The 137,542-nt window shown below is 55.3% G+C and overlaps 5 protein-coding genes across 10 annotated transcripts in view; all 5 read left to right on the top strand.

The window, feature by feature from the left end:
- The window catches only part of ARHGEF37 (Rho guanine nucleotide exchange factor 37), a 22,589-nt gene extending 13,996 nt beyond the window's left edge, over positions 1 to 8,593 (top strand). For all 4 annotated transcript variants that reach the window (XM_087754098.1, XM_087754099.1, XM_087754101.1 and 1 more), the window contains 5 exons: positions 709 to 1,038; positions 1,974 to 2,102; positions 2,473 to 2,668; positions 3,107 to 3,279; positions 3,677 to 8,593. In XM_087754098.1, coding sequence (XP_087610224.1) covers positions 709 to 1,038; positions 1,974 to 2,102; positions 2,473 to 2,668; positions 3,107 to 3,279; positions 3,677 to 3,886 — 1,038 coding nt within the window. In that variant the 3' untranslated portion in view covers positions 3,887 to 8,593. The remainder of the gene's footprint in view (positions 1 to 708; positions 1,039 to 1,973; positions 2,103 to 2,472; positions 2,669 to 3,106; positions 3,280 to 3,676) is intronic.
- A 16,406-nt stretch (positions 8,594 to 24,999) lies between these two features.
- Positions 25,000 to 78,013, top strand: PPARGC1B (PPARG coactivator 1 beta). 2 transcript variants are annotated; one of them, XM_087754095.1, is made up of 12 exons: positions 25,000 to 25,148; positions 59,717 to 59,890; positions 62,468 to 62,680; positions 64,540 to 64,656; positions 65,468 to 66,641; positions 67,239 to 67,275; positions 67,730 to 67,794; positions 68,281 to 69,046; positions 69,545 to 69,620; positions 70,473 to 70,594; positions 70,944 to 71,098; positions 72,835 to 78,013. In XM_087754095.1, exons 1-12 carry the CDS (start codon positions 25,065 to 25,067, stop codon positions 72,936 to 72,938), a joined length of 3,087 nt encoding a protein of 1,028 aa, XP_087610221.1. In that variant the 5' UTR covers positions 25,000 to 25,064; the 3' UTR covers positions 72,939 to 78,013. The 2 variants fall into 2 exon arrangements, with proteins under 2 accessions (XP_087610221.1, XP_087610222.1); XM_087754096.1 differs by lacking the exon at positions 25,000 to 25,148 and adding an exon at positions 39,650 to 39,718.
- Positions 78,014 to 80,594: 2,581 nt separating this feature from the next.
- LOC104019028 (E3 ubiquitin/ISG15 ligase TRIM25) lies at positions 80,595 to 90,412 on the top strand. Its single transcript, XM_009472245.2, has 7 exons — positions 80,595 to 80,728; positions 81,033 to 84,598; positions 85,237 to 85,332; positions 86,401 to 86,634; positions 86,730 to 86,752; positions 87,744 to 87,886; positions 89,273 to 90,412. The coding sequence occupies exons 2-7, from the start codon at positions 83,819 to 83,821 to the stop codon at positions 89,761 to 89,763; spliced, it is 1,767 nt and encodes a 588-aa protein (XP_009470520.2). The 5' UTR covers positions 80,595 to 80,728; positions 81,033 to 83,818; the 3' UTR covers positions 89,764 to 90,412.
- A 423-nt stretch (positions 90,413 to 90,835) lies between these two features.
- LOC104019029 (E3 ubiquitin/ISG15 ligase TRIM25) lies at positions 90,836 to 99,823 on the top strand. 2 transcript variants are annotated; one of them, XM_009472246.2, is made up of 9 exons: positions 91,291 to 92,047; positions 94,452 to 94,547; positions 95,122 to 95,355; positions 95,470 to 95,492; positions 96,679 to 96,815; positions 97,278 to 97,308; positions 97,542 to 97,573; positions 98,372 to 98,422; positions 98,766 to 99,823. In XM_009472246.2, exons 1-9 carry the CDS (start codon positions 91,427 to 91,429, stop codon positions 98,810 to 98,812), a joined length of 1,272 nt encoding a protein of 423 aa, XP_009470521.2. In that variant the 5' UTR covers positions 91,291 to 91,426; the 3' UTR covers positions 98,813 to 99,823. The 2 variants fall into 2 exon arrangements, with proteins under 2 accessions (XP_087610074.1, XP_009470521.2); XM_087753948.1 differs by lacking the exon at positions 97,278 to 97,308 and having other exon boundaries at positions 90,836 to 92,047.
- An 8,012-nt stretch (positions 99,824 to 107,835) lies between these two features.
- SLC26A2 (solute carrier family 26 member 2) lies at positions 107,836 to 136,155 on the top strand. The gene is given in 6 exon segments (XM_009472189.2): positions 107,836 to 109,961; positions 112,242 to 112,895; positions 115,228 to 116,055; positions 129,153 to 129,219; positions 129,222 to 129,956; positions 135,161 to 136,155. Coding segments are annotated over 5 exon segments (2,364 nt in total). The 5' UTR covers positions 107,836 to 109,841; the 3' UTR covers positions 129,917 to 129,956; positions 135,161 to 136,155.
- The last annotated feature ends 1,387 nt before the right edge of the window (positions 136,156 to 137,542 follow it).

The following is a 137,542-nucleotide window of genomic DNA, read 5'->3' as shown; positions in this document are numbered from 1 at the left end:
ACATGTTCCTGGCCGGCCATGTAGGCAGGGCTGCAGTGGAGCACAGGATGGTGGGAAACCAGGCATACTGTTTATGTGACTCACACAAGGTGTTTGCCACCAAACTTCAGTCCAACCTACCCACACCTTGGCATTCACACTCGCTTTTGGGAGCCCAAGAGCCCCCCATCTGTCTCCTTCCACCACCCCTGCTTGGTTCTCCAGGACTCCCGCTTGGGTGGTGGCTGCCACCATGCAGTCAGGGAGGTTTCCCAAGCAGTGAAGAGTGTGGCAGGGCAGCCTGAACCCCGCACCTGGATGCTGGCATCCCCGGGGAGTGCCAGCACGGGGAGGGAGGGCGGCTATGTGGGATAACCACACGGACCCTGGGCTGAGGGCCTCCGTCAAACCAGGACGCTATGGCCTGCATGGGACAGTCACTGTGGCACCCCCCTTGGCCCGTGGGACCTTGCGCCTGAGGGTCCTACCCGGTCACTTGCATGGAGCACAAGTTTTCAATCGTGGCATGCATGACTGCTCCCTGCCGAGGGTTTGCTTTGGTTGGCACCCTATGTGCCTTCAGGGGAGGATGCCTCAGATGCTCCCCACTCCACACCAGCCCTTCAGTGGGTCCCCGAGCCTTTTCTCCTGTGTAAGACAGTGCCCCGTGCAGACAGCTGGGCCTGTCGGGGGGGCTCGTGTGGAGGTGTGGGTTCTCTTGCCCCACAGAAGCGACGGCTGGACAGGCTGGTCCGCCAACCCCTCTGCAGCCTCTCAGACATGCTGGTGGGGCCACAACAGCTGGTCAAGAAGCGCCTGGACAAGCTGCTGGACTATGAGGAGATCCAGGAGCGGAAGAGCGAGATGGGCAGCGTGACATACGACGAGGAGGCAGCCATGAACACCTACCTTGCCATCAATGCCCTGCTCGTAGCCGAGCTCCCACGGTTCAACCAGGTGGCTCTGCAGCTCTTGGGGCAGATACTGTGCTCCCTCAGCGCCCTGCAACATGAGTTGGCTGCCCAGGTCCTGCACCAGGCAGAAAAGGAGCTAGAGCAGGTGAGAGTGACCCCTTGGCATGTGTGCCCAAACCAGCGCACATGCTGAGCCAGACCTGCCTTCTTCAGGCTTGGGACATCACTTGGATGTCAGGGCGCTGAAGGTTTGCTGTAGCCCGAGCCTGCCCTTGCAGGCACACAGCTCCCTCTGTAGCATTTGTAAGTGATCTCTCCTCCCCTTTGGCTGGGGAAAGCCACATTGTCTCTTCTTCGCTGCCAGGAACTGTCCTGCTCTCTCTTTGAGGACACCACTGGTAATTTATTGATGTGCTGCCTGAGGGATCAGTGTTAACACTGAGCTCCCAAGAGCTCTGTGCTGGGAAGGCAAGGAGAAGGACAGCTCCTGGCCTGAGGAATGAGCATCCCTCGAACCTCCATCCCTTGGGAGACATCTCCCAGGACTCCTCACTGCACAGCGCGCTCTGAGCCTGATGTTTGCAAACGTGGTGGGTCAGGCCAGTCCAGAGCCCGGGGGCAGAGCATGGCCCTGGCCTGATGCATGACCAAGACGAGAACAAGATGCAGCCACATCGTACGTACCTCGTCGTGAGGGCGGATTCCCCTTGCTCAGTCTGGGATGCTTGCGCTGCAGACATCTACCCCAGAGCTACATCCACCTGTCTCCCTTTTTAGTCGGGTGGGACGGACTGTGGGCTTGGGGCAGGACAGCAGGACCCAGGGACTCCTGCGGTGGGCTGGGTGCAGCCCAAGAGCTCTGCGTGTGACTTCCCTGCCCAGGGCAGGTGGCTCGAAGCCGGAGAGCAGCAGCTCTCCTTGCCAAAGGGAATCACATCCTAGATGCAAGGTGCATCTTTAGTGGCAAGGTCTGTTCTCATGCTTTCTCACCTTTTTTCTTCCTGCTCCTTCTCTTTTGACCCAACCGACAGCTCTTCCCCTCCCCAGGGCCCTCTCTGATCTCAGGGTCTGTCTTCACAGATGCCCCATGGCCGTGTGCCTCTGCCCAGTTTCTGGAAGATGGTGGAAGACACCTTGCAGCAGTCTGGTGCTCAGCTGCGTAGCTTCTGCCAGACGTTTGAGATGGTCACACCGAGCCCTGTAACACAGGTAGGAGCTGGGAGGGGGGTGACTCAGGCCAGCTGGATGAAGAGGGAGGACTGTGGCTTCCCAGTGCAGAACATCTCCTTGGGGGGCAGGTTGGCTCAGAAAATGGCACAGGGGGTTGCCACAACCACAGTATTTTCCCCAAGCCCCCGACAGCAACTGGCTGAGAATAACCAGGGGTGAAGCAGTCTCAGCAATTCTGGTTCTGGACACTCATCTCCGAACCATGAGGTAGAGCAGATAGTGTGAAGGAATTTCTCCTCTAATCTCTCACTGGGATGTGATCCTGCAGAAAGGAGAGCACATGTACATGGAGGGCCTCAGCCTCCTGCCTGTCTCACCAAGTGCTCCTGTGTCTCTTGCTCCCCACCAGCCTCTGAACCCTGCGGAGGAGCGGAAGGTCCTCTCCCTTGTGAGCAAGCACGGCCCAGACAAACTTTACCAAGTGACAAGCAACATCAGTGGCAGCAAAGACTTGGACCTGACCTTGCAAAAGGGACAGATTGTAGCTCTGCTGCAAAGTGTGGACACTAAGGGGAACACGAACAGATGGCTGGTGGATGCTGGAGGTACTGTCAGCACTACGGGGAGCCTCTCCCTGCCTCGGCACCAGGGTCAGAAACCAAACCCGAACCGCTTCCTCATCTTGGATGAAACAGCGGGCCATTGCTTCCCGGGTCCTCCCTTCCAGGGTTTGCTCAGCCCAAACCCGCCTCTGCTTTGCCAGCTGCACCCGTAGCCATTAGCTGTAAAGTTCAGGTTTCCCCATGAGGGAGCACTCGTGGCTCATCATGGCTGGGAAAGGAGAATCCCATGCACACAGAAACGTCTTGAAACCCCTTTTTGCGGGGTTTTGCTGCTGGATATCCCCTAGTGATGGACCAGTTTGAACAGGGATGCTGTGCCCTGCCAGGCAACAGCCAAGTTGTCATTCCTCTCTCCTCCAACCAGTCCTGCATGTGCCAGGCAGCGGGGCCCCATGACCTGTGTGTGTGCGTGTCCTCCAGGTCCCCGAGGGTTTGTGCCTGCTGGAAAACTCCAGCCCTATTGCCCGGTACAAAGCCAGCAGCCTGGGATGCAGATGCCAGCCCTGGAGAGCAGCACAGAGAGAAGACGACATTCGTGTGTGTCACCTGAAGCTCCCGGGCCCCAGGTGGCCACCTTCACCCCAGCTTTCCAGGTGAGAGTGGGGGACACCCCCCAGGGCCACTCCTAGCAACCCCACCAGCTCCATGCTAGTCCCTGTGTGTGCAGCATGTGGGTGGGAAGGTGGACCTGCTTTTCCAGCACACACGTGGTCATACGTGTGCAGCCATGGGCCTAGCAGGGGAGTGTCACAGCCCCTGGCCCAGTGCCCCAGGAGGCCATTGTCTCCCTTGCTGGGACCTGGGGTGGACAGAGCAGGAGAACCGTGCTTGGTGGAGTCCCCAGTGTCCCTCCATCAATGGCAGTACTGTGCTGCCCTCTTGGAAACAACCTCCATGTCCTCTCTAGGTCCTGCCCTCCCATGTATGTCCTTTCCCCCTCTGACTCGTGTCCAGCAAGGGCTTCCTCCCTCCTTCCCTTGCCTTTCGCAGGTGGTCGCTGGCTTCTCCTTCGCAGCCAGGAGTCCGCAGGAGGTGAACCTCCAGGCAGGGCAGCCCGTGGTGGTGCTGGAGCCGCACGACAAGAAGGGGAGCAAGGAGTGGAGCCTGGTGGATGTGAATGGCCAGAGGGGCTATGTGCCCTCCAGCTACCTGGTGACCGTCCCTGTGCAGAAGCCCATGGGCTGGAGCTTGCCCGTGTGAGCATGGCCAGCCTGGCACCCAAGGGCATAGGCTTCATCAGATGAGAGTTGTCCGCTTGGCACCCAAGCCAATCATTGCGGGAGATGCTGGAGGGGGGCAGTCGTGGTGGCCCCGGGCCGGGGAGGCGGTGGGAAGCAGCTGGCAGAATATGGTCCGGGGGATGTGGGTGCGAGGAACAGCAGTCGGGAGGCACGTTTTGATGCATAAGTGTGAGGGTGCTATGTCCCATACGCGTTTGCACAAAAGGAGCATGAGGGGGTGAGGGCAGGTGGCTGCAGTTTTCCAGGGATTTGCTGAAATCCATGTCAGTGACAAAGTGTCCCTAGAGGTGACGAGAAGCATTGTCCCCAATTAGATCAGGACCAAGCTGCAAAGGGTGCAATGCTGCAGAGGGGGTCTTCGGCCTGGCACGGAGCATCTGGGGCTCTTGGGAAGAGGCTCTCGGGGAAATCGCTGGTTTGAGTGCAGAGACTGAGGTGGAGCAGCCCCAGCAACGCGGCTCCCCGCTCCTCACCGGGGTGTGACACCTGCCTGGGTGCCCACCCCGATGTGCCATTGTGGTCCCTTGGGCAGCGCAGCCTCCGCACCCTGCTAAGGGCACGCCAACACCAGCCTGCGCCTGGCCGCAGCGTCAGCGATGGGAGGGTGCTGGGCCGAGTGCCGTGGCTGGGGTCCTCCCCAGCCCTCCTGGCCACCGAGCACTGCCGCTGGCCACGGAGCACCGCTCCTGGCCTCAGTTTCCCCCCGCAGCACAGCGGGGCTGCTGCTGCTGCCCGAGCCCTTTGAAAGGCACTTTGAGCTCTGCGATGAGAAGCGCTCTGTGCGCCCCCGATGCGCTGACACTTAATGCGTGGCGCTGCCCCTCTGCCCCTCCGCGCCGACGGGCCCTGCCCCACGCGTGGGGCCGCGGGCGATGCGGCCGGCAGATGGTGGAGCTGCCCGCCCGCCTCCCCGCCCGCCCCGGCAGCGGCCCCGGGAGCGGGGCTGCGGGCCGCGGGGTGTCCCTGGCCGCCGCCGAGGGTGCGTGTCCCTGGCCGGCGTGGGGCGGCCCGGGGCGGTGGGGCTGGCGGCGCCGCCGTGCGCCGCTTCCCTCCCAGCCGGCGCTGCGGACAGAGAGCAGAGCTCCGGGGCTCTCGGGAAACCGTGGCCCCCTTGCCGACCCACGCAGACCTCCAGTGGTTTGACACGCGTGTGCTCTCGAGAAGCACAGGCCCCGTGGAAGAGGTTCTTGGGAGAACCAACCTGTGTCGGTCGGTCCCTGACCTGAGGCTCGGCCTGGGGACAGAGATGGCACTCGCTCCTACCTCTGCGTCGCAGCTCTGTGCCTCAGTTTCCCCATGGCTGACTGATGCTGTGCTGTTATGTGATGCTGATGGGGCTCAGGGCAGGGAGCCGTGCCCACGGCAGCGCTGACATAGTGTCAGAGGCGAGTTCAGGAGCTCCCAGCTGCAGCCCTCGGGGACAGGCACCACACTCCCTCCACAGGAGAGCTCAGCCCGCGGTGCCATGCTGCCCACCCCTCGCCCACCGTGGGCAGCAGAGCACAGAAGCAACCGCCGGTGCAGCAGCCTGGCATTGTCCTGGCTGCCCTTGGCACCTGCTGCTTCCCGCAAAGGTGCAATGGTCTGGCTGGCGGGCGCTGGCACGCCAGCTCCTGCACCCTCCCCGGCGGGGAGGCAGCACGCTCAGCCACCCACGCGCTCCCCACGGGACGCGCTTTGGCGGCACGGTGGCTGGGTGCCGGTTCCTGCGGTGCTGCCCTGCGGACGTGGCTGTGGGCTGGGCAGGAGGGCAGAGGTGGCATGTCCTCACCCAAGCCTGTGCCGTGTGGGGAGGGATGAGGTGGGTGCCAGGCAGGTCGGGACAGGCCCCAGATGCTGCTCTGCTTTTGCTGTGCACCCCGCACGTGGGTCCAGGTGCCTGGTTTGGGGTAGAGCTGCCTGTGGGGCTCACCCTCCTTCATATCTGCAGGGTCCTGGGGCTTTATCTGCGGGGGGGCTGGGGGCTTGCTACCTCTGCCCAGGTGCTATTGAAAGCCCTGAGCTCACCCACACGAAGGCTGGGAGAGGACGGCAGCGCCGGAGCTGGGGACGTTGCCTGGGGATGCTCCCAGCCTGGGGAAAGGCTGATGGGCTCCTCGGGGTGGGAAAGTGGGCAGGCTGGGGGCCACTGGGCAGGGGCTGTGTTTCTGAGGCTCGCCTGCCCAGCCCCAGCTCTGCAGCAGCAGGGCTCGCACCTCCAGCTCACTGCTGATGGCTCCTCCGGATTTTTCCGTTCCTAATCAAATCACATCAGGTCGGATTTCCCTCCCGAGCCGCCTTCCTGCCAGCTCAGCGGGGCGCAGATGCAATCAGCCCCGCACCAGCGCAGGCGACGGCAGGAGTCAGCAGCTCGGGCAGGTCCTGCCACGCAGCCTGTGGGTGCTGAACCCTTCGGAGGGTGAAAGGTGACAGTGGGACAAGGAGTGCCAAGAAACTGCTGCTGCCTGTGCCCTGATCTGCCTGCTGGAAGGAGACCTGGGGTGGGCAGGACTTGATAGGCAGCTTATAAAACCAGTTGGGCTTTTTCTGTCCCACTCATCAGGACTCTGGATTTCATGTGCTCTGAAAAAACAGCTCCCCTTTCTCTTCCTCCTGCCACCACCAGTGCTGGCTGCGTTTCAGTGCTGGCCACATGGAGCCCTTTGCCCTGCCTGCAGCCGGCACGGGGGTGCAGCCTGTTGCGAGGTGTCCCAGACCCCCGCTGCTTCTCCTGGGCCACCACTCTGCCCATCAAATGTCCATCTACCAGCACTTGCCAGGGCTGACAGTTGTGAAGGGCAAGGTGGGACCAGCCCATGCACATCCCACCAGGAGATGCACGAGCCACACACCAGTGCTCTGCAGGAGGTGGCGGCACGCTGGGGACACGCTGCTTGTGTCAGGCACCAGCTGCCCGCCGCCTGCCAGAGACTGCGCTTGTGCTCCAAGCTGGGTGCAGCTGAGGCACCAAGAGGCTCCTTTGTACGGTGCTGAGCCAGCCAAGTACCAGCACCCTGCCCAGTGGTGGTGGCACCAGTGCCCTGCCTGCCCCGAGGTCCTGGCAGCGGCTGGAGCACGCTGTGGATGTTCCTGCTAGGAAGAAGGGAATTACGTTGTGTGGCTCCTTCGGTTTCTGGACCCGAAGGAGTGAGCTGGGCTCTGCAGTATCCACCAGTCCTGCTCCCAGCCTCAATGGCCGTGGGACCTTCCCCATGGGGTCTGTCCCCAGGACGTGCCCTAGTACTTGGCTGCAGGACACGGAGCACCGATATCGCTCACTTCTCCCATGATTTCACCCAAACTCATTGCACCCACTGCTGCCCCAAGCCTGGAAGTGCCCCCCTGAAGTCACCGGAGGGTACAGGGCTCTTCCAGCCTAAACATGAGGGGGGAATAAAGGGCACCAGTGTGCCTTTAAATAGCCCGGCAAGGACAGGCTCTCCCGGGAGGAATGCTCTGGCTGGCCCGGTGGAACATGCTCGTGGCCAGGGGCACCGGGGGACAACCAGGCAGAGATGGCTCCTCGCCAGGAGGTCAGGTCAAGGTTAGGCATTGCCCTGGCTGGGTGCCGCTGTGCCATGGCTCAGCACCGTGGGAGCAGGTCTGTGTGAGGGGGAGAGAAACGTGCCAGGCTGGGGTCTTGCCATGCCTGGGGCTGAGCTGCAAGGTGGCAGTGGAGCAGGGCAGGCGCTGCTGCCTGCAACCTGCCTGCTGACCTGCAAGGGGTTTGGCACCGGCACAGCCTGGCTGCCAGAGCAGCCTGCTGGGCAGCTCAGGTTGTCCAGGAGCGGCTGCTGCACTCCTGTCCGGGCTGATTCATATCCTGGACGTGCAGGCATTTGGACAGTGTCCACCCACGGGGTGTGACATGGAGCCGTGTCCCCGGGGTGCAGGGCGCCAGCCCGGCCACGTGCCGGAGCGCAGGCAGTGGCAGCTCAGACTCTGCTCTCCCCTGCCTTGCGGGGCATGCCTGTCCGTGGGGACACGGCAGTGGCCGTGGGCAGGGTGGGGAGCCACAGAGCACATCTGCAGATGGAGACACCTGGATTGCACGGAGGATGGCTACGTGCCCAGGTGTTGATGTGTCCGCTGGCTCTGCTGGGGCACCCAGGCGGCAGCGAGGCATGAGAGGAAGGCAGCTGCCAGGGAAGCCCCAAGCCCAGGCTCCCAAACCCCGACCTGTCCCCTCACCGTGGGGTGCCAGGAGGGGAGAAGGGGTGCAGCAGGGCTGCAGTGGGCAGGCAAGGAGGGGAGCTGGAGGGACGCAGCCCCCAGGCAGCAGGAGCAGGGTGGCTACCCCAGGCTGAAGGGCAGAGCCAGCCCAAGCAGAGCTGTGTTTGCAGGCATGGTGCTCGAGTTCACCACCACTGCCAGGCTGAGCTGGCTCCAAGCAGAACCAGCCTGCAGCTGCGCTGTCCTGAGGCACCCATACATGTGTGGGAGCCGGGTGGCCCATGTGAAGCAGCCCGCAGCCCCGGCACCCTGGCCCCCAGCAGCCTGCGCTGGCCCTGCTCACCGTGCCGCCGGCCCCGATCAGCATGGTGCTGCGTGGCCTGAGGGAGGGCTGAGCCCCACGGAGAGCGGCCCTGGGGCTGCGAGACAGGAGTGGAGGTGTGAGCAGCAGTGCTTGCTCCAGGCTTGTGCAGCCAGCACCTGAATTGTCTAATAAAGTGTGAAATTGCTTTCATGCTCTGGTACCTTTGCTGAGACGGACCATCATTATGACCCCCCCTTCCCAGCCGGCAGCCAGCTGCTGCCGATGTTCCTGCTGTCGCGGCGCTGCCAGATGAGCCCCTGGCTGGAGCTGTGCCTGGCGCGGCCCCGCAGGACCGCTGTGCTGGGGGCTGCCGGGTGGTACCTGCCGTCCCGGGCGTGAGCATCCCTCCCCTCTCCTCAGCTCCTCCATTGCACCCACCCCACATAAAAGCACAAGCTGCTGTGGGTGTATCACCCTGGGGGGGTGAATCCCTGTCACGGGGCTGGGCCAGGCTGGGGGCCACAGACCCTGTTTCTTCCCCCCACATCAGATGCCCTGGGGGTGCAGCGGTCAGCTCAGGACAGAGCCCTGCCCTGGGGCTGCGCCGCTGCCAAAGCTCTGCCTTTTTCCAGGAAGGGCTGGCGGGGATCGTGCCCATCAGATACAGCCCGCAAGGAGACAGGGCTCCCTCCGCTGCGCCAGGAGTGCCAGGAGCCGCCTCGGACCCTCGCCTGGGCGGCGGAGGGCTCCCGCCTCGGCAGGGACAGAGCGGCAGCCTGGCCCCCCCTCGCCAGAGGGTGACTAATTGCTCTTGAACTACCTGGGTGTGCACAGAAACCGTTCTCCATCCTTAATAACAATAATCAATCATCCTGCCCTGGCCAGGGGTTGTGGAAGGCTTTCCAGGGCTGGGGAGCTGGCGGGAGGACTGTGGTGCCAGCGGGGGGGCTGCCCTCGAGGGGACACGGAAGTCTCTGCTCCGGCGGTTGCTCTGCTCCCACGCTGCCCGCCGCGAGGGCAGTCCGTGCCCAGGTACACCCTGCAAGGGGAAGCGCCAGCTCCTTGATGCTGGCGCTGTGCCCGCGCGCCTGGGTTTGTGCAAATCGTGATTTTGAAGGGAAGACGGGGCCAGCTGGGAGCCCAAGCCATGCATGGGGCACAGGGTGCTCCCTGCCCCGGAGGGTCCCGTGGGTCCCCCTGCCGAAGGGCCAGACACGAGTGTTGGGGAGCTGCCGAATGGGGCCCAGGAAAAGGAGCCACCTCTGGGATTTCTGCAGGGATCAAGATACTTTGCCCCAGGGAAGCGGTGCCATGTTTTTCCAGCCACTGATAAAGTTAAACCCTTGATCTGGTTAAAGATTTAGCCCACAAGGCAAGCCTGGGTAGGGCAACAATGCCGTTAGCACCACTGACTTGGTGACGCTTGCCCAGGCGAAGGGGACTAGCCCCACTGCTCCCCCGCCTGCGGCTCAGCCCCGCTGGCAGAGCACATCCCTGCAGCCGGACCCCACCATCCCTGGGCTGCATCCAGGCCCCCGCATGAGGGACGGAGCTGGAGCATCCCCAGGCGCCGAGCTGAGGCGTCCCGCTGGGAGCTGCTCTTTCTTTGCTGTAACCTTATAACCTGCAGCCCCCGCCACCTGCCCTGGCCGCAGCTCGGCCCAGTGCCACTGGCTGGGGGGAGGCTCCATGCCGCTGGGAAGCCAGCCTGGCCCTGACGTGACATGAGTCAGCTGGAGCGGCCGGGCAGCACTACCGACCGCGAATAGCTCAGCCAGCACGTCGGTCCCCGCACTGTGCGCCCCTGCCCTGCCATGCCCCACGGGGTCCCCAGCCAGGGAACCCCCAAGCCGGCAGTCCCGGGGTGATGCACCCTTGCCCTTGGGGCTTCCTCAGCCCCGTGGTACAAGGAGATTCACCCTCCTGGCAGCAAAAGGCAGATCCCTGTGGTCTTGTCCTGTCCCCAAGGTCACTCCATTGGCCAGAGAGTGCTCCTGCACTTTCCAGAGGCCACAGGAGTTAAGGAGCGAGCGTGGTGGGGAGGGGGTGCAGAGCTCCCTCCTGTCGGCTCCTGTGACAGCCACTCTTTCCCGCTGCCCAGCCTGGCAAAGGGGACAGACACTCACAGCCACAGCTCTCCTCCTGTGGCCCCGTGCCTGCATCCTCGGGGTGGCTGCACAAGGTTGTCGTGGCAGTACTTGGGACTGCAAATGCATCCCAAATGCATCCCAATTACATCCCTGCAAATGCATCCCAAATACATCCCTGCAAATGCATCCCCAATAAAACCCTCAGTCTGACCTTGGGGCACTGGTGGCCCCCAGGCTGCAATGGCCTTGAGCCATTTTGGGCACGGGGACGCCCAAGCCTGGCTCTGCTCCCCTCTCCACCTCTCCTGCCCAGCCGGGCTTGCCTCCTCGGGAAAAGCTGTGTGTGCGATCGATCCCTGCGTGCCACAGGCACTGCCGTCAGCCAGAGCTGGCACAGCTGGCCCCGCTCCGAGCTGGGGGTTTCCTCCCCAGCCAGAACCCTGTGGCTGCAGCCTCCCGCCCTGCAGCTCTGGGCCTGGGTTTCCCTCATTATACAGGGAGGGCTAAAGGCGCTGTTGAGTCTGCAGGCACCATGGCTCGGTGTTCTCGGCCAGTTCCCGGCTCAGCTGGCTGCTTGCCAGAGGCACGGCCCCACTGGTGCATGTGCTGCGGCACTGGGGAGACCTCAAAGGCAGCTTTTTGCTGGAGCAAATGCAGACGGTGCAGGTGGGAGGTGGGGATGGAGAAGCTCAGGTGAGCACCGAAGGGAAGCATCTCTGCCTGCGGGCAAGGAGAGGGCAGAGGGGCCATCCTGCCTTCTGCAGGCATGGGACTCTGGTGGGGGTGCCTGCTGGCACGCCGCAGGAGGGATAGCACATACCTCTTCTTCCACAGACCCTTTCAAACGGGTCACCAATTCAGTGTCAAGAGCTTCAATTCAGTGTCAAGAGTTTCAAAGCCCTCTCCTCGCATCAGGCACCGGAGGCAGAAAGGCTGCCTAATTCCCACCTCACCTCCCTACCGCCCGGAGCCATCCCATCTGCTAGAGAAAGCCGGGCGCTGGGAGCAGCCAGGCGAGCGGCACTCTAACCCAGCAGCATTCCCAAGACCTCCTTCATTAGCATTCCTCCTCTCCCAGCCTGCACAGCCTGTTCCCAAGGAGTGTTAATTGAATTACTTCCCCCAGAACTGCCACAGCTTCAGGGACTCCAACATCTGCATACACCACAGGCAGCCTGCGCCGCGCCAGCTCAGCCCTGCCCCGCGCTCCCCGCTTTCCCCCCCACAGGACCCAGCTGCGGGGAAGAAAAACGGACCTGGCAAGGGCAAGTCCAGGTTGCTGTGAAGGTGCAAATGGCCCCATTGCAAAGACTCACAGAAAGAAGGGAATGGAGTCAAAGCGTAAATCAGAAGCCCCAAGGGCTTTCAGAGCCCCCCCAGTAAGGTCTGCAAGCATTCACTAGGCTGTGCAGGGCCGGGAAATGTCCTGCTGCTGCTAAAGCCATCACTACAACCGCTGTCGGGCAGCAGTCCATCAAGCCGTCAATCTGAGGCTGGTGCTGCATCTCTACCTGGTGAAGGTGATTTGTGGGTCTAAAATTTGCCTCCTTGGGTCTGCACCCAACTGTAGCTATAAGCTGCAGACATGAACCCCCTTTGTGTGCCCAGCCTGCATCCTGGCTGGGATTTACCTAAAACAGCCCCGGGGTGGAACAGCTGGGTGGGGACGGCGAGGGGGAGAGGGAAGAAGATTGCCTGGTGTTTGTTTTTACTAATGAAGCCCCATAATCAAATCATTTCAATTTTAATTGTAAAGCCAGCAGGCAGATTTCTGTCTCCAGATGGGACGTGATAGGAATACTTGAAGGCTGGGCATGTTCTGCCGCTCACCTTAATGCTTGGAGCAAGGCCAACAGGAGCAGCCCCGGGGAGGCTCCCACCCTGCCTTGGAAGAGCCTGGTCCTCACGGGGTGCGGGCACCATAGGAACCCCCTTGGCATCATTCAAAAAAAAAGGACCAAGGTAAAAGAAAGCCTAGGGAAAGGGGCTCCTGCACCCCGAGCCATTCCCGGGTGGAAGCGGAGGCGCATCCAGCTGCAGTGCTGGCAGAGCCTGGGGCTGTGAGGCTGGACCACGGCAGTGAGATGTTCCTTGGAGCCAGTGAGCCAGCATCCCGCCTGCACCACTCTGGGACCTTGCCTGGTCCAGAAACCCCCGCGCCTGAGGCCAAAGAGCACTGGAACCCTGGGGGTTGGACAGGGGATGACGGCTTTCCTAAGCAGCTTGTAGGCAATGTGGAACCTGAGCTGGGGGTCAGCCCCAAAGCCTTTCCTGCTTCTTTGACCTGGGAAAACTAAGCCAGGGAGGACGTGCTGCTGCCATGCCTGGGTCAGAGCAGGGGAGGCAGGAGCCATTTCCCCTGCTTTCATCTACCGGCTCCGTCAGGATATATGAAATCTATTTGTGGCTTCTACTTACCGTCTCATTTTTTGGGTGCTTGGACTTTGGGAAAAGAGGAAAATAAAGAAACTGGGTCATTTTCTGTTTATTTGGAAGAGCTGAGATGTTAGCCCTCCAGCTGCAGAGAGCTCTGCTCACATCTCTTCAGGGCTTGTGGAACTTGGAGACAAGCAATGGGGGAGAGGAGAAACCTACCCCTCGCTGAAGAAAAGGTGTGTTTTGCCCAGCTTCTTGTTTAGCCTGGGGGGAACTGGGTGCAGTGAGACTAGGATTGCCTTCCCAATCTAAAATGGCTGATTCGGGCTAAACACATCTGTTTGTGTCTCATGATGGAGAAATGCAGCCAGGAGGGGCTGGGTTGCGCTGGGACTGATTAACTCCCCCAGGCTGGGGAATGCCCCGAGCCTGCCGGGCCTCGGCAGTCGCCCAGGGGCAAGGGACGAGGGACGAGCAGCCAGGTCCCCACTTCCAGCTGGAGGTGTCAGGAGAAGTGCTCCTCTCCTCCCCATCAGAGAGGTTTATTCCTTCCAGAAGAGGACGAGGTCAGAGGGCCGGGGTGGTACAGTGTGATCCAGGCAGGTCATGCCAAGCATAAAATACCTAGCGCTCTTGTCAGCGCAATTGCCACAGCCATAATGGGGCAGAGCCCCTCTCTTATCAGGGATGGCTGCTTCTGCTTTCACCTCCCCGAGCTGCTGCGCTCCCCGTGCCCGCAGTCCCGCTCCGGGTGCCGACAGCATTTCTGGAATCCCCTGGAAGGGATCCAGGCTGGGGGACGCCGGGCACTGAGCAGCCACCAGCATCCCTCCGGCCAGGCCTCTTTGCTCTTATCTGCTCTCCCTTTTTGTGCCTAAGTCATCAGAGACAAGAGCATCAAATCAGAAATAAAGTCATTAACTCACTAAGCAAATACAGATGAAAATCCTCACTTTATATTTTGAAATTGGAGCCCCAGCTCCTAGGGGCTTTAAGCAGCATCTTTCCTCCTCCAGCCTTCCCGCGGCCAGGTCCGTCCCAGCCCCACACGTGTCCTGGGGGCGAGCAGAGGAGGGAGACACGGGCACACACCCCGCGGGGCTCAGCTTGGCCCACAGCAGCCCATGCACTTGCCGTCGATACGGCTTTCCAGCCGGGATGGGGGAGCCCTGTGCCTGGTGCACTCCCGTGCCAACAGGCTCCAGCTGCACAAAACCGCGGTCACTCTCCCAGCCCGGGCTCAGGCATGCTGGGCACATCCAGCGGGAGCGATGTGTCCCCCTCCTCCCCCTGCGGCACCCATCCCTGCTGCCAGGGCGGCACCCTCTGCCCGGGGCTCTCCTGCCTCCCGCACGGCTGCAGCTCACGTATCCCCATCCCAGCCGATCCGTGCCGATCCATGATTTCGCTCTTCTTCCTCTTTTTCTTTTTTTTCACCATGTACAAATGGGAATTAAATTGAGGCCACTAAACTCATTCGCGCTCACAGCCGTAATGGGATTGCAGGCAGCATTTCACCACCAGCTCTTCACAGCAGCTGCCTGTCTCCGGCTGGAAAACCGCAGCATGCTCGCTGCTGCCGCTGGTGCCCGGCGTGCCGCTGCCTGCTCCCTGCAGGGCCTTGTGCCGCAGCCCGCCTGGGAATGCAGCGCTGGGGTTAAACCCAACCAGACCAAACCACGCGCAGGCAATTTCTTTCTCATGCGAGCACGCTAGGGGCCAAAAAGCACTGCTCAGCTCCTGCTCGGGGTCCCGCGGCTACGCCTGGCCCAAAACCCCATCACACTGGGTTTACGCCCACGTCCCAGGGGTGTGCGCCTGTCTGCACCCCTGCCCTGGGAAGCTGAGGGTCTTTTGGCGCAGGGTCCAGTTCTCCCACTGGAGCCGGCGGTGCGGTGCTGGCGGCGGGCTGGGCAGCCGCCCTCACAGCAAGGCTCAGCCTCAGGGGGTGAAGCATCATCACAAGGAACCCGGAATGAGCCAGGGCCAGGAAAGCAGCCGTGGCGCACCCGTAACCGGCTCAGGGGCTGGGGGTGCCGGTGAGCACGACCCACTGCACCAGGGCAGGGGGGAGGCACCACGGGGGGCTGAACTCCCTGGTGGGTTCAGACGCCCAAGTGGGGAGCAGCCCCCAGCTACTGTCCCCCCAGGGCTGGCCACTTATTTTCAGCAGGCAGGAGGAGAAGGAGGGATACTGGTCACAGGCGAACTTGCGGGAAGACCTGCTCCCCTACCGCCCAGGAAAAATGCCCCCGAAAGTGCCTGTGGACAGCAAAGGCGGGTGGGCGTGAGTGTGCTGGGAGGGAACAGCTGCTGGGAATTTAAATGACCGCCCGTGAATGCTGGTGTTGTTTTGTCCCAGCCGTGGCTGCACTCTGCTCCGGCCAGGCAGCATTCAAATACAGCCACTTACGGGGCTCGCGCCTGCAAAGAAAGCCAGTCTGGAAAACCAGGGGAGAAACTGAGCTTGAGAGGAGCCCTGGCAGCACCCTGCCCCTGCCCGGCCCTGCCAAGAGCCACGGCCCCGCGGGAGAAACCAGCAGAGCCGGCCAGAGCAGGCAGAGCCGCAGTGGCAGGGGTACAGGAGCCTCTGGTGAAGCTTTATTCCCGTCTGCCAGAAGGAAGAGTGACGGAAGGAGCAGAGATGCTCAGGAAGCGAGCGAGGTGCGCTTCCCGCGCGCTTCCCACGCGCTTCCTACTCACCCTGCCTGAGGTGACACCGCCGTGGGGCTGGGGCCGGGGAGCAGAGACAGACACTTCCAGGGACAGCCTTGGGGTGAAGCTCTTGGCCTGGCCATCAGCCTGGGACGTGAAACCCTGCCCCGTGACCCACCACGGCTCCCCGGGCAAACAGAGGTGCCGCCGGTCGCCGTGGCTTATGGTCTCAGCCACGCACCGATTCAACGCACGCTGCCAGATCTGTGCCCTGGAAATATAGTTTTGTATGGATAAATGCATTTCTTATTACTGTTGCTAATGTGATATCAGCACATTGCAACACAGATATTTTAATAATACATAGTTCTTTTAATGAAGGGGCTTAACAAACTAATTTACTTTCCAACATTTGTATACGTCATCTTTGCTCATTTATTCATGCAATAAATGTGATTAAAGTTTCTAAACATTTAGAAAATAACAAGTATATGTAAGAAGTGCACCCGTGCATTAAACAGAAAAAGCAGGCGCTGCGTGTCCTGGCAGAGGCTGCCCGCAGGCGCGCGCTGCCGGACGTTTCCTCCTCCGCCCGTGCGGCAGCGCAGGCTGGACAGGGAGCGCGGCTGGGCACTGCCAGTCCCCCATTCCCAGGGATGCTGACAGTTGTGACAACCCCCGCATTTTTATTTTTATCATCCCGACAATGTCGCTGTTTGGACCAGCTTTCATTAAAAATAAATAATGCTTTTAAAACGAAGCTGGCACCGGGGCACCAAACTGTGACAAAGGCCAGGGAGGTGGCACTGAGGACGACTGATGTGATTTTTCCAGCAAAAATTGTCGCAGTTCTCCCACGTCAAGGTCTCTGCTGGGGGGTGCGGGAAGGACGAAGGCGCTTGGTGCCACTTGCAGCCCGGTGGCTTGTCTGCAGAGGGCAGAGCCCAGGCTCATGAGAGGTCTAACTGCGGCCTCACGCTCTCCCCAGGCCAGGCTTTGGTGGGCGCGTGTCGGGCAGAGGCGGGAGGTTGAGGCACAGAGGCCTCCCAGCCCCTTTGCAGGTCCTGGCTCTGTACCCATCCCTCCTTCGGCCGTTATCCCCCACGCCTGCCCCCAGCAGACCCCTCTGCCCGAGCCCAGCTGAGTGGTGAGCACTGCTCATCTTCAGGGTGGTTAAACAGGACATATGACATGCACTGACAAGCAGCGCACGGGGTCTCTGGGGCTTCAGCAATGCCATATATCCATCGCTTCACCACACTGCACAGGCACAGAGCGGCCCGCGCCAGGCACGTCTGTATTGGATACAGAGGCTTCCCCCATATCACAGCCTCCAGGTGAAGCTGAACAAACCTCCAGCACCCCGGGAAAACTCCTGAAGGCTGTGCAAGGACGAGCTCGCGTCCCCTGGGCAGACTCAGCCTGCTCGGGCTTCCCAGGAGGGTGCGCCCCATCCACCCCAGCACAGATGCGTTTTGGTGCACAGAGCACTGGTGCAATGATACAGCTGCCTCCACTTATGGCCATAGGGACTGGGCTGCAGCTGCTGCCCTGTTGTGACAACCCCATTGCAAAACCCCCACAGCGAACGAGGCTTGCGGCGGGAGGGCTGTAGCCCTCGCTTGGAGCTTGTCCAAGAAGCGCTCAACGCCCAAGCTTTCCCCTGCTTCCTGCTCACAGCGACCAGAGGGAAAAGTAAGGAGCAAAGTCTTAGGCAAACATTTTGGGAATCAAAAAATCTCACTCTCTGAGCACGGTTTGGCTTAACAGCTTGATGGGGGATGGCGCGCACTCAATGTACAGATTGGGAGACAGAGACACTGCCCCGCCGAGCTTGCAGTTATCTGCTCCGGCAGGGAGGGGAGAAGGCGTTGCTGCACATTGCTTTCCTCCTTTCATCCTGGTCTCTCCCCTGCCTTTCCAGGCCAGAGCATTTTCCAAACTCTGCTTTATCCCATCCCTGCCACTTCCTTTCTAGCGCTACCGGCATCACTAATAATAACAGCTCTAAATTCTCCTCGCCTGGTGCTTAGTCTGTGGCAATGGGCGCTGTGCAGCCTCGTTGCATCTCTCTGTGTCTCCATTCAGTCTGCGGCTGTGCGTGTGCCCTTAAATACATAAAATGCGTGGGCAATCGCACACCACTCCCTCCTCCCCCATTTGTGCAATTTGGGATGCAATATCCAACCCCCTGGCTCTTTGCTCATGGGAATATCGTGCCCGTCCCTGTGGCAGGCAGAGTAGCTAGGTGGCTGTATTCCTTACCTCTCGAAGGAGCAGGAGTGCGGAGAGAGCTGGAAATAGCCCTGGCTGACACAGATACCTGTGCAAAACAGCAGGGGCCTGCACTTGCCTTGGTAATTGCATACTGCATGGCGATGAGTCACCCGCAGCCCCGCTCCGGCGGGCAGCACGCGGCCTCCCTGCCTCCTGCTGCATGGCGCGGGCAGCGTTCGCCATGCTCAACTTGGTACCATTGGCTGCGAAAGTGCTGCACGCCCCCCCGGGAAGGGGGGCCCAAAGCACAGGCAGTGAGCGGCAAGGATAGCAGGGAAAGGATGGGAACGAGAGCATCTTGCAGCTTTTTAAGCTCTCGACATGCTTTCAAGTGCCAGGAAGACTGTGTGAGCTGTGATTTTGCTGCATTATTTCTGTTGCTAGCCACCTCTGCACGGGGAGCTCCTGCGTGCAGAACTGCTTGCAGCAAGCAGGCGTTCACCCACCGCCTGGTCTGGGGGGAGCTGAGCCCCCCGGCTGACCAGGGACCACCCTGGGACCAGCCCTCAGTGCTTCCCAGGACAGGGACCCGAGGCCTCTGAGATGGGCCCCCCTTATCTCAGCCACCAGTCCAACCATAACTGACGGTGCCGGAGAAGGAAGCAATGTGTCAGCTCACCCCGAGCTCCTCGGCCATGGCAAGAAGGCCCCACCAGCAGAGCTCTCCAGCCTCCTCCTCATCCTCCTCGCCATGGCAGGAGGCTTCGGGGCTGCCTCGCTGCTGGCGATTGCACTGTCAGGAGGAGATTAATAAATAATTAGCCGGCAAACTTCCGCCGAGGAGCTTTGTTTCTTCTCCTCCAGCGGTGCTGCCTGTTCAGAGAGCGAAAAGCAGGGGACAGCAGCTATCTCTGGGGGAGAGGGCCTGGAGGGGGTGGCATTTTCCCTGCCAGGCTGGCGGCTGCCCGAGCTCCTCCACAGCTGACTTCACATATCAAAGAGACACAGGAGAGAGGAGGAGGAATAGGTAAAATCAATGAGAACCTATTTGGCGGGATAAAAGAGCGTGGTTTTATTTATAGCACTGGCTGGAGCTGAAGTGTCTCCTGCCCAGGGACATGGTGCTGAGGCGCTGAAGAACAGCAGAGCAGTGTCTGTGCTGGGCCAGGAGATGTGCCAGTGCCTGCTGTCCCGGCACCCCGGCCTCCAGCCCCACGGAGCCCCCGTCCCCACCGCTCCCCGAAGTGCTGCAGGCAGCTCCGCTCACCAGGCTGGCAAGGGGATCAGGAGGGGTTTCTGCTCTAACACCAGTGCCTGCGGTCAGGGACCTGACAACCAGCCCCTTCCCACCGCTGGTGCTCCGGCCGGGGGTGCAGTAGCTGGGGACAGCAACGGCCAGCCGCTGTGGGGGATGCTCAGAGGAGAGCTGGTGAGGAGGGCAGGGGCGGTGTGGAGGGGGTGCTGCGGGATGGGGGCCCGGGGGCAGATGGGGCAGCCTGGCTGGCGGTCGCCCTGGGCTGGGAGCCATGAGGCGGGGAGATGCCCACGGACATCCCTGCCAGCAACGGCTGCTTGAGGAACAGCAAGTCCTCACTCGGCAGCACTGGGGATCCAAAGCGGCTCCCTGTGCTGCTCTCCCCCTTGGCCAGGTCTGCTGGTGCAGGGGGATCGGGACCTGCTTGTGTGATCATGGCACGTCTCCGGGAAGAGGCAGTTAAGCAGAAAGAGGAAGCGAAAGCAGCGATGGCAGCACCCAGACTCTGAGCTTCTCCTGGGGAGAGGCAGGAGGAGTGGCCCTGCCTGGGGCCAGGGTCAGCAGAGGAGGATGAGGTCGGTCTGGGTCTCGGCCAGTCTCTCCCCTGCCCCTCGCTCCTCCCGGGGAGCAGAGCAGAGGAGCGGCTGGCAGCAGGATGATGGGGATGGAGGAGACAGCCCAGCTCCTGGTGCTGTCCTGCCAGGCAGGGACAGGCAGGGAAGGGAGGCCAAGCAGCGCCACCAGGAGCAGAGGCAGCCCAACAGGCAGGGACAAGGCAGGCGGGCCAGCGAGGGGACAGTGGGGTGACATCCACAGGCTATGACAGACACCATCAGCACAGCGTTAGAGCCACCAGTGGCACGGTGAGGCAGGGAAGCCAAATTCAGCCAGAGTGAAAGAGTAAGCACGAGGGACACGTGCCATATGGTGCAGCTCCCTTTGGTCCCCGCACACCAATGGCTGGCTGATGCCAGCGTGCCAGGCTGCCTCTGGGGCAGCACGTGGGGACACCGCCGGCAAAACAGCAAGGGGAAGGCTTGGGTCTCCATGGTGGGATGCCAGGCAGCACAGCAAGAGCGGTGCAGGGTCTTTGGCAGGGGGTGCGTTCCCCCAGATAAAGTGAGGTACGGGGTGAGCTGAGTGCCCCGGACTGCTGCTGGGCTCTCATCCCGGGGCAGAAGGGGCCGGCTGGCCCTGCTGCGCTGGAGCAGCCCAGGGAGGAGGACAGGCTGCTTCAGCTGCTGCGGGTGCGCTGCTTCCCGTGGACAAATGAGTCTCTGAAAATGCCAGAAGGAGTCAATGGACATCCTGGTCTCCTCGCTCAGCCCACACAGCTGGTGGGCAGCATGAGCCATCGCGCAAGAGCCTTCCCTACCCTCTGCTGCGCTGCCTGGCCTCTGCTGCTTGCTCCAGGAAATTCCCATCTGTTTCAATAGCTCATCCACAACCTCCTTCTTACTCCTTTGCCACTACATTTCTCTCTTTATAGGTTTTCTCTGCGATAACTGCATGGCTTTAGCTCCACAACATGTGCAAGGCTGCAGAATGGGGCAGGCTGGAGCCCTGTACATCGCCGTGTGTGTGTGCATACCCCAGCCCTCAGTGCCAGGCACAGGCTCCTCTGCCAGAGCCTCCCAGGTGCCTGCCTCTGCTCTAGGGCAGGACAGCTGCAGCAAGCTGGGTTTGGTGGCAGGGGTCGGGAGGGACCCTCTGCCAGGTGCACTCCAGAGAGGGGACTGAGGGGTCTCTGCCACAGCACAGCCAGATACGGTGCCCAGCGTGCCTGCATGAGAGGCTTTGCCGGCACGGTGGAGCACCGCTCCCTGACGATGCCTGGGGATGCTGGAGTGGGAATGGCACCTCTGAATAAGCACAGCCACAGCCTCACTCCCTGGACAAGCTGGAGCTCAGAGCCAGGAGCCCAGCCAGCACCCCGCTGTCCTCTGAAGCCACTCTTTTGCTTTCGAGGTCCCCGTCAGCCCAAGAGGCCATGTCCTCAGCACTGTGGCAAAGAGGCCGTCAGACTGAGAGCAGAGGGACAGGTTCCACCCGGGCTTGTGGGCAGCAAGGGCCACGTCGCCCAGTGGTGCATTTCCAGAGGTTCACACCTTGCTGGCCATTAAGCATCACAGAGCCCTCATGTCACACACTGAGGAGGAGGAGGAGGAGGAGGCAGGAGCTGCCAGGTGAACACGGCTGATCAGGAGCCACCGGACACAGAAAGCATGGAGGAAAAACAGCACTAGGTCCCTGCGCTCGGTGACTTCAGGTAAAGGACAAGGCTGAGCTGAGCACCCAGCGGGGCTGAGGAGAAAGAAAAGCAGAGCTCGTGGAAAGGAGCCAAGCAGAGAAACTCAGTGAAACCCAGCGGCATGGCACTGCTAACCACTGCTGCCCCGTGGGGAGAGGGGCCTCTGGTTAGCAGCCCACATGAATGGAGATTGCTTTAGGGGAGAATTTTGGGAGAGCCTCGGGGACACCTTCCCCTTCGGCTGCCCCCAGTTTACCCAACTGCCAGCTCAGAGAGACCCAGCCAGCGCAGAGCCCCCCTACCCTGGGTCCCCAGCGAGAGCGGCCGCCAAGCAAATTCCCCCTGGGGCTGCATTTAATTTTAGTGCCAAGGAGAGAGTGTCACAACGCGGGGGGCTGGCGAGGACCCACCAGAGACTGGAAATGTTGTAACTCGGAGGAGCCCCATTTGCCGCTGCCTCTCACTGCCCGCGCTGCCCGGTCCTTACAACATTTTCCCATCCACAAACAGGGGCAGCTGCAACACGAAACCAAAGGCGGGAGTTTGCACAGCGCGGGGTGTCTCCTGTCCAGCCGCCGCTCATTGGCTCCTGCCCCTGTCCCACATTTGGCCTTTGGTAGGCTAAGGGTACCTTCAAACCCTGTCCCCTCCTGACCGCTGGCCTAATGACATTACTCGCTCTCTGCTGTTTTGAAAGGGCATTTGCAGACTTTTCCTGTTATATTTTACCTTGGTAATATTATCCCCAGCCCCTCCGGGCTTAGCATCGTGTTGCTGCGGCTGGCTGCAGCGCCGGCACGGTGCCCTGGAGTGCTCCGGCTTAGCCAGAGCCAGCAGGCGAGGGGTGGGCGCGGGGGGCTTATATCTGCCCGACGCTGGCTGATGCCTTTTTGAGGTGTCATAAATACACAGAGCGTAAATACAAAGAGCAGCAGAAGCCGGAGCTCTGGCAGCTCTCCGGCTCACAAAGCTCAGGTTCTGGTTTAGGAGGAAAGCTGTGAGCACCTGGCGAAACCGCACGGTCACTCTGTGCGCAGACAGGGAAGGGTGCCTGCAGACGGGGAATACAACATCCCGTTCGCACCATTGCACTGAAGCACCACGGATCCGACACCCTCTCTACCCACCGCAGGTATTTCTGAGGCTGCCACATGACTGACTTCTAAGGAGGTGGAGACAATACCAGCTATAACATCTTGTCCTCCTTTGCCTCTCTCCTGGTGCTTTCGAAGCCCTTTTTATGAGCGTTATTCAACCAGTCCTCCCAGAAGCTCCAGAGCACAGGGAAGTGGTGTGATCTTCATTCTATAGGTGAAAAAAACAAAAGGCACAGAAAAATGCTTGGACTGTGCAAAAGTCCAGAGCAGTTGGGAGCAGAAGCTGGAGCATGTTAACACCAACATGCAGCCATGTGAGCAACTGTACTTCGTCCTCCGGGATCCCACTGAAACCCAGAAGGAGCAGCAAGTCCAGCACTCCGAGATGTCCTCGTTTCGCTCCGTCTCTGCTGTCCTCTCGCCCGCTCTCGGCACAAGGGCAGCCTGACCTCAACATCCCATCCAGTTTTGCCCGCATGGCTGAAAGAAGCCCTAACCCATCTCTGTCCAGAAGAGAAACGGGGCAGCACAGGCTGGGCTTTGCTTTCCTCATGCTCCTCAGTGCCTCTGGGCTGCCTGGCCGAGCCGCACCGTGCGGGTGGCTGCTGCCAGGGCGGGTGGGCGCCCCACAGGCTGCCGACAGCGGGTGACTGGAAAGGGCTCATCTTCCTGGGTTAGAAAGAAAGGAGCGAGGAACTGTGCTTGCACACGCACCAGAAAGGAAAAGGTATTTCTGAAACACACAGCTATGCATACCGTGATTTTAGAACAACCATTCACAAGTAATTCCTGTGAATGGTTACTTTCTATTTGAGTACAGCTGGTATAAAGGAAATCACGAGATACTCGAGCGAGAACCTCACCTTTTATGCAACAAATTCCTCCGAAAAGACTACTTTTATGGCAAGGCCTTCCAGTCCTGCTTTTTCCCCTGACGAGGCAAACGTCCCTCCTGTTCTCAACTCACCTCCTCTCTCCGTAGCGTTCAGCACTTGCATCTTCTGCAAAGGAGGGGCTGGGAGGAGAATGCCCTCCAGACCACCAGCCTGCAGGGTCAGCTGGGAATTCGAGTCTTGTTCTGCAAGGAGCTGCACGTGCCCCAGCGCAAGGCAGTTCCCTTCCCAGGCCGGTGCGATGCAGGCTGACGGCGCCGTGCTCTGTGCTGTGCCCGCTGTGAGCGGCAGCTGTGCATCCCGGCAGCGGCGCTTCTGGGCCCAGACCTCCCACCCATGGGAAGGGAAGTTTCATTGCTGGTACAGCAGCTTGAAAAGCACCTTGGGTAACTGTTTCAGCACTTCATAACAGTAATTAGTAATAAAGCGCCACAGCAATGAGGAAGAGTTGACTTCTCTCTCACTTTGTCCCACCCCAGCCAAGCCGCTCCTGCCCCAGCTCTCATCAGCCATATGATAGAGCACACGCTGTCCACTGACATCTTCTTTTGGTGCAAGGCTTGGGATCATCAGGGAAAATCCAATGTCGAGACATTGCGTGGTGTTCACAGCATATCCTGAACCAAAGGGAGGCCGGGGGGTGTTAAAGAGTGGCTGGAAACAGCTCTCCCTTTGAAACAAAAGTGGAGGGAGAACACGGACAGACAGCAAACCTTTCCTACCAGAGGAAGAAGCACCTTCTGTTCACCCATCAGAGCCTGACACAGAGCTCTCCACCTAGATCGCTCCACATCACTTTGCTTCATTAGCCATTTACACTGATCCCGCAGGCTCGTCTGAGCCACCTGAGGGGGTCTGAGGATCTGGAGCCATTAGGCTGCAGGTGTTGCCACTCGGTTGGTTGTGTATCAGCTAATTCAGGCTGCAGTGCCAAGCCCTGCTCTTTCCCATGTAATTGCTACGGGTAAGTAAATAGAACATTCATGAGATTTTGGGTCCCATCATTAATTATTTCTGAAAGGGCTTTTAGCGTACGCCTCAAAACCCCTGACAGAAAAATGACGTGCATGGCATCAAGATGCTCGCAGCAAGAGTGGGATGAGCATTGAGACGAAAACGAGGGAAAGCTGAAGATCTTTTGCTCCTCGTTACTCTTTGCTCTCAGCCACCTGGCCCCAATCCAGTGCAGACCCACTGAGCCTGGAAGCGACCCTCGGCCCAACACACTGCACTCAGAGTTTATATATCTCACCTTGGGGCCATCTAGGGACTGCCGAGCGGCACTCAGTGATGCTGGCAGCACCCCAGTTGCCCCCACTTTTCAGGGCTAGCACTTCTAAGGTGTGTCACAGCAGTGCTTAAGGTGGGTACATGTCCCGTGGGAAGGTGCTTGTGCCCCTCGCGCGGCTGCAAGCCCTGGGGGGCACTCTGCAGCTGCAGATGTCCCCCCCAAGCCTGGATGTGGCCCTCAGCCCAACCCGCTGCTCCCAGGGTTTATGTATCTCCACTCGGGGTGATCTAGGGACTGCCGAGGGGCACCCGGTGATGCTGGCAGCCCCCTGGGCGCCCCCGCTTTTAAGGGCTGGCACTTTTAGGGTGCGCGCAGCGGCGCTTAAAGCGGGCGCGCGCCCCGCGGGAAGCTGCCTGCGCCCCGCGCCCGGCTGCCAGCCCCCCGGGGCTGCCCGCACCCGCGGCGTCCCCCCGCCCCGCTCCCCCCCGCGGCCCCCCCGGCTCCCGCAGCCGGCGGGCGGGGGCTGCGGGCGGCTCCGCCCCGCCGGCCGCCCGGCTCCCCGCCGCCGCGCCTGCTGCATGCTCGGTGCCGCCTCAGCCCCAGCCGGAGGTGGAAGATGGCGGAGCCGGGGCCGGATTGCAGCTCTCTGCTCGACGAGGATCTTTCCTCCTTCGTCTTCAGTTACCTCGCTGACAGCCAGGTAGGGAGGGCGGCGGAGGGGCTCTGCTGTCCGGCTCCCCGGCGCGGTGCAACGGCGGGGGGGAAGCCGGCAGACCCCCCCCTTTCCCGGGGCATCTGGGGGAAGAGCCGGTCCCCGCACCCCCCGCACCTGGGGGACCGGCTCTTCCCCCAGGTGCCCGGAGGATCTGCGAGGGTCCCGTTTGCTCCACGGATGCGCGGAGGGAAGATCAGCAGAACGCTGCCGCCCCCGCGGCTCTCTCCGCGCCCCTCCCCGTGGCTTCGGGGCGGCCCCGGCGCGGCAGCAGCCCCGCAGCCCCGCCGGCGCTTTCAGCACCACTCGCACGTGGACTCCCGCCCCCCCCCCCCCCCCTTCTGCCGGCAATTTGGGGAGGGGGGGGTGGAAGTTGAGGGGTTGATCGGTTTGGGTTCACACAACCCCCTCCCGCAACGCCCCCCCGCCCCGCTGCGAAGGAGGGGAGGGGGACGGCGCGGCGCAGGGCGGCGGGGGGGCTCCGCAGGGGGCTGCGCGGAGGGGGCTGATAAGAGCCGGGCGGGGGGATGAGTCATGCCGAGCGTCAGTTCCACGCATACGGGCTGGGATCTTGGGGGATGGAGATTTGGGGAAGGGGGGGGGGTGGCAGGGAGAGGGGGTCTTGGTGCTGCGAGTCAGGGGCTCCAAAATCTGGATGGGCTCCCTTTTGGACGGAGCTGGGTATTAAAATCAGATTAAGGTTCCTTGGCAGCTCCGGCAAGATCACGAGAGCGAGCCGTGCTGGCTATAGGGCTTGCATGCTTTTCCATTTTGGGGGGTGGAAGAGAGGCGCTATACAATAAGCCGGGCAGGAGCAAGAGCTGTGACTGATCCGGAGCACAGCCGTGCATTTCGCAGTCGGATTGATGAGGCTGGTGCAAGTGGGAAGAGTTTTCTGTAGTTATATATCATCCCTCCTGCCCTTCACTTTCATAACCAGAGATTACAAAATAGCTGCGATTGTGTTGCTAGCACATTCATCCCAACCCCTGCTCTCTCACCAGTTTAGCTCCGGGATTGCAAACTGCAGGAGTGTTGGGAACGGGACGGGGACTAATCCTGCTGTTTGGGTTCAAAACAAATAAGGTCTCAAGACTTGGTAAATCGGATTTGCCCCTGGTGCATGTGCCAGACAGAACCAGGCAGGTCTTGCCACCACCTAGACTGATGTAGTCCCGGCGCCTCTCCTTGCAAGCACCAGCTCCTGAGTGCTCCGGCTTGGCGTGGGACCCGGGCGGCTTGCTGGGAGCAGAGCGGGGAGAGGTGGGCAGCTTCGGTTGTTCACGAAGAGCTGCTGACAGGTTGATTACAGCAGAAGGGTCAGGAAGGCGTGAGAAGAGGGCTGAGAAGATTTTGTAAGCGGTTTGCATTTTCTGATTTGGATGGATTTATTGTTGCTGAGGGACCTGGCGGGTAGAGAAGAGGAGGCTGGTTGTGTGGGGTGCCATCCCTAGGAAGTGCGGCAGAAAGGCTGCAGCTCCCACCAGCCCCGGTGCTCCCTGGGCAGGTGAAAGTTCCTGGCTCCGCTTCCCTGCAATAACCTGCCTGTTCTCTGCATGCTTAACGTGAAGTGAAAAGCTCATGTGATTGCAGCACACGTCTCAAGGCTTTTTTTGTTTTGCGTTTTTGGTCAGCATTTGACATGCCAATTTAGGAATCTTATTCCAAAAAGGGACTGCCATGGGGGGAAAAAAAAACCATCCTGAGAATTGTCATCCTTCCCTGGTGCAAAACCACCATGTTGTGAACATCCCAGAAAAATTTGGGACTGCGAAATGGCCTGTGATGAAATAAGACCGTTTTTATGGCATCTCTTAAAATACAGTTTGCTGTGCTTGAACGCTCTTTTTCTCCCCCTCTGCCATGCATGCACTATATGGGAGGGAGCAGCGTAGGTACGTGCACAGAGTTAGTGCTGGTCTGATGTCTGCGGGGTGGGATATTTGCAGCCCGCTGCAGGTTCCCTGGCAGTGGCGTGCAGCCTGTGGTTGCTCTCCCGCCCCGCGCCTGCTTTTGAGAATTGCATTTCCTCCCCGTCCCCACGTGCGCAGGGGTTAAAGGCTGGGGGTAAAAAGAAAAGAAAAAAAGGGGAGGGGAAAAAAAGCCCCCCCCAGCTATGATTTGCATGCATTTGCTTAAGAAACGCCTGAAGTTGGAAGCGTGTGTGGTGCTTGTACCTTAACCTCTGATGAAACTGCAGGGAAGGCTCCAGCCCTGGCTGCTGTCACATGCCCGCTTCATAACTCGGAGCGGGAGGCGGTCCCGGGCTGGCCGCTGACGTCTCTCCCCGTTACTACTGTACGAGCCTCTGCTTACAACTGGGTTACTGACTTCTCAATGAAGCCCGAAAGCTGCTTCCGCAAAGTCCCCGGTGCTCCAGCACAAGATCAGATTATCCTGAGAGGCTACGATGTCAGGAGGCCATGAGATCATGAATATTAGCCATTTCCTTCGTGGAAATCTTGAGGAGCTCTGACTCTCCTGCTCTCTCCCCGGTGCTCCTCCCCAGTCCTTGCTTTCGCAGTAGGTTTTGAGAAGGGCGCAGTTGGGTGCGTGCAGGTGCCAGGCGATCCCTTCCTCTCCGGGGGAGGAATCCTCGGGAGGGCTCTTGGGGAGATGCACGGTGAAGGTTTGACATGGGTATTTGCATCAGTCCCTTAATTATACGGGCTGGTGCTGAGGATGCCTGCTAACCTCTATTTACATATCGAGGACAGCGATGATTCACATGGTACCTGCATTGCTACAGAAAGAAAATCAGGAGTTTTCACTTGGTATCTGCCTTTCTCCTGCCACCTTCTTTTCCCTTTTTAACAACAAAAAAAGTGATTTTGTTTTGCTGCAAATCAAAATGTGTCATTTCTGGGCCCGCTTAGTCCATTTTGTGCAACTCTTTGCTGCTCAGAGGTATGAAGCTGGTTGTAGCTGGTTCGTCTGCTGGCACCAGGCACTGGAAAGTGCCAGCCAGGCAGCTCTGCCGAGAGCACCGCGGAGCAGCCGGCGACTCTCTGCATCCCTGCAAGAGGCAGGAGCAGTTTGACTCTTATGGCTTCGATTTGTTTAAAAACCCCAAACAAAGTGCAGCAGGGGGGAAAAAAAAGAAAAAACCCAAACCCAGGATGCTTCTTGGAGAGATGCTTAAAGATCACATGAACTGAAATACAATATTGCGTCTTTAACTTCTCAGCCTCCCACTAACAGCTTAATCCAGTGCTGAGCGCAGGAGGCACAGTGAAGCCCGCGGTAGAAAGGCAGTCCATCGGGTGGATTGTTACTGCTAGTTATGAAGTGGGGATGCATCCCTAATTTCTGATAGTCCTCACCAAGCAGACCGATATTCTGCTTTTTCTGTGTCTTTTCTCTCAAAGATTGGGGGCGGGGGGGCAGTCTGGATGGCTGAGACAGCCCGAGGACCTCTGCAAAGTGGATCTCCAGCCTGGCTGCGTTGCTGCAGCTTGGGTCGAAGGGCCGCTGCATTGCTGGGGATGGAGACCTCCCTCCCTCTCCCGAGAAAGCGCTGCAAGGTGGCTGTGGCTCAGCGGCTGTTACCGACCGTGGCAGTTAGCAGAGGCCATGCTGGTACGTTTGCAAAGTGGGGGGCGGCGGTTGCTGGGGATGCCGGCAGCCGCCCGCGCCGCAGCGGTGGCTGTGGGAGATGGTGAGCACGGCGTGCTGCTGAGCCTGCTGCTTGGAGCCGGGAGAGAGGAGCCTCTGGGAGCAGCAGGAGGGAGCAGCGGTGCGGGAAAGGAGGGCTGGCCTGAAATCTGGCCCCTCGGAGAGCCTCCCCACGCACCTGCCTGCCTTCAGCCCCTGCTTTTGACCAGATCACCCAGTGCTCCCCACCCTGGTAGGGCCCCAGGGCTATCCCAGACCGTGGGCTTTCCTCCCTCCTGCCTGCACATCCCTGCCCCGGTCTCATGCCGTAATGGAAAGGCACCTCTCCAATTAAGGTCTCAACCTAGTGCCTCCAGCAAAGGGAGCTTTGTGAGGAAGACGGATCTCTCTCTCACATTAACCTTTCCAATGTCAAAAGCCTCTTTGTAGTTACAAACTCCACTTGCTCCGGCACTTCAGCGCTGTGGGTTGTCCAATGAAAAATGCCCCAGGGGATGCCCTTTCTGCTCCAAACCCCTTCCTGGCTTTGAGGAGTGGGTCCCAGGGCCCCTGGCGCAGGGCTGGGGACAGGGACGCCGCGGGCTGGCTCCTGGCAGGCGGTTTGCTCTGCTGCCAGCCACTGCTGCCTGCCGCTCCCGAGGTGCAGGAGCCCGCTAGGCTTTGGTGGGGCTGGGGACCGGCTCATGGCAGAGCATGGGAGTCCCGTGTCAGCACTGCTGGCAGGCAGAGTGCTGGCAAGGGCACGCTTCCCCCTGGCTGGCACATGCCAGCACTCACGGGAGCTCGGGGACATCGGCTGGGGCAGAGGCATTGTGCAGGGACAGTCTGTGCCTTCGTTGCCCAGTGCCTGCAGGGCAAACACCACTGAAGCCACTGCTTCTTTTCCCTGCCCATGGCCTTGGGGAGATGGCGTCACCGGGTCGAGGGGCACCGTGCCTGCAGGGCGCTCTGAGCTCGAGTGCCCCGTGGGGCTCTCCAGCACGGAGGGGGCCTTGGCTCTGCTGGAGGAGGGAAGGGCCGTCCCCAGAGATAAGGCTCCACCAGGACCACGCATGTTGCGCTCACTCGCAGCCACTGAGGAGCCGGGGACACGAGGTGCCAGCAGGGCCTCGGTCGGCAAACGTGTTTGCCAGAGGAATCGGCTTCGGGCTCCCGCGGCGGAGCCCCACTCCATGGCAACCCTGTGCGGGCTTATATTTCTCGTGACTGCTTGGCAGCCTGAAGTGATTTAGGAGAGGGGGAACTTTGTACACGCCAGAGCCACCGCTGCCAGCATGACCGCGCCAGGCCGACCGCCGCAGTCCCGGCCACGTGGCACTCCTCCTCCCTGGGGGCACGGGCTGGAGCAGCCCCTTGCCTGCACCCTGAGAGTGGGCAGCTGGCTCCCCTGCCTGCATGCCGTGCCGGGAAGAGCAGGTTCCCACCACCTGCCTGCTGCCTGGCAAACTACCCTCTTGCGAGCGCCTGGCAGAGGGTGTTTTAAGCTGCCCCTGCTTGTAGTAACGGGCCAGAGACTAAAGGTTGAAGTTAATGGAGCGGGTGGTCAGGTGAGGTAGTGACCTACTTCCAGGGGCAGCCGCGCTGTAGGCGCTGGGTGATGGTCCAGCCAATGTGTTACCCTTCCCTTATCGCTCGGCTGTTCTGCTTTTCAGCACTTTTCCCGAGCTCTGGCTCACAAATTTTTATTTATTTATTTATTGGTTTTTATAATGGGAGCTTCCAAGAAGTGCCAGAGGACTTTGCACAGATCTGGCAGCACTCAGGGTCTCCTTAGCCCCATCCTTACGCTGCTCCATCTCGCTGCGCCTCCCCAGGTAGAGGCAACAGCCAGGGTTGAGCTGCTGCAAATTGCTACATTTAACTGGTTCACTTCAGAATTAAGACAGGGAAAAATAGAAGCTGGAAATCTCCTTCGGCCCTGTAAGAGCGGGAAGCCCCCCGGGGAGGGGCTGCCCATTCGGCAGGTCTGGTATCTGCTGGTGGGGGGTGTGGAGACTGTGGCAGCCCTGGGGGCTCTTTGGGATGGCCCCATCCAGTAGCCAGACTAACCTTTGATCGCCGCTGGCTCCCGGGCAGCATTGTGGGGCTTAGGGAAAATACTTCGCTTATCTTGCATCCCTGCTGTTCCAAGGCAAAGCCGGCAGGCGCTGGGTGCCGGGTGCCTCCCCAGTGCTCCCCGTACCAGGAGCTTCATCGGGGGGAGCACGATGAGGGTCCTGCTGAAGTATCACAGGGGCTTTTGATACCTGCCTGCGCGTACCCACCCTGCCCATGGCACCCTGCCCACCCAGGCAGCAAACAGGCAGGCCTTTGCCCTCGCAGCTGGGAGCAGGAGGCCTCTGCCCTTGGCGAGGGGGAGCCTCCATGATGGGGGCTGAAGCGGGAGAGACCCTGGTGTGCCGGGAGGGCTGATGTGACACTTCTCCCCTCCCCGGGACAGAGCAGTACATGCTTTATATGGATGTTTTTGTGCTGAGGTGGCGGAGGATAAAACGGTGCCTCCAGCTCTTGCAGCGACTACGGTTGCAAGGCAGCGAATCTTTACTGAGATGCATTTTCTAAATTCTTCCTCTGCGCCAATTCTGCGCCCTGCGGTCGCTGCCTGCAGCAGCAGAGAGCACGCCGGCCGAAACAGCCCCTTCTGCTGAGCCAGCGCCGCTGGTCAGGCTCCTCAGTTCCTGTTTCAGTTTGCAGCAAGTTCATCGCTGCTGTCATTTCTGCTTCCCCGGCCTTTGTTTGAGGAGGCTGCAGGACCCCATTTGACCCCAGCATATGGGGTAGCAGGCAAGGGGTGTGGGAGGCGTCATCCTTTCCCCCCGCCAAAAGCTGCCTTCCCCACCTAGTCCCCAAGGAACCCTCATTTCCTAATTGTTGTGCGCATCAAGAGCAAGGAAATCCTGTGGCGGGGGGAGATGGAGGGGAGAGGGCAGAGCATCCCGGCACAGGCGGGGGGCTGAGCTGGGGCTGTGCTGCAGCCGGAGCAGCGTGCTGGGGCGGCCGGCTGTGCCTTGCGGAAGGAAGGAAGCCCAGCTGCCTCTAATCATGTTTCTTCTCCTCCCTCTTGCCCGGATGAGGGGGGACTGCAGGTTTCACCGCCTGCAAGTGACAGCTGGGGACCTGGTTGTCCTGCCACGAGGGGACCCACGGCCGGAGCAGCCCCAGCTGTCCCTCGGCACGCAGAGCTGGGGTGCAGGGGAGCTGCTGCCGGGAGCAGGCAGCGTGGTCCCTGTCCCCCAGCCTCGGCCGCCTTCTTGCTGAGCCCTTTCTTGCTTTGTTTTTAGCCAAAATGCCTTGGTAGGAGCAAGTTACGTTATTTTTTTAATGAAGAAAGTGCAAATGTAGCCATGGGGTGTTTCAGGGAACATCCCAGCGGGACAGTGCCGCAACCCTCTGCATGCACACAAGGCTGACGGGGCTGAGCTCCAGCCAGCCCCGCAGCAGCCAGGCTGGGTTAGAGCAAAGAGCAGTGCTGATTGCAGCCGGGGTGATGGTTGTACCTGTGCTCAGATAACAGCAAGGAGCTGGAGGTGTAAAACATCGCACCTGTGCAGCTCCCCTGGAAGGCCAAAGCAGGGGCAGGCTCTGGCTTCTCTTTCCCCTGCAGAGGCCAGCCCCTCTGCGAGCATCGCGTGCCCATGCCGGTGGGCACAGGGCTGGGGTGGCCGCGGTCCTACGGCTCCTTGCACGTTGCCCAGGCAGAGCGTGCGCTCCCTGGGCTCGGAGCGGCGGGCAGAGCCGCTGCCTGTGTGCCGGGAGGGCCGGGGCTCTGCCTCCTCGCAGTCAGCACTGGCGGAGGGCAGGGCAGGACACCCGGGGCCGCGCGGTGGTCCGTGCCAGGCGAGCCGGCCGTGCCCTTTGCTGCCGCGCAGAGGTCGCTCACCTGGCACCCAGCGTGGCAGGGCTGAACTTTGTTCCAGCTCAAGTCCCTCTCTCCTCATTTCCTGGGACTTGCACAGCCTCGGTGCAAATGTTTGCAACTTCCATGGCCCTTGGCTTCCAGCTAATTGAACTTTGCGTTCCTGTCGGCTTCCTTTAAACCGCGGCTCCTTAGCTGCTTTCCTTTCCCCCTCTGCTCTGGGGCCTGCAGCCCTGCCTGTGCGAGGTGTGTGCGGCTCAGAGCCACCTTCCAGCATCTTAATGACGGGAGGATTGTTAAACCTTCCCTTGAACAGCATAAACCCCAGAGCTCTGCATAGCTGGAGCTGGAGATTTAAACCAACCAGCATCGTTTCTCCTTGGGAACAAGCTTGCACACAGTTAGTCACGACCGAACTGTGCTAATAATGAAAGGAAAAAATAGCAAATGTTTTTCTTAAAAAGTAAGTTTCTGTCTCTGTGGGGGCCCCACCAGGAGACTGGCACATGTGGGTTTTGGGTGCTAAAACCCATTTCCCAGGAAACAGAACTCAAGCCTATGAGAACTGTGTGGTTTTCTCAGGCTGAAAGGTTGGATGGTATTTGAGCTGCCTTTTTTTTTTTCTCGTGGCCATGTCCTTTTAGGAAGGAATAAGTGTGTCTATATATATATTTAAAATGAAAGCACGTGGTACATGTCCCCAGAAACCCCCATGGTGCATGTTGTCACCCAGCTCTGGTGGGGACGCTGCTTTGCTGATGACCAGCAGCCCACCCGCCCCAGCAGCTCGCGCTGGCAGCGGAGCAGGGGCAGCCCCTGCCCTGCAGCCCCGGGGCTTGGGGTGAGCAGCAGCGGGTGCGCGGGGCACACTCGTGCACGCACATCTCCTCTCCTGGTGGGACCAGAGGCTTTGGGAGGTGGAAGTGGATTCGGGAGGAAGTCAGCCAGCAGCTGGGCGCGGAGGGATGTCGCGGGGGGACTGTTAGGACAGGCACGGATGGGGAGGGCTGGAGCTGCTCGGTTTATTTACTTCTGTCGACTCCTCCTGCCCATGCTTTTGGCCATGCTGCCTGGCCTGCCTGCAGTGATGGCTTCTCCGTTCCTGTGTTACCGGGGATGCGGTGCCTTGGCAGCCCCTGGGCCCCTGCCTCCCTGCGGTGACCAGGGGCTGCCCATGAGGGTCTGCTTGCCCAGGCTCCCTCAGCTGGCACCGCTTGCCTGCTGCCTGTCTGAAACCCATCCGCACATCCAGCTGAGTAGAAAATAAATGAAAGGCAGATTATCCGGGGGGAGACTGTCCCTGTCTCTGCTGCTCGCCTCTGGCAGCGCGAGGACCTGGAAACACAGCTTTCAAGTTTCTCTCTGCATTTATGTAACCCAAACTCACTCTTTTTTGGAAAGAGCCACTCTGTCTCATTTAGATACCTAAATATAGCAGCTGCTCTGGAGGGAGGATTAGCCTGCGAGCGCCCTGGCGGGTACAGGACCTTTGTGGACGGGTGTTAGGGAGAGTTTAAACCTCATTCAATCAGGCCTGAGGGGGTTATTCCCCTGCCATTGGCAGGGCGGGCTTGCAGCCGTCCCGGGGCAGCGGGGAGCTCGCAGCAGTGACCGGGCTGCAGGCTGGCAGGGAAGCAGGAACCTGCGGAGCTGTGGACTGCAGCGTTTTTTCTAAATGTCTCGATGCCTTTTGAGGCCAGAGCCCATCTATGCCCAAACATGCTGTTTGCTAACATGCCATCGCCTCCCCTTGGAGGAAGGAACCAGTTCCCTAGCCCGGCGCTGCTGCAGGGGCTCCCTGATCTCTCTTGTGATTCAGGCCCTGATGGAGATGTGCAGGAGCTGCCTTATGTTTTCTGCAGGAAAGCAGAGGATCCCTCAGCTATTTGAGCTTTCATATCTGTACTTTTCTTGTTGCTTCCTTTGCATGTGGCGGCTCGGTCTCCCTTCACGCCTTCACATCTCCCTGCTGCCCATCCCTGCCCCTCACCATGCCCTCTGCCCAGCTCAGAGCTGTGCAGCCTCATGCCAGCGCTCACCCCTGTGTGCAGGGTCCTCTGCCACCCCTGCCATCCCACTGGCTAAACGGTGGGACCCCCGGAGAGGCATCGGTGAACACATACATGCTGGCTTCACATGGTGCCCTTGCACAACCTTGCAAACCCCGGTGCGATGCCCCCTTGGCTCCCATCGCATGGGCAGGGACCAAGCAGGTTCAGCGCTGCCTGGCAGCAGCCCCACTGGTCCCTGCTGGGTGGAGGTGGCCTGGGTCTGAAGGAAGGACCCTGCCGTTTTGGTGATGCCCTCCTCAGGTCTGTGTTACTTGGCCCTAGCAAGGTGGAGGTGAAGTAGAGAAGGTGAAGGCTGCGCATTGAAATGGGAGGAGGCAGCGTGGTGGAGATCCGGCCAGAGGGCTCGCAGCATCCCCAGGATCCCCGAGCCGCTCCGGCAGATGGCTGCAGCCGTTCCGCCCTGCTCAAAGGAATACAAATGTGCAGCAGATACGGTTACCCAGCCCCGAGAGCGGTGTTAGCTTTCATCTAGATCGATATCCCTGCCTGCCTGCGTCTGAGGGAGCACTCAGCTGGCAACCCAAGCCCGGCCAGGAGGAGACACCCGCTGAGGTTCTGCTGCCGGCTCCAGACTCTGCCTGTTCGTCTGTCCGTCTGCCTCGGTGTGGAGGCAGAGCCAGCGCCAACCGCAGTGCTGTTGCCGTGCTGTCAGACTCCGTCATGCGTAAAATGTAATAAATAGGGGCATAAGCCTTTTACGAAGTCTATTTCCACTCTTGGATCCAAGATTTAATGCATGGCTGCTTAGAGAGGCTGAGGATTTCAGGGGTCAGCAAGGCTAATTGCACTGCTGGAATAAAAGGGTGTGCAGCAGGATCCTGCGTGCGGGCGGGAGGGGGTGCTGGGTGTCCCAACTGCGCGCCGTGCTGCCCCGGCCCTGCGTGCTCCCCGCCGGCAGCCTGGGAAAGCAGCGGCCACGCGTGGCGGCTTGGCAAGGGATGCAGTCCCCGGGGAGCGCTCCTTGGCTGGGCGCTGGTGGCTTTTGGGGCTCGGGGGACTGTGCCAGCTGGGGAGTCATGTGCTGCAGGTGTTTGGTTCCCCACTGCTCCGTGGTGTCCCTGGACGTCTGACTGAGCACGTCTGGCTGGAGCGCTTGATCTTAGATTACCTGGAAGCCAGGGAAAGCCTCTGTGGGGGCCGAGGGCCAGTGAGGATCAGGGCTGTCCCGGTGCAGGCTGGTACTTCTGGGCTTGGCTGGCTCCGGTGCCAGCTCGGCCCCAGCCTGCAGCATCTCCTTGAGCTGCAGAGGGGAGCTTGGTGCCACCCTGCCAGGCTGCCCGCTGTGCCAGCTGGCCCCGACACCACCAGCTGCGGCGTGAAGGGATGTGTGTGCTCGGAGGTGGTGCCGCTGGGGAGACAGCCCCTCCAGGAGTGGAAATGCAGCACCGGGGCGAGAGCCAGGGGTACAAACCTGGCCAGGTGCTCAGTGTGTGCCCGGCCAGCATGGGGCTGGGGGTCGGGACCTGGACTGCGCTTTCATGGAGGCGTCGAGGAGGGACCGATGGGATGGGCAGGCTCCACTTCACGGGGACAAGTGGCAGCCAGCCCACGCCCTGTAAGACGAGGGGGACCCAGATGCCCAGAGGCTCCCAGGGCTTTGCCCTGTGCCAGCCGGCCGCACAGGGTTGGCAGGGTTGTGCCGCCGGCCGTGGCAGATGGAGGACGCCAGCTCCACTCAGTTACTTTCCTGGCTGATCCCGTCATCTCCATCTCACGCCAAGTGCTGAAGTCGTCATGGAAACCGGCACGGCGGCAGCCTCGCCAGCAGCTCCCGCATGGGATCCTCGGTCTGAGTGCCCAGCCGGCACTGGTCTGCGGTGGCGGTGGCGGGTGGCCGGCTTAGTCGGCCACTTGCCGCTGGTCCTTATTCCTTGAGGGCATCAGTCTGCTCTGACGATGCACACACACGGTTGCTTCCCTGGTGTTGTGGCAGGGCCCAATCCATTAGCGTTCACCAATCCCAGAGAGCGCCTTGCAGAAAGCGCAACACCCCCCCCCCCCCCATAGTATTGCTATTAATAGTACCTGTTCACAGTTATCTTTAGCAGCACCATTCCCACCTTCATTCATAACAGCCATCGCACAGGCCTGATTCTTCTCCCTGCTGCCCAAGTGGCTTTCAGGTAACCCCGACCTCCTGGGGTGCCCCGCTCACCCCGCTCTTCCACTGCTCACCAGTGTTTCATTTGGCTGTGGAAAGAGACCGTCTGCAAACCTTTCCCTGCAGTGGGAAATGCAGCAGGATTTTTTTTTCCAGGGTTAATTTTTCTCTTATGACTGTAACTCTGAACTCTGGTTGCCTTTGCCTCTCCTCCCACGTTGCTCCTGTCCAGCGGGGCTGTGTCATGCCAAAGGCTTTCTCCCTGGAGCATCCCTGCTGGAAGTCCACGCTGGTGCTGGGATTTTGCTTGATCAGAGGAGAAGGCAGTGCTTGAACTTGACTATCAGGGATGGAGTATTTTCCACTTGTATTTCAGTGGGTGTTTTCATAGGTTTCAAGCTATGGTCTTCCCTTCCCAGCATCTTCCATCTTCAGAGCTCACATGGACTCCTGGGAGGGTGCAGGGCTTTGAAGGGGCTTTGAGGCTTCATGGGTTCAGCCCACCGCTTTGAGGCAGCGTCTCCTACCACTGCCAGGGAAAGGCCTATTTCTCCTATTCTTGAACTCAGCAGTCACAGAGTTCCTCAGGTTCCCAGGCTAATCTGTTCCTGCCTTTAACGAGCTGCCTCATTAGAGTGTTTTTCCCTAATGACCAACCCTCCGGGCTGGGTGAGAGGCTGGTGATGTTCGGCTGTAGACAACTGGAAGACCTGCAGGCTGCAAAGGGCTTTTCCAGCTGCTTGTGGGGGTGCAGGATGAACACCAGCCCTCTCGTCCTGCACGGTGCCAACAAGGCTGTGAAGAGGGACAGCAGCCCAAAGCACCCCAACCCATGCCCCTCCTGGCCTCCAGCACCAGATTTACTGGACCCACGAACTGCAACAGTGCAGCTGAGGGGGGGAGGTTGCACTGGGGAAGGCATCTGCCCTTGGGGCGCAGCAGACTGGGGATACTGGGACTAAACTGCCCTGCTGCCCAGTCTTCCTGCACAACGTTCTTACACAGTGATGTGCCGCGCTGGGGCTGCTCAACATGACCCTGCGAGCCAAACCCATGCGTGCGCGCTGCTGAGCGGGCATGCCTGTGCGCCTCGGGCTCGGGAGGTGTCTGCCCAGCCTTAATGAGGGATTTTGAGCTTGTTGCCTGCATGCTTGGGAGCTGGGGCGGCTGATTTCAATAAATGGAAGTGGAAATCTCCCTCCTGGGGGCCTGCTCTGTGTGGCGGAGTACCCGCTCAGCTTGCAGCCGTGGTGTCCGGGGAGCGTCCATCCGTCCGACGTTGGTCCCACCTGGTCCCCCCGCCTCCATGGTGGCTGCCCTGGCTGAGCAGGGCACAGGACTGGGAGTCCTCGGGGAGATGGCTATGAAGGCGCAGATTCAGCAGTGCCTCTGGCAATGCGGCAGCATTTCACGGCTGCCACAGCCAGCCCCCGTCTCCAGGCCATGGTTTTTAGGGTGGCGATGATGCAAGGCAGGAAGGTGCCTGGTACTGGCGCTGCTGGGACTGCTCCATTTATATATAGCTGACCCACTTGCTGAGTGGGGGCTGCCGGTCCCTCCTGGTGCTGCGCTCGGGAGTGCGTGTGTTCACGGGCGCTGCGAGGGGCTGCACCAGCATCAGCCTGGGAGCACGGGGCTGGGGGTGCCTGGGCTGCAGTCGCCTGCAGCCTGCTCTATGGAAGGCCTGCAGGAACTCTCCGCTCGCAGGCTGCAACTGTGCTGCCTGCCACTCAGGGGGCGCGGGCTCTGTAGCCTGCCTGGTTCCCCAGCACCCCTCCCAGCATCACCCACCCACTGGCACCCTGACTTTTCCAGGGAAGGAAGAACTGCCGTACCTCCAACAGAGACAGGAGCGGGCAGGAATGGCTGTTGGAGGGGCCAGGCTGAGGCTTGCCCGGCTGTGCCTGGGTGGAGGCAGGATCCCAGCCCAGGGCAGTGCTCAAGCCCCCATCCCAAGAGGCAGCCCAGCGTCCCGTCGGGTTAGCCGGCCTCCCGGCCATCCTGTCCCCTCCAGCCAGGCCTGGGGGTTCGGTGCTGGAGCTGCCACGTTGCTGCTAGCCTCAGGTCTGTGTGAGCAGGCGTGCACGGGGCATGCGTGTGCATGCACCAGCGAGGCAGGAGCTGCAGCACACAGTGCCCGTGCTGCCCGCCGGGCCCAGCTCCCGCTGCACGTGCTGGGCGCGTGCATAGCCGAGCGTGCCCTGTGCTGGCGCTGCTGGCGTGCGCCGTGTCCCACTGCCCGTCCTGCCTTGCCTGCCCCAGGAGGGGGGCTTCGAGCTAGAGAGGAGGTGGGAGTGCTGAGGTGGCTGGCACAGGGTGGCAGAGGCACAGGTACCTTGTCCCTGTGCCCTGGTCACTGAGGAGCTGTGCTCCCATCGTCTCAAAGGCACAGCCTGGCGCAGCATGGTGGCCTCCCAGGCTCGTGTTCCCGTGGGGGACAGGGTACAAGGATGGGGCCAAGCAGAGTAGGTGGCAAGAGGAGAGTGGGCTGCAAGAGATGAGCACGCAGCCCCGCTATGGTGTCACGTTCCCTGGGGCCAGAGGACCCAGGAAATAAGGGAGCGATAACCCGTTGAGATTCATGCCCCGGACCACTCTGAGCAGAAATCCTGGGTCCCCTCTCCTGCTTGGTGCTGGTGGGGCTGTCCCCATCTCCAGGCACGTCCCAGCCCCAGCTCACCCCTCCAGCTGCCTGCTGCTGCCTGCGGTGGGTGCTGCCTGCATACAAGGGGCTTGGGGGAGCCCTTGGAAAGCACTGGGCTGCCAAAGCAGTGCCTCTCAGTGCCAAGCACCTGGGAGCCAGCCACTTGCCCGGGGATGGAGATGAAAAGAAAATCTCTTTCGACGTGCGGGTGGGATGCCTCGCCATGTGATAGCCACGGCACGCAGGTCGCCCGGGCGAGGGAGGGAGGAGGTGCTGGTGCTCCAAAGTCTGCACCCGCGTGGGCCTCGGCGGGTTTCTCAGGGAGGAGACGGGGTGCGTGGCCGCCTGCCCGTGCTGCGGCCCTCCTGGTCATGGGCAGGCATGAGGTGAAGTGGGAAGGGCCGATCCCTTCTGGGTGGGCTCTTAGTGCTGCCCTGTGGAAGGGGGGTCTGGCCCTATGAAAGGGGGGCTGGCCGGGTGGGCTGTGGTTTGGTAGGAGCGGGTCTGGGAGCCCCCAGAGGCTGCAATTGCCCGAGCTGCCCCAGGCGGCTGCACAGAGCCGCCTCCTGTCCTGCCCCGCCGTCTGCCCGCCCCGGGCGCCGCAGGGGGGCCCACGCGTGGGGACGGGGTCTGGTGCTGAATCGCCCGTCGCGCAAGGCTGGAGATGCCGGCGTGCCTGAGCTCCCGCCCCGGCGAGCTGCTCTGCGGCAGAACGCGGGTGCTGTCACGGGGAGGTGGGTGCCGTGAGAGCCGGGGACATGGGAGCGTGGCAGGGTGGCCCTGGAGAGACGGCGGGACTCAGCTCTGTTAACCCTGCAGCTTCCTCCCCGGGATCAGGGCGTCTGGCCAGGATGCTTTCCTGAAAAGAGCCGCTCTCCGTGCGTAGTTGCCTCGGACAGGCCAGAGGGGACGTGGTGTTCCCATCTGATGGCCTCTTGAGGTCCCTTTGGCTGGGTGTTTCCAGAGCCCTTGTGTTTGGCACACCTGGAGAAAGGCAAGTCCCCGAGGTAGGTCAGAGCAAAACGCTTGCTGCGGAAAGGGAAATTAATTACAGGCACTTTGCTGCACTCCAAGCAACTGCAAAGGCTGATGTTTCTCCTGTTGGCTGATAAACTAATTGTAATAACAAAACCTCAACAAAAGCAATGTTCTTAAATGCTTTCTTAATTAATAATTCCCAATAATTACTTGACGTCAATGACCAATAAACATTTCGGAGAAGGGAAATTGCTGTTAAGTGCCCGATACCTTTGCTCCTCCAGTCGCTGTGCCTGGGTTCCTGCAGCTCTGATGAATCCCACAGAGAGGCGCAGGGAAGGCCAAGCCCGATGTTTTTGAGGGAAAACATTAAGCAGGAAAAAAGTGATTATTCACGTGTATGTCCACAGGGAAAAAGGAGGGAAGCTGAGCAACTGCTCAGCCCTGCTGCTCCCTGCTGAGCAGCCAGCAAGGGATGGCAATGCCAATGGGCAGGCACCGCGAGGGGTGGCACCATGGGTGCCCCCTGCCTGCCCCTCTGGTGCTGCTGAGCCCCCGGTGGGGTGCTTTCCTGGGGGCAGCATGAGGGGAAGGGCAGCTTGCCCATGCTCAAGCGGTCTTTCCTTCCCACGGCCTGTCTGAGGGCAGCGTCTCAGCTGCCAGGCCTGAAAGCATCACCAGCTGCATTTTATCGGGTGGGAGTCAGGGGAGCCCCACTCCATCTGCCGTTGAGCGGAGCCTCGGGAAACCTGCCATTTGTCCTCACCGTGGTGCTCCTGGCTGCAGCACAGTGCCGGGAGGGTTAATCTCCTCCTCCTCCTCCTCCTCTTGGCTTCACAGCCATCTTAAAACTGCTGGAACCAGAGTTGTGCAGTCCCTGTTCCCACTCCTTTTACAGTATGGGCCAGCCGGCCGGCCAGAGAGCCCAGCCGGCTCCTCCATCCGTCCAACTCCTTTCCTTCTTTGGATGTCCCCTGCGCTCGCTGCCCAGGCACTGCCTCCCTCCCACGGGACCCGTGCCCCTGGCGAGGGGCGATGGCCGCAGCGAGGGGCTGCCCAGGGCCGGGAGCCGGCAGGCACGGGGTGTGATTTTTGCAGAGGTTTCTCCGGGACGGCGCTGGGTGTCTGCCAAGATGGATGCCAGTCGGCTCCCAGGCATGGTTAGCACTTAACGAGCCCTTTATAGCTGCAAATCCCTTGGCTGGTGTTAGCAAAATCCTCCTGCAGGGAAAGGTGGGAGGGGGTCACTGTCATTAGCTGGAGGGTGAGGAGGGTGGCACAGACAGGTGAGCTGTTCGGGGTGAAGGAGCCTGTTGCAGAGCATCCCATCCTGCTCCTTCCAGCAGGACAGCAGCAGAGCCTCACCCGGCACGTGTCACCATCCAAAAGAAGCTGCAGTGCTGGGGGGGCAAAAGCAGTGACGCCACGGGAGGCCCCCCCAGCCCGGAGAGCTGCAGGCAGGGAGGGCAGAGCTGCAGGCAGGCAGGCTCTGCTCCCCTCTGAGCTCTTCCCCTATCTGCCACCCCTCACATCTGGACTCAGGGGTCCAGGGGTGTTTGCTGGCGGCCGTGGGAGAGTTGCTGGAGCATGCGCTGCTCCTGTCCTGCCGGCCGCCTGGCCGCGGCTGCGGCCATCTGTCTGTCAGGACAGCAGCAGCGCGTGCTCCTGGCTCTGCATCCCCAGTGCTCTGTGGCCTGTTACCCAAATACCAGCTGCTGCCCACGGGTTTATGCCCCCCATGAGCCTGGGGAAAGCAGGGGAAAGGCCGCTGGGGCTGAGGGGGGAGGCAGAAGCAGGGTGTCCATGTGTCCCCTCTTTGCTGCGTCAGCAGATGTCAGCACAGGGAGGAGGAGGTCATCCAGAAATCGCATTTGGTTTTTTTTTTGGTTGCTTTAAGTCTTTGTGCATAGGGAACAAGGGCAGAAGCGGGAGCAACCCCCAAAGGCACAGGGAAGTCTCTGATGTGCTCCTGCCTCGTGAGCCCAGACATTCCCCCAAAAAGAAGGGCTGTTGCCATCTGTAAGGTCTGGCTGAGGAACGTAGCATGGGACTGGCCAGCTCACCCCAAGCATGGGGATGCGGTGAGGGTCGGACTGCTTCAGGCTTCTCCACGCTCCAAAATCATGAAGGTTGGTTGGAAGATGGTGAGATTTGGTGGGAAAGGGTCAAAACATATCCCCTGTCTCTGGTTTCCAAGTGGGGACTGAATGGGAGTTTCAAGACTGGGAGCATCCCATTGTAACCAGGGTTGGGCTGAGGGATGTTCGTGGGCATGGGGCTCCCGTGGGCTTGCAGAGCCCCAGCTCCCTCCCCACTGTGCTGCTGCAGGTCCCCATGGGCCACTGGCAGCAACAGTCTCACTGCAGCCCCCACGGCAGCAGGGACACTCCATGGGGGCCGAGGACCCATATGTCAGAGGGTGGCTTTTTCAGCTGCCCTGTGTGAGCCCTGCACCTTGTCCTGCCTGTCCCCGCGTGGGGATGGCAGCCCAGCGTGCAAGCATCCCTTGTGTCCGGGAGCCTCGGGCTGTTTCTGCAGCTGCCCAGCTCAGCTTCCAGCCAGCAGCTGAGATGCTCAGGAGCAGGGGGAGTCACCTCTGCCCCTGCCTGGGGGATGCTCGGGGTGCCTGCATCGCACCCTCCCCATGCCAGCGATGGGCAGGAGTGTGGCAGGAGGGGTTGCGATGGCCAGGTGTGCAATGGGTGAGTGTGCGGTGGGAGGATGTGTGATGGGAGGGTGTGCAATGGGTGGGAGTGCAGTGGGAGTCCCCACGTGGGTGGTGGCACAGGCACAGTGGGTGCCGCGGCTGCCTTTGCTGCTACCACGACGTGATCCGATTCACCCAGAGGAGCGTACACTTCTGGCCCGGCTGCTGGCGGGACGAGGCAGCCCCCAGTAGACCCCCGCCGCTCTGCAAGACCCTTGGGCGGTCCCAATGCCAGGGTGCCTGGGGTGCAGGACTGGCGCTCCTGTGGGTGCCATGGGCCCTGGGTCCAGCCGCTCTCCAGCAGGGGAAAGGCCGGGTAGGCTGGGGAGCCGGAGGGCTGTTTCCTTTGGCTGGCACTGCGGTCATAGGGCAGGAGCCGTGGCCAAGGCTGGTGGTGCTGGTAGCAGGGCGCCCTGGCCACCCGGGGAGCAGGTGTCCCAGCGTGAACCGGCCAGCCGGGAGCGCCGGCGGCAGGAGGCAGGATGCCTGGAGTTCCCGTCCTGCTTGGCCCCGTCTCAATGGGACTCAGCGCCAAGAGCGGGGGAATGGCTGCTGTGAGCAGCCAGCAGCGCCTCAGCCCAGCCTGGCTTCCTGGCCATGCAGGGGTAGGGACTGACGTGCAGTGCATCCCTTTTTTTAACCATTTTTCTCAGATGTAGTGATGGAGGCAGCAAGCACACAGCCTGGGGCTTGATGGCACCTACCAGAGCACAGCTCCCTGCCGCTCCTGCCTCTTGCACGGGGCCCCTGCCCCGATGTCCCCACCAGAGAGCAGTGGGAAAGGTCCTGGGAGCTTGCTCTCCCCAGGCAGGAGGCTTGTGGGCAGCTCACGCCAGCCCTGCACATCTCCTGGGATGGCTGACGGGGCTGTGGGCTGGGGTCAGTGCAGGATCGAATCCTCGAATCCCTCGAATTCCATCCCTCGAATGCTCAGGCGAAGGGGCCACGCGGCTTGGCGCGGGGTGGGGAGGCTGCGCAGGGCAGCGCGGGGTCGGCTGTTGGGGGAACGGTGCCATGGCATGGCAGCTCACAGCTGCGTGGGAGCGTGGGTGGCAGCCAGCAGCATTTTGTGGCATCCTGGGCTTCACCCCTCTTGCTCCTGCCCGTGCCTCGGCCCTGTGGCACCTCCCTTCACACCATGTCCCAGAGCTGAGCCTGGTGGGCTTTTGTGCTCTCTTGGGCATGCAGGGTGCAGTCTCCATCCTCCCCTGCCTGCCCTGCCCTGAGCATTGACCCCTTCCCCCCAGCACCGCATTTCCCATCGGTGAACCAGGTCTCTCGCGAAAACCTTGGCAAGGCGTCATGGAGGCTGCAGGTTCGCAGCAAATTTTGGGGCATGTCTCCTTCCCTCCGGGATGTGCAACAGAGGGACAAATCCTGGTGTGACCTGAGTGTTTGGCAGAAACAATCCCTCACCCGTAGTCCCAGGGAGACAGTAAGTGCAGCAGGGCCAAGCGCTGCATCCGTGGCTGTTTTGGGCAAGGAAGCATGCCTGCATTTCATCGGCAGGGAAGCCACGGGAAAGCCATGCTCTCAGGGGCTGGCACAGCATCCTTCACTGGGTGGCCTGTGTACTGCGGCGGCTCTCGCCAGGAGTGGGGGAGTCCTTTCCCACCCAGGCAGGACCCGCTCGTGCCAGCGCATCTCTAAACCCCTCCAGGATGCAGAGTGGGGAATTCGGACCTACAGCATTTCACCAGAAAACCAGCCCCATTTCTCAGGAGCCACCCAGGGAGAAGGCTCATGGTCTGTTTTATGCTTTGCATCCTGTTTAAGCCAATGTGAGCTTCTGCACTGGATGTGTATGGGCAATCCCTGGCCACGGGCAAGGGGGAGCATCAGTGCAGCCCCCCGGCTCCTCTCGTACCAAATCCAGCAGCCGGCAGGGTAATAAATGAGGAGTCTATATTTAGATGCAGTGTCTGGAGACATGTCACAGCATTGCCAGTGGGTTTTACATTCAGCGCAGGCAGGTTTCCCTGCTCCTCCAGCTTGATGCCACCTTTGCAGAAAAGCTCATCAAGGACATCCAGCACCAGCTGGAAAAACACCCCAAACAGAAAAACTGACACCCGCGACAAGAGCTTGGCACCTGCTGAGGGATGGGTAAAGCGGAGCATCCCAGGGAGCCTTGGAAGGAGCTGGCTTGGGGCCCGTTTGGTTTGGCAAAGGCCTTATTTTGTTGCACAGAAGTTTGTAGTAAAGAAACATGTTGCAGGGATGGAGCCGTGTCTTGTGCCACCCCAGCCCGGTGTCAGCTCCTCTCCCGGCACTACTGCTGGTGCAGCCGGGCCGACATCTCTCTTCTCCATGCGCTAGGCTGGCTGATTCCTCTTCCTTTTTCAACGAGCAGTACAACGGCTGGCTCTGCAGCACTTCTCCCTCTCCGCATTCCCACCCAGGCTCCCTGGGTCAGACACTGTCCGTGGGAGCAGCCAGGGGTGGTTAGGGAACATTTCCCTGCCAGAGCCAGGGCTGCCGGGCCCCTGTTGACTCGATCGGCGGCATATGAAGTTCCCTGCAATCTGTGTTGAAATTTAAGGAGAGGCCAAAGCGTTGTGCAAAGGAGGAAGAGCCCTGCACAGAGCTGAGCTGCAGGTTTCCTGCCGTCCCAGAGTGTGAGGTTGGTACCGCCTTGGGAAGGATGAGATTTGCATGAGGGTGCCTGGGGCTTGGATCTGGGGTTTTTCCCCCATTTTGCAATGTGTCGGAGGCTGTTTGGAGCAGATGCTCTCCACGCACTGGCTCCTCTCCCCTCCTAGCCTGGGGAGAGTTTCTCCAGGCAAAGCCAAAAACTGAGCCATTGCCATGAGGTGCGAGTGTGGCTGAGCCAGCTGGTGACAGACATGGTGACCAGCTCTGCCAGAGGCCTCCTTTGTGGCTCACAGCACTTTGACTGTTTTTTCCCTGAACCCCTGCAAATTTTGATCACAGCAGGTCACAGGGAGCAGTTTGCTTGGGTTTCTGCATCCCACAAGGATGCAGGCAGGGTGGGAAATCCCAGCACAACCGCAGTGCTGGGCAAAACACACCAGCAATCGGGCAAACAGCCCCTACCCCACCTCTGCTGCACCCTGGGGCTTGCACAGCCCTGGCTCCCTGCTCCCAGCTGGGTGTGATGGGTGCCGTGTCGGTATGAGCTGCGCATGGACAATCTTTCCTCTGGCTGTCCGTGGTGCACGCTGTGCCTTGGACACTTGAGGACACCTCAAGGACTGTGAAACCCGCTGACGGGGCTGGTTCACAGCTGCGCTGGGGGATAACAGTGTGCTGTGCTGGGGGACAGCGAGCCCCCACGCCTGCCCCCACCTCCCGGGGCACCCCAGGGAGGGAAAGCCCCTTGCTGGTGGCAGGCACGGCGTGTCCAGCGTGGGGACAGAGGCACCTGCGGCAGCCTGGGCAGCTGCTTGCGGGGGACTGGCAGTCATTTTGGGAGGAGGAGGAGGAAGGCACCTGACTGCCAGGCAGCAGTCCAACTAGTTGAAACAGATCCTGTTGCGGTTTGCATAACCAAGCACAGCTCAGCCGGGTCTGGGGATGCGTGGCTCCACCTGGTCGCCCACGGCTGGAAATCACACATGCAGTGGAGCACTGGATGGAGAGGCCAAGGGCTTTGCTTGCTGCATGCCGTGCCTGCGCTGCCAAGGGCTCGGAGGTGCAGGGGTGGCTCGTTCCCCTCGGGCAGCAGCGGGAGGGTGTGAAGCCAGCTTCACCTGTGGGCTCAGCATGTGTGGAGCGGGCAGGGTTCTGCCACCGCTGCCATGCTGAGCACAGCTGCGGGGCTCACTGCCCTGCCTCCCTGCCGCTGCCCAGCTGGAGCCATGGTGCTCCTCTCCAAGGTGACATTGGAGGCTCTGCCCAAGGACACCTGGCTGCAGTCCCACCCGGCAGCCCCCGACATGGGGAGCGGAGGCAGTTGAGAGAGACGGATGGCCTCTGTGGAGTGGGGAGATGGATGGGGATAAAAGCGGGGCGAAGAGGCTGTGGCGGGGCGGGTAACTGGAGCTGCTCACGTGACTGGGGAGCCACTGCCAGGCACTGGGACCGTTCAAAGTGTATGAAGGTGGCACACCAAGCAGGTCCCTTAACCCCTGCGAGTCCTGTGTGGGGATTCAGGCCCATATGGGACATGGCGCTGCCAGGGCAGAGGTGGCCTCCCGTGCACTGGAGAGGACCCTCGGTTCTGATGCTCCCAACCTGGAGGCGGATGCGGGGTCAGACTGGTTCCTAGGCACCAGGCTGTCGGATCCAGATTTCACACCTGGATTTCAAGCCAGCCTGCCCGCAGGGTCTCTGGCTTTAGGTCTGGACTAGCTGGGGTCAAAAACAGGGGAGGGACAAGGCTTGGGAGCAGGCAAGCTCAGGGCAGGGTTGTGAGGAGCTGGTGCAGGACACCAAGTGGGTAAAAGGGTCTGATTTAAGCACTGGAAGTCATGTTTGTGGGCTTCACTCCCACTGGTTTGGGGGGAAGGAAAGAGGGCTCCCAGCCCCAAGCCAGACCCCACTTGGGGAGCGGGCAGACCCCACCTGGGCGTGCAGCTCCCACGCGCCCCGCCGGAGCCTGTCGGGCTGGGGTTTTGGGGAGGGGAAAGGTGTGGTCCCTTGCAGTGGGGAGTTTGGAATAGTGTGAAGCTTTGTGCATGTGGGTGATCGCCTGGGTTTGCATGTGCTCTTGAAGGAGTGTTTTGCCCTCGGAGGGATTTTTCTATCTGGAGATCTCTGAGCAGTTTCTTTCTGGGGTGAGTCAGTTGTTTGCGGTGGGGGGAGACGGGAGCGCCTGGTCCTGATGCTGGGGAAAGCTCGGAGGAGCAGCCGGGTTGGCAGCGCTGGCTCCAGGCTGCAGCTCCCAGAAATGCTCCCTGCAGAGCCAAAAGTGGGAACAGAGCCCCAGCCCTGGGTCCCTGGGGGCAGGTGGCCTGGCTGGGACACCCGCTGCTTTCTGGGACACCAGCAGTGCTCCGGTGCCGACCCAGGCACAGCAAAGCCTTGTGTTGGTTGGTGTAGCACTGGGAAATCCCCAGGCGAAACAGGTTGTGCTACTGAAAGTGCAGCAGGCGTGCACAGCAGCCCCAGAGGTGCTGCTCAGGGATCACGCCTCCGCCATCCAACTTGTGAGCTGTGTACATAGCCCGTGGTCATCGGACCTGCTGTAACCTGCTCTCATTTCACCTTCCTGTGCCTCAGTTTCCCCACTGTAATAATTGGAATAGCATCAATACTGTTGGTCAGTTGATACTGGTGATTTCCTAGCACTGATGATGCCCACCTGGAAAATGCACAGCTGTTTGGCATCCCCCTTCCCCACCACTTTTTTAGGTGGTTTCAGTCACTGAAGGAGTGATGCAGCTGTGCTGGCTCTCTGCATTTTTGGGGTGCTGAGGCTGGCACAGCCCTGCCTGGGAGAGCCAGAGATGCAGCAGTGCCACGCCGTGCCTGCCCGCCGGTGCCCAGGCAGCCCCGGTCTCCCCGCGCTGGCTTTCCCAGGGAGCATGGGCAGAGTTGTGCCGGAGCAGAGCCAAGCGGTGACCATGCCGGGTGGTGACATGTCTCCTCCAGCCAGGACATCTCCAGACGCTGTGCAGAAAATGGGCAGCAATTTAATCAGGGAGACTGCAGTGCCCGGCTGATGGGCCTAGCTGGAGGCGGGAGAGGAGGGGGGCCCCGATTCAGGGGAAGGGGAGGGGGGGACCCCTCTCCTTGCTCTCGCAGGGGACCCTGGTGATGGGGAGCAGTGAGGGGCAGGCAGCAGGCCACACCATGGGGTGCCAGGGCCTCGTGCAGGGCAGCAGGCAGGAGCTGGCGCAGGCAGCGCTGCCTGTTCCTCTGCAGCAGGGTGGGCTGGGCAGGGCTGGCGCTTCCACCCCCTCTGGGATATGGGCCTGGGCACGCATGGACAGGCCTGGTGGGAGGGTGTGGACAGATCCGAGCAGTTTTGCCCTTTCCACAGCGGTTTTTGTACTTCAAGGCCTTGTGCCTCCAGCTGAAAACTTCATTTTTCACGTGGGAACTGGGCGCAGCGGGGCCTCCCCGAAAGCCCCCCTGGCAGGAGGGCCAGCACAGCCGGTGTCTGGCAGGAGAAAGGGTCCGTTGAGAGTCACAGTGGGTCGGGTTTGGTGATGGTGCCCTGACCCCGGCAGGGCACGGCGCGGCACTGGAGTGTGCCTGTGGCAGCAGAGCGTCGGGGCTGGACCCGCTGGGAGGTCAGGCTAATGCGGGAAGATCCTCCTTGCGCCTTCTTAACCCCAGCTTGAACCTTCCCTGTCTCCCGCATCGTCCTGATTAGCGCTAAGATGGTGCTCTGCTGCCGGCAGCACGGGCAGCAGCACCAAACAGTGCGTCGCACCGCGCTGTCTTCTGTGGCAGGGGAGGCAGGGTCCTTTTGGTACAAAACCTGCAGGCAAGCAGGCAGGAGAGATGCTTTCCTCCCTCCTTTGCCTGCCGCCTCCCTGGCAAAAGGGACTGGGAGTGCTCCCAGCGGGGGACAGGCTGCCCGGACAGTCCCTGCTCTGCATGGGAGCAGCAGCAAAGTCCAAAAAGGCGCCGGTGACTCGGGCAGGTGAAGAGCATCCTGCACGTGACGGCCACAGACCTGGCAGAGGGATAACACTGGGCTGCGGTGTCCGGCAGTCAGCAGGTTCTCTTCACCAGCCCTGTATGTAAAGGGGTAGGATTCGGGCTGGCTTTAACCTCAGCTCCCGTTTCACAGCCGCAGAGCTGCTGACACAGAGTGCCAGAATGCGCCGGGAATTACAGCCCCCCTGCCGAGCGCGGCAGAGCCAGGCTGCGTGCTGAGCCGCTGCCTCCCGCTAGCTGCCACCCAGAAAGCCCTGTGTTTGGTATCCCAAGCCAGGGGAGGAGGATATTTCAGTAATGATAGTTCACCCCGAGCTGGCCTCCCCTGTCATTTCACAGCCTCAAGGCAGCAACCCCAGAGCTGGTGGCACCGTGGGGCGAGTGGCTCCGGTGCAACTGAGAGCCTGCCCCGCCGGCACGCTTGCTCCCTGCTGCCTGCCCATGGACCCCGAAAGCCTCCCAACTTCCCCACGTTGCCTGTGCGAGCCCCCAGGAGCAGTTCAGGGATTCCTCGGACAACAGGCTGCGGCTGTGGCTCCTGGCAAAGCCAAGGGGGGCTTTCCAAGCACAACACCGCGGAAGATCCCGAGGCTGTGGCTGCGGGTAGGGAGCACGGCTGAGGCTGGGCTCGCCTGTGCAGCCTGTGCAGCCCTGGACCTGGAGCAGGAACCCGGTGTGGCACGACATGATGATGTCTGCCATACTCCCTGCGGGCAGCAGCTCTGCTTTCCGCCTTGTGCTACTGCAGGTTCAACCTCACTCGTAGTGTGGCGAGCTGGAGGGGCAGTTCCTCACTGCCTCCTGGCAGGGATTTGCTCTTGCAGCCAGCTGACAGGGGTGAAGAGCTACCAGTGGCAGAGAGGACAGTGCCCATGCAACTGAACTGGTGTTAGCTGGGAAGGGCTGCACCACGGGAGGACATTTGCAATATCCTCTGAACAGAAAGGGCCTCGTGGAGCCCCGTCAGCCCACGAGCTGGTGACCAAACCTCCAAAGGGGCCGATGGCTGGAGCAGGGCAGGGGCAGGGCTGCTCCTCCTCCAGCCCCTGCAGCCACCCTGACCCTGGGGGAGCCTCCTTGCTGGAGTCCCTCTGCCCACAGCCATCATGTGGCTGCTGGCTGCCAGGACATCAGAAGAGGAAGGTCTGAAAATAATTGCTCCCTCATGCTTTCCTTTCAAAAGGAGGGAGTTGCCATCTTGGGGAATTTTTGTGACCAGCAGAGCTGGCTAATAGTCAGCTCCTTAGTGAGTCAGGCGCTTGCCCCCTCCCACGGCACAGCCTGGCCCCTCTGTGCCACCACCCTGGCTGGAGCTCGGGGCACCCCGACTCCTGGGGCTTCCCGAGTTTTGGGGTCTTGATGCCCCCGCTGGCTTCAGCCACGGCCCCCGCTGCTCCCTGTCCCGCTGGGCATCCTCTGTGCAGAGCCTCTCAAGGTTGCAGGGCTTGTGCCACCTCTTGCTCCGTCCTTGCTTGGCGCAGGCTGTGCTGCCTCGCTGGAGGAATGCTGCAGCAAGGAGGTGAGCATCGTGCTGGAGCGCAGCCTCTGCCTGCTCCTGCCTGTGCCTCTCTCCCCACGGCCAGGGGTTCTCATGGCAGGGCTGGAGACTTCCTGAGCTGATGGGACATTTCAGTTCCCACTGTGCTTTTGTACCCAGCTCAGCACATGCCGGTTGCTGTCTGTTGGTCACGCCTTTGGTTTTGGGGCAGATAACAAGAAATTTCGTAGAAAACACTACCAGGGTTCAGGACCAGACCCGTGCCCTGCCTGGCTAATGCCATCGAGCGGTGCCAGCCCCGCTGCCTGCAGGAGCGCTCGTCAGTGACTGGGGCAAGGCTGGCAGCAGCTGCTGGCACGTGCATATTTGGGGGTGCTGCTCTCTGCTGTGCCGGGATCAGCGGGTGGTGGGCGGTGTTTGCCAGGCTGGCTGCTGGCAGGGTTGGCATGGGGTGCTGCTGTTTGGCTTGAGGGGTGCAAGATAAAGCTGTCACACTTCTCTTGCAATGGGAGACACTGTTATCAGTATGCTGTGTGTGCCCGAGCATGCTGGCACTGCCCAGGCAGCCCTCTGCCTGGCAGACCGTGTCCCGGGGACATGGCAGCAGCAGCAGCCGGCACAGCACGGTGCCTGGCAGCAGCCGCGGTCAGCAGGTGCTGTTTCCATTAGCTGGTGTTGAGAGAGGAGCGTCCCTTTTTGGGAGCTGCCCATTCCCCACTGCGTCTACCTGCTGCTCCCTCTCCTTGCACGGGGCAAAACAACCATCGGTTCTCCTTTTCTGCCCGTGCTTGGTGCTTGGTGGTGCTGCCCCAGCGGCAGCGGTGCCAGCAGGTGACGGCAGTGGGGACGTGCTTTGGGCTCTGCATGGGGCAGCTGGGGCTGCGGGGTCTCCCCGGCTCTCCTGCAGCACCAGCGTGTCCTGCAGCCCTGGGCTGGCCCGTCCCGGAGCTCAGGCAGAAATAAAGTGGACTCTGTAATTTGGAGCCCAAATAAACGGCTGTCGAGTATAGTGTGAACGTGCAGCTCTGTAACCTGTGATATACTTTGCTGCTGCCCTTCTTCCTAAACCCGACGCACCTTTGTTTGAAGTGTTCCAGCAGAGTGTTGTTTATTCAGGGCATTATTACCTGTATCTCAGGCTCCTTTTTTCTATCCTGTGACTCAGCGATAGTTTAGTGCAATTTCTTCCATCTTTCCTCCATATCAAAGATATCCTGGCAAGTTCATGTTTATTGTTTGCAGTTAATGTTTAATATTTCCTATTACTGGCATCTCATGGTTGATCTTAATTACACCCTGCTAATGTAAGACAAAAGTCAGCGAGCGAGACCATGTTCACACCGGGGCTGGGGCGCAGAGCCTGGCACTGAGCACTCCTCGTCCTGCTGGTGCCACTGGGCCGGGGACCTGGCGCTGCCTGCGCCCCCTCCCCTTGCCCGCTCTGCGCTTCATGGGCTGCGTCGGGAGGGCGGCTGCTCCACGCACGTCGGTGCGGGGCACCCGGCGTGGGGCCCGGCACTGCCATGGCGGCTCCCACGTGCCGCAGCAATGCGGACGAGCAGCAGTTGGTTTTGAGCAGCTCAGGTGGAAGAAAGGATCAAACTGCTATTTATTTTGTCCAGGCTTTAAATGCTAGTGCTGGTTTCGCCTCTTGCTGGCTGGGCTGAGTTGTTAAAACAGATCAGTAGAAATTAAAAAAAATTAAAAATCAACAGAGTGCAGAGGGTGAAATGCCCTGCTCCTAGCGGGACAGCAAGGTGTTGCACGCCTCTCTGCAGACCTGGGAGCCTGGGAGATTCCTGTGCTCCTTTTGCCCCCAAACTGGGGAGCTGGATGAGGGAGCGGCAGCCTGCTGCTGCACAGCAGCCTCTGCCCTCCTCGCGCCTGCCTCCACTGTGGCCCATGGGTGCGTTTGCGGGTCGCATCGGTGTGTTTGCAGGCAGGGTCCCCTCTGCCTTGCTGCCTCCCAAGGAGGGACCGCTCACCCTCCGCTTTGGGGCTCTCAGGCTATAAATGTCAGGGGGTGGCGAGGGGTGGTCGGGCCAAGGCACAACCTGATACCACCTCTACCTCATTCACAGTGACATTTTGTCAAATGCCAGTGGGGGGGGGGGGGTGCTTATCTGCTGGCACACACTCTGGTGACCTTCACAGCTCTGGCCAGGTGCCTCCTTGCTGTGTTTACATTTATTTATAGCTCTCTCCTCCATCCCCACCTCTGCCCTCCTCCCTGGTACCGGAGGGGGGATACCTGCCCCACACGGGTCCCTCTGGGCTGGAAGGGAGCTGGCACGTCCCTGGGGATGATAAGGGGCTGGCAGCACCCAGCTTCGCCCCCCGCAGGGTGCTGGTGGCCTGACCACATGGGGACCGTGTCCCCTGGGTAGGAGCCGTGGGGACAGCAGGGTACACCCCGGGGGGGGGACGGGGCTGGGTTTGGCCCTGGCGTGGGTTGCGGTGGCTGTGTGCCCCCATCACCTCCCCGCTCCGGTGCTGGGGTGGCCCGGGAGGGTGCTGGGGGTCTGCAGGTGCCCGTCCCTGCCTGCCCAAGTGGAGCTCCCGCCTGCCCAAAGCAGCTAGCGGGGCGGGCAGCCGTGCCCACCGCTGCACCAGCCAGCCTGCTGCCGCCTGCCCAGGGGAGAGGTCATCGCAGTCAAACAGCTGCGCGGTGCCTGTCTCCCTGCATGGCCATAATCCCTGTTTCAAGCAGTCTGTAATTGCGGATTTCCCTGATAGGCCCGGACGGCTCTCTCCAAAACCCCTGCCCAAGGATTTTCTTTCCTTTTTAGAGACAAGCCTGGGGTGAGGGTGAGGAGGAGGAAACTCCCCGGCCAGCCCTGAACGCAGGCACCGGGAGCAGGTGCTGCCCGTGCTGCCCGCGCTGCCGAGGGAGGGCTGGCAGGAGCTGGCACTTCATGTTCTCGGCATTTCTCACCTTCTGCTGGTTTGAGTCCCAGCCTAGACGCTACTGGCTAATTTGGGGCGCTGTCTCCAGCGCGTGTGGATGTATATTTATCCCTTAGTGCTTTGGGTAGGAACTCGGCTGTGGGGAGGGAGGAGGCTCCATGCGGGGCTGAGTCACCACTTCGGCTCCGTGGCGAGGAGATGGGCTGCCTGTTTCTGTCCGGTTCCTTCAGCCCCTCCGAGGAGCTGCTGCTTTCCTTCCTTTTTTCTGTACAGCAAAGCGGCATGTGAGCGACAAGGCAATTGCAAAGCATCCTGGGGCCGTGTATGCAGGCGGCAATGCAAATCTGGCCTCCCAGGCTTAAACAGGATTAAGTTCCTGTGAAGGCGCTGCGCCCGTCCAGCAGCGCTTCCACGCCGGCAGACTTCAGAAGCTGAAACTTTTGCAGCCTCGCTAAGCATGAGCACAATGCGTCTGCCATCGCCCGGTGCGCGCGGAGCCTCGCTGCAAAATACTTGGCCGCAACTTCAAGGGGCTGGACCCAGGGGTTTTGCAGATAAGGGAAATTTCTACTGGTGCTGTTGTTGGGGGTGTGACAGAGGAGAGGACCTGCAGGTCTCTTCGTCACGGTCACTGCCCCAACCCCAGCCCCTCTGAGCCAGTTAAGCACCGTGGGCAATGGCCGGCTGAGCTCTCTTGCTTGTCCTGGATTAGGTTGCTATTGCCTGGCAGCAGGGCTGCGGTTCCTCCAAGACAGTGTCTGGAGGCGGCATCGCCCGTTTGCTTCTTTTCCAGGCTGCAGGGAAGGCAAAACCTCAGAGCTTCAGCATTTGCCTGAAGGCTGCTGAACTCTGGGTGGCAGGTGCCTGTTTTCAGGCTGGCAGGCAGGAGGGCCGTGCGCTGCCTGCTCCCAGGCAAGCTGGCTGCACACACGTGGAGCCAAGGTCGGCTCTTCGTGGGCTCGCTGGGTGCGGCTGCCCCCGGGAGCCGCCGCCTGGCCCCAGGCAGCCTCTCCAGCCCTGCTGACCAGGGGGTGTAGTCTGAGGAGCCCAAGTTGACACTGAAAAAGAGGAAAACATTTCCTGTCTCGTTAGTCCAATATTTGAATTAGAGTTGGGCTTGGAGAGGAACCTCATGGCTCTCCAGAGATAAGACCTCACGTGCTCCCATGCCAGCGTTAATGCTGCTCCAAAGCCGGAGAAAGACCTGAAAGGGGCACTGTTCCACCTGCCGCCCCACGGCGCCGGGGGCCAGCACTGAGCTGTGCTCAATGGGGCATCCTTGGATGTGGCTCCAGCCAGTGGCTGCCCTCGCTCTGCTGCAGGTCCAGCCCAGGACACATGCCGGAGCTGCTGGGGACACTATAGGTGGTTGCCCGCATCGGCCACTCTCACGATCGGGCAGGGAGACGGAGCTAACCCCCATGCCAGCTTCTTGTCCTACTCTGCCTTGCCGCTGCCCTGGGAAGGGCAAAGATCAGGGGCTTTGCAAAAGGATGAGGAGTCGGAGCAGCAGGTGCCCTGGTGGGTGCAGTCCCCAGAGCACCTGGGATCCCTTCTGTTTGCAGCCCCGGGAGACAAAGAGATGCTGACCAAGGAGCCAGCAGAAGCTCTTAGACTGATTTGCTCACGTGGGGTTTCCAGGAGAAGACATAGCGCAGGCTGGGAGAGGAGCCGGCCCCTCCTCACCCGCAGTGCTTTGGGAGAGGCCCTGCTGGTACTTGTCTGGAAGCGTTTAGGTGCGGCCGGGGCTCCCTGGGACAGGAGAGTTGGCGAGGTGACCTCTGGACGTCCTTGGCTCCCTCGTGTTTTCTCGCTATTGCCAGCTCTGCCATGGTGGACATGGATGGTGGGGCTGGCAGCAGGGCGGTGCGGCCGCAGCGAGCGCTGACCCCTCCTGCTCTCCGGGCTGTCCCTGGGCCCGCACAGCACGACTGCTGCGGAATCCGGCCAGCCTCAGCAGGGGCATGAAACATGCACAAACCCTGAGTGCAAGGGTCCCTGCCAGCCTCTTGGTGCAACCCCTACTCCCACAATTGAAGTTACAAATCCTTCACATGGGGAAAGGCTGTCTGAGCTCAGCAGTAAATGAATAGAACCATTAATGCTCTGTCCTCCCAGCAAGCAAAGCCTCTGCAGAGGCGAAGCTCCTTGCAACATGCGAGTATCAGCTGCCTCTTTGTCCTGTAATTGCAATTGCATTTCTGCTAGGGCTGAGGTCAGAGTTGGTTCATGCTTTAAAGAAAGCCAAGGAGGACGTCTCTGAATGGAGGCTGTTCCCCCAAATGCCCTCCACCTTTTAGCTTTGGCTTTCAGGTGCAGCTGCCCACGCGGTGCTGCTGCGGGGTGCTCCTGCTGCCAGAGCGGGTGCCCAGGCTTGGGCTTCTGCTCCCCCAGAGGATGTAGGTGTGTGGTACGGCGGCACCCGCGTAGCTGCCTGGGCATCCCTCTTCCCCAGAGCAGGGATTCATCAGACAAGCTGCGGCAAGCTGCTGGCAGCTTTCTGGTTGTGGCCACACTGCAGCATGCATGGGCCAGGTGTCTGGGCTAGAGGATGCCTCTGAATTTTTGAGCATGTCTCCATGGGTGTTTTCTGGCTGCACACCAAGAACCCATGGCTGATCTTCCTACAAACTCCCGAGTAAAATTAGAACAAAAGTTCACTCCTCTCCCAAGGCAGCAGGAAATGCAAAGGGTGGGAAAAGGGAAAGTCGGAGCAGATGAGGTCCAGTGCCCACAGGCAGCCTCCCCATCACTGCCACCCCCTACCTGGGCAGGGGGCCAGGTCCTCCCCTGCCCCTCTGGCCAGCCCAGAGGGGCTCTGCTCTCAGTGCTCAGTGCCGGGCTAGCGGTGCTCAGAGTGATGGATTCCCTCCAGAGACTTAAGTCCTCAGTGGCTGGGCCAGTTAAATGACCCTTTCTAGCAGAGGGGGCTGGCTGGAGCCGCAGCTTTGCGCTGGGATGCCGTGCCGGGTGCCCGTGTGGGTGGCTGCACTGAGCAAAGGCTCTCCCTGCTTTTTCCAAGGAGGAGGGGGACCGACACAGGCAGAGCGGAGTTTTTGGGCACTCCGGACCTGTGCTAGCGGTGAACCTGGGAGCATCTGCTGCCAACCACTGCCTCAGGACAGCTGCATGCAGCATGGCAGGGCCGGGGCACTCCTGCCTCCGGGGTGCTCAGAGAGGGCAGCTCAGCAGCGTTAGATTGCAGGAGTTTATTTTTACCCAGCCCTGTTGCCAATGGGGACATGTCACATCTGTGGAGTTGATCAAAAGACGTCCCGAGCACTGGTGTCAGCTGCTCCTTGTGATCTCAGCACCAGGATCTTTTCCCTTGTGGCATATCAAAAGGAACAGGAGAATTTGACTGCTTTGCTATTTTTAATTGAACGCACGCACACAGACACACACATATATATATGTATGTATGGCTTTTCTAAAAATAAAAGCCTTTGCCTGTGTTCCCATGGGAAGATTTGGGGAGAAGGGGGAGCCAAAGTTGTTGCAAGACTTTTTCTGGAGCAGGCACAAGAGCAGTGGCAGGAAAGCAGGGACAAGCCACAGCAGGTAAGGGACATATCTGAAAGGCCAAAGGATGTCTGATCCCAGAGCATCCCAGGATGCCCCTGAGCTGAGAGGACAGGAGAGCTGGGGGAAAGATAACTTCTGTGTCCCCCAGAGCTGGCAGTGATGAGGACAGGGACCCTTGGCCTGCTACATGCGCTCTGACCACCCGGGGAGCAAAGGTTTTTGCAGGGCAGGTTTGAAGAGCCCCAGCCTCGGGGGGCCCACGAGGAGTATCCGGATCCCAGAGCCATTCAGGGGGTTGCATAGACCTTATTTTGTGCTCAATATACTTGGCATCACCACGCTCGTGGATGTCTACCTGATACACCTCCCTCCAGCGGCAGGGCAGATGGAGGATGCTGGGGGGAGCATCCCCCAGCACGGGGGCAGCCACCGCACCCCCCGTGGGATTTGCTTGCAGCGGTGTGGCTGGGGCAGCGTCAGCAGCTCCCCGCAGCCCCCAGCCCTGCTGCGGCCGTGGGGACGGCCGGGACGGTGGTCTGCTGCTGGGACACAGCACTGGCTCGCTATCGGGCCGTGAAGCCATTCTCTCCTGCCCTTGCTGTGTCCTCCAAACCGCTCACCTTTTCCTTGCCACCCCTGGGAGGGGACGGGGCAGCAAGCAAGTGAGAAATGCAAAATGGGGGATGTGTGTGTGTGTGTGTGTGTGTGCACAGGAGTGTCCTTTGCTGTGGCACAGGGTATCCTAAACCCAGTGGGGAGCACTGGCACTCAGGCTCCTCAGCCTCTGGGAGCACAATCAATAATCCCAGATTATTCCAATTAAAGAAAAAAAGAGAAGAGAAAATGTAAAACACTGTCTTTTCCATTCCTGCAGCTCAGTTTGAAATCCCTTTTCCTTCCCGTCGAGCGTTGGAGGAGACCCTTCCAGGGCACTTCAGGAGGGGAGGCTCCCACGTTCTCCTGCCCCTGCAGCTTCTCTCACATGCTCAGATGTTTGCCTGCTCCAAAATCCATTTACTCTGTAAATAAACGTGCTTCCCTCATCACCAGAAAACTCCCCCTGGGCAGCCAATACCGGGAGGAGTTGCACCAGACCTTTCCCCTCCGTGTTTGAATCTGGATATTGGGGACAAACCCAAGCACGACCCGAGGGCTCGGTGCAGGCAGCCAGTGGCAGTGCAGGCAGGGCCATGCCGGTGCCAGCCCTTGCTCCCGCGCATGCTGGATGCAGCTGTGGGGCTTTGTGGCCGGGCAGCGGCTGGGAGCCGGGCAGAAGCGAGGCAGGTCCCCGCTGCTTTCTGTGGTTAAATGGAGATTTTTAGCTCGGTTCCTAGAGCTCGCATCGCCCTGTGTGCACCCAGACACATGCTGTTTTTCTCATCCTGCATGTGCGATGCGGGGCCAGGGTGTGCAGGACGTGCAGCTTCCTCAGAGGAACTGTCCCCGAGCGGTTCAGTGCCACGTGGCGGGGATGGGGACGGGGTACAGAGCAGCCATGCTGACGGGGCGTGAGGCCGCCCACCCGAGCCTGGCCCCGTGCGTTGCTGTCTCGTGTGCGCCCAAGTCTCTTGCCTCGCTCTGTTATCGCTGATCCCCAGGGCAGCTGGATAACCCTGGATGTCACCCTTAGGGCACTGAAGGCAGGAATGGCTTCAGTTTCCCCTAAGAGCACCAGCAGCAGCTTTACTGCAGTCATGCTATGCTTTGAGCTTCTGCTCGCCGGAGGGGACAAGGCTCTTCCTGGGCAGATGCTGCTGTTCCGACGCCTGCCACAGCGCAGGATGCCAGAGGGGGGGTTTGGTGGCCATTGCAGGGCGGCTTTCAGTAACCAGCAGTGCCAGTGCCAGGCTGTGCAAACTGATCTGCAAGATGGGCAGCGAAGAGGTTCTCTCCACTGTCGTGTAATTGCTCCTGGAGCCACTTGCCAAAGCTGGTTCGAAAGAAGGTCTGAGTAATGGGCTTGAGCAGAGGCAACGGCACATGGGGAGACTGGCCGTCTCTGCAGGTGGTTGCTGCTGCCTGTTGCTGCCTGCCCCTGTGGCATGGCGGTGGGCTCACCGCCCTTCTCTTCTCTCCTCAGTACGAGGTGTCTGGCGAGGAGCACCTCTACTCTGACTTCCCTGAGATTGATTTATCCCAGCTGGATGCCAGTGACTTCGACTCGGCCGCCTGCTTCAGTGAGCTGCAGTGGTGCGGGGAGCACTCGGAGACCGACTCCAGCCAGTACAGCACCGACGACTCTGAGCTCTTCCAGGTACCCCCATCCTCCTGGCACAGCAGACCCAAGGACGGAGGCAGGGGGAGGGCGGGAGAGGGGGAGAAGGGGGGAGGAAGGAGGGGACCCACACAACTATTAATAGCTCCTCCCCAGCTGATTAGCGCTCCATTAATTTGCACGCCGGCTGTAAAGGGAGCAAGCAGAGTAAGGCTAATGAGGAGGTGGATGAGCAGAGGAGGGCTGCTGAGCCAGCCCTCCTATGATATATTATTAAAAGGGAATTACAGCTGGTGCACAGCACATCCCGTTCGATTCCCGGGATGGCAGGGTGTGCCGGGGCAGCAGTGCGGGGCTCTCAGGGCTGTGGTGTGGGGCGGGTTTATTCATTTCCCAGGAGCAGAAAGCAGCCTCTTCCCCCAGCTCTCCAGCTCTGGCATCCTCCCTGTGTTTGGGGCTGGGGTCCCTCTGGCAGAGGGCGGCTTGGTTTCTCTCCTCACCGTGGCCCTGGGACAGCCCCATCACTGTGCTGGCACCTGGGACCGTGCGGTACAAAGTGGTGCCAGGGCAGAGGATGCTCCCAGGCACCGGCAGGGCTGGTCCTTGTCCCTGGGCATGTTTTTGCCTCTCCTCGCACGAGAGCTGAGCGTCTTGCAGAGCTGTGGTGCCAGGGCAGGGCTGTGAGCACAGCGCAGGCAGGTTGGAGGCAGGGAGCTGCAGAGGCTGCCCAGGGACCGGGGCAGAGCAGGCTGGGCAGCCCGCTCGCCTTTCCCAAAGCTCATGCTGTGCCCTGGATGTGCCCCGGCCTTGGGGGCAGGGGTTGCCGTGCCCTCCTGAGCAGCACCCAGGCCCTTACCCCCTCAGACAAGGAGGTTGCGACCCACTGGTGCCTGCTAGTCACCAACTCGGTTACGTTTTGGGAGGGAGGAGGAGTTGTATTTAAACAAGGAAAAAAAAAAAAAAACCCAATATTTTCTAACCTGGCCATAATAACAACCCTCTGGCTTTTATGCTATGCTGATGCTGTGCTTGAAAATGGTCCAGTCCAGCTGAGGGACCTTCATCACGAGATGCATATTTTCCGCTGAACTTCCTGGGGAAAAGATAAACAGAAAAGAAATGCAAAAGACAGGCCCATTAGGAGCAGTGGAGTATGATGAAATGTATCCCGCTGAACTTGCATGCACAGTGGTCTCGTGCCAATAACAGGAGGAAAAGAAAGGGAGCCAAAAATGGAGCATCCTGCTGCCTTTCTCTGGAGCCTGCTCTAGTAACTGCGAGCAAGGTTAGGGCACGGAACAAAAGATATTTAATTTTCAAACAAGATGAGAGAAACAAGGGAGGCTGTGTGCAGTCAACAGTCCTCCTTGCGAGCCTGAATTTACCCCTGCGCTAATTTTGTAGCTGATGGTAGCCTGCTTCTTGTTGGACATGGTTTACATTCAGAATGTGATAGAGGAGGACCAAAAAGAAGGAACTCCTGGCTCACTTCAGCCATTCCTCAGCTTCTGCATCCTCTTCTGGGCTTTTGCACCATATTTTCAGACTGGAAGGGGACTCGTGGGGCTGTGTGGGACTGGGATGGTGCTGGGAGGGCTGGAGGTGCATCAGCCGAGGCGAAGCCCGGATCGAAAGAGAGGCCCGAGGGGGCAGGTCGGGGCGGCGGGCAGGGAGGAGGCAGGAGCAGCCCATGGCCCTGCCTGGCCCAGCACGGCCCCAGCGCAGCCCCAGACACTCACAAATGTCCCATCAGCATCCCCAGCTCATGCCGTTCGCCGAAAAAAATAGATCAGGGGAGCTGTAATACAAGGCCCATCTCATTCTGGGGGCTGTGCTCTGTTGATAGGGTCCCTTGCAGAGCACTGGGCGCAGCCGGCTTTAAGCGTGAGGGCTCAGAGCCCATGTCGAGCTGGAAGTGCCTGCGTTTGGAGGCTTTTAGTGAAAACAAAACCCCATACTGCTTGTTGCAAGCTGTGGCATCTGGCCAGCGGTGCAGCCCAGGCTGTGCTTCCCCTGTGCGCTCCCGGGGGGCCGTGCCCTCTTGTCCACTGGGCAGCCCTGAGCCGAGCTTACGGCTCGCCACGTTTTCTTTGCCTTCCCTGTCGGGAGAGCTGCGAATAACCAGCCGTGCCCTCTCGGGCCTCCCGAGCCCCGCAGAGGGCAGGGGCTGTGCCTGCCGCCTCCCTGGGTTCCCGTCCCGGCTGGATGCGGCGCTCACCCTGCTCAGCAGTGCTGTGAGAGCCAGCGCTGGGGGGAGCTTGCAGCCCAGAGCCGGGAGGATTTGGGCAAGGAGCCTTTTAATCACAGATCCTTTATCTGCTGCTGTTTGCCTCATGGTGGGGTGGAGGCGACTATGGGGAGAGAAGATGCTCTGATTCGTTATTTTCCTGCTGGGGGTGCAGGGGGACAGACTGATGCTCCTTTTGCAGTTGGGTCTCTCTCCCCCTCATCCCATCCTAGTGCTCCGCTGGGAAGAAGCTCTCCCAGGGCCCCCGGGGGTCACTGGGAAGTGTGGGTGCTGGTGTGGCAGTGCCAGACCCTCTTCCCCCCTGCCCAGCATCCCCCGGTCCCTCTGCCCAGTCTAACTCCCCTCTCTTCTCTGCCTGCTCCTTTCAGATAATAGACAGCGAGAACGAAGCGCTGCTGGCAGCCCTCACCGAGACATTGGATGATATACAGGGAGATGACATGGGCCTGGCTGCCTTCCGAACTATGGAAGAGGGGGACACGCTCAACCATGCCTCCACCTCGCCTGCCCCCTCCCCCAAACCCACCGCCCCGGTCACGGGGGGGCCGCCCCCGGCCCCCGAGTTTGATGAGCTGTCTCTAGTAAGAACCCACTTCCTACTGTTTAAGGTGGATTTGGATGAGCCCCTGATAAGCCGGCTGCATGGGTATGATAGGAAGCAAAGGTCTGAATTTTTTCATTCTAGGCTTAAAACTCTCTTTAACCGTCAATACCAAAGCATATACTTGTATTGTATACGTATACATGTTCTGCATCATTGCTGTCACCTCCATCACCATTCTCACGGGAACAAGCTGTGTGTATACTAATATATATATGAAGGGGGTGGGGGCGGGTGTCACAGGGGCGGGGGCTGCTTTGGCAAGACCCACACCTGCCCTTAATCGGTCGTGTGGACGTGGGGCTGCCCGGGGGTCTCCCTAGCGCATCCCAGCCCCGTGCCCATGGGCAGCGGCGGCTGCTCGCACCGGCTCTGCCTCAGGGTCAAGCTCCCCGCTGCTCTCGCAGGAGGGACAGAGGGGGCTTGGCTGGAGTGTCAGACAGCCCGTGCCCCCCCCAGCTTTCAGCGGGAGGGTTTGACCCCCCTTGCCTTCCACCACAACCCCCTCAGGGGCTGTGTGGCCTCCAGTCCCTACAGATGTGGTGGCCGGAGCATCCCTCTTTGTTCCCTGCAATATGGGGGCTCCAGCCCCGCTCCCCCTCCTGGCCAGGACTAACTGGCAGCATTTGCTGCAGACCCCCGCGGCCCCGGGAGGTGCCCTGGGACAGGGGCACCCCGCTCCCTCCCGGGGCTCACCGTCCCCCCCCGGGACCCCCAGCCTGGCGCCGAGGTGTCCCCAGAGCCGGGGCTGTGGCGGGGAGGAGTGACATCCAGTGGTGAGAGCGTGCATTTCCACCGCCCACGCCCTGCGCAGGGGGGTATATATCACACACGATATGTATGTGTATATATAGGATGTATACGTTGCAGGGGTGGGGGGGAAAAAGTGCTGGTCGCTTCCACCAACAGGGGCTGCACACCTAAAGCTGTGGGTGCCCCCGCTGAGGTTTCCCGGCAGACCCTGACCTGGGCACCCACTATTTCTGTCACCCCTTAAAACCCCCCGTGCCCGCCCCGGGGCTCTGTGCCCGCCGGCCAGCGCAGGACCCCAGATCTGTCTCCTCTGCGCAGTGCCCCGGCGCCAACGCAGTCGTCTTGCTGTTGAGCTGTGTTGCCTTGGGTTGTTAGCGCAACAGGGGTGGAATAAGAAATGCTGTTGCTGGGTGTGGGCTTTCTTTTTTTTCCCTAACCAAAAATGGTTTTGAGTGGAAGAAAAATGTAATGCCAAGCTTGCCATCAGAAGTGGCGGCACTCTGGGTAACCCAGGGAGAACCCCACTCCCACTGCCCGTGGGCTTGGCAGAGCGTGTTGGGGAAGATCCTCAACAGGTCCCACAGGGGCTTGCGTATGCAAAATGCCTTGCAAGCTTGTTAATGGATCGAGGCCCTCTCTGGATAGTTTGGCCAAACGAGCCTTGCACGGGGACCCAAGCGAGCAGTCCAATGCTGTCACTCCTGCCAATGTAAAGTCTCTGTCACCTAAGGGCCAAATGGATGGAGTGAGAAGTTTGGACGCCACGACAGCTCCTGTGTGTCTGACTGGAGCGGGGATACCCCGGGAAGTAAATTCCCTCATGTCCCCGCTGCCCTGACCTGCTGGGGGCCCTTGGGGACATGGGTGAATGCTGCGGAGACGGCCCTGACCCCTGTCGGGGCTGTGTGTGGCCAGGCACCTGCCCCTGCAGCCACAGGGAGGTGGGAAATGCTTCCCTGCCTTTTTATTCCCCCACCCCCCCCCGATTTTTGGGTCAGATGCTCAGCAATGGATGTGCCCAGCACAGGCGCTTTCTCCCGCTCGTGCTGCGATGCCGACTCCTTTTCTTGCCACTTCTCTTTGCAGCTGAAGAAATTGCTCCTCTCTCCATCGCACGTGCCTCCGAGCTGTGAGGCTCAGCGGGACGGGAGCGCCCGGCGCCCAGGGACCCTCAAGTCCCGACCTGCACGGCCCTGCACAAAGGTACTTCCTCGGCAGGCAGAGCTTGAGCCAGTCCAGCTCCCACCTCTCGGGAGCCGTCCTAAAGGAGGTCACCAAAGGACAGTGTCGGGGAGCGTGGGCAGCCGCTGAGCTGGGCCAGGGGCTGGGGACAGGCGGGGACCGTCACCGCCGGCAGAGCGGCGTGCAGCGTTCCCGTCCCCGTCTGCGTGGGGGCTGCAGTCTGGGCTCAGCAAAACCTTCAGGCTTTGTGCTGGGCTGAGAAACATCTCGATCTCATTTGGACCCAGTGGGGTCAGGCCTCTCCCAGCTTCCCTGAGCACTGGTTTGTGAAAACCCCGCATGCTCCCTGGGCCACCCCCTTGCCCCCCTCCCCACTGACTCACGGCCCAAGCCGGGAGCCATCGGCCGGGGAGAGCTGCATGCCATGCTGCAGAGCCAAGCTTGTCACTTAAGCTAATCCCCTGAAACCCAGCAGAAGTTGCCGTCAAAGATTTTTCTACTTGGCTAATAGTAATTGTGCGGTGCATTAGGCCTGGCAAATTAGATTGCCTGGGAAGAGCAGCAAATCCCTCCTGGGGAGAAGGAGCATCATTACGTGCCCGCTGCCAGAGGGGCAGTGATTGGGCTGCCAGCCCTGCATGCCCGGTGGAAACCTCCTGGGGTGTGGGGCTGACCCCCAGGCAGGTCGGGATGCTGGTGGGCTGGGACTGGGGGATTCGAGGATGTGGGGTGGCTCTATTAGCCCAGGGGCCTTCTCCCCCCATGCCTGGTACTTGCATCGGGTTGTGGCTACAGGGCTTGGGGCTGACTTTCTCCTCTCTCCTCTGCGAAGGTGGAGGGTCCCCGGGACAGGAGGGCGAGCATCCCGCAAGCGCAGAGCCGCAGCTGCACGGAGCTGCACCGGCACCTCACCTCCACGGCCCCCTGCCCCCAGACCAAAGCCCCCCGGGCACCAGAGGACTGCCCCAGCAGCCACCGCCACCCATCCCTAGGCGACTGTGCCCATCACGAAGATGACAGCGACTCCAGTGAGGACTCGCTGAGCTCTGGCGACTCGATGACCCCCCCTTCCTCAGCAGAGGATGGCTCCAGCAGCCAGTTCTCCTGCGAGGGGGAGATGCACTCAGTGGTGGAGCTCATCCGCTACATGCACACCTACTGCCTGCCACCGCGGAAGCTGCCTGCCCGCGACACCGACACCAAGCCCCAGCCCTGCAGCAGCCCCTTCAAGAGAGCCAAACCGGACTGCCCCGTGCAGCTGGGCCCCCCCAGCAGCGCACAGAGCCGCCCAGGCTGCGCCTGGCAGGTGGCCGGTGGCTGCAAGAAGCCCGGAGCATCCTTCTCCATCCTGAAGGAGCTGCTGGCACGGGACCTGCTGTGCGACGTGAGCAAGCCATATCGCCTGGGCAAGCCTGTGTACGCCGCCCTGGCCCGGCCGCCCAGCTCCTTCTCCCCTGTACCAGCAGCCCAGGATGGGGAGGATGCCGGTGGGACCTGCACATCCAGAGCCAAAATGGCACCGGAGAAGGGTGAGCCGCGGCAGAGCCCCGGTGCTGAGGCGGAGGCACCGCGGGAGCTGGGTGGCCTCGAGGACGATGCTGGGAGGCATGTGGCCACCCCAGGCGCAGCTGCGGGGAAGGTGGCCCGCAAACAGGAGAGCACCATTTATGCCGTCCGCCGGTCCAAGAGACTCAACCCTGAGCTCGGCCACTGGCTCTCCTTCCTCGATGAGCCACCCCCCAAGCCCCCCGTCCCCCAGGAGGCAGGGGACAGCCATGGCCCCCAGGACACCCTGGCCTGCAGGGAGCCCGCACTGTGCCCGGCGCTGGAGGGCTTCTCCGCTGAAGAGCCTGCGGCCGAAGTGGAGGTGGGGGGCACGGAGGAGGGAGACAGTGGGAGCACAGCACCGCTGGCGGAGCCTCAGCCCCTCTCCCTGGGCTCCCCGGGGGACGGCGAGGTGGTCAACAGGACTGAGAGCCAGCGCTGTGCCCTCCTCGAGCAAGCAGGTGAGGAGGACCGGGGGCTGTCGCTCTGCCCGTCCCTCCCCAGTGCACCCATGCTGCCTGTGCTGTCCCTGCCAGGCGCCTGGCACTCAGCTGGCAGTGAAGCTGTGAGCAGCCCCAAGCACAGCTGAGCCCTTACCCATGTGCTGGCTGGCTGGGGGTCCCGTGCATGGGGAGTTGGGGCCCTGTTCTGGTTTTGGGGTGCTGTTTCAATCCATGGGGGCCTTCTGCCTCAGTTTCCCCATCCTTATAACAAGATGAAGGAGTCAGCATAGCGCCAACCCAGCAGGGACCGAGCTGCCTCATCCCTCCAGGTCCCTCTTCCCTGCCCGCTCACCCTGTGCCTGAGCGCTAGGGTTCAACTGCATTGGTGCCCTAAAATCGCAGCTATCCGCAAGCGCTTGGTGAGCATGAATGGCTCAGCCCTGGCAGTGTTAGCCCTCCCGCAGACACTGCCGCTTGCAGGCAGCAAAGCCCACAGTCCCCAGCCCCCCACCAGGCCAGGGTGGGCAGAGGGGCCCTGGCTCCCACCGCGAGCACCCCGGGCGCTGGAGGGAGCACAGCTCCTCTGGTAACCCTGCTTCTCTCCCTGCCTTTCAGAAACACCCAGGTGTCTCACGCTGTCCTTCGCACAAACGTAAGTGTGCACGGGGCTAAATGAACCGCGCTGGGGCTGGAAAGCCACCTCGGTTTGTCTGGCTGGGCTTGCATCTGCAGTGACCAAGCGAAGCTGCTTTTGCAGAGCAGACTGAGCCGTGCAGCTGGGTGCGGGGCTGTGGGGAGCCGACCCTTGCTCAGGTGCAGGGGCTGTGGGGAGCCGACCCTTGCTCAGGTGCAGGGGCTGTGGGGAGCTGACCCTTGCTCAGGTGCAAGGAGCTTGGAGAGCTCCCGGCCGAGGGCAGGGCGTTTACGGGGAGGGCACGCTGCTCGCCTTGCTGCCCCTCACACCCCTCCACGGGGTTACTCTGTCAGGCATTAGCTGTGGTGGGAGGGCTTGCTTGTAGGCAGGGTTTTCTCAGCTTCCTTTTGTTTTTTGGGGACTGTGGTTCACCTAAAGACCTTCTCTCTCCTTATTTTCTCCTCTTCTCCAGTGACCCAGCCTTTGGGAAAAGAAACTTTGAGCCGATGCTGACTGTGGAGCTGTGTGGGACAGCAGGTAGGACAGGCCTTTCATTTTTTAATTTTGAAAAAATCCTTCTTGAGAGGGGGCAAATTTACCCTAAATTCAGCCTGGAGTTGCCGGCTTTAGCCAAGCCCCGCTGAGCGGGCATGTTCATTCCCCAGCCCGGAGCCTCCTTTGCACCGCACGTGCAGGGGACTTGCCATGCACTGCCTCCACATCCAAGCACTGCAAGTGGCTCACAAGCTGCATCCTTCAGGGATGCCAGTGCTGGGGGGACACATTTGAGAAGGGGACTAGTTCAGGGGGCCCCTGCCTGAGCCAGGAGGGAAGGGAGAGTCCTCTGGTCCCTTCTGGGATCAGGCATCCTTTTTCCCCAAGTGCCACTGGATAGATGAGGCTGTGGGGGCCGAGCAGCCGCCCTCCCTTGCGACGCCTGGTGCAGCTCAGGCGTCAGGGTGGGACAGGGCAGGACGGCAGGGGCAGAGCTGACTCCTGCCCTTTGTTCGGGGGGGGGTTCAGGTCTCACGCCGCCCACCACTCCGCCGTACAAGCCTGCCGAGGAGGACCTGTACAAGCCAGACATCCCCCAGGAGCCAGGGAAGGAGGACAGGACAGCCCCCAGCCCCAGGGGCGCAGGGGATGCAGCAGCCTCCCAGAAAACCCCCAAGAAGCACCCTGAGAGGACAGAGCTCTTCGCCCACCTGAGCCGAGCTGCTGGGCGCCCCGCGCTCCTCGAGCAGCAGGGCGTGCTCAAGCGGCCCTTCTCCCGCTCCTTCGGGGACCACGACTACTGCCAGGTGCTGAAGCCCGAGGCTGCCCTGCAGAGGAAGGTGCTCAAGTCGTGGGAGCCCCTGGGCCAGGTGGAGACGGAGCACAAGAGGAGGGTCCCGGCTGCCCACTACCAGGGGCTGGACCTCGGCAGCAAGGAGGCAGGCGGCGAGATGCTGTGGAAGGACGGCGTCAAGCAGCTGAGAGACCAGGAGATCAGAGCCAGCTTAACGAAGCACTTTGGCTTTCTGGACAGTGCTCTCGATGACGAGGACATGGTCTTCTGCAAGACCCCTGAATACGACACCGTCTTTGAAGACAGCTGCAGTGAGAGTGGCTCCCCTGTGGAGGAGGAGGAGGAGGAGGAGGAGGAGGAGGAGGAGCACAGCAACACCAAGCTGTGCCTGCGGAGAAACCCCCTTTCCAGGACCAGTTTGCATTCCTGTTCCCGAAGCAGGTCCAGCTCGGGGTCTTCGTGCTGCCGGTCCCGATCGCCCGCAAGCAGGCGGACCTTCAGGTACAGGGGGCAATGGCGGGGGGCGCTTGGGGCTGTTCTTGCACCCTGTGTTTTTGCCCTGGTGTGTGGCAGCCCCATCTCTCTCTGGTCTGCTAGCCCAAGTAATAAAGATGCTAATGAATGAAAGAAAAAACATTGAAATAATTGGTACTACATCAGCAGCTGCTGAAAACATCAGCCATGGCCAGAGAAGGCAGCACTGGGGGAAAGCAGTCAGGGATTTCCATCGTGCTGGGGATGATCGGGCATGGGCAGGGGCTGGAGCTGTGCCTGGGAAGGGGTGAGTGCCGGCTGGGACCCCTCTGGCATCTGTCGGAAAGGACTTTGTAGCGTCCTTTCCAGTGTTTCCAGAGCCCCGTCTCTCCTCGGCTGCCGGTGCTTCCGAGCGCCCGCCTGCCCGCTGCTGCAGATGCCGCATGCCTCAGCTTCGCTTTGACATTTGAAGCTTTCCCCACCGGATCCACCCCCCTGGCTGACCTCCTCTCCCTCGCTTCCCAGGTGTGAGAACGGCGAGCAGTGTCAGGGCGGGAGCGGGCACCGGGGCCAGCTGGAGAAGAGACGGGAAAAGGCCATCGTAAGTGAGCGGGGACCCCGCGGTGGGACAAAGCAATCCCCAGCCCTCAGTTCATCTCCCTCTCCAGAAAAGCAGCGGTGGAGCCCATTAGCCCTGGCTTCAGCATCCTTTGGTGCGAGGCCAGTGTTAAACGAGGACATGGGGGTGGAGGAGGGAGAGAAAAACCTAACGTGAAGCGGAAGCCACCGGCGATTGGCAATACATAGAGTCCTTGGCACAGAAATGCCCAGAGCATCCTACGCCGGTGCTTCAGCGCACATGGCATTGGCAGTTAGCAGGGTGAGCTGGGGAATCCCTGAAGCTGCTTAGTGTTATGGATGTGGTCCTGCTGCAGAGGCAGCCTCAGGCACTGGGAACCCTGCGTGTGCCCACGAGCTGGGTGGGGTGATGGGCATGCGGGGAAATAACACACACACACACGTGCGCTCGCACATGCCTCTGGCATTTTTTTCCTGCAGTGCAATTGAATTTTGCCCTTAGTAATTCTTGGGAATATTTCCTGGCATCTTCACCAGGAGAAGCTGAAAAAGCTGCAGGAGTGCAGGAGAAATTTAAATGAGAAGAGGGCAGGGGTGGCTGCTTCAGCTTGGCTGTAACACCATCCTAAGGGATGTGGCTGTGGCTGTCCCCTGCAGCGGTGGTGTCCTGGGGGTGACACCCATGAGCTAGCTGGAGCAGAGACAGCCAGACCCCGGAGATGTGAAGCGGTGCCTGCAGCGGCATCGCCCTGCTGCAGCGTGATTCCTGGCACTGGCTCCTCGGGCTTCTCGGCGGCCCTGCATTTCCAGCACCCGTTGGTGGCACAGAGGCACGGGGCTCCCAAAGCCTGAAATCTTTCGCTTGCTTTGCCAGGGAGAAGGCCGGGTGGTGTATATCAGAAACCTCTCCAGCAGCATGAGCTCCAGCGAACTGAAGAAACGCTTTGAAGTGTTTGGTGAGATCGTGGAGTGCCAGGTCCTGTCCAGGACTAACAGGTGGGTGGCGAGCGAGCTGTGTCCTGGGGCTTCAGCGGCTGTGGGCCACCCCTCTCCTGCTGCAGCATCAGCGCTACCAGGTGGTGCAGGGCCACCCCTGCATCCAGCTGTGCGCGTGCGAGCAGTGTGGTTGTGCCAGTGGGGTGAAGCGCTCTGCGCCACGCCAACCCCCTTGGTCAGCCGAGCCCACGGTCTTGGCGCTTTGGGCAAGGAGATGCAGCGTCCCCCCAGGTCCAAGGGCATGGGAAGGACCAGCGAGATGGAGGGACAGGGGTGCAGTGCTGGGCAGAGCCACGTCAGAGGAGCTGTGGGGCTCATCACATCTTGAGTTCTTTCTCTGGTTGCTCAGGGGGGATAAGTATGGCTTCATCACCTACCGGTATTCAGAGCATGCTGCCTTATCTCTGAAGAATGGCACCTCGCTAAGGAAGAGGAACGAGCCTTTGTTCCAGCTCAGCTCTGGTGGCCTCGGGCACTTCTTCTGGACCAGATACGCTGACTTGGGTAAGAAAGCGGGAGCTGTTTTTTCTGAAGCGTCCTGCTTATCAGCACAGAGCCATAAGGGCATGTTGCACTGCTGAACCCTAGTCATGCAAGGATCCTCAACTTCTTTAGAGCCTTCAGGGAAAGCCCACCGGCTCTCCTATGTCTCACGTAGCTGCTCTTAGCTCAGTCAGATGGCTTGGGAAACGGGGGAGAGATGAAAAGCAACTGGAGTGAGGAGTGTGTTGGCTGCCAAATGCAGCATCACGCCCCAGGGCTGCTGGGTGTCAGCTAACCACAGCCCATCCTGTCTCCGCTGCGTTTCTGCACAGCGCTGGACCCTTGCCAGCAGAGAAGTCCCTTCCTAGTCGTTAGAGAAAGCAGTCAGCAACATCTCATTAGCCCAAGAGGTGATGTGGGTGGTTTGCTTCTCCACAGGACAGATTCACCACACTGCACATGCACTTTTGAGCCAAAATGACAGCACTGAAATGTGCTGTGGTCGCATTAACTCTTTCTGTGCTGTACGAGCTTCTGCAAGACCTCCTGCCTCACTCAGTGACCGCGTCAGCCAGGGCCTCGCTGGACCCTGTCCCTCCGTGGGTGGTAGGGCTGCAGCCTGGGCTGAGGGATGGCAGCGAAGCCCTGCGCTAGTCCTGCAAGAGAAGTGTGATTCAGCCTTCGCCCAGCCCTCGTTGCTGTGACCTCCAGGTGTTTCACAAACACCGTGCATTTATTTCTGTACCCTCTGCAGGGGGTGAAGTGGTTCTAGTATCCCACTTCATGCATGAGAGACTGAGGCCCAGAAAATAAAGCCCTAAGTCTTGACTTATCTCTAGACGCCTAGTCTGACACAAGTACTGCCCGATCTTTTAGCACCTTATATCTCATATGCTCAGAGCAGCAATCCCTCTGACTTTGGTTGTGGGCGCAAATGCCTGTTGTTCATATAAAGAAATCCCAGGGCCTCTCATTTTGCGCATGGAGAAGATAGGAAACAGGCAGCACCCTGTGATGAAGATGCTGGCACGTGGCTGTGCAGTGCTGTGGGGAGGGGGGGGGCAGAGCTGCCGCCCTGCATAGGAGAACCCCCCTCAATGCTCCTCACCTGCAGATTGCTGCAAGGCCAGCAGTCACCCCTTACTGCACAGCCTGGCTCGTTCCTAAAATCCTGCTCACCCTGGTACAGGATGAGACGGGAGCCCACAGGCAGAGGTGAAATGCAACCATGTCATTCATGGCTTGTTCAAAAATATGCATCCAAAAGGGTTAAGCTGCTGTTAAATTAGGCAGCCTTATTTCTGGCATTTGCTGAATTTCCCAGGCTTTGTGGTGGCACTGTTTGTTCAGCTTCTGATGGAGGGCTGGGGAGCGCTGCAGGCAGGCAGCCCCCTCCCCGCGACCGGCATGGCTCCCGCAGCGACGGTCCTGTGTCAGCGCCTCGGAATTCAGCTGCAGCTGGCAGATTTGTGCGCAGCTGGCAATGGGTGCCCGCGGTGTGTGACCTGCCGGGCTGGGCACTGCTACAGCCCCGCTGCCCAACAGTTCTTGTCCATGGGGGAGAGACAGCACCGTCCCCGCTCCCTTTCCCCATCACCACCTCATCCAGGCTGGCTTTGCGGTGCCAGGATGAAGCATGCCCTTAGCAGGGGAGCGAGCAGTGCCCCGCCGTGCCTCGGTTTCCCTCCCCGCCAGGCGGCGAGTGTGCTTGTGCCCCGCTCCCTGACCTGGCTGCCTTGTGTCCCCGCTGTTCCCAGATTGCAGCGTGGAGGAGTCCTCCCCAGCTCCAGTGAAAAGCAAGTACGAGACCATGGATTTCGACAGCTTGCTGCAGGAGGCCCAGCTAAGCCTGCATCGGTAACAGCCTTAACCTTGGAGGAATACCTCAATACCTCAGTCAAGGCACTTCCAATATGTTTACGTTTTCAAAGAAATTATTCAGTCTATGGAAAGCGAGAGAGAGCGAGAGAGAGCGAGAGCACGCACGCACGAGAGAGAGACTGCTGTCCCTTCTGATCGATGTTTACATTGAACAAAGCTGCTTCTGTCTGTGAGTCCCCATGGTGTTGATGTCTCACTGCCACACGTTAGTCCCCTGCTTCTGACTGGTTGTTTTAGGGTGAGCCTAGGAGCCCCCCGGCCCCTCTCCCCACTCCCGGCCCCCCGGTGCTCCCGCCGCGGAGTTGCAGCTGTGTTCACCATAACATTTTTTGTCCGTAGTGTGTGATGATGAAATTGTTAATTGTGAATAGAATCAGGATTATAAACTAATTTTTAATAGAAGAAGAGAAAAAAAAAGTATATACTTAAAAAAATGTATTTATGGCTCAGATGTACTGTAATTCAGATTTATTGTACCGCTTCCTTGATTTTTAACTATGCACTGTAATGAGGCACTTGCCACTCAGCAAACGGGGGGTCAGAGCAGAGTCACGGAGCCGTCCTTCACCCGTCGGCTGCGGAGGCACCTGCCTCCCCCACCGGCAAACCAGGGTGCTCGGCAGTCACGTCGGGGTCACCCACTTTGCTGTCAAAGCCATTCCTCTTGCTCGCGTGGCCTGAGCCCCCCAGCCCCCCGACCCCCAGCCCGGCTGGGTCGCAGCACCCTGGTGCTGGGCTCGGTCGTGGTGTGTGATGGAGCCGGCGGGCGGTGGGGCACACCAGCCCCGTGCCATTCTCGCCATGGGGCCAGGCAGCTTTGCAGGCATGAAGGAGAGGGGTGGTAGAAGGATGCAGTATCCAGGGGGCTGCGGGACCGATGTCTGCCAGCCAGCGCTGCTCCAGCCCTCCGCTGCCTTTGGAGCCAGGGGAGAGGGGTCTGGGGCTGGACCCGGCCAGGCTTGATCTGGTGGGTCCTGCCGGCACAGCCTGAGGGACAGGCGCCTCCAGGTATGTGCAAGGGAGCTGGCTTCTCTCCGGCTCCTTGGGCGGCTGGGAGACCAGCCGGGCTGAGCGGCTTGCTCCCCATTCACTTCCATCTCCTGCAAAGCAAGTGGGCGAGAAGACCCATCTGTGATCCCTGCCTGGCAGCCAGCCCAAAATCCAGAGGCAGGGAGGCGGGAGGGGGCACAGCAGCCACTCCGAACGTCTGCTCCACCCAACGCCCTGCCCGCCCTTTGCCCGGTACCTGATAAGCCATATGCTTCCCCAGGATCCATCCCTCATGGCCGCCAGCACCCCATGGCACGCTTGCCTGCTCTGCCTCTGGCCGAGGGCCCTCGAGGCTGCCCAGCAGTGCTGGATTTAAGGCATGCTCAAGCAGCATCCCCGCGAAATTTGCTTGCAAACTTGCCCTCCATCTCCGGGTGAGGTGGGAGGGGGAGAGAGCCCACCGCCCGCTGGAGCAAACCCCACCGCGAGCCGGCCAGAGGCACTGTTTTCCCGAGGGAGCGGGAATCTCACTACTCCTCAAGCCATCGCCATCATCTCCATTTATTCTTCAGACCCAGAGACCACTAGGGATTCAGCCATCCTATGTAGATAGAATATTATAGCCTTAACTCTGCCAATAGATAGATTAGAGTCTCCTGGGGTCTCCCCTCAACGTGACTTAGGGGTTTTATTCTCATTTCCTTAACGTGGGTACTATTTCATCTTGCAAGGAGTATGACCAAAGCCTCCGAAATTGCACAAGATGCGATGCCAAGAGCCCAAGCCCTGCTGAGGTGGCCCTTGGCTCCGGGGCCGTGTGTGCAGCTGGTCTCCGGCAGGAGCAGGAATGCTGGCAGCGCCGATACCAGCGCAGTTACCTGGCTATTTCTCCCCACTGTCAGGGGAGCTGTGGCTCTGACGACAACCAGCCCGGCAGTGCGAGCGCCCACAGGCCACCGCAGGGTTTGAGCTGCAGGTCCCCAATCTGCCGCCGGTGACGATCACTGTCAGGGAACAGTCCTTGTGCCATTTCAGTCTCAGCAGCAAGGTTCGGGGTCTCTCCTGCCACAAGCTCCCCCCACTTCTCATCCCACCTTAGCAAACACAAGTAGCTCTGGCTGAGACTGAGCATCTGCTATTGGCAATTGCCTCATTGTAGCTTTGCCTTTTTCTGTCCTAGTATTTCCTCACAACGATGATGTTTACATGTGATTGCTATAGAGCTTACGTAGAATGTATATAGCGACACATTTAGGGTGGGTAGTACTGTCCTGTGCTGTGCTGATGTTTTTCAGAAAACGATCAATCCAAAAAAACAACAAAAAAAAGCAAAGTAAGTGGAATTCTTCCATCTCCTGCTCAGCCGGGGGCACCAAGCCCCCACGGCCGGGCCCTGCTGGGGATGCATCAAGCGTGGTGGAGGGGAAGGGTTAGCGTAGAGCTGGGGGCTCCAGAGTCGGGGGAAGCCCTCTCCTGGGATCACTCAGTCGCTTCCCAAGCATTGGTTTCGGTGTACCCAGATATAAAATTTCACATTGTTTTCCTGTGGCTGGCGCCCCAGGACAGCCTGCGGCCCCTGCCCGTGCCTGGCTTCTGGATATTGAGGCCGGGGCTCAGGAAGGGGAGGGCTCGTCCTGCACAGAGCCGATCAGTACTGCACCCGTAGGGTAGGAAGAGATGCAATAAGTGGTCTTCGTGGTGCCTGAAGCCTATAAGTGGGGTTGGGGTTTGTTTTTTTTTTTTAGTCTGTTTCTGTTTTTTTTTTCCCCGTTAAATTGGGATGGTTTGTTTTCCCTTCTTCCCTAAGAAATGCCTCCAGGACTTATGCACTATGCGCAGAGGTGTGCAAAGGCGCAGAGGAACAACTGTGGCTTGGGCGGCCCTCTGCCGCTGCCCGCACCTGCCAGCCCATCGCTGCAGCAGGGAAAAGCAGGGGGGCACGTGCTGCCTGCCCCGGGGCACGTGCTGCCTGCTCTGGGGGCTTCCCCCGCCTTTCAGGACTGGGTGAGAGTGGAGGGTGTTCGGCTCAAGAAGCGCAGGTCTGCTGGGTTTAGAATCCCTCACGCAGGGTTTGTGGTGAAAAATAAGTTTCCACTCGATTTTTTATTTTTTTTTTAAATATAAAAGTGTCTTTATCTCGCAGTGCTTGAATCTGCAAAGGGGCAGGAAGGAGGGCTCAGGCACAAGGGGCAGGTGAGAGCTCCACTCCCTGAGCCACCTGTGACTGTTTCGGATGTTAATGGGGAAATGGGGCAGGAGCACAGCCGTGCCCAGGCATTGCTGCGCAGGGAGAGGCAGCCCACAGCGCCGGGGAAGCCAGAGGCACCCCTTGCCCCACGGATTAGCTTTGCATCCCGCCCAGCCTGTGGCATCGCGGCAGGTGCCCTGGCGTGGGTGCAGCTCAGAGCTGGGCGCCCCGAAAAGGGAAGCCTTGCGTCCCGGCCCCGGGAAGCTGGCCCCCGCCGCCTGCGAGGGACGGGGCTGCGGGGCGGGCAGGAGCGCTACTTCAAAGAGAAACTGGGAGCAAAAGGGTGTACTATGGTAGGCAATAAGTGAGGAGGAGATTTATTTTTTTAAAAATATGTAACTATAGAATGTCCCCCAGTAGTTACCTGCAGGTACTCTGGGGAAGTGCTGAATGTGAAGAATTTCATGATAAAATGCCCGTTTGCTTTTTTTGCACAGATTTGCCCCAGAAAAGCTCGTTGTTCAGGGTTGAGTACTGGGTTTCTGGCTGGAATCCAGCGGGTCCCTGGGGCTCCGCAGGAAGGAGCAAATGTTTGAGCGTCTGGGCTGAATGCAGAGGACAATCCCGGGTTTTAGGTTCAATGTTGCCCCAAAGAAAAGGCTGATCCCGATTCCTACTGAGTGCAGCTGGCTGGGCTGCACATCTTCTTTAACGAAGCAGCAGCTCAGTCACCACATTACAGTCCTGAGTGTCTGATTTCAGCGCTGGTCCATGCAAACGAATGTTGCAACTGCAGACCAGCACAATTTTTTTCTTTTTTTTCTGTTTTGTTTTTTTAATTTCTTTTTGGAGGTATGCTGAATACTGAGACACATCATTGTTCGTAGCTGAGCCCTGACACCCTTTCTGTTCTAAGCGTCGTAGTTCATCCCCGACAATCTCAAGCAATATAGAGCCAAATGCAGCCTTCGGGTTTCATTCCTCTTCCCTCGCCCACCCTGGGGTCGGGGTGGCGGTGGCAGCCTGGCCACAGTGCCCACGGCCATGGCCACGGCACCGAGCCGAGAACCACGCTGCGGTCAATACTGCGTTGGGGAGGGAGTGTGTGTATGCATGTGAGAAAGAGAGAGAAAGGTTAAATTGATGCATTTCTTGAGAAAGGTGTAAGAATTTCACCAAAAAAGGGGCACATCTGCTTTGTTATTTATTAAAAAAAAAGCTAAATTCTCTCTTTTTCTTCTTTTTTTTAAGTAAAAGGACACTGCTAATAATTATTAGGGGCCAATTCTGCCTCCCTTCCTCATGCCGAGTAAGCACTACTTAGCTCTGCAATTTTCTACTTGCAGAGTAAGTAAAAGTAGCAGAATTGATCCCTCTGTGATTAAGAATCAAGTTTTTAGTCTTTTTGTTTTTTTAATTGGTAGTGGTTTTTTATATTTCACTTAATTTTTTTCCCCAGTTCTGTTCCGTTGTGTCCTTATTTATGTAATATACTTTAACCTTAAAAGATGGCATGGATTCTTATGCCTTTCCTTTATTATTATTGTTATTATTTTTAAAGAAGAGATTTATTTCTAGTGTGATTTAACTGTCTACCTTCTAAAACGAGAGAACGTTTTCTTGTATTTTTACATTGTCAGATTCTATAGTTTCATAGATAATTTAACCAAATCGCTCAATGTATTATCTATATCTATCTGGTGGGTATAAAAGTTCTATTTTAAATTGTGTAAATACTTCAGAACTGGCTTCTTTTTCCAGACTCCCCTGCTGCGGAGTTACTTGTTTACATCGAAAAGACTGTAGAATCTCTACGCTCATGTACTGTAAATAGTGAAGTGATCTGCCTATAAATAAACGATAACATATATACTATAAAGTGGAAAGAAAAAAAAAAAGGAACAAGTCTGTGCTGCTAATACTTTAGTTTATTAGTGCAAACGTGCCCTGGGAGGAGGTGTTTTGCTCTGCAGAAGGTGCTCTCCTGCCTCTGCCTGGCCAGCAGCGGGACGCTGGGGGCACGGCCGGGCCGGGGGGGTGGCGGAGCCCCCCAGCTCACTTGCAGCAACACTGCACCACTGCCAGGAATGTGGCTCCCGCAGGGGAATATCCCTGTATATTGCTATTTTAAGTGTGGCTTCTTCGAGTTTAACTTGTGCAGGAAAAGCCTGGGCTCTGCACTCTGGACTTTGGGAGCAGTGCCACTGCCGCAAGTCCCATTGCAGAAGAAACCCCCTGGACCAGGGGGGTTAAAAATGAAGTGGGGCATGCACCTCAAATTTGCTTGAGTGGGAGTAAGAGAGCAAGGGCTGGATTGCAAGAAAAAGTGTGGAAAAGACTCCAGGTGGTGATGTGGCAACTGTACGGCTCAGGATGGCACCTGGACAGTCCCCTTGGTGTCAGGAGAGCAGTGCCCCAGGAGACAGCCTGCTCTCCCAGAGACACGGCCGAGGTGGCCGAACCCGTTTCCCAGCACAGGGTGTCCTGGTGTCCTCGTCATCGTGGGAGCCCAGGCTGCGGAAGGGACGGGATGGAAAGCCCAGGAGCCCAGTGCCAGCCATCACCCCTGCGAGGGCTCGCCACGTCGGAGACATTGCGCTGAATTTATCTGGAGCATGGCACGGTGATGCTGCCAGGCAGGAGGACCTCCGTAGCCCGAAAGGAGGAGGTGTGCAAGGTGCTGAGCTGTCCTGGCTGGTTTTTTTCTGCCAATTTACACCGATTTAGGCAGCTGCCCTAGACCTGCCCATCTCCAGCGCAGCACAGTCGGCGGGAGCCCAGCACGGGTCCCCCCAGCCCAGCCACAGAGCCAGAACCAGCCTCTCACCCCAAGCCCAGCCCTCGTCCCTGCGACTGCTGCACCCTGAGTGGACAACTGGCAGGATGCCCACTTCCCTGCTGCTTTCCAAGAAAAACGGGCTTCGGGGCCACCAAACAGGAATATTTTTCTAAGATGCATCAGGGCACAGTGATGCTGCCAGTGCCAGGACAGATTAAAACATGAAATTGCAAGGAGGAGATGTGGGGATGCAGCTGGGGCAGCCGGTGTCGGCGTGCCCGGGGTGGGTCCAGGCAGAAGCAGAGGCACGGGAGCAGGGTCCCCGGCTGGCAGGGCTCCAGGGTGGAGCAAGGACACACGAAGGAAGGGTCTGCAGGGAGGGACAGACCTGCAGCTGAGGCTTGTCCTCCCAGCCTGACCTGTGCTGCCCAGTGCTGCATTCCCAGGCAGCTTCCTGGGAAATAGAGGACTGATACTGTTGATCGAGTATTATCCTGCAAGCAGACCTAGAGGCTGAAGGGAGCTGTTGGTGAATCATGACATCAGTTCAGCAGCTCCGTTAGTCCCAGCAATTACTTCCAGCCATTTGGAAAAAAAGCCCAATGCAACAGTTTTCATTTTGGTAGAATTTTGGGATAAAATGGCTTCTTGTCACACAGACAGGCGCTACTTTTGTAATAGCTTATATGGCTGCTCTCCAGCTGCCGGAGGGAGGGAGGCGGCGTTATCTCCTGCGCTAGGCACACAGTGCCTGGTGGGAAGGGAAAATAAATCAATAACGGGCTTTTGTGAATAGGGACAGCTTTTGTTGCTGACCTTGGCTGGCTGGCACCTGGCAGGCAGTGTGGGCAGCAGGCAGTGTGGGCAGCGCACGCAGCGCAGGCAGCGCAGGCAGCAGGCACAGCGGGGGCTGCAGGGGCAGTGTGGGCAGCGAGGGCAGTGTGGCAGTGCCTGCATCTGCCCGGCTGAGCGGGGCTGGCTGAGACCACAGCTGCCCCGGGCTCCACCGGCTTGGTGGGACCCCCCGGCCCCACGGGGAAGGGTCCACAGAAATGCCCATGTGTGGGCAGTGGAGGCAGGGGCACAGCAAGGCAATGCCTGGAAATGCCATGCCAGGCTCGTGCTCCCGACTGGTGTGAAACGCCTGTTGCTTGGGATTTATTTCGCTGCCTGGTGAGCTGTCCTGAGCTGCCCTTTGGAGTTTCTGCTCCCACACGTGCCCTGGGCAGTGGCATCCGACACCAAATCCTGCCCTGGGCTCTGCTAGGCACAGGAGCTCCAGGCTCCCCAACATGGACCTCAGCTTCTGGGCCACACACGGTCTGCCCAGGGGGCTCTGGAGGCCCCGCTTTGAGCAATGTATGCATTTGTCCCAGCTTGTGGTCCAGGCCCATCCAGGTATCTTTGCAGGGAGGAAGAGAGACAGGTTTGGTTTCTTCACTTCCCGCCAGCTCAGGGACCTCGCTGCCCTCTGGTCCAGCTGCAACGCCCTCCCTGCCCGCAGCGGCTGCTGCATGCCCACAAGGGATGACTCCTGCTCTCCTTCCCACTCCCTCCCAAGCTTTGCATCTCTCTCCGTTAGGCACCTGCACCTGCAACTCCTGCCTCCTGTGCTTGCTGTGTGTCTTTAAATGCCAGTGGAGAGCTTTCTCCAGGTGCTGCTGGTTTTGGGTCCCGCAACCTCTGTTCCCTGTTTCTCTCCCCCTCAGTCCTTGGCTGCATGTGTTTTAATGTTTCATATGCCGTCTCTGCCTCCAAATACCTTTTCAAACTCAGACGTGGACTCCTCGTGTTTCTCGACAACCTCCTGCAGGTAAGAAGACACCATCCTCTCCCCGCCGCCTTTTCTAGCACTAACCCCACTCCCCAAAAACCTCACCACCCTGCTGATTCTGAGGGAGCATTTCCAGCTCCTTATGTCTGCAGGCTCTTGCTGCCTGCGGTGCACAGTGGGCCACACTCTGCATTGGCTGAACAGACCCTTTGATGCCCAGGACAACCGGAGCAAATCTGCCCCGGCAGCGGCTGCAATGGGCGAGGTGCTGGTGCGGGGCTCTCGGGAGGCAGCTGGGGCTGCTGCCTCTCTCCTTTTCTAAGCGTCTCTGCTTCCCTTTCAGCTTGACATCCACAGGACCCTTCCTTGCTCCTGCAGTCGTGCTTTGATCACCACGAGCAAGCGGCTGCCCAGGTGGAGGCTGAGCACCCAAGGAATAGCAGATAGTTGGAGAGAGCGGGGCAGCTCAGGCTTGCCGGGAGCTGCCCTCTGCCTGCCTGCAGAGCAGAGGGAAGGCACCTCCTCACTGCCTTAATAATAGCGATGCTTTTAGGTGAAAACTATCCACGCTGCAGGAGTGCACACAAGCACGCGATGCCCCGGGCTCTCGGTAGCCCCTGAACCACCAAAGGCTGACTGCCCATGCAGAACCTGCTAGAGAAGGGCACAGCGAGGGGTTACATTGCCCTGGAGCCTGGCACGCACTGTCTGTCATCTGTATCTGCTCGCGCTGGTTTTGGATTGCTCGGAGTCTTCATTGCAGTGGGTCTGCAAAATAGCAGTGTATGCGTGGAGAGAGGCAGGGAAAGGATTTGGCCCACCACTGCTAAATGGGCAAACTCTTGGCTTCAAGCCCTGGCTTTCATCACCACCACCATCTCCATTCATCACTGCGAGCTACTGAAAGTCAGCTCCAGGCAGCAACTCAGCAATCCAAGGAGAAAAGACAACTCGGGCAATCCCCCCGGGACGCGGGGCTCTCCCCGATGCACTCAGGCAGCAGAGGGAGGGACGCTGCTCTCAGCATCCTTGCTCCTGGGGTTCAGCGCACCTTCAAGTTCACTTCCAGGAAAAAGAAGTCCAGGTTTGCTCTGCTGGGTTTTTGCGATCAGTCAAAAGCAACCAGCACTGAAATATTGTAGTCTTTAAAAATTATACAGAAAAATAAATGCATCTGGCAACTACCTGTTGCTCTCTCCACGGCGCTTCTGGTATAAGCTCTGTCCCTGCTACTGAATTTACCCTCCCTTCAGTGCTGCCAGTGGGGCAGGACCCCCACATGAGTGTAGCTGTCAGGCCAAAGGGAAGAGTTAAGAAGCCTGTTCAGCTGCGGCCATGCACCCTTTTGCCACGCGGGCTGCCCGCAAGCGGCCTGGGAGATAACAGCAGATTATTTACAGTGGCCATTACCTGTAGCTTCCAGCATCTACTGGCTATCCAAATTCCTGAAGGAAATTAAGGAAATTAATTTTTCTTCAATGAAAGGATTAAGAACTTGTTAATTAATGGAGGGTAAAGAAAGAAGATTTTAGGCCAGGTGCTTTGCAGGCAGCATGCGCAGCAGCAAGGCTGCAGCTGGCTGCAGCAGCATGCAGCGGTGGAGCAGCAGCTTGTCTCAGCCTGTGTCTGCAAGCAAGGCGCAGTAAGTAACCCAGAGCAAACCACAAAATCCTCGCAGGCTCCCACAGGGAGCGAGCCCTTCTGCAGCCCTCATAGGCTCCAAGCAGATCAGGTTTTGGGGTTGGGATGCATGCAGTAGCATGGCAGTCAGCTGGTACCAGGCGCACTAACAACGGCAGCATTTGCAAATGCAAGTTCTGCCACGCTGGAGGAGGTGGAAAGGGCAATAGAAAGCAGCCGTTTCATGTGCTTTAGGGGAAAGCCAGCAAGCCAGGTGAGCACTGCATACAGTGTTAGTCACGTTTGAGACAACTGTGGAAACGGGATTAGCAGTAGTGAAGTGTGAAGCCACAAACCCCATGGAGAAGAGAAAAATAATGATAAAGGACGCAGAGTGGTTTGGAACAAGAATAAGAAACATCACTTGGAAATTACAGCCAACATCTGAAACATCCCCATTCGGTGGGCCAAGGTCATAAGACAGCATTAGGGAGCAGGTAATAGGCAGTAAGCTGAATATGAGCTTGTGCTCCGATATGGAGGGAATAATTCTACCTACCCGCAGCAGGTGCATCATGTCAGAGAGGACTGAGAGGCCAATACCATCAGGAAGAGATTTGTATGATGAATTCTTGTAAAATAACTAAAATAACTGTTGCTCCTCTGGGCATTTAGCCAAGTACGGAGTCCTTGCTTGGACAGCGGCTCAGGAGTCTCGCTTGGTTCAAGTAACATGTGTTTAACAAGCCCTTAGGAACCCAGGAGCAACCAGAGCAGGCCAATAACACCAGCCTTTGCGAACACCACAGCCAGCAAGGTCTCTGCCCCAGGGGGCTCACAAGGACCATTTTTTCCTAGGACACTTACTGACAGGGTGCTTTGTGCCAACAGCACCTCAGAAGCTTCTCAAAAGCTTCTCAGAATAATGGGACAGAGAGAACAGAGAAATGAGTAGCTTTTAAAACAGTAAAAATAAGTTGCCTCCATCCTCGTCTATCCCCTGCTCCTGAAATGAAGGAGCCTTTAATTCCCTCCTGTTTCTAGGAGAAACGAAAGTCTAAGACTTAACAACTCTAAGGAGGAGTGGAGGGAGTAGCCCTGAGCAGAGCCCCCTTACAGCTCCCCGAGGAGCGCTGGCCCCTGGCATCCCCACCCGGCTGAAGGGCAGCAAGGGAAACTTGCCTTTTTCTTCCTGCTTTCTTCTCTGCACTCAAATATTGAGTATATAACCTGGGCAGTGCTGAAGCAGGGAGAAGGACCAGTGGAAACAGGGACAGGCTTTAAGGATGGAGGATCACCAGATGTTATCTCAAGAAATAGCTACAAGAGGACTGGGATAAAGAAAAGTTACACAGGGCGCAGTCAGAAGCCAACAGCTCCATTTCCTGGCCGCCGGCCTCCCCGTTTCAGCAGGGGCAGACTGTTTGCCCGGCTCCCCTTGCAGCAGCCACGCTCCCGGGGCCGGAGCTGCCTTCGTGGGCTTTGTTGGCTGCTAGGCGGAGGAGAGCGATGGCTTTCCCTTGCAAGGGGGAGGAGGCAGCAGCTCCCTGCCTGCAGAGCGAGCAAATGGAGCCTCGCCACCACTGCTTTCTGTTTCGTTTCCCACCAGTGCCCTCCCTCTGGCACTCAGCCCTGTATGGCAGCCCAGGCGGTATGGCCGAGCTGGGTGCTGTGGCCGGGCTGGAGGAGGACCTGACCTGTCCCATCTGCCTGGGCATTTACAGCGACCCTGTGTCCCTGAGTTGTGGTCACAGCTTCTGCAAGGAGTGCATCCAGGAGGCGTGTAGCCGCCGGCATGGCCTGCAGGGCCCTTTCAGCTGCCCGCTGTGCTGTGCCCAGGCAGACCTTCCTGTGGAGCCGCAGCCCAACATCCAGCTCCGCAGCATAGTGCAGAAGTTTTTGGATGCTCCCACTCATCAAGAGGAGGAAAAGCAGGAAGTGCAATGCGAAGAGAAGGGGGAAAGTTCGGGCCAGCAAGACGAGGCGATCCTGTGTGATTTCTGCCTTCAGGAGCCCCAGCCAGCCGTGAAGACCTGCCTGAGCTGCGAGGCCTCCCTGTGCCAAGCCCACCTGAGCAAGCACAGCACAAAGAGCCCCCTGAAAGACCATGTCCTGGTGGAGCCCTGTGATGCTCAGGTTTTGGCTGAGAGGAGATGCTCCCAGCACGGCAAACTGCTGGAGTGCTACTGCAAGACAGACTCAGTCTGCATCTGCACGCTGTGCTGCATCACTGGCTCCCACAAGAACCACAAGATCACCACTTTGGAGGTGGCTTTTGGCCAAGCGCAGGTAAGAGGCTGTCCGGACAGCAGCCCGGGCACGGATTGCACTAGGAAAACCACAGGGGTCTGTGGTACGGAGAGCTGCCCGCAGCACAGGGATGAAACATCTCCTGAATTTCACATCTGCAGACTCAGGATGGGGCTAAATCTCCATCTTGGGATATTGGGCTTTTATTCCTAGTCTTGTCCCAGATTCCCTCTGGGCTTGCCCCTCGGGATATAAAACAAGATGTTATAAACACTTTCTTCCCATCCTGAGGGGCCAAACTGGTGGGACCCGGTGCTTGTGGCTACACTTTCAGTCCTTGGTGCACTTTCAAGCCAGAAGATCAGCCTGAGCTGCATTTATGCAAAGAAAATTAATGACAGAGTAACAGAAAGGAAGCTGTTGGCACTGAAAGTAGCTTTATGTGTGGCTATTGCACATGAACAGTTTTTGGTTTAAAAATGTCTTTCCCGTGCTCATAATTGTGGTATTTGTTCAGGGATAAAATCTTCCAGTAAACTTTAATGTATTGATTTGTCCTGAGAGCATGCAGTAAACAAACCTTTTGCAGGTCTAGCTTAACCCATTTCCACAAAAATGCTGATCTCGTGCACATATGTCGGTCCTATCCTGATATCTCTCTCCGGTTATTTTTATAGAGTGTTTTTCCTGAAACTCTGAAAACAGTGAAAACACTCGAAGATGCACTGAATCAAAGGATAGAAAACCTGCTGAAACAAGAGGAGGAAGTGAAGGTTTGTTCCAAGGTCCCATATCACTTCGGGGATGGTTGCATGCTGGTAGCTGATGAGATAAGGTTTTCTTTTGCCCTAGCCCAGATCATGGATTCCGAAGCTTTTTTAGTTCCTGGGTGTTTTCTCAGGTATTTTCTAGGATTCTTCTTTGAGGGAGGATGATGAACAACTTTCTTATCACTCTGAGAAGAACATTCTTAGTTTCCAAAGGACCTTTGAGCTTGAAAGTTGCTGTTAAGTCCATGCCTCCTGATTGGTGGGTGGTGGTTGGCTTTTTTTTTTCCCCACCTTATTCAATTTGCAGTGTCTAAAATATTTATGGAAAAGATACAGACCATGTTACAGTGATTTTATTCCTCTTTACAACAAGAAATTCCTTTAGGTTAGCCTGTGGTCCTAAGCAGTTGGTAGGAATGAGGTTAAAAGATTGCCCCAAAGTGTCTGGTTTTTGCTCCCAGCATGCAAATACCTATCTACAAGCTCTGAAACAGCAGAGAATTCAATGCAGGTATCCAAATCCTAGTTCATTCTGTTTAGGCAGAATTGGCACTTGCCTTCCTCCACCAGTAAAAGTGACGAGACTAGAAGTCCTGGCACTGGGCAAAGGAAATGTTCCCTTCTAATCCGAAGACAAAACTGTACCTGTTGGCAGCGTCCTGTCTAGCAGCGTAGCTGCTTTCGAGCACTGACAGAAGCTTGGTGGAGGCAGAAAGCAGAGAAACTGCTTTTCCTCACCCATCCTTAAAAGGACCAAAGTCAATGTATCTGCACAAAAATACCAGTGCAGAATAAGGAAATACCTGCATAGTGGAAAGCCTTCAGCCAGCATTGTGCAAGAAGCACTACTTTTTCATCTTTTTCTGGTCAGGTGCCAGACGCTGGGGAAGGCCACTTATGTCGCTTGGCCTTTCTGCTGTCAGTGGGACATCTTGGTTTGTTGTCATATGGAGAGGCACTAAGTAGTTACTTGTCTCAGCCCAGAAAAAAACAGGCTCTTTTCTGAGTGAGAGTTAGTGTGGAAAACGTAAGATTCAGTCCCTAACAGCTTTGGAAGTGTTTTCTTAATAGACTAAGGAGAGCCTGTGCAGGAATCAGCTGGAGAGCCTCTTCAAAGAGATGCATCTGCAGCTAGATAACAAAAAAGGAGAGGTCCTGAAAGCTCTCAGTTGCAACAAGGAGCGGCAGCTTTCTCAGATTCAGATGCAGATACAAAACCAAAAAGAGGCGAAGGATGCAGCCAGCCATGAACTACAGGAGCTGGAGGCTCTGAGAGATCAGAAAGACCCACTTCTTTTCACCAAGGTACCTAACAGCATCTCCCTTCCCAGAGATACTCAGCTCTAGGGCTGGCCTTTGCCTGCACTATGCTGATTCTACTTTCAAAATGTCTTTTACAGGCTTTTGCAGTGATTCAAGCCAGGTAAGCTCTTCCCGAGGTGGTCTGCTATTGCATTACGCATTGCTTCAGGTGACTGATAGTCCAGCGGTGGGGGTCTGCTAGCCCAGCCTGCATGCACTGCAGGCCCACCGCTCCCTGGGCTCCCCCGGCTGCTCCTTGGCCACGCTGACTGCACACTCTGACCCTGGCTTCATCAGAGACCTGGAGAAGCCCCAAAGTATTAACAGAGGTCATGTGTGACTCTTCATATACAACATGTCTTATTTTTCTGTACCCTCTGTACCTTGAGCCCATTCTGAGGGCAATTCCTGAATATTTAGGTCCCTGGGTGAGCTTGCAAAGGACAGATCAGCTTAAATATCCTGAGTTGTCCTCCAGTTTGCATTGCCTTCTGCTTGTAAGAAGCAAACGCGGCAGGAGCCAAAACATGCAGTGAAGTCATGAGTCTACAAAGGTCACAGCTTTTCTCTTGAGTCGTTCTGCCAGTGCCTGCCCAGCGCTGTTGCTCCCCCACAGCCCACCGCTGCATGCACGCAGGCTCCCCCAGCCCGGCCTTTCCCCAGCCCTGCCCTTCAGGCGCAGCAGCTGACCCTTGGCTGTGATAACGCAGCACTTCTCGTTTGCTGTCCCAGCATCCCAGCGGCTGCCCCTGGCACCTCCTTAGCTCCTGCTGCAGGAACTTGAGGACTGTAACCGTAAACATGACGCTAGCGTCTGTCCTGGCAAAAGCTGGGGCTGAGGTGGCTGAGACAAGGTCCTCTGGGGACAGATATTGTCCATGGAGTGAACTTCGTCCTAACGATGTTGAAGAGATTTGGGGTTCTGGGAAAAGACCGGTCAGAGGGGGAGTCCCCGGTAAAGCTGCAGAGGGAGGGGAGGACAGAAGCTGCTTTCTGTGTCTCCCATCGAGGCGAGGTGTGGAGTGCGGGATGCAGTTGTTGGCTCAGGGGTGGGCTTGGTGATGGTTTTCTGATGACTTGCTGCTCTTCTGATGTCTTTCTGCACGTTTTAGGAAACACAAGCCAGTTCCTAAGAAAGATCGTGTAAAACTGCCAACGCCACCCATTATTCTGGGTGAATTCACAACAGACAGTACTCTAAGGCTTTTCCAGCAATTCCTCTCAGACATGCAGTCCTTATTTAAAGCACCACCTGGTAAGTGACCATTTCACTACGTGACAAGCAAGACAGAGAAGGTAGCAAAACATATTTAAGGAAGGACTGTAATAAGACACCAAGTACCTCAAGTACCTCTAGAAGGACTGATTACTAACATTGTATTTGATTATTTTCACATATGTGTACCTGAAAAGGTGCTTGTCCTGGGCTTCAGCGCTTTGGGACATGCCTTGAATACACCCTGTTAAAGTGGGCTCTGGGTAAAGAGGTGTGGATGTCCTAGGAGTTTTCTGGGAGGATTAAGAGAATAGCAGCACCTCTTCTGCCTGTAGCATCACTTTGATGCAAAGCACAGGGAAAGCTGAGAACTCATCACAGCAGTGGCAGGTGGAGTTTGTCTTATGTTGTAAATAATCTACTCTTTCTATGTAAATAATTCTACTCTTTTGTAATGTTTTGTAAGATCAGTCTATAGCCCTGGTGCTGTGTGCTGTGGGATGCTTGTCCAACTGAATCGAAAAAATTAGGGCTCCGTTGTTATTGCTCTCTTGATGGTGCTTGAGCCCTTGCTGACAGTGAGCCTGGGGTCAAGACTGAGAGACAGCTGGGGTGGGGAGGCTCTGCCCAGCGCGTGTGCACACCTAACTGGCCACCGTGGCACAGCCTTGGGTACGCTGAGAAGCACACCATGCTCATGGCCGCTCCTGAGCTCAGTCTCTACCATCCCTGTAAGCATAGTCCAGACCTATTCTGGCTAGAAAGCCTCAGATCCAGGTTTTCCTAATTATCTATGCCATCTGAACAATTTTGGTTAGTTGCCTAAGTCGCTGCCACTGTTTCAGTCTCTTGAAGGAGTAACTTCAAGAGCAGAAAATGCCACAATATTGAAATGCATTACCTGCAAGAGAAGGTCTGAAAAAACCATTCTGCAAATTCCTACGTGTAGAATTAACTTCTTGTGACTGGTCATGCTAGGAAGTTTTGAGAGTTCTAGAAAATAACTTTAAATGATCCTAAGCAAATAAGCTTTTATAAAATGGTTGTGCTACTGTTCACACATTTCTTGCACATGGAAGTTAATCTGGGGAGTTTTTAAAAATGCCTAGTGAAGCTCTGCAGGACAATGATGGAAAATGAAAATCTAAGGGTTGCTGTAGTTGGAAACAAAACCCAAAAAGACACTTTAAAATTGTGAAAGAGCAGCATTTCTTGAAATGTGATACCAACCCCCTTTAGAATTACATAGGAGCAGCTAAGAGAGGTGCGGAAGGTGTTTCAGTTAACATGTACTTTTAATGACTTGGGTGGGTGGCACTGGGATAGGATGACTTGGATTGGGAAATCCAGCTTTCAGCAGTGGGGCTGTATGCAAATGTGCACAGTTATCTGTCAACTATAATGTGTTGTTTTTTCTTTCTATAGTTCATGAACATCTGACTTCTTCAATGTGGCAAAGAGGTGATTTGGCTTACAGTGGCAATGAAGTCATTGGCAGCTCATTCAGTTCTTACCAGCCTGGGTTCTTAAATACAGGCAGTGCCATCCCACACTTGCAGAGCGACCAGAGCTTCTCGGAGGGCTGTCACTTCTGGGAGGTGGACATCAGCAATGCGAGGTGCTGGAAGCTCGGAACCATTCATCCCAAATTTGAGTGCTACCTGCAAATGCCTCATGATTACCTCTGTATGTTCCTGGATCAAACAATGATCACAGTAAAGGTCTTTCCTGAAGGCCTCAAAGTGGTTAGGGTAGAGCTAAACTGCGAAAGAAATACACTGTCATTTTATAAAGTGTCTGCCAAGGATGGAGATGCTGCTAAGAGCCTCAGTCTTATAGAGACATTAAGCATCCCTTCAAACTATCCTGCCCATGCTACCTTCGGCGTGTCTCGCGGCCGTTTGAAGCTCCTGTAGTGATGTGGGGACAAGGTGCTGTTTTGTATTTCCAGGCCTCGGTATCGGGACTGGTGCTGCATGGAGGCTGTGCTAAGCTGGCATATTAGAAACGGGATTTTGGGCTGCTGTGACGGCTCATCTGTGTGAGGGCAAGGCCTCTGTGGGGTACATCACAGCACACTGCCGCTTACTGCAAGAGCTCCTATCTTATTTGTTCTGTAAATCACGATAGAAATACCATTAAGTTGTGCTTTTTTGCTGGGCTGTATCAAATGCTATGTTAGCTGCATGTTATTGAAGTAACTTAGTTTGAAAAACTCTATGGCAATTTAGTTTACAAAAAACGTGACAGCACAACGTTAACTGCTATAGAACTAAGCAGCAGCAACGCTGATCTTTGCTCTAATGCATCAGCTTTTACCTCTGCCCTCCTCTGCCCGTCCTGCACAACCTAAGCCATCCGTTGCAGAAGCAAAGCTGGCCTGGGAAGCAAGTAGAGACGAGGTAGGAAGACACCTGGCTCCCCTTGCTCTCTGCTGCTGTCCTCCCCTGTGAGCTCTCTGATAGATCACTTACCTACTTCTTGCCTCAGTTTTAATTTTCTCCTCACCTATGGAAAAATCTCACAGCAAAGAGAGTAATAAAGAGGAAAACTCCTGTGCCTTTAGTCTGTGCTATATGGGGCCTGGATTAGTTCGTTCTTATGATTGTCCAAATACCTCGGAGAGGAAGAGATGATATTCCTGCCTGTGGTTCTGCTGCCTTCAGGCAGAGCCATGGTATTTGCAAGAAGATGTCCAGGCAGGAGCTCTCCACCCCGGAGGGGACAGTGAAGGACCTTGAGGGACACTACAGTTTTGCATATGCTAAAAGAAATCCTTGTTCAGTCTTAGAAGAAAGTGGCTGTGTTTTGTCTTTTGCATTCTATACACCAAAATGATATGGAAAACCATGCAGGCAGAGTTGATTCTCCCAAACGCACCTGCAGTGGCTGCTGTTCTGCCTGGTCCCAGGTGGTACGGGTGCAAAGCGAGGTAAGCGAGGCTCGTGACACAGTACAGGGATGTTCCTATCCTAGAGTGCCTTTCCAGGAGCCTTTACCAGCCCCCGTTTCCCTGTCAGCTGGCTGCAGGTAGGAGACCAGCCTCAACAAATCCCAGTAAAACTTTCCCCTGGGTTCTCCCCGTTTTACCCTTAGGGAAGCATCTGTAACTGTTGTGGAGAAGAACCAGACAAAGCAGAGGGAATTCCTGGCTTACCCCAGCCAGGCTCCTACTCTTCTCACCCATGGTTTATCTCTGATTTGCTGCCCCTGGCATGGGATTGAGGATTTTTCTGGGAGAGCAGAGGGCTGTAGGAGAATTGTCTATCTCGTGCCCTGCATGCGAGTGCCTCCCCAGCACCCCCTGCTCCCACCAGCCTGCTGGGGGCTCACAGACGGAACGATGCTGCCTGAGACCACGCAGCTACTGAGGGCAAGCGTCTAAAAGTGGCTGCCGTGGTTTACAAGAGCTGTTTGCGGGTGGAGCCCAAGATGGGGAGCATATCTCTGCCGGCCTGTCACGGGGCGGAGAGGAAGGACTTGCAGCCTCTGGGCTGGGTCTCCAACCGGGGCACAGTGCCAAGGAAGTCCTTTTAGTTTCATTTCTCGCCGACTGGCTAACACGCCATTTCTGCAGCCATGGCAAAAGCTAAGGAAGAATCTGGAGGGGCTGCCAGCCTGGAGGATGAACTCAGCTGTCCCATCTGCCTGTGCGTGTACAGGAACCCAGTGTCGCTGAGCTGCGGTCACAGCTTCTGCAAGCAGTGCATCCAGAAGGCGCTCGGTGCCCAGCAGCAATCCAAGGCCCCTTACTCCTGCCCCATGTGCAAGCTCCAGCTGGGGCCCATCCTGGAGCTGCAGAAGAATTTCCAGCTGTGCAGCATCGTGGAGGCATTTCTGGCCACCACTTCCAAAGGACAACAGGGCAAGGGCTCTGCAGAGGGGAAGAAGGAGGCAGTTCCCTGTGACTTCTGCCTGGGTTGGCCCGAGCCAGCAGTGAAAACCTGCCTGATCTGCAACGCGTCTTTGTGCCAGGCCCATCTGAACAAACACAATGCCAAGGCTTCCCAGCAGGAGCACGTCCTGGTGGAGGTGGGCACAGGCAGCGTGGTGGAGGAGAGGATGTGCCTGGAGCACGGCAGGCTGCTGGAGTGCTACTGCCAGGATGAGGGGCAGTACATCTGTGTGCTCTGCTCTATTGCGGGATGCCACAAGGGCCACAGCATCATCACGCTGAAGGAGGCACATGACAAACAGCTGGTAAGGGGCTCTCCTCTCCCCACAGCCCCTGCAGGGTTTGCTCCAAACTCCTGATCTGGAGGAAGGGGGGAAGCCGCAAGAGGGGTGGTAAAGCTTTCACCGGGGAATGGGGATGGGGGGCGAGAGCAGGCAGGCAGCAGCTCAGGGAATGGGGATGGGGGGCGAGGGCAGGCAGGCAGCAGCTCAGGGAATGGGGATGGGGGGCGAGGGCAGGCAGGCAGCAGCTCAGGGAATGGGGATGGGGGGCGAGGGCAGGCAGGCAGCAGCTCAGGGAAGGGGGAGGGGGGGCGAGGGCAGGCAGGCAGCAGCTCAGGGAATGGGGATGGGGGGCGAGGGCAGGCAGGCAGCAGCTCAGGGAATGGGGATGGGGGGCGAGGGCAGGCAGGCAGCAGCTCAGGGAATGGGGATGGGGGTGAGGGCAGGCAGGCAGCAGCTCAGGGAATGGGGATGGGGGTGAGGGCAGGCAGGCAGCAGCTCAGGGAATGGGGATGGGGGGCGAGGGCAGGCAGGCAGCAGCTCAGGGAATGGGGATGGGGGTGAGGGCAGGCAGGCAGCAGCTCAGGGAATGGGGATGGAGGGCGAGGGCAGGCAGGCAGCAGCTCGGGGGATTTCATGTCCGCCCCAGCGGGGACTGGTATGTTGTGCTGGAATTTGCTTTTCATTTCCTCCTTTGTGTTGCCAAAGCAACCTGGCAGGCTAAGCAGAGGGAGGAGAGCAGAGAAAGGTGTTTGGGGCTGGCCGGGACACAGGTGGGTAAATACTGTAGTGTGTGTTGACGTGGACGTGTGGGAGAGCAAGCGAGAGGCAGGCGCAGGGCTCCGCTGTCCCTTGCCACTGAAGCGGATGCCCATCCTATGCAGCCCCAGGCAACTGCAGACTGCCACTGACAAGTGTATTCCTGGCTGGGATTAAGAAGTATTCCCACAGGGATTAAGAAGTCTTTTCCTCCACAGAGCCTTGGGGACCCCACCACTGCTGAACTTTGGGTTGGGAACCAGGTTTTCCCACTGAAGGCCCTTCCCTCTGGCTCCCTCCTCCCTCTGCCCTAAGTTTTGCCGAGGCAGCGTCCCAGTGGGCACAGAGACATGGAGCCTCCATGTCCCTGCCTTTGAGCCCATCTGCCGTCCTTGATATGCTCCAGAATCAGCTGAGACGGAGGGGATAAAATGCATTTGCTATGCTCACTCACTGGCTTGCATTTGAAATTTCTGGGCTCAGTTTAGAGCCCAAGAAAAACAGCCTGCAGCAACCCAGTGCATGGGCAGGAAACGCCTAGCTCGCTCTGGACCTCAGGACAGGTCACAGCCTCCTCGGGAATTAGCAGGAAGCATCCTTTGCAGTTATACATATCGCAAACTAACTTTCTCCCCCAAGTTACATATAAAAAATTCAGGGCTGCCGAACAGAAGCGGGCTGTGTAGGAAAGTCACCATTTCCTTCATCCCTGGAGCTGATAAAGGAGCAACACTGCCCTGTCTGTGAGGGAGCCACCTCCATGGCTAAGCTGAGATCTCAGCTGCATACTCCTCTTGGGTGTTTTTTAAACTCCCCAGGATAGCCAGGGAAATCAGGAATGCAGCTCTTCAGGAGGAATTATAAAAGGGTTTTGGTGCAAGGAACCTTAGTCACATTCGATTATTTCTCTCTTAATTTTTCAAAAATTAAAACTTTCCAGCTGTGACAACTATCTCATGGAAAACCTAAGCTTTCTGGCATCATTTTTATTAAAGAAATGGGAATCTGGCAGCTGTGTCTGCCGTGGCCATTCATGGGTGCTCGAGGTGTGAAAACACCACTGGAGGCAGCCAGGAGCAACCAGAACCATTCAGACCCTGTCTAATCCCTGAAGAACGAGGTTTAATGTCCCCTCTGAAATGTGTTATCGTGCAGTATAACCGCACTCAATGATCGTGGTAGCCGTTAAAATAAACAGCTGGGTGAGTAAATACCGCTGTTTCGCTGCTCTTCGGAAAAGATGGTTGCTTATTACCTCAGATCCCACAGCTGCTGACAGATGTGAAAACTAAGGATTTGGATCACATTAGGCACATGTGAAGATTCTGGCAGGAACAGACCTTTAATGGATACAGTGAGATTTATTCATTTAAAGTGAAATTTACTTATTCAAAGGGAAAGTTGTTTATTAACCTACCACATACAAAGTTACACATATATAAAAATTAAACATTGACTTGAAAGATTTCAAGATCATATCAATTTTCCGCTATGCCCTATCTTCATGAGGAGGCACGTGAACGCAGTTTATCATAGAACTCACTGGTGAAAGCGGGCAGGTATAAGGCGCCCGTGCCATTTCACCAGCTCCACAAACTGCCAGTCTGGTTTAAAGCTACCCGTGCTGCTTTCATGCTATGAAGTTCAATGCTGTCTTTCCTTCTGCTAGGGTGAACTCTCGGACATCGTGACATGGCTGCAGGAACGTAAAAGTGCTTTAGCTACCGCCCTAGAAAAACTTCAGAAAAGCGAGAATCAGCTCAAGGTTGGTACCCAGATTGTCGCTAATTCAGAGCATCTTTCCTCCACAATTTCTAAGAAATTATGGCAACTATACTCTTAGAAGCAGATGACTAGAAAGAGGTATAGTGCAAAGCAGGGAAAACACTGGTGTAAGAAACTGCCAGAAGCCAAGCTGTCGCACAGCCTCCCAGCATAGCTCCACAGGAGGAACCAGCTGGGAGACTCCACCGTTTATTGTGGTTGCACAGACCAGGTTGCAGGACTGGCAGACCACAGATTGTACATATCATTACATATTTTTAAAGTTTTCTATCATCTGTTAAATAAAAGAAGAACAATTTGAGCCTACAAGTGGGATTTTCAGTGTGTACTGATACAGCTCTCACATTGCTAGCCGAATTTTATCTGATTTTGTTACTATGGCACAATAATTTTCATAACCCTCTGTTTAATCAGATATTCTAAGCGAATGCTTGTTGTCCACTTCCTTCTAAAGCCAGTGCAAAGGATAGATACAATCCTAATTAATGAACAGAGACACTAAGCTGGTGTTGGGTTCCTGAGCCAGCGCACCATTTTCTTATCTGTTCATTTAGACCAATACAAAAACAGTGACTTCTCAGCTGCAAAAGCTGTTTGAAGAGATGAAGACAGAGCTGATTCAGAAAGAGAAGAAGATCCTGAGTGACATTCAATCCAATGAGAAAAAACAACTGGCAGACATTACCAAAGCGCAGAAGGAAACGGAAGAGAGGAGAGATGAGGCTGCACAGCATCTTCAGTCTTTGCAGAAGATGAGAGAGCAACCAGATACTTTCATCTTCTTCAAAGTAAGCAGCGGTATTCTGTCTGGTTCATGAATACGCCCGTTTCTCAGCCAGCCACCCTTTCTGGAAATTACACTAACAATTTTTTTCCTTTTTTTTTGGCAATCCTATTTGTAGGAATTTAAACTGGCCATGGACAGGTACGTTCTACCTGAAAACACTTTTTCTTCTTTGAAAAAATATGGTGTTGATAACTGGGATCAAACCCCACTGCCTGTGCCCCTCTGTGCCGGCACCCTACGCTGCAAAGCTGCTCCCTGTTCCAGCCGAGCCAGAGGGCACCACGTCCGCACCATTAACGAGGATGGAGAGAGATCTGCCTGCCATTCCAGTGGTCCCTCTAAATTTCAGTTTCCTTGGCAGCTACATGGTTGCTGGATTCTGATGAAAACCACTGGCTTTTATTACCAAAAAAACGTTTTTATCAGAGATGAAGCCCATAGGGTTCAGTTTACAGCAATACTCTCTTGGATGCATATTGGTGACACTCCTGCACGTAAGTCCCAGCAAACAGCCTTTGGCTGCAGAGGTAACTGGCTCATTTCCCACTGATTTTGGCTTCTGCTTGTGGACAAGCTTAATAGCTAGACAAATCTACTATCCCTTCTCTTGCAAGTGATACATTTAATTTATAACTTATTATTTCCTAATTGATGCCTGGGTATCAGCTGTAATTCAATGGGGCAAAACCACACCAACGGTAAGTTACAGATCCACAAGAGATTTTGCTGCAGCACTAAACTCCCCAGCCGCATGAAGGGCTAGCTCAAATATCTAGCTGGATTTTAAGATGTCACCTCTGTAACTTGTACAAATTAAAGCTGAGTTCAAACTTGGATTGTAAGGATAACTTTGAATCGCCGTGTACCCAGGGGCTGTGCTGGCAACAGCACAGTCCATTACTCACAGCTGTGCTGCAAGTCAAAATCTAGCCTGTGAGATCAAAGTCGTGTTCCAGAAGCCTGGACACCATTTAATATGTTTGGCATTTTCTTTCTATCATGACGGCGGTTGTGCTAGAACAGTAAAAGTCTGCCTGCAGCAGGCCAAAGCACTGTTCGCACAAGGGTATTAGCAAAACGCCTCCCCCTGTCTCATTTTCAACATTTCAGTGTTCCCATCCAGGTTTGGTAAGCAAAAAGCATTGCCAGATAAGTAGCAATATATAACAGCTGCAACTCACTTAACCTTATCAGAGAGCTGTTCACCTGATACTTCATGTTGCCAAAGCACCCCCCTCTTTGTAGAGTCCTTCCAAACACAGGAGTTTGTTAACTTTCTAAAGCTAAATAGCTTTCCTTGCTGAAATGACTGCCTGCACCCTAGGATTGAGAGTCAGAATTTCGGCGTCAGCGGGATGGACGTGGTGGTAGTGCAGCTGGATCAGGCCAGGATCGACCACTACCGACGCCTGACGCGGGACTTCGTGAGTCGCCTGGGCTCGCTGCTGCAAGACGTGCACAGTGAGTGATCTGCCCCGACCCGCCGGCCACGCACGCCTGACCCCGAGCAGAAAACAGCAAGCCGTGGGGTTCAGTGAGCAGGCTGATGGCCACCGAATGCTGGCTCCTTTATACGGCGTGTGTGGGGCCTTGAGGGGCTGATGAGGATTTGGATGGGATCTTGGGGTGTTGGAGAGAGGAGGGCGATGGGGGCAGAAAGACTGTTTCTGCGGATAACAAGGAAGAGGTCTGCTCCTAACCAGTGTAAGGCCAGATTCTCCTCCATCTGATGTGGTCTCCTGCTCCCACCTACCTCCCAAGTCTTTGGATGCTCAATCACGCTTTCGAGAAACGTCCTCTTCATTTGCCCACCCCCATCTCCACCGAGTTTATCCCCATCCATGAGATCCAGGGGCACAGTACCAAGTCCCAAACTTGAATGCGTTGCCAGCTCTGTAAAATATTCTTCTCCATCTTTCTTAGGTGAACTCACCAACCAAATTAAGTGGAGCAGGTAAATCCTTTACTTACAAATGTTCCCTGCAAATTTCTCCAACAGTTGTTCATTTAAGGACTGTGTGTCCTGTGCTCCTCTGCTTTGCTTTCAAGGAGAGCCAAGCAGAGTCTAGAAGGCTGTCCTTTATCTCAAAAGAGGGGGCCAGAGCTATTCACGTCTCTTAGTTTGTTATTAAGAAGATGTGATTCGTGTTTTACGAGACACTAACATTCAACACTGTTTCTTTACAGCGGGGCTTCAGATACTGGTACCTCTTCAAACTGTAAGTGTTCAAAAACACTAGTTATTCCTCAGGACTCTGGCCTGGGGCTGCGAGTCTTGCAGAGAAAATCTCTCACCTAAAAATGTGAACAGCTTTTTGTTGCATGCCTCTCCTCTCCTTGCCAGAGGGGAGACGAGCAGGAGGGCAGCCTCAGGGCACCGTTCTCAAACTGCAGTGGGCAGAAATCTCCGGGAACTCACTGGAGAAACCATTTCTCTTTGGCCTGAGGGAGAGACTGGGTTTGCTTCAGTACGGAGTGAAGTCTGAGCCTGCTCCAAGGCAAGGCCGTGGAGGGCTTCCCACCAACTGAGCAGGAGCTGGAGCAAACCCAGTGCCTGAAAGGATTCCCAGAGAAATCCGAATGCTGCAGGAGATACTAAATCTGCAAACAGTATTTCTCTTCAGATAGCAGTAGTCCAATGCTCAAATAGATTTCTGCTAGGTACAGTGGTGCATCTTTTCTACAAGCTTTTTTGAAGACTTATTTAGAAGTTATTTGATTTTTAATTGCTGCAACTAAAGTTCAGTTTGCAAACAAGTTTTTCTTAATTATAAATTGAAAATAAAACCCTACTTTCTTTATCACTTTTTAATTTTTGGAGGGGAAAAATATTCTCTTCTGATGAGCATTTCTTAGCAACAGCTTAATGGTAAAATTTTACTTCGGAAGGGATGTGTTTGAGAACAGCTGTTCAATGCGGGGGTTGAGGACAATGTAGTCTTGCCCTAAATGCAAACATATTTGTTTTACCAGGTGCATTTGAAAAACCAGAAAAAAATCCTGTTTTCTTTTTTCAGTAACTCACGTAGGTGATGATGGATGGAGAGCACAAGAGGCATGCAGTGCAGGTAAGCGATTAAATGGAGTTTTAATCACACAGCGCAGCTTAACAATACAGTTGCGTTCATTTAACATAATGCCAGCCTCAAATCTAGAGGTATATTTTTAATTCAGTGTATGTGGCCATTCATTTGTCTTGTGAGCTCAGTCTCCTACAGACATATTAATGTCTGTGTTCTATACAGAACCAGACAGTTACTCAAAACAGGGGAGGGAGAAGGAATATTTTTTTCTGAGGCAATGCAAAGCTGTACTTGGAAGCAACTTGTCAAATATGTTATTAGCATAGCAATAAAACATTATTTTATTATTACAGTAAGTGAAGCTTTTCTATCTTGTCTATTGCTACAGCACTAAACCAACGGAAAAGATCAGCGCGCTTCAAGTGGCAGATGTGAACAAAGGGTATGGTCCACATATGCCCAGAAGTAAGGGAGAGATGAAAAACGAAGTCAGAACTGAGATGGAGAGAAAGTTAAACATTGTCAAAAATGTCCTTTAGTAACAGGGACCTGCCAAGTGCCTTGACTTCCCCTGCACACCTGCTATTAAAAGCAATGCTGTAGCATATGCCAATTTAGAAAAGAAGTGAACACGAACCGAAGAAAATCTCCAGCTGCTGCTGGCTTCCAAACTGTGGACTATATCATCTCATGGTGCTCATGATACTTGTGTATTATTAACTGTGGTGACTATGTTGTCGTTATGTGGTTGGGTAACAAAACAAATGGCTATACATACAGCTAAGCAAGGCTGGCTGATACCATACCATCACCAGGAATTAATTGTGGAGAGCATCATTTGTGGATGGCTGCAGTAGAAGGCTGTTCAGGACCATGCCACAGATTTGGATTATCATATTTAACACAAGTGATCTTTGTAGCAAAGAATTAACTGTCTTTGTATGAAACCAGCTTAGTCAGCCTCTAAGCCACGCTTTAACACTTCTCCTACAGAGTGCTCGGAGAGTCATGCAAAATACCACGATCAGCGGTGTACAAAGACGCTTTACTGGCCACATGTCCATGTGTACAGATGTTCTTTAATGATCAAGCACATGCTGTGCTTTCCAGATGTAGCCATTATTGCACATGTCAACTCCACAAAGGGATTTCACGGGCCCTGCCAGGCAGATACGCTTACTCTTTGTTCCTGTAGGCTGCTCTGTGTCTTGCTGTGGTTCAGATCCAACACGTAGGTTCACAACCTGGGTGTTTCTTCTCCAAATGATAAAAATATTCTACCGCAAAGCAGGGTTGCGAACAAAAACATTTTTAAGAAATAAAGGCTAAAGTTCTGGGTGCTTCTATATAAATTAGGATTCATGGCTACAACTCTATTCTGTCACTTATGATAATCAACATATACCTAATTGCAGGGATCAAAGCCAATAAACTCAGCAAAATCCATCTTGGATTTAGAGGAACGTCTCCCTTCATGGTTTAAACGGACTCACCAAGCTGTAATGGATCCGCAGCCCTTGCTCTGCTGCACACATCAATTGTCAGCATAACAGAAAGTGCGTGGCCAAATTTTGGGAGCTCAGCAGTAGCTCAAGGTGACTTTGCAAATATTCCCTACTGCTCGAAGCCAGCGAGACACGAAGGACAGCTGCTCTCAGCCACTCAAGTGAGGCAAAAGAAATGAGTCTGTCCTTTGGCACTTTTATTACCTGGGCTTCTCTCTGGCTGCCAGGTAGTTATTGCTGTCGCCCCGGGTGAAGGAGCCGTGACCAGCCAATGCAGTTCAGTGCCACTGCTGCAGACAGCAAGTTCCTGCACTGCTGCAAATCACTACAGAGAGCGAGAGAGCTATTCAAGCACGGTTTTTTAAGTAAGTCACTCCCTCCCCCCCCCATCTTACAGCGCATCCTACGCTGACGAAATGTCAGCACCTCTGTAGCCCCTTCTGAAACAACAGGTTAGCATTTCCGCAGCGAAACCCGTGTTACAAACGTATTCCCGTGCCTCCAGAGCACCGCTCTCCCCCTCGCCAGCAGAGGGAAAGGGCACCTGGCAGCAGGGTGCTGCACAACTGCTGCGCTCCCCGGCAGCTGCCCCCACCAGCATGTTTCTGGGTACATGGCTACCCCCTTGCCTGCAAGCAATTCTCATTTTTTTAACAACATTTCTGACAGTCTTGGAGAAGCCATGATGATATTTTCTTTCCCCAGGGAGGATGAGGTACCGACTTGCCTTTTCCTCCAATGCCAGCTGTCAGCTCCCTGAGCCTCTGAGCCCCTGCCAGAATTGTCTGTGACCCGTTCCCAGAGGGGTCCTCCCAGTTCTCACGAACGGAGTCACATTCACAAGAGGCTTTCAGAAGGGCTGGGGGCCGCTGAGAAGCGAGTATGCCTGCAGCAGGCTGGGTACAAGCCATTCGTGCTTCAAGGAAGAGTTCTGCAGCCCTCACTAGACAGTTGTAACGCTGCCTTTGAAGCATTGATCACAGATAATTAATACATTATCGCACTAAGATTAAAGTACCTAGGATAACTAAAACCCGGGACCAATGGGACTTGTTGACCAAGACAGTAATTGTCTGGATGGAACTTGCCTAGCGTCTAATTTGGAGGGAAAAGTGCACGTAGCTCTTCACTGCTAGGCTTATTGGACTCGAATTTGTGGCTGATGTAAACACTTGCCAAAATGGAGCAGAAGAAGGTGACTCTATTGTAAGCAAAATTCATGTGATTCAGGAGATAAGGACTTCATAATTGCTGCTATATGGCAAAAGCAAAGGATTTCCTTTCAAGTAGACTGGAAAAAATATAATTTTTAATACTGCTGCAGGCTCACAAAGCTTTTGGATGAAAATTAGTATCTAGGAGGTAGATTTTCTGAGCTAGATACTAAGCTGATGGTGCAGTTTACCTCCCCCATACATTTGTCTGCTATAGTATTAGCAAAGATAGACTCCTCTGAATTTGAGACTTGTCCTATTTTTAGTATGCCATGCATTAGCCTTGAGGAAGCAAAAAGAGGTGAAAGACTAGATTAAAGCAATGTAAGAAAATACACCGGAGTCCAGCACTTATTTAACTCAGCCTTCTAGCCCACAACAACACTCTGAAAATATTAACACATAATTAGTTTTTGACTCTAGGAGACAATATTGGACCGTGGCATACACTGAGAGTGTAGCAATTCTGCACAGATATTTGAGCAGAACACTTTCTTGATAGCAATATAATTGTGAGATACGTAGTCCTGAGATATGGACAGAGCTTATTGCTTGTTGATATCTTTATGGCTTAAGTATTTTGATTACCTAAGGACCCTGATTCATCGCATCTTTCATTATTTATTATGCTCTTTTCCCTCCACCCACTTCATTTTTACTTGGCATTTTTCTCATCCTTGATGGAAACCTTTAGAGGGGAGGAGAGTAAAGTAGCTGATTTTATGGCTCTTTTTTCACTTTTGCCAAGCATTGCACGATGTGGCTGAATTTATAATCAAATGCATAAATAAAATGCATTTCAAAAGCTAGGACAGGCCTCTTTCTGTTACTTAGTCTGATGGAATTTCTAGGTAAGCCAGACATGCCGCATCTGGACCTTCATGTGCCTGGCACAAGGGCCTTCTAGGACCAGCCGGTTCGACACCAAACCCCAGGGGTACCGCTTTGATTTTGCACGCTGGAAGCCGCGGGAGGTCTCGAGGAAGGTTGTCCTAAGGCCCCTGATTGCTCCCCCCGAAAGCTCAAGTTCAAGAATCTCAGGGTGGCTTAACGTTACTTCTGTTTTGTCCCTGTTTTCCTTTACGCTATTAACATTTGTCTGGGCGGCCAGACAAGCTGCCTGCATGGGGAGGCAGGTTTGTACGAGCTGCGATACTGTCACGTCCCACCTGGGGAGGAGGGGGGAGGAGTGACAAAGATTCGCAAATCCTCTCGGTGTAGATTAAGGTGGGTCAACACTCAAGGTCCGTACACAAACACCAGCTTTAATAGAAAGCTTCTATAGAGACAAATATTGAGTACAAATATTCGATACCCGCCAACCCTCTCACAGTTATATTCAGCCCAGCTATGCAGTTTTACAGAAAATCAAGGTAGGCCATGCAGTACTTGACTTCAATTTAACAACTTTAACAACTTAATCACCTTAGGAAAAGTGAAACAAAGAGAGAGAGAGAGAGAGAAAGAGAGAGAGAAAAAATCACCAGTCCTGGATCCAGCGTTGGTCCTGCCAACAAGGGTATTCGGTGAGGGAAGAAGAAGATTCTTATAGAGATGTTAATTCTGCGCAGGGTGCTCGGTGAGAATAATTCCACAAATCACGCACGCACGAGCATGAGCACGAACGTAAACACGAGTACCGGTACACACACGAGCACACACCACACACAAACTACAGCACATTTATCAGGCTACATGATTAGTATAAACCCGCCTAAATTTACACTTATCGGTTGGTGATTAACATTTCGTACACTATTGGTTTACTGTATTTAAATTAGCCTCGCTTGCTATGTAAATTAGCAGGCGTGCTCCTTTCAGGTGGGGGGGGGCAAGTCTTTTCGGTCCTGAATTGAGTCGGTGGTCGTGATCTCCCCTCGCCACGTTTACCTTTCACCCACTTTCTGCAGTTTTATCTTCTCTGGCCACTGTCCAGTCTTCGGTGCCAAGATGTTCACTTTTGTCGGCTTGTTAGCTCTTCTTCAAGGACAGAGCCGTTAGTTTTCCACAGTTTGTTATCTTTCAGCTCCCTCCCAAATTCCTTTCCCAAGGCACAAGTGGTTAGTAGTTTTGCTAATTGGAAAATTACATCAGCGACCAGTCAAAACCAAGAGGAGTGATACCAGGACTGTCCCCCAGGCAGTAGGGGGGTGGGGGGGAATAAGACGCTTCACAGACCACGGGGAATGGGGCCGAGGCAAGGCCGCCCTGTCTCCACAGGACTCCCTCCCTCACCCTCACTCCAGGGTACTGCCCGGTCCTGGGTGCTAGCGACCGTCGCTCTGCATTGTGGTTTTAGCACCAGGCTGTTTGAGACATCTTGTTGTTTTACATTAGCAGTTCTCTACAGATACGCAGACAGATCTCATTCTCTGGGCAGCAAGCTAGGCGGTGCCCATCTTCTCCACCTCCAAACTTCATGCAACGTTTTGCAAATGCAGGCCCGAATCTCAGTGGATGGCGTGTTGTACAGGGAAGGAAGGACAAGGAGAGAAGACTACACATGTTTTTAGCTGCTTTCATCCTAGCCCACCCGTCCTGCCAGGGAGCTGTACAGCTGGCAGGACCGAGGCAGTGGGCAGGGAGGTAGTAGCAGGACACGACTGAGCGCAGGAGGCTCCTTACACAAGGCTGGGAGCCAGGTGGAATAAACCAGCCGAGAGCTGGGGGGAATCAGAGGGTGCCTTTATCTGCTGAGTGCTAAAGCAGAGCTGGCAGCCTGGAGAGGACTGAGAAGAACCAGGGAGAGCCATTGCATAGGGATTTTATTGATGGAGCAGAGAGGGACGATAACACCGTCTCATGCAGCCGATAGAGCTCTTTGCCAAGGGGACCAGGGCGCAGCGGGGCTGTACGAGCGCTGCCGGGCAAGAAGCAAGGTGGGAGGGCTTCCCTGGCTGCGGCGCAGGGCTGCCCAGGAGCATGTGCCCGCTGGAACAAAATGGAGTGTTTTTCAAGATTATTTTGTGTCTGAGAAACAGGTCTCTGGAGATTTGATAGAAAGATGATGGGGCAATCTGGGGAACCGGAGGCAGTGGGTTGACAGGCAGACTGAGTGGGACGGGCAGGTGGCATATGCCAGCGTTTGTGTCAGCAAGCCTCAGCTCACCATTCCTTGGCAGGAGATCCTGGAGCGTGAGGAGCCCAGGGGCACATTTCTCCAACACCAAAGGTTCCCTTAGCACAGAAACATATTAACCATAAAAGTTAATATACCTTGAGAAGAGGAAAGCAGTTGAAGGTTAAATGATTTACTTATCTTAAATATTTACTTGGATTTTTTCCCCCACTTTTTAGAAAACCAGTGTACAGTAAAAAGAAAAAAACCACTAATAATAGCAGTGATTCAGAAAAAAAAATAATGCTTAGGAACTTTTCTAATATCACATTCTTTATTTGTGCTCCAAGAAGTTATTATTTCCCTGTTTCTTCCATGAAGACATGATGCATTTGGTGATGCAAGTTGTTCCACAGCCAATGCCTCTAGAACAACAACGAAAATGCTGTAACGCCTGTAGCTTGGTTTTGTGCTTTCTTATTAGGTTTCTGCAGAGTCCCTACACAAAAGGCTCCTCTTAATGCTTTAGTCACAGATGTCACTCCTCACAAGGATTCGCTCTTGTAGTCACCATATACTTCAAACTTAATTAAAGATCCTGTGGAAGTCCCTAAGAGGACTGGGAAGTCAGAGCCACTGATGCTTTTGACGGCGGGTAGCCAGGGGAGAGGGAGGGACCCCTTCTATTTCCTTTGCAACTTGCAGGTTCTAGTTACCATCGCGTCTAGGTAAAACCTTGTGGAGAGGGTAAATGTTTACTATTGGAAATATTCTGTATTTCTACAGCGAGATTTATAGCATTTGCCTAAGACCAAAAGACAGCAGCATGGATTCTGCAGGCTTGAAGTTGGTCTCACTTTCTCCGGCCACGTGTTGATGGGCTTTTTGGCAGCTCGAGGTTGCGCTGGAAATGCAAGTATTAGGCAATGTTTGATTTCAGGGAATGTCTGCTTTTCTGTGCAAACGATGAGGGTAAGGCAGACGGGGCTGGGTATGGCCCCTCCAACCTTGAAGCTCCAGTCCGGAGATAAAAGAAAGAGTGCTGAACAAAAAAATGGTATTTTTCAATACCAACATTGTCAAAGATCCTCTGTCCTTCCCAGTTGGAAGCACCTCCCAGACAGATCTGGACATCTGGACACTGAGGGATTTCAAAAGACTATTTTGTATGAATACTAGTTGTACCCCAAAGCAAACCGAGGCCACTTTCTCTGTCAGAAATTGCTCGGGTATCTTTATCTGTGACAGCCATGTGAAGTTTAAGGTCACTTTACCTCAAGTTACCAACACATAATTAATCTTTCAACTGAAAAGCGTGAGTGCGACTTCATTAACTGAAAGGTGGGTTCACTAGAGTTCCCCTGGTTTGTTTTTCGTTTCAGGGTGGTTGTTTTTCTGGGGTAAGGAGCAGAACAAGTGAGTCACTCTCTGCACCAGCCTTTTCAGGCCGCTCATAATTCAGAACACACTTGGAATTCATTAGAAAGTAAACCCCGAAGCTCCGGGGCGGGGGGCTGGCGCAGGCGGCCCGGCGGGGCGGGGCGGGGCGGGCCAGGCCAGGTGAGGCCCGCTTAGGCCCACCGCGCTGGGCCGCCGCCCGGCACCGCCGCGGCCCTCTGGGGCGGCCGGGCCCAGCCCTCCCCGGTCGGCGGTGGGCGGGCTCCGCGCTGCGCCGAGGGGCGCGGCGGGGGCGGCTCTGCCCTCCCCTCCCCTCCCCTCCCCTGCCCGCCGCTCCCGGCCCCCTCGCGGGGAGGCAGGCGGGGGCGAGGCGCAGGGCCGGGCCGCCCGCAGGCGCAGAGGTCGGTCGGTTGACGGGTCCCGCCCGCCCGCGGTCTGCCCGGAGCGGCCGGCGGCCCCGCGGTGAGTGGGCGCCTCAGCGGCGCTGTGGGGGGAGGCGGGCGGGCCTCGGGGGCGGGGGAACGGGCGGCGGGGCGCGGGCCGGCAGCGGGGTCTCCCGTGGGCCCGCCGCGGGGGCTGCTGCTCCCGGCCCCGCTCCGCGGGACGGCTCGCAAGGCGGCGCCTCGGAACGAGAGGGGGAAAATAGAAAACGAAAGCCGGGGGGGCCGGGCTCGCTGCTGAGGTGGGGGCGTCTTCCCGCCGGAGGGGCTGGGTGCGAGGGGAGCGGTGTTGAGACCGAGAGGATGAACCTGGGTGTTGAGGTGGAAGCGCTGTAACTGCCCTTTCGCTGTCCTGGGAGCTTGGGCGTGGGTCGGCTTCCACAGCGGCGTACGGGCTCTCGGCAGAAATCCCCAGTCTCTGGAGTATGGAAAGTGTGTGGCTTTCTCATTGCTGTGTGTTCTTCTTGCAGATTTTAATGTTTTGAAAGACCAATTTTTGACGTGCAAGCCCTGAGCGCGGCCGTGCCTTCGGCGCCGGCGGGGTCTCTGCACAGCCCCGCTGCTCGCCGGGGGCTGCTGCGGGCCGGGGCGGGCGGCCGCTGCCCGAGGAGGCGCCCGGGGCCGCGCGTCCCCCTCGCACGGCCCCCCACGGCCCCGCCGTGTCCTGCCGTCGCTCGCTGACGGTAGGGGGGAGGAGGGTCCTAACGTGGAAGTGACTTGCTGAAAATACCGCTTAGCAAACTCTCCGTAGCAAATCCGGTTCGGATGGGAGCCGCTGGAGTACTGCGTGGGGCCGCAGCCGGCTGTCTTCAAGAGGGACCCGCTTCAGGCAGGGCAGGGCGGTGTAGCCGTCACACTCGAGGTACAGTTGCTTTCTCGGAGGTGAGCCAGCTTTCCTGGAAGGGCTGGCTGCAAGCGCGGCTGCTGGCTTCTGCGGGACCTTGCCCGAAGAGGCTGGGGGCTGTGCGAGGCCAGTGGGCAGCTTTGCTGCTGCTGTGCTCGGGAGAGCTGACATTTGGAGGAGGAGGAGGAGATGGAATATTTCACTCAATTATTCTTTATTCTCCGGGTTTGCCGGTTTTCCCGCTTGAGTTAATGACTGGTGATTACTGTGCTGAAAGTAAGGTAGCTCTGTTCCCAAATGGGATCCTTAAACGTGGTAAATGTGGTGTGTCGTTTTACAGTTCTTAGTAAGATTTCGGTATTCATATGATTTTAAGTCTCTTGTTGAAATAAATGTTTGTAGCTTGAATGTTTTGTTGGAGGATGTTGAGGATTTTGTCAAAAATCTGAATTTTCTTCCAAGGTACACACAGTGCTATTCCAGTGCCTATCTCGGTGTTATCATGGCAATATTGAATTTCCTTGTTGCTCCACAACAGTTAAGAGATTATTTAGAAAAGGCTGTTGTTCAACAAGAGTCAGGGCAAAGATTTAGTTATCAAAATGTTGTGATATGCTTTGCTTTTATACTCTTAGGGTGAGATTTTCCAAGGACCCAGAGGTAGTAGCCCAACTCTGGTTCAGTTGGGAGCTTACATCCTTTACATCTCTGCAAAAATTGTTTATGTCTCTTTAGATTATGTGTTTATGCATTAGTTTTTAAGTGCGTGCAACTACTTATGTCTAGCAAGTGGGTACATCAGGGTGGGTAGTGATCACATACAGTGAAAACTCATTCACATGAAATCTAGAAAAATAATCTAGAAAACCGAGCTCGGTGTCATAGGAAGAACACTTTTTAGTTTCTACTCTTAAATGCTCGCATCTTAAGTTTAAGCTTGTAGTACGTTATTTCAGCGAGTGAGTGAGCTTCACCATCCATTATTCTCTTACTGTCAAGGTGACTGTGATCTGCGACAGAGAAGTGAAGTCGGACCAGCAAGGTCCTGTGCTGCAGGTAGTGTTTCCCCAAAGACGGATGCTAGGCAGATGCTAGCTTACCTCTGCTGTGTCATGGGATCAGTAAGAAAGGCCCAGATGGGATCCAGAAACAGTCTGCAAAAGTCATCAGATCTCAAGAATGCAGCACCTCCCCATATCTTTATTTTACAACAGTCACTTGATAACAGAGAGATACTGGAAATGTCCTCAGTTCTCTGTTGTAGTCTTTTTCTTTGTATCTTAAGTAAAGCTACGTGGCAATCAGACACCGCCTGAAGATCTTGTTCAGGCCAAAAGGAGCTGATAAAAGTGAATTTGAGGCATACAAATTAAGTTGTATGTAAATAGCTGCTTTGAAAACAAAAAGCACAGTAGCTTCCTTTCCAAGTTAAATATACAGAATATCTTTCAGTATAGTGAACCAGAGAGTGGGTTTTTTTGTTTGTTGTTTGTTTGTTGGTTTTTTTTTTTAAGAACAAAATGCAGTTTTACTAGGCAAGCTTGGGCTAAACGGTTACAAAAATAATACAGAGCAATGCTTTCAGGCAGAAAAGGGTGAAATGAGTTTTGGAAATTGTGTCATTTCCTAGTGTCCTGACATCATGAGAGGCAGTGACTGTGTGATGAAAGGCCCCTTTCATGCCACATAGAGAAAGCTGTCATGCAGGTCAACACAAAGATCCAGTATATGCCCAGAGTTTAGTAGCCAAAAAGATTTTTACTTGGAACATTTCTCTACTGTCTAGACACAACCTAAAAACCCGGGTACCGTCTGCTATGCAGATGTTTTACTGCACTGCGCAGAACTAAATTGAACTATCTGGGTTTCGTGTTGGGAGTTCCCTGGCACGCTAAGAAAAACTCCCAGGTTTGCGTGAGCTGTCTGCAAGTCCTGGATGAGGGAGAGGATGATCAGAAGGATTTTCATTACTAAAATCTCAGAAAACAAATTCATTAAAGTAATTTGCTACACATAAAAGGTAGGCTGGGGGTGAATTTTTTCCCCCAGCTTTTACAGTATTGATTTGCTGAGCTTTGGGTGAAAAGCTTCTTGATTTGCAACTCTGTGCTTGTGAAATGAATAAAACTGCTTGAGCAAATACAGCTGCAGAATGTGCTTATGCAGAGTACTGCAGACACGTGCTTTTGTACGCTATATTCATGTAATTCTCGCTATGTAGTATTCGCTTTTTTTGGTAAGCGCTATAAATAATCCCTGAGTGGACTTTGAAATACTGTACAGGTGGGTGAGATTAGATATCTGGAAGGTAGGGATGGGTTCTCCTCCAAGCATGATCACTATGTAATCTTGAGTATGTTCCTTCTTGCAGTGCACCTTTCCTCATCGTAAAGATCCTAATTCTTCATACGGCTCTTCTGAACCTATAATTATTCTAAAACACAATAAAGATACTGAACTGGAAGGCATTAACCAAGGGAAGTTTGTCATTATAAGGTGTATATAGGTATGTGATACAGCCTCCTGGCCATGCATAATTACTGTAAAACAGAAGTTTGGAATAATCAAGAAGGCAGGTAGGCAAAACTGAAGCTTTCTTCTCTTTCCTTCCAGTCTACTAAGTGATTGACTATGTATAACAAGAGCAAATATGGAGACAAATACATTTGAAAATTTAGCCCTAAACATATATATGTATTAAAGTTCTGGGTGGACTAATCTTTGGATCCAGAACTCTCGGTTCTCCAGTTATAAGGACCAGGACCGAAAGAAGGACATAGATACCAGAAATAGGACTTGAGTTCAAACTATGGAATTTTCCACTTAGGTCTCACCTAACCTAGCAGTGCATTAAAGCTTCATTTTTTCCTTTTTTTTGGAGTGTGACTTTCCCTAAGCAGCTCCTCTGCCTGTGCTCAGAACAGCAGCCACAAAGAGGCGTGTTCTCCCCAGCTGTGCTTAGAGCTATTTCATCTTTCTGGTTTGCAGGCCACCCTGCAGACCCCATGCGTGGTTCAGATGGATTAGGCATAGAGTTGGAGGTATGGGAGTGTGGAACAGGGCAGGAGCTGAAGAAAAGCATTGATACCTTGCTAAAAACACCTGGTAGGCGTGGAGAACGAGAGGTAGGTATTAGTAAAGTGTCTCACACAGAGCATGAGACCTGGCAATGCTGTTTAGTCTGCCCCGGCATGTGACAGAGCGTGAGTTGTATAGGTATGATAACAGGAAGGTGTACGTCCCCCGTCTTAGGCAGAAAATCCACCCCTGCTGATGCCATCATGCTATTCGCGGTTTCGGAGCCAGGGAGGTCTCTGTTAGAAACACAGCTCCCTTTCAGTGGCAGGCTAGCAAAGAGTGAGCTGTGTTCGGTTATTTGAAAGGACGCAGGAGCGTACCCACCAGAGAGAGACTCACTGTTTCTGTGTCTGTAGTGAATGAAAACACTTTTTAGGAGTCCTGGTGTGGAGCAGAAGATAAAATGCAAACCCCTGCCTCTGGTATTTTCTGTTGGCTATCTGTTGGCATCTGTCCTGTGTGTTGACTTTAGATAGCCCTCTGCATGCTGTAGCTTGGCAGCTCTAGGGGGAAGTATGCTACGGTGTAAGGTGGAAGGGTTGGATTACTTAGATTGAACTGCTTTCGAATTTGGAAGGCTTTTCTAGAAATATCTGAATATTTTTATCTAGAAAGAGAAGCCAGTCTAAACACGAAGTATTGTAGCTGCCTCTGCTCTCACGTGGGCTCCTTTGATATGGTTAGGATTATTTCTTAGGCTGTTTTAAGGCAGTAGGTACTTGGGTTGGTGTTCATCTCTGTCTGAGGCAGTTCATCTCTGTCTGAGCTAGCAGACTGCCGGAGGCATGGCTGTGTGTAAACCATCATATAGGGCTGACGCACGGCACTTTGGATACCTACACATGACAGTGTCAAACCTGGAATGGAAGAATGGAAATCGTGCGCTCCAGCCAGCTAGGCCGAGGTCTAAAAGAAGGCATTTCCTTTCTGCCCAGCTCTAGGATCGGGGCCCTGTAGTGGGCTGACTGCAGGGGAAACGGGTAGTTTAAGCACCACACTTGAATTCACTTCTCTCACTTCTCCCTCACGTGTTTTTGAGAGACTCATCCTGAAGTGATAGTAGCAGTGAATGTTTTATAGCTACTTGTGAAATGTTGATTAAGTGAATAAATTTTGAGACGGACTTTTCAGTGGCATCCTCAGCACGGCTAGCTCCAATACTGATCTGGTAATTAATTCAGTCATAAGCATTACAGAGAACATTAGTTTTGTTGATGTTTGCACTGCACAGAGGTGTAATTAGCACGTAAGGGGTATGTTGTTATTAGCACACCAGGACTTCAAGGCAGCGTTCGAAGGGGAAGCCTGAGAGTTAGATTTTTTCAGGGTTCTGCTGCTGTCTCTGGCCTTGACTCCGCTGTAGCACCAGGCGAATGGGTTTCTGGCTTAAATTTAACAACTTCAGCGTACTAGTAGTAGCAGGTATTGCGGCTAAAAGAGAGTGTTCTGGAGGATTCTGGATGTTCTCTGGAAAGCGGGAGTGCTGTATGAATGCCGGCAATTGCTGCTGGTATTGTCAAGTTTCATTAGGGCTTGTCTCAGCAAGACTTTGCTCTTTCACATTCAGGCAATATGTTTCCAGTATTACATGTGCTTTGATATAATCACCTTGTTTTACTGTTTGCAGGCAGCCTGTACTAGTTCAAGTGTTCTGGCAGAAGTGCTCTGCCTACCTTACATTGTGTCCATTAATATGTTTTCCACTTGTGCGTATTGTTTTGATCAGGTGTAATTTACTTGAAAACCAGCTCTTAAAAAGTGTGAAGAGCATTCCTTGCAATGTGTCATTGGCTGAAATAAAGCCACTGTGTAAAGATTGCACCTTCTTAGGTAAAAAATCTTTACAATATTTGGCGGGTGTAATCACTGCATTTAAAAAAAAAATATAAATGAGATTTAGACCAAGCTGTGCAACATTAGAGAGATACTCATTGTAGTTAATTTTCAGCAACTGAATTGAAGTGACTGTTGGACTACAATAAACCCTGTGTCTATCTTTGCACGGTGGAACAGGCTGCAGATAGCGATTTTATCAAGGAAGCCTCCCCAAGAGACAGTGCTGCTGCATTCTTTTCCATTTCACAACATTGCCAGCAGCGGGTTTATTCTATAGAATATCACCTTCCCTCCTAGGGAGGGTGATTCCTTGCTTAACAGGGACATAATGGGGAGGCTCTTTCCAAGTTTGCTTGGAAATTGCTTTCTCTGTGCTTAGTTAAGACTTTTAGCCCTTGCTTTTCAGAAATACTGTATTGACTCCATTAAAAAGTCTCATGTAGCACATTCATTTATCGTTTAATGAAAATGGTCCTCCTTTGTGTTTTTAGGGAGTTCTCGAGATGGCAGCAATGGCAGAATTCAACAACGGCCGTTCAGTGACTGAAATGCCAGAAGGAGATGGTGCTAAACACAGTTTCCATCACAGAATGTTCTTGGAGCCCCAAGAGAAGAAGAGGAGCATGAAGGCTCTGGTGGTTAAGCAAGCAAAGAAAACTTGCAGCTGCACTCCAGCCAAAGTTAAAGACTATGTTTTCAGTTTCTTTCCTGTCTTGCAGTGGCTTCCTAAATACAAGCTAAGAGAGTACCTACTGGGAGACATAATGTCTGGTGTGATTGTGGGGGTCTTGCTAGTCCCACAGTCAATTGCCTATTCTCTTTTGGCTGGGCAGGAGCCTATTTATGGCCTTTATACATCCTTTTTTGCTAGCATTATTTATTTCATATTTGGAACCTCCCGCCACATCTCAGTTGGCATCTTCGGTGTGATTTGCCTGATGGTGGGACAAGTGGTGGATCGTGAATTACAGAGAGCTGGCTATGACTTAGAGCCAGCTGCGCTCACTGTCCTCACAGATACAGCAGCGTACGTTAACGCCACCATTTCGCCTGTGAATCGGACATCGCAGGAGCTGCTCTGTGATAAAAGCTGCTATGCAATTACAGTGGGAGCCACCATGACCTTCATAGCTGGAGTTTATCAGGTAAGAGGAGGTGGACAAACAGGTATTCTGTTGAAACAGTTTTAATTCTTCCTTGTGATTGTCCACACGAACAGCCTGCTGGGCTTGCACGTCTCCTCAATCCACATCCCAGGGGAGCGGACACAGGGAGGACTGGAGGTCTCCAGTTACTATGGTGCAAGAAACTCTTCTGTGTCCTCTCCTTTTTTTTAATAGCATCTCGTGCTTGCATGGCTACTCTGTTGGGGACTGTAAGGACCTGCACGTAACCACCTGCTGCTCTCACACAATCTGCTCACCACCTTCCTCACTGTGGCCTGAAGCTTTTTTCTTTTTTTTTTGCTGGCTTATAGCTTAGGCCTCAATTTCATTTGGCCAAAATGTAGTGTGGCAGCTTTTAATTCCAGACTTCAGTCACTTGCCTTTTCTTTTATCAAAAAATAATCTGGACAGTAAAAGTATCTCCAGTTTCTTTTTATTTGTCACTGTGCTTATAAAACTTTGCTGTTTGCCTATTCAAAGCCAAAACAATGCCACTGTATGAAAAGGACGCTACTGAGGTGATAAAATATATTTGAAATAAAACTTTTTAATTATTACCATATTAAAATATATTACTTAACAATATTTTACCACTCTGTCTCTACTTACTTCCTAGAATTCACTGCTTGCTTAAATTAAAGCAGATATCTTTGTTTTTACAGTGTCATGCATTAACCAGAATGGATTTAGTTTTAACAGTAGTGCAGAGCTGTGGAATTTCAGTTTGTGAGTTCACATTCATTTGTTCCTACAGTGACCTCCAGGGTGATAGCTAATCAAACCGTAGAGGAGCGGAAAAGGAAACGTACCTGTGATACTCTAAAACACTGGTTTTAGACACAACCTGGGACTTTTTCGTGTACTGCAAGTTAGTGTTGAGTAATTTCAGAAATATTCTGGGATTCCTGAGGTACACTGGATTTTGTGTTTCATCACTGTAGGATGGATGTGGTTTTGGAGTTACGAATTGCACTTAATATTCTTTGCAAGTGCAAGTACAAGTACAGTTAAGTTTCTTTCTATGAAGAGGTCAGTTACTTTATCTTAAGTCCCTCTGAATGTTAGGCATATTCTACTTGCTGGCTCTCTACCTGCTAACCAATAGGTCTTCACACCCTCAGGTATTTTTTTTATTGGAAGCTCCAACCAAAATCACATATTCTTTGTATCAGAAACTTTACAATCAAATTGCAAAAAGCAAGCCTGCTTACACCAGTTGCCTACAGCATAACTAGGTAAGACAATTATTGCTAATGTTTTACAGCTAGAAAAACCTTGAATTGACTTAATTACTGAGGTGGTGAGGCAGCCTTTTTTAGAGCTTGGCTCTGAGCCAATGGCCCGTCAGTCCAGCTCCCAAACCTGCCTTCTGTTAAGTAATGCTTTGCCGTTCTTACGAAGTTTCCAGCCATGGTCCTAGCCTTCTTTATTTTGCCTGAACTACCTAATAGGATGTATCAGATTGACACTACTTAAAGTTTAATACCTGTAAGTTCTGGCCTGCAGTCTTCAGATAACAGTGTAGGCAGCCCTGTTGTCCAGCTCAGGGAATTAAAAGGTTCCTAGCAAACTTCTGTGAGAAGGTCCATGCTCCATTTGGCATGAAGGTTGATGGGGAGAAAGGAACATTTACCAGGTGCGAAGACACATGTGTAGCGCAGGTATCCATAAAACCAGTCATTCCTGTGAGAGAGCACCAAGGATTTGCCCATTCAGCTGGCATTAATAAAAATGAATGACAAGGCACTTTAAAAAATTATCTCTATGTAATCTGCATCACAAGAGTTTGCAGCTCATATACTTTCTGAATCAGATGCACCGAACTTTATGCAATGCAAGGGACAGCTGTTATGCCATAAGCTACATTTTTATTACAGGTTGTGAGCTGAAGTGTAAGACAGACAGACAACGAAAAAGGTTTTGGATCCCTGCAGAGATCATAGAGATTATAAGAACTTGAGAAGGAAATGGCAGAAGTAGCCAGTATTTCAAATGCTTTTTTTCCCTAGGTTTCTTTGCCCGCTAGGGCAACTAGGAGTTGCAGCTGAACCAGTGAGCAAACAACAAACGCAGGTTCAGAGTACGAATACCCCCAAGAAATCCTGCTCTGTGTTAGAAATGCATTTCATTTAAGTGCGGCGTACCGGGAGCAGCTGAATTCTGCAGACTGTTTCCTCCATGCTCAGACCATGCTTTGTCCTCCAGGGCCATGCACAGTGGGTTTTTTGTTCCACCTCCCTCCAGAGTCCCACAGTGATGACATCTGCAAGATTTGCATCCTAATTTGTTGTGTGTGGTTGATTCCTTCCAGGTGGCCATGGGTTTCTTTCAAGTAGGCTTTGTCTCAGTGTACCTCTCCGATTCATTGCTGAGTGGATTTGTCACGGGTGCCTCCTTTACCATCCTAACCTCACAAGCCAAGTATCTCCTGGGCCTAGACATTCCACGGAGCAGTGGCATCGGCTCCCTCGTAACCACGTGGATAAATATCTTCAGAAACATACACAAGACCAACATCTGTGATCTCATCACCAGCTTCTTGTGCTTTCTTGTACTTATCCCAACCAAAGAGCTTAATGAACATTTTAAATCCAGGCTCAAGGCTCCAATACCCGTTGAACTAGTCGTGATTGTGGCAGCTACTCTGGCATCTCACTTTGGGAAGCTGAGAGAGACTTACGGCTCGAGCATTGCTGGACACATCCCAACTGGGTTTCTGCCACCCCGCCCTCCAGACTGGAACCTGATTCCTAATGTGGCTTTGGATGCTATCCCCATAGCTATTATTGGCTTTGCCATCACCGTCTCCCTCTCAGAGATGTTTGCCAAGAAGCATGGTTACTCTGTGAAGGCCAACCAGGAAATGTATGCCATTGGCTTCTGCAACATCATTCCTTCTTTCTTCCATTGCTTCACAACAAGCGCAGCTCTTGCCAAGACTCTTGTCAAAGAGTCCACAGGCTGCAGGACACAAATGTCTGGCGTGGTGACTAGTTTGCTAATCCTATTAGTCCTCCTTGTGATTGCACCTTTATTTTATTCCCTTCAGAAATGTGTCCTCGCTGTCATAACCATTGTAAACCTCAGAGGGGCCCTGCGGAAGTTCAAGGACCTGCCAAAAATGTGGCATTTGAGCAGAGTGGACACGGTGATCTGGCTAGTTACTATGGCAGCCTCAGCACTCATCAGCACTGAGATTGGTCTTTTGGTTGGCGTTTGCTTCTCTATGCTCTGCGTCATTTTCCGAACTCAGAGACCAGAGGCACCACTGCTTGGCTGGGTGGCAGAGTCTGAAACGTATGAGTCCCTGTCGGCTTACAAGAACTTGCAAACCAAGCCAGGAATCGTGGTGTTCCGTTTCGAAGCACCCCTCTATTACATCAACAAAGAGTGCTTTAAATCCACCCTGTACAAGCAAACTGGGGTCAACCCAGTCTGGGTGAAGGCAGCAAAGAAAAAAGCAGCAAAAAAAATGCTTAGAGAGAAAGAGGTGGATTCTGGTGGCAACCAAGCCAGCATCTCCATGGGTTTTGTCTCTGAACCTCTGGGGTTTCACACAATAGTGATTGACTGTTGTGCGGTACAGTTTCTGGACACGGCAGGAATACGCACGCTCAAAGAGGTCTGCAAGGACTACAGGGAGATAGATGTCCAGGTGCTACTGGCCCAGTGCAATCCTTCAGTGAGGAGTTCCCTGGTCCGAGGAGAATTCTTTAAAGAGGGGGAGGACCACCTTCTCTTCCACAGCGTGCACCAGGCTGTGGACTTCGCATTGGGTGCACAGGGGCACAGTGGGACCAGTGCTTCTAAGAACTAGTTTTGGAAAGGGAGCAAGCTGGAACAAAGCCTGGGAAAAAAATGGCTGTGGGTCTGTATGTCTATGCAATATATCTGCACTCAGATAAAAGAGGCAGAGTTGTTTTTAACACACTGGTTACTATGCAGTCTGGTTTGATGCTTTAAATTTACCTAGTATAGTGATTCAATAGGTGGTACTAAATGAAGGCAGTTCTTAACTTGATTATGGCCAATCTGTGAATCTAAGAGTTTTCATATGGTTGGTCATCTTTTTTCTCTTCTCTCTTGAACTTTCTGTGTCTCAGTTCCCCTCTGAGTTTTGATCATCAGCATTGAAGTCTTTATTGCAACCCTGTCTTTATGGATGGGATGGGATGGGATTTTGAAGTAGTCTGGGCATCCTGTCCAGCCGAATAATATGAGGCAACTCATTTCTTGTCCCTCGTTCTGGCATTGCTTTTCCGTATCATCACACCCTTATATTTTCTAAGGAATGACTGACGGAGACTGTTTGCTCTGGTCTTTACTGTGGAGTGATTGGTTGGTGATTTTGTAACCTCCCTGAATTTGAGACAGATAGATAAATAAAATCTAAGCATGCATGAAAAGGTCTTAATGAATAGCTTCTAACCACCGATCACCTCTAAAGGCTTTGTCGTTGTCTCCCGAGAGCCTCATGTAGCCCGGCAATGGGGGCATGGTTATCTCATTTCTACGCTGGCATTTATGTGCCAAGAAAGTTTGCCTCTTTATCTTGAATTTTTTTGAATGATTTTTACTCGGAGGTGACTGTTTAGAAGTCTGATTCATGCTTAAGGTCAGTTGTTCGTTTTCCTAATACTTAGGAGCTCTTTAGAATTGTGGGCATTAGATATGGAACATCCTTAATTCTTGAGTTTCAACAGAAAACAGTCCCTTATAGCCAGTTTTATATACCAGGCAGACACAGTCACAGGCACCAAAATGAAAAGGGCCAGATAGATTATCCAACATCTGTCCAAATTTGCCCATGTCACACAGACTTCATGTGTGAATGCAGGTTTTATTGACCCTTCATGCGTGCTCTGTCATGGACTTCATGGAATGGAGATGGACAGGGCAAGAAATTCAGCCATTAGAAAAGGACCCAGAGAAATTCTTTGCTGAATGTTATTTCGCCGTGTTAGCGTAAATAAAACTTTGTACTTTGATTTTAAATTATGCAGAACAGTGAAGAGTGCCTCTTCTTCATGCTAAAATACAAGCACCATGTAGGAAGAGGTTGTCTTTTCTTACACTGATAGAATACAATTATGAAGGCAGAATTGAGAGGTTAACAGTTTTTACTGAGTACCAGCTGTACATAGCACACAGCACGTTCTTGGAAGGTGGTGGTTTCTCCCAGGGGCGTTTACAGTCTGAATTGCAGGTTCTTCCCAGCTTTTAAAGGGGAAAAGGTGTGTATACAGACAATATTCTCATCCTTAATCATTTAATGAGTCAGGAGTCAAAAAAGGAATAAAATGCAATATGAATCGTGAAATGTTTTCTAAATAGAAATATATTTTGAGTTTAGGATTGTTTTCTTTTTTACTGAGCTAAGACCAGTAACTATCCCCTTCTTTCTGTGAAAGCTGAAATGTCATGTATCGCTTCACTCTAGGAGCTGGGGCCTGAAGAGAAGGACTAGATAGCAGAAAGATGAGTCCCAGGACCTGGCAACATTTATATGTTAACTGAACTTACTACCTTTTTGTAGGACATCATAGCAGTGTATAGAAATACTGGGGGAGGTAGGGGGTGGCTGTAGCAGATAGTGAAAAGGAGCACATAACTGAGATCCATGCGTTATGTGTTCCAGAACTAGCATCGTTAAGAAGTCTTCAAATATCAGAGATAATGCTAAAGCTTCTGCAGTATTCAAAAACCACAAATATTGTTCTTCCTCAGCCTTAAGGCGTGTTTATACAAGGAGACAAATCCCAAATAGCTACTGCTGAATTTTTTTCTTTTCTGCAGTAACCTCCTGCCTGAACTTTTTTATTCTGGTCTAAGAATCCCTTATGCAGTTTGGATAATCGTAATTACCGAATTGGTATTACCAGAGTGGATTAGCCTAAACCGTATAAAAGCAGTGAGTGGGGTTAACGCCTACATAGGGAGTGAGTGCAGGATGGAAATTATGTTTTAATTCCTCGCCATACGTGTTCTGTGTCGAGTTCCCATTCAGAGCCCCTGGGTTGGTGTCGAGGGAGAGCTGGCACGGCTGCGGCCGCTCCTGCAGCTGGGTGCCGGCCTGGGAAGACTTGTCGCCGCAGGGCGTTGTGCCTGGCTGGTGGCAGGAGAGCGGTGCAGGCCTGTGCACGTCCATTCAGCTGATGGCAGTGCCATGGCCTGGGGGAGTCCCTTTTCAGCACAGTTTGTTCATGTTATTAGAAAGCATCTCTAGAACTTTTGAACAAAAGCCTTGATACCATTTTTAAATGCTGATTTTAACTAATAATTTTCAAGAGAGCAGAACAGTGCTAGAAGCAGTGCCACCTTCTCAAAGCCCTGATGAAAAATTACAGCACAGCAAACAATAAGCAGTGTGCGTCGTTACTGCAAATGTTCCTGCGTACCCGCAGCTACTTACTCTCATCCCTTTGCCCCTCGGGCGTGGGCAGCTGAGGGGGAGAGAAGGAATGAGCAGCCGGCCAGGAGACTGCCTCTGAGGCAGGTCAGCCACGGATGGGGTAGCAGTAAAGGGGAAATCGCTCTGGATGATTCTTCCCTCTTTACACTCACAACTCCTCTCTCCCGTACTCTGTCCATGCTGTCCAGGTGGAGATTTTTTGACCTGTGACTATGCACAGGTTTGTGTAGCCAAATTCTGAGACGGGGAAAAGAGTAATTATTTATTAAAAGATGTTTTTTCAAATCCATTTCTGCCTGTGCCAGGAAGGGAGAAATAGCAATGTTACTTCCAAGAAGTATGCACTTTTCAAAGCTAGCGGGATGCATATTTGTAGCTCCTGGGTATTTGTTTACATAAAAGCACAATAAAACAGCCATAAATTGATTTTCAAAGAATTAATTTAGATTACAGCTAAAAGATACACTGAAGTGATTTAGGTTTAGCTAGAGCCCATCATATTTGGCCTTAGTGCTGTTTGTGCAGCCACAACTAGCAATATAGCCTCCAAATTCCGTGTCAAGCAAAACACAAGAAACCGTATTAAAATGCAACAGCAAAAGCAGCCAGCCAACCAAAAGAACAACTTTTAATGTTCTTATTTAAGCTAACATCCAGATAATGTACCAGATTTTATAAGGGGAAATCTGCCATACCCACTGCCTTCTACGCCTTCTCTTATCCCTGCCTCACAGCTTAATTTGTCATCTATAGGAAGAGGGAACCTCAGAATGATCGGGTTTGGGTTTATGCATCTGCCCGGAACAGGAACGTTCATCCCAGGTGCAACCTTCAGAACCCCAGGCCAGACTGGAGGATGGTATAAATCAGTTGATCTCCATTCCCAAATGTACTAATCAGCAATTATCTGTCTAAATGAAGAATTAAGAGATCATTAGCACATTCATTAATGACAACAACACAGCATTATGGAAATTAACACTCACAGTTGCAGCTATACTAAAGACTCCTGGAAATGTCTTTAGTAGTCTCCTGCTAAATGTCAGGCTCTTTTTTTACATTTATTGCTGCTATAAATAGTAGTGTCAGTTCCTCCTAATGTGGCAGTTGCACTAATGAACGTTTCATTTGTGTGAATGTTTTGACACAGCAACAGTTTTCAGTCCGCTTCATAAAACAGGGAAAGGTACTGCAGTGGGGCACATGGTGCTTATTTTTGGATTTATAATGACATTGCCAACCTTAGTCTTTTGCGATTTAGTGATCCTGATTTCCTTGTAAGCCATTGCAGCTCCATCTGCTCCTCTCTAATTCACCGCGAGGCCCGCCTCCTTGACACTTCTTTCTGTGTTTTGCTGTAAGATGTTGCATATGATTGACTGTAAACAGAAGAATCGTTGCCTTTGTGTATGTTGCTATTACGTGTGACCTGCTACTCTGTTTTCGTGCCAGATCTTTTGATAAGGAGAGAGCGTAAAACAGCCCCCAAACCCCACCAGTCCCCTGGGTCTGGGGGCAGCTGGCAGGGGAGCGCCGCTGTGCGTGTCCCCCCAGGAGCACGCTGGAGCCTTAGCCCGGTGTGGGGCTGTGCGAGGGTTTGTGTAGCTGCAGGAGTAACGGTGCCGCCCAGGAACAATGGCTTAACCTGCGGGTGTCTTTATTATGAGGCTACTGCAACGCTGTGTTACACAGCCATGTGCCTTTCTCCATAACAAGTGTAATCATAACACAGGACCTAGGTCCTGCTCAGTGCTGCTGCATGAGTCACTGTCCCGAGCTGCATACGTAAGGGTTTCTGTTTTCATGCTTATTTATTTTTATCTAATTTTAATCCAAGTCCACATGTGGCTCTCGCAGCCAGGGCAGCAAAGCTGCTATGACTACTGCACTCCTTCCCCGTCAGGCTGCGGTGGTGAACAGAAAGGTGCTCTCTCTTGGGAAAAAACACAGCAATTCCTTTGTCTCCACTCTTCTTGCTGGCTTGTGCCAAGAGACATTAAAATCCACTGCTGATGGGTCTGAAGTGCAGAGGTGAGGTATTACAGGCAGGAAAGCATCCTGGCTGCTCCGGCAGGGTTTTAAGCCAGTCGATACCCAGCTGCTTCCAACAGCCTTGTGCTGAGGTTGGCCATGACCCCTGCCTGTGCCAGGTCCTAGATCTAGGCTTACCTGGTGGAGTCCAGTCTTTTTGTGGCCAGTCCTCCCTTGAGAAGACCAGCAACACTGCGCATCTCCCTGGGTCCGGTTCCCTGCATCTTTCACCCAAGGGCTGTGCTCGCTCCCTGTTCTCCACCGCTCTTCGCTACCCGCTATCATCTCCAGTGCTGCCAGTGCAAAGAGCTTTTAAGCAGGTTGAAGTCATGTCACTCGCACGTCTCCGTTCCAGAAACGGTGGAGGAGCCCCCGTGCTGGCCCTGCAGCCGGGCGCGCAGGCAGGCGCAGGGCTCGGCACTGACCTTAACCTCCCTGTGCTCCCAGCGCAGCGAGGTGCGCGGCTGGGTCGCAGGAGACTGCTGGTCTAGAAGAAGGTCACAGAAACTGGAACAAGAGGAAACCCTTTGAGTTGAGGGTGAAACTCTTCAGGCAAATAGTTTGTTTCAGGGCATTAGCTTCTGTTGTGGGTTTTTTTTTTTTCCACATGCTCTGGAAAGGTGATTAAATGATTGAGGTGATTTACATTTTTTTCAATTTCTTTTACCAACATAGCTAAGCTGATGCAGCTGTGACACGGATAGCAGTCATCTACTGCTAATGCCATACAAGGTGCTTTGTGTCTGTGTAGCTTATTTTACTTTGCTGAGTCTCAATGTAGGATGCCGTTGTGAGACTTCAATGCTGATGTAACTGTCCACGCTAGCAGGGCTTTGCGCTTCCACTATGCTGGCGTAGATAAAAGGAGCAATGTCTTTAGTGCAGACTCTGCACTGTGAATGACCTTAACTCCCAAGAATTACTTGCACTTGGTTATCATGTTTGTAAGCCTTTGTAGGCTCAGCTGCTCATGTGAAAAATTACTTGATCTTCACTAGTTCAATCAAATTCCACCTGAAGTGGAAATAATTCCGAGTCTTGCATTTTCTTTTGAGATCCTTACAATGCTAAAAGTGAGGCCTCTGGTTAGGTAAAATGGCAAATATTTAATATATATATATTTTTAGTTTATAGTGTAATTAGTATCTTCCTATTTTATTTTCTAGAGATGATATAAGCTAAGGCATATTGCTGTTTCTGTAACGTGCAAATACACAAAATATACAACATTGGATGGAGAATCAAATCTCCATTGAGTGAATTTACTGCCAGCTCCCTCTAGCTCTGAAAGCACTTAGCTCTTAGTCTGGCTCCCAAATGATCTCAGGACTCCACAGGAAGATAGGAAACAAAACATTTTGCTGGACTTGGGTCCAAGTTTTTTATGTCTAATTTTTGACTGAAGGAAGTAAATTTTATGTGTATTTGAAGTGCAGTTGAAACATGGTTAGAGAGAGGTAAAGCCTCGCTTTTTCTGGTAAGCACATGATGCTTTGAGTTCATCAGCCTCTTGAGTCCCTGACCATCACCTCTGGTACCGTGGTATGTTCTGGGGTATGACTTTTGAATTATTTTAAATTCAGAATAATTTTAGGTATTTGTGACACAATGTTTTGCAGAATAAACAAAATGGCAAATTTTGCCTGGAATAGCTTTTTCAAGTGGGACAATCAGTTTAACCAAACAGGACCTCAGGAATGGAATAGATCACATCGGTCAGCTGACCTAACCAGTTTACAAAATAGTTTATTTGAATAAAATGTGAAAAAGTTGTATAGTATGTATAAGACACCACCTTACTTTTTACTGTGACTTACCTGTGCAGGAAAAATAAGGTATAACGTTTCCCCCAGTTCGGTGGCAGAATCCCGGGTGCGGCGGGAGCCGTCTCGCTCCGTGGCATCAGTCCGTGCTGGGTGGGTGTTTGCTGACACGGACTTGCCTTGCCCCCAGCGCCGGGAGAGATGTGTCGCCATCAGTTCCTCACTGAGTGCCGTGCTCACCAACCAGGCGTTTGTGGTCAAAGTTGCATTTTGTCAGTTGTCTTCTTACGCCCTACCGTCAGCTATGGGATATAGCCTCTGCACGTTGTTGACTCTCCTTTACGCTGTCTCTGTCTGTTAGATCTGTATCAATTGTCATTTTTAAATGCTAATGTGCCTTGTTGTCATTGTAGAAGATTTGTAGAAGAATTTTCTATCAAATATGGCAAAATCTTTGGGATTTCTTTATCACCATTAAAAGATGATATTTATGTTTTTTCTGTTGTTGGACATATGCTTGATACCTTAGAAGATGCTGCAGCTATAAATTTTAAAAAGAAAAGCCACACGTTTGAGCAGTGAGTCCCCAGTCCCTCTTTCTCCGGACAGCTGCGCCCAGTCCCCGTTACAAAGCGCAGTGCGCACACGGCTGTGCGCGGTGTTCTCCCGCACGGTGTGTGCCGCGCGCGTAGGCGTGCGCGGAAGTTTCCTGCCACCATAAACCAGGGCACTGGCTGATGGTATGTGGCCGGCAGCAGGCTTTCACCTTGTTCTGACTTCGGTGCTCTGTGCGGCCAGGCTGCAGTTTGTCTCATGAATAATAACAAGTAATAAGCAACGTGGTGACGATGATGTGCCGGTGAGCAGCACCCTCCTGTGGGCCAGGTCCATATTCCTAAGATGAAACAAAAGACGGATTTGGTCAGGTTTGGTGCTGCTTGTACTTTACAATACGTGTAGTTACAGCACGTGGTATTCCATATTCAGCCTTACAAAATTGCTGCAATGTATTTCAGTGTTATTTGTCATAACAGGTTATATGACTTGGTCAGGTCATGGCCAGTAAGAGTCAGAGCAAAAATTAGAGCAGCTCTGGGTGCAGTTCTGGGCAGTTACTGTGAGCATTACCTCTGCATACATGTCCTTGAGTTACGCAAAAGATTTTATCAGTCCAGCACGGCTCCGCTTTTACCTGAGGATGCCTTTTACCTTAGGAGACCTCAGCGCACATGCTGTAATTTTTGTGTTGGTGCCAACAGAGTGGTAGGAGCACTCAATTACGGAGAACGGCAGCAGGAGCTTTCTGCTCTCTTCAAAAGCATAGGACAGCCATTGCCTTCAGCAGAGTGACTCTGACTCCTGCCGATACAGAGCTGAGATAATGGACTTCAATCAGCAGCACCCTTTACCCGTGCTACTCCAGTCGCTGCCTTACCTGCGGACAACTAATTCTTGCCATACACGCTCCTGTACTAGGTGAGACCCCCCCCAGCCCCATCTCCTGGGTCACAGCTTGGTGGAGGCTGCTTGGGAAAGGTGTACCGGGGTCCAGCCCATGCAGAGCCCTCCCAGCACCTGGTAAGCAGCAGGCTAGGAGCTTCCTGAGCACTTGGACCTTTGTTACAGCTTTTTGCAGCACTTCTCCATGAAGCTTCCTAACGCCTTTTCTCGAACCTGTTGGCTCCCACCGCACCCTGTGACAGTCCGTCCCACCGTTTGTGCTGTGTGAAAAAGCTGCCGCTTCTGTTTAAAATCTAATAGCAGATCCAATCTTGTCATATGGCAGGTAGTTGGAGATGTGCTGCGGTTTCTGGGCTTCTTACCCATCTGCCTGTCCTGTAGCATTGAACTGTGACCTCTGTAGGATCCCTCTCCACTGTCTCGGTGCCCGGGGAGCTGGTGTGGGATGGCTGCTGGGAGAGCTCGGGAGCCAGCCACAGACACGGTGCCGGCTGGCTGCGGTGGGGGCAAGGTGTGTTAACTGCAAGTAGGGTGTCCCTGTGAGCCAGCCAACAGCTACAGGGGGAAGCAGCATCCCCCCAGCATGGCCTCAGCACTGTGAAGGGCCCGTAGGCAGCACACACAGGTCAAGCCTGAAATGATGCCAAATAGCCTGGGCTGGGTGCCAGTTCAGTATGAAATAGAAATGTGTCTCCCCATTTTTATTCCACTGTATTCATCTGTAATCAGTTTAATCTGTTTACAGAGCCATTATAGCATTTCCAATTATCAGCTTGATAATTTGGAAAAGGGTCATAAGCACTGGACATTTGTCATGCAGGGAAAAACATGAAAACAGTAACAAAGTGCCACAAAAGTTGGCAAGGAATTATTTTCACCCTCCTTATATAAATTGGGAATGCTCCCCAAATCCTCTAGCTGATGTGCTCAGAAGTGCTCTTTTTTTCCATCTTCTACGAGTGGGCGTCAGTGCTGGGGGAAGGGCTTGTAGCAGGGCGTTAGCAGGGTGGGCCCAGCGTGCTGTGTCCTTGATAGCTGGACAGCTGATGTGCGGTGTGTGACCTCTGTGGCCAAAGATGCTCTTCCACGTCCTTATAGATCTGCTACCTCTGCACTGAGTCTCTTTCCAAGGACATACGCTCCATCTCACATCTTTCAAAATACATTAAAAAACATTCCTTGCATGTCTGTCTGCATGGTTAATTGCTGGGAGCGAGCAGCAGCTTAGATAGATGCTCTTTATCATCATTTATTTGTAGGTTCCTTGTCCCTCTCAAACTTCAGAGTGGTGTGACTGCATGACCGTGTGCAGTCACAGGGTGAGTGGCACTTTTGGCCTCACAGTGTTTATGTCTGGAGAGAACTTTATCTTTGCCTTGCACGCTCTGCTGTGGCCCTTGCACGTTAGCATGAACTGCCCTGCAAAATAACAGGAGGCTGCAAAAACTTCTGTTGTCTGGGATGGCCTAGTGTACGGCTTCCACATTCGCTGGTGTCCTCTCTTGCAGAAATGTGAATAATTGCTTTCCAAGAAACCACAGGAGGGGTTCTGTTCAGCTTTTTTGTCCTCGGGCGCTTTTGCTGCATTTTGCCGTATCTCAGCAGTGGGACCAATTCTGGGCTTGTCTCCTTTTCCTTGTTTTTTCCTTAAAAACAGATGATGTTTTGCAGATGTCTACATATTGAAAATTCATTTCCAAGTGGAACTGAACCAGCAGCCATCTGAAAAGACTGTCAAGTCCCAAATCTGAAGGGAAGGAAAAGCATCTCTCTTAGAGCGCCGGCACCATTACCTGGCTCGCTTGCCCTTTTCTTTATGAAGTTGCATGTGATCTCAGTAACTGCGGAGCAGTGGGGCGCAGCCATGTGCTAAGCCAGGCTGGCCCATTTACGGAGCCAACGCATGTGGGATGCTACTTGAAAGGCTTCTAGAAGCCAAATAGTCATAAGTGTATTCACAAGCCTTAATGCAAATCAAAAATCCTTGCGTAGTGCAGTTAGCTCTGTTCCAAAGAAAACTGGAGATGCCAGCTCGTCCTGTTAAACAAAAGCGATGCATCGACACAGCAGCAGAGACTCAAATTCGCTACACTTACCTGCTGCAAAATGCCTGGGTAACAATCATGGACCCAGACAATTTCATGATTTTTTTCTGCTTTAGGATAGAAAACCGAAATAGCCCACTGCTGCGTTTTCCTTGTACCTGGAGCCGGGGTTTCCTGCTGCTCTGTTTCTAGCTGGCTGCAATGGCTGTTGCATAGATGGATGTTACATTGCTCACATACCATGCCATAACTGAAAAATTTGGATTTCATGCTTTCTACTTGTCTTAAAAACAGAGGGTGCCATGTTACTGGCAGGCAACACCCTGTCTACACTTGCATTGTTCAAGCTAATACCATCTGCCCAGAATGGAGCCACACAGTTAAGTGCGTTTGTAGTGGCAGTAAGAACCCTTGAAGATGCATTTGGAAACAAACAGTTTCAGCAGTTAGCTGTAGTGACCCTGCATTTGGAAGGCAGCGCAGCCTCACCCCGCTCAAGGTCACATGAGGTTCCGTTGTGGGCTTCTTTTTTTAAGCTGTCTGCTATACATTTTCTAGAGCAAATGTGAAATGTTTGCAGTTTCTGCCCTTGTCTCACCTCATAGTGTAAAAGTGATTTCAGCGACGTACACAGTGTTCAGCATAACCAAGTATGTTCTTACGTCCTCTCTGTCAGGATGGAGAACAAAAAGCGGCCTCTTCTCAGTGCCCACAGCCTGAATTTCCAGCACAGAGAGGACGACGCAGAAGCTGCCCTAGCGTGAAGGCTCGGCATTTCAAATTGGTCGGCGCAGAGAACCGAACGCATGGGGAAGCCAGCTGCGACAAGGAGCTTGAGAATGTAATTACAGGGAAGGTATGGAATATTGTGAAGTTGAGTATACAAAAGCAACTGGGAACTTGCTCACAAGAAAGCGGGGAAAAATTTGTAGGGAAGGATGGCAGGGGAGGCACGGAGACAGAAGGAACGAAAAAAAGAACTTGCCAAAACCTATGCCTCAGAGAGGTGGAAGAGCATGGCTATATCAAGGCTTACCAAGCTGTATCGGGTGATAAAGGAAAGCATAACAAACAAGAGAGTTCCAGAATATGTAAGTGAAGATGGAAGTTGGAAGGAAAAGCAGCAGCAGGCAGTGAAGGCAGGGCGGAGGTTAAAGGTAGCCTAGATACGGTCACAAATGGAAAGAGTGCTTTGTCCCGTTTCCATGGTGGCCAGATCAGAGATCCAGAACTGGAAATGAATGCTTCCTAAATAACATCAAAACCCAAAGACGGGTTGTGCTCAGATGTGTTTCATCCCAGCAAACAAGCCAACTTAAAGACCAGCCTGGCCAGCTCTTCAATGCCTGACTCACCAGTTCTTCAGTGACTGAATTTCAAGATGAAGGAATCATACAGAAAATGGAAATTTGGGTCATTTGCTAAGGAAGAAGATGGAAAAGGGAAATGAGTGAGAAGAGACAACATCAGACAGGCCAAGACACAAAATGAGCTATAACTAGGAAGGATTATAAAGCATATGAAGGGATCGTCTTTTAAGGACAGGAGGAATGACAAGGCTAAGGAAAGATACAGTCCGTTACTGAAAGAAGGGGAAGGGAAGGGAGCGATCAACAGATGTACCTGAAAATACGTGAGCTGCAGAGGAATGGCAGAGCATAAAGAATTCACATAAATAGATAAATACATTGAGCAGCTGTCTCCCCTACCATGTGCTCTCATTTTTCCTTGCTGCCAGAGAGCACTGATGTTTCTTATTTATTTACTTCTAATTACTGAGATACAGCCTTCCACTGATGAGATAAATGTAGCTCAGGATGCTGATCTTCCCCTTCTCTTCCCTCAGGGTGTCTCCCCAGCATCTAAATCAAAGCCTTGTGAAAATGTCATCTCTCCACACCCCACACCATGTCTCCAAACACCGTGGGCTCTCGGCCCCCTCCCCAAGCCCAGAACACAGCGCCAGGAGCAGAGGCAAGGGCCAAGCTGCCTGACTGCCAGGCATTTGTCCTGCTCCACAGGGCAATGGCACATCCGGCAAAATCTTAGCGGCTAGGTCGATGGAAGAGAAAGAGTGGAGAATGAGGTGAGTGGGAGTATGTGCTGAGACATCTGATGGAGGTTGTTGGCAGGGATCACAAGGGCAGAACAGTTACAGCTGGTATTTATGAGGTTGCTGTTTCAATTCAGGATGATGAGATATTACCTTTTTTCCTGGCCACTAATGCAATTGTTCACCTTTACCTACAAAAGAAATGCAACCCTGCACTTTCCTGAATTGTGCTTACTTCTGCAAAGCAAAATCCCTTATTATTTGTGCTAAAAAAAATTGTGCTGGTCTCTAAATGGCACGTGCAAAACGTGGATTGTGCAGATTTGACGCATATTGAGTTCTTCTGTCCACCTAGAAATAACCTGTGGTCCTGTGCCTGATGACTGGGCAGTCTGTGAACCGGCACCTCCAGCTAGCAGGGTGCAGCAGTGACAGCACTGGCTCTTCGCTGGTGGGCAACTCCACCTCCAGCTGGACACGGTGATGTGGTGGACAACCATGCTGTGCTCCATGCTGATCACCACGGAGATTGGGCTCCTCGTGGCGTCTGCTTCGCTCTGCTCTGTATCATCTTCCGCACGCAGAGACCCAGGGCCACACTCCTGGGCAAGGTCAGCAACACAGAAATCTATGAGGACCAGTCCACTTACAAGCAGCTCAGCAGTATTGCCAACATCAAAATCTTCTGCTTCGAGTCATCCCTCTACTATGCCAACAAGGACTATTTCAAGACTGTTCTCTACCAGAAAACTGAGGTAAATCCTATCCTGCTGGATGCTAAGCATCAAAGGGTGGAGAACCAGGCAAATGCAGACACAGGCAACAGCAAGAGCTTTTTTGGCACCAGGTTTGACTGCCTGAAACAGTCCAAGAAAAGGGCTGAGAAGCCTCCAGCAGATGCCTGTCCTCCCTCCATGGATATGCACACCTTAATCCTTGACTGTGGGGCAATGCAGTTTATAGATACCGTGGGTCTCTCTGTGCTAAAGGAGACACATCATGGCTATCAGGAGACTGGCATCCAGGTGCTCCTGGCCAACTGCAACCCTTCCATCGGCCACCGGCTCCGGGAGGGAGGCTGGGCTGGTGAGACAGACGGTGGCGGTCAGCTGGCTTTCCACAGTGTCCACGACGCAGTGCAGTTTGCTGAACGGTGGTACCGCCTGCAGCAGGAGGAGAGCAAGGGGGAAAAGGATGCGCTCCTGGACCCCAAAGACTTCCAGGCGTCTTTGTAGACCTGTGCGTGAGGAACGATTTCTGATGGGGGTAGCATTGGTATGTCCCTGAGAGCAGTTTTGGTCTTTGTGAGTCAGAGCATGCAAAAAAGACTTTGGTGAACTGTCGGCAGCAGGCATGGGGCAAAAGGGTTGGGGAAGGGGTGGATTTCAGGAGAGACTGCCAACAGGTGAATAACCTGAGAGGCGTTTCGGGGCCTGTCATCTCGGTAAAGAGCCCGGACGGCTCTTAACCCTTCTCCTTTTCAGAAGGGGCGGTGACGGCACGAGGCGCCGAGCAGGGCGGTGGGACGCCGGGCCTCCCCCGCCGCCGCCCCCGCGACGCCGCTTCCGAGGGCCGCGGCCGCCGCCGGCCCCGCCTGGGCGCTGGGGGGCGCGAGCGGGCCGCGCTGCGCGGCCAGGCCACCGCCGCCCCCGGGCCGGGCCCCGCTCCCCGCCGCCCCCCGGGCCGGGCCCCGCTCCCCGCCGCCCCCCGGGCCGGGCCCGGCTGCCCGCGGGAGCTACGCTCCGCCGGGGGGAGGGACGGGAGGGTTCGCGGCCGCTGCTTTCTCTGGGGGCGCGGCTGAAGCGCTGCGTCCCGGCCCCCCGCCCCGGGCAGGGCTGGCTGGGTCGGGGCTGGGCCGGAGGGTGCCGTCGGCCGAGCGGGGCACCCTCTGCTGAGGCTGGGGAGCCCCTGGGTGCTCTCCCGCCCTCAGGAGACCGAGCGACTGCCGGGATGGGCAACAGCGGGCGGGGCGGCGCGGCCGCCCGGGGCTGGAGCCACGGCCCTCGCTGACCGGGGGACGTTGGAAGTGGCTTGGGCCCTGCGCTGGCTGTAAGGGCCCGCAGCACGGGACAGCCCCGTCCTTGTGTTACAGCTGCCCCCGCGGTCCGTGGGGCAGCAACAGGCACCGCTCTGCTGCAACGGCAGTCACAGGAGGAGGCTTCGCAGGGGTTTATTCCCAGAGGTCTGTGAGTGACCCAAGCTTTATGCCTGAAAATCCCATTCCCTGTGGCACCCTGGCATTAACCACCCTCTGATTGCTTTTGGGGGAGAGGGAGGGTCGAGGTGGGACACTTGAGGCAAAGGAGAGAGGAGCTGTAGGCAAGGTCTGGCATCTGCTTCTCCCAGGAGCCCTGCTGATGCTTCCCCCGCCCCACGGGGAGGCACAGCCCCAGCCTCCGAGGCCAGGCGTGAAGGTCAGCAGGTCCCTGTGCTGTGCCTCTTGGCTGTGCAGCTCGAGGTGTGCACCCCCAGACGGGAAAGGGGCTGCAGCCGGCTCGGACCCACCAGGAAGGTTCACAAATGGACCTGGAGTTTGTTATGTGGGGTTTCCTTCTGCATGCAACTCCAGTGCCCCTATACTGGCCCAATGCAGAATAACTAGGGAAAGAGAGGATGCCAGCATCCTCCCTTGTGGTGCAGTCCCTTGAAAACTGCATTGTGGAGAAATGCACACCCCAAGGCATCTGTGGGTGCCAGACAGCAAGGCCGCTCACCCTTGAGTGGTCACGTCACGAGACGTGCAGCGGTGGGGGCTACGGCCTGATTGCACCAGGGATGAGAACCACCAGTTCCGCTCACTCCTTCACTCACTAATGTATATTCACCTTTGCCACCTTCATTTTGGACTGCCCTTCCCTTCCCCCACAGCCACTCTGAGTCAATGCGGGAAATGGATTGCAGAGGCTCATTTATTTTCCAAACACCCTACCACACAGAGTTTAACAGCCCCTCAAATGACAGCAACAAACCCCGCAACAGCAAAGCACTTCCCTTAAAAACAAACAAAGAAGTTTCAGAAAACTACTGGGAGTTTGTTCAGCTGACGGTTCTCGCTCAGGCCCTGTGCGTGGCTCGGGACAGTCTGCTGCAGGAGGGGAGAGGCGCTTTCCCCTGCTGTTATTTACAGACTGGGGTTTGCGTGACTTCCATGGCTGAAATTACAGATTTCCTCCTCCAAAAAGGTATCTGAGATCACCAGCTGCTCTTCATAAACTGTAAATCGGGAACACCTGTGCCACAGCTTGCAATGGCCACAGTTCTCCCACTGTTTGGCAGAATCTGTGCCACCTTCCACATGCGTGGCCGCATCCTGGCTGCAGCTGGGGACGCAGTGCTGTCGCTTGTGGCAGTGGGGCCAGGCTGCCTCACGCTGCAGCACTGCCGGAATAGGGAGCCTCGGCTCTGAAGCGGACACGGGGACCTGTCCTTTCTGCTGGGCTGGGCCAGGCGGCATCCTGCTGGCTCTGCTTCTGCGTCCCGGGGCGGCCTTGCTCTAAGCCATGAAGGCTCTGCAGCGTTGCCAGGTACCAGAATAGCTTTTCTTCCGTGAACTCCATCTGTAAAAACACCTTCTATGTTGCATATTTAATGTGACTATTCCCCTGGCCTCATCCAAGAAACGCAGCACCAAAGATATCCCACTGAAGGGAACTCAACCTTTGGCAGCCACTCGGGAGCCCAGGGACAGGAGACTGTTGTAAATAAAGTGCATGGAAAAGGAATCCTACTGGCTCTGCTCAGGAAAATGTCTTCTTGTGGGCAAAAGTTTCAAATGGACTGAAGAGCATGGTACGCCCAGCTGCTTGCAGGTCCTTAGAGCAAGGTTGTGAGTGTCAGATGAAGCTAAATTGACTGAAGAGGCCAGTACAAGCCTTGCAGGGCTGGATGGACAGGCGTGCTCAGCATGCCCCGGGTGCACGTGCGAGCGGGGTGCAGCTCGCAGGAGCTGCAGCACCTCTCTCCAAGGGTCCTTGCAGGCCATCGCAGCATGAGGCAACTCCCCAGGGAGGTTGCATCAGCCATGGAGCAGTGAGTAATAGGGCAGTTTTGTGTCTGAACAGCAAGCCAGTAGAGAAGAAAAGTCTTGTTACCTGCAAGTATTATGACCTTCCTTCCCCTTTGGAATAGCATTGCCATAATTTTCTTTATAAGACAGTTTATGGAGAAAATTAAATTGTTTTAGTTAGACTTTAGATGTATTTATGATCTCAGAGGGGTCATAAAGCCACAGCAGGAAATAAAACCAGTGCTGATAATTCCCAGGCACAGCCTGGTGCAAGATAGCGCAGATGAGATTACTGCCAGAGCGGTGGTTCCCACAGCCCTCTGCAATGGGAAATGGCTGTGTATGTAAGCAGTTTCTGCTCAGAGCTGGGAGAGCTGTGAAAGTGCCAAAGAGATACCCAGCAGTTTTTATGGGATGCCTTCCCTTGCAAAGGAGAACCAAGGTGGCAACCTCTTTCCCTCTCCTCTGCAGCCCTGAGCAGCTGGGATCTCGCCGGCAGTCCTTGGACGGGCTGCTTGCCCAGATCTCCCAGCCCATCAGCTCCAGCACTGCCTTCCAACCCACAAGTCAAACGTCCCAGTGACCCAGTGTTCCTCTGTTCTCCACAGATCGCCAAGGTAGCTCGAGGATAATTGCTATTTTCATATTAGGTCCTATGAAGAGTCCCTGGCTTGTAAATGACAGAGGAGAGACGAGGAAGGACAAATGACACAGTCCAAGGTCTGCTTATGATTAGTGTCATGGGAGATCAGGCTGGCCTCTCACCACCTCCATCTCCTGGCGGAGGCAGATGTGAGCAGGAAGGGACCACAACAACTGTGGGCCAATTCCCGGCTCCTGGCGAGGGCACAGGGCGCTCGTCTGCCCCCAGCACCCAACTGCAACAGCCCGAGTCTCCCCATTTGCCAAAGGGCCTCAACATCCCAGCTGGGGGCTGACCCACCGCATCTCCCACCCAAGAGGAGCCGCCGCTGCGTCCCGCTGCCAACAGGCTGCACCCCAGGGCATCTCGCATGCCTGTCCCCTAAGGCTTCACCAGGTGCAGAGGAAATGCCGTGCAGCTGAAAGCAAATGTTACCCCTCCTGGTGAGTAGCTCACCAGTTATTCTCCTTCTCTCTCTCCCCCCTGCCTTGCTGTGGATCTATAAATACTCCAGGAGTGTGATAAATAGAGAATTGCTGCTAAGGCTTTGTCAGCTGCAGCTGGAGCTGACTGTGCAACTGTTAATTATGCCTCAGCAGCAGCCGGACAGGTTTAAATCCTTTTGATGCTTTGAAATGCTCCCTCTGGGGAAGTTTAAGGAATAAAGGTTGTCGCTTCCCCTTCTAGAAAGCATACGAGACACTGATGGCTGCATGGAGGGCTGTTCTCCTCGCTCTCGTTGCCTGTTCCTGGAAGCACACACTCTGTATAATGGCAAGAAGTTGCTTCTGCAGATCTATAGCTGCAATAAAGCAGTTAGCATGCTGCCAGCACGTGCACAGAGTTTACCCATGTAAGCTTTCCCTAGCAGACAAAACTGAGTTGGAAAGAGCAGTGAGCTGCAGGTGATGGCACTGGATTTTCTGGGAAAAAAATAAAGGTTCGGGCCAGCATTTATGCCTCACTGGAGATAGCCTGGTGATGAAGGAATCAGCGGACAGTGGCTTGGGCTAACATAGTCCAGCTGCGGGTGAAAAGCTGCTGAGGGGTTCAGCACAATCCAGGGACTGCTGGGCCCCCTTCTCCCCCGACTCCCTGGGAGCTTGCCAGGCTGAGCTGTGTGGGTGTCTGCGTCTTCATCTACGAGCTTGCTGCTCTGGGGTGCTTTATGGCTTTGCTGTGCCATATTTCTACTTGTGTTTCTCAGAAGAAAGGCTTTGCTCTGACACATTCATGGCAGCTTCCAAATTCTGCCACTGAGTGAGGGGCATGCACCCCTCAGCTTAAATCCTGGTCTAAAACATTCAAAGTCATAGGAGAGCCGCATCAGAAACCCTTCCTAAGCCACTGGATAAAAATCCCTTTCTTTTTCTGCCACTCACCCCTACCCTCTAGTACAAAGTGCCCTGGGTGCTGTGTGGGTGCCCTGTGTAGAGGTATCATCATGGATGATGGATGACGCCCTGGCAATATGAAAGAAAAATCCAAGCTGCAGACATCGGATGGTGATTGCGGGCAGGTGTCTTCAAAGCAGTCTGCAGAGCTGGGGCAGAGCCAGGCCCGGAGCTGCAGGGCTTGGGCCCAGGCACCCTGCTCGAGCTGTGTGCTCAAGGGAAAGACAGGGAGAGGTAGGAGGACAGGTTGTCTTCGGTCCTGGCTGTTGCACGAGCTGTGCCAAGTTTTTATTACATGCACCAAGTTTACTACTAACCTGAGCTCCACACGACTGCTTAAGATGTGCTTTCCACACTTATTCTCCTCAGAAGATTGCTCTGGGGCACTGTAAAGCACTGTAAAGTCCTTGTCATAAACAATAGTCTGCTTTCACAGATACTTCCTCCTGGACATAGTCTCCTTCCAACCGCAGTGACTGCAGGCCAAAGGCTGAGTGTGATTTCTGTTGTGCAATCAAATAAATGGTGTTGCTGGCAGATGATGCTGCCTTCACCGAGCTGGCAGCGTGTGCAGGTGAGGCGACCCAGGCACGCCAGCACGCGTACACACTCATGCACGTGCATTACATGCCCAGCCTTGTCGGTGGTCACCCAGGCACAACGCTGCTGCACCATTTCCAAGACCCAGCTCTTTGACTCGGGTTCCCTGTGCAGAGCTTTCAGCAGGGCCAGGCTGTGACAATTTGCCAGCAAAGCCTGGGGTCTTTTCCTGCTACAGTCACATGGAAAAGAGCCACCAGCCCCCACGTCTCCAAGTCCCTCCGTGATGGTTGGCCCCTGCACAGGTGGTGCAGCCTGAAGGTGAGAGCCTGGGGAGGGGGGACAGGACCACAGCACACTGTTCCCTGCTCCATCCTTGGCAAGTCGCTGAGCATCCAAACCCTCTTTGCCTTGAGTTCCTTCCCTCCCTCCACCTACTGTAAAATAGAAGCGGTGAGATTCACATCCCTGAAGGGAGCTGCCAGGGGTCAAACGAGACAGCTTTGCAAGCGACATTTTTGGTAGCATTTCCAGATTTTGAATGGCCAGGAACAGCAAGGGGAAGAGACAGAGCAGCTTTTGAGATGCAAAATCCCCCACATTATTTGACTGGGAATGTGCTCAGTTTGTTTTTTCCACAGTAAATCTAAGAGACGGGGCTTTTCCCTGTGATGTTCTTGTGAAAAGAGGATGTTTTGGTCTTTTTTTAATGATATAGCTCCATGTCCTCAGTTTAATCAGCCGCCCAGCACCCCTGGCAGCACTCGAGAAGCAGGGGTGACAGCTGTCCGTCAGCAGCCGCCGGGCTCCCAGCAATCCTCTTCTCCCCTGCTCACAAACAGCCTCTCCTCCAAAGGAGGGCAGATTTACATTAACAGCATGAGTGGCACCTCTTATCTCGGCAGCACCTGGAGCGATAAGGGCAGTTGCATGAGTGATTAACATAATTGTCTGAAGAAGCAGAGCAGCTTCCTGGAGAGGCTGAGAAATGCTTCCTCGTGTCTGCCGGGGCGCCGGCTCCGGCGGCAGGTTCCCGCTTCCCGTGTCCTGGCAGTGTCAGGCTGGGCAGCGGCGCTGAGGCTGCGACAACATCTGGGGTGCAGCCACATCCTCCAAGTTTAGACAGACAATGGAAATTCGTCTTTTCAGACCCTGCTGATCGAGACAGAGATGTTTCTCCAGAAATGGAGATGTTTCTCGAGAGAGGAATTCAGAGCCCTTGGAGGGAGCCTGTCTTTTCCCATGGCTGTAGAGGGGGTCCAGGGGGACAAGTCTAATTTAGACATCCCCAGCAGGTATCTAGGGAGTAAGTAGTGCAAAGAGCCTGCCCGCTGTCCCGCAGGTATAACAACAACCTCTGCGTTACACGCCCCGTGCTAGATGCTTTCCTGAGCACTCGACAACCATTTGCCTGGACAAATCAGCAGCTGATGCATGCAGGTAATTGCACTTACAAATTGGGAGATGGCCACTTTGGAGAGATAGACATGGGGAGAATCATCTCACCTCACTCAGGCTATGTAGAAGTAAATGGGAATGGTAGGATCCTGTGGCACTGATGAAGAGAGAGGACAGGAGCTTCATCCTGCCTGAGGCAGGTGCCAAAAGCAGAGCGGATAACTCATGGCTGGACATGCCCTGGGGATCCCAGCTTGTTGCACAGCCCAGGCTGGCTGCAGGTAGGGAGAGGGTGTCCTTGTACATCCCTGAAAGGGAAAGCTGTGCCGTCACCCCACCACCCACGCCACTCCACCGGTAACCGTCACATCCTGCGTCCCATAGGGACCAATGCCACTCCAAAGGGAGAACCTGTCAGGTATCGCGGAGGGAAGAAACAGGAGGAAGGACAGAGATGGAATGAGCTGAAGAGGAAAATTTCTCAGAGCAAAATTCTTGCAGTGTCCAGGGTACTCACAAGTAGCAGTAGTTGCTGGTCTCTGTGATCTCCTACAAAATAGTGAAGTCAGCCCAGTGATTGGGAAATCTTTCTGCAATTGCCATTTTGCTATTGAAATAGCCCTGCTCTTTCCCCTTTTTTCATTCTTGCCTGGAGATGAATCGGATGGAGTCAATTTGCTCCACATCTGATCATTTTCTGCCTTTTAATCAGAAAGTCCATCAGGGAGGGGCAGCAGATCAAAGTGCCTCCATTTTACTCACCAGTGCAAGCCCAGGGCCCCGTGCTGCCCAGCCAAGGCTCTTTAGTAACAAATGACGCCGCCCTCAGTCATTGCCCAGGAAACAACAATCCGCTCCACTCACCTGGTGATGCTCCCTC

Source organism: Nipponia nippon, unplaced genomic scaffold, assembly GCF_047370975.1.
Source record: "Nipponia nippon isolate SJK-2023a ecotype South Korea unplaced genomic scaffold, ASM4737097v1 scaffold_17, whole genome shotgun sequence".
Classification (NCBI taxonomy): Eukaryota; Metazoa; Chordata; class Aves; order Pelecaniformes; family Threskiornithidae; genus Nipponia; species Nipponia nippon.
This window is presented reverse-complemented; position numbering and strand designations above follow the sequence as displayed.

Excerpts from the sequence above, each read along its gene's own strand:
- LOC104019028 (XM_009472245.2), top strand. The coding sequence starts at position 83,819 with ATGGCTTTCCCTTGCAAGGGGGAGGAGGCAGCAGCTCCCTGCCTGCAG. Across the intron at positions 84,599-85,236 it reads TGGCTTTTGGCCAAGCGCAG|AGTGTTTTTCCTGAAACTCT; the intron begins GTAAGAGGCTGT and ends TTATTTTTATAG. Across the intron at positions 85,333-86,400 it reads AACAAGAGGAGGAAGTGAAG|ACTAAGGAGAGCCTGTGCAG; the intron begins GTTTGTTCCAAG and ends TTTTCTTAATAG.
- PPARGC1B (XM_087754095.1), top strand. The coding sequence starts at position 25,065 with ATGGCGGAGCCGGGGCCGGATTGCAGCTCTCTGCTCGACGAGGATCTT. Across the intron at positions 59,891-62,467 it reads ACGACTCTGAGCTCTTCCAG|ATAATAGACAGCGAGAACGA; the intron begins GTACCCCCATCC and ends TGCTCCTTTCAG. Across the intron at positions 67,795-68,280 it reads GGAGCTGTGTGGGACAGCAG|GTCTCACGCCGCCCACCACT; the intron begins GTAGGACAGGCC and ends GGGGGGGTTCAG.
- LOC104019029 (XM_009472246.2), top strand. The coding sequence starts at position 91,427 with ATGGCAAAAGCTAAGGAAGAATCTGGAGGGGCTGCCAGCCTGGAGGAT. Across the intron at positions 96,816-97,277 it reads GCTGCTGCAAGACGTGCACA|GTGAACTCACCAACCAAATT; the intron begins GTGAGTGATCTG and ends CATCTTTCTTAG. Across the intron at positions 97,309-97,541 it reads AACCAAATTAAGTGGAGCAG|CGGGGCTTCAGATACTGGTA; the intron begins GTAAATCCTTTA and ends GTTTCTTTACAG.